The 123,870-nt window shown below is 35.4% G+C and overlaps 1 protein-coding gene across 1 annotated transcript; it reads right to left on the minus strand.

Moving 5' to 3' along the window:
* Positions 1 to 9,598: 9,598 nt before the first annotated feature.
* On the minus strand, positions 9,599 to 117,384 carry Dpy19l2 (dpy-19 like 2). The gene is made up of 22 exons (XM_047562026.1): positions 116,918 to 117,384; positions 113,156 to 113,180; positions 111,724 to 111,811; positions 109,010 to 109,147; positions 87,682 to 87,802; positions 85,106 to 85,199; positions 82,768 to 82,825; positions 80,628 to 80,719; positions 78,117 to 78,216; positions 62,770 to 62,847; positions 61,900 to 61,986; positions 60,557 to 60,616; positions 54,145 to 54,225; positions 52,028 to 52,129; positions 50,742 to 50,813; positions 48,149 to 48,195; positions 18,508 to 18,532; positions 16,839 to 16,958; positions 15,562 to 15,736; positions 14,180 to 14,279; positions 12,806 to 12,931; positions 9,599 to 9,892 (listed from the first exon to the last, which is right to left on the minus strand). Exons 1-22 carry the CDS (start codon positions 117,303 to 117,305, stop codon positions 9,742 to 9,744), a joined length of 2,328 nt encoding a protein of 775 aa, XP_047417982.1. The 5' UTR covers positions 117,306 to 117,384; the 3' UTR covers positions 9,599 to 9,741.
* Positions 117,385 to 123,870: the final 6,486 nt, after the last annotated feature.

Below are 123,870 nucleotides of genomic sequence, written 5' to 3' on the forward strand. Positions count from 1 at the left end.
GGATAGGCAGAATTAATATTGTCAAAATGGCTATACTACCTAAAGTGCTATACAGATTCAATGCAATTCCAATTAAAATCCCAATGATGTACCTTACAGAAATAGAGCAAGCAATTATGAAATTCATCTGGAAGAATAAAAAACCTAGAATAGCTAAAGCAATCCTCAGTAGCAAGAGCGAAGCAGGGGGTATTGCAATACCAGATCTTCAACTCTACTACAAAGCAATAGTAACAAAAAACGGCATGGTATTGGTACCAAAATAGACAGGTAGATCAATGGTACAGAATAGAGGACATGGACACAAACCCAAATAAATACAATTTTCTCATACTAGACAAAGGTTCCAACAATATGCAATGGAGAAAAGATAGCCTCTTCAACAAATGGTGCTGGGAAAACTGGAAAACCATATGCAATAGAATGAAATTAAACCCCTATCTCTCACCCTACACAAAACTCAACTCAAAATGGATCAAGGACCTCGGAATCAGACCAGAGACCCTGCATCTTATAGAAGAAAAAGTAGGTCCAAATCTTCAACTTTGGCTCAGGATCAGATTTCCTTAACAGGACTCCCATAGCACAAGAAATAAAAGCAAGAATCAACAACTGGGATAGATTCAAACTTAAAAGCTTTCTCTCAGCAAAGGAAACTATCAGAAATGTGAAGAGAGAGCCTACAGAGTGGGAGAATATCTTTGCCAACCATACCTCAGATAGAGCGCTAATTTCCAGAATCTATAAAGAACTCAAAAAACTCTACACAAAGAATACAAATAATCCAATCAACAAATGGGCTAAGGAAATGAACAGACACTTCACAGAAGAAGATGTACAAGTAATCAACAGATATATGAAGAAATGTTCAACATCCCTAGTAATAAGGGAAATGCAAATCAAAACTACCCTAAGATTTCATCTCACCCCAATTAGAATGGCGATTATCAAGAATACAAGCAACAATAGGTGTTGGCGAGGATGTGGTGAAAAAGGAACACTCATACATTGCTGGTGGGGTTGCAAATTAGTGCAGCCACTCTGGAAAGCAGTGTGGAGATTCCTCAGAAAGCTTGGAATGGAAACACCATTTGACCCAGCTATCCCACTCCTTGGCCTATACCCAAAGGACTTAAAATCAGCATACTACAGAGATACAGCCACATCAATGTTCATTGCTGCTCAATTCACCATAGCCAGATTGTGGAACCAACCTAGATGCCCTTCAGTTGATGAATGGATAAAGAAACTGTGGCATATTTATACAATGGAATATTACTCCGCAATGAAGAATGATAAAATTATGGCATTTGTAGGCAAATGGTCGAAATTGGAGAATATCATGCTAAGTGAGATAAGCCAATCTCAAAAAACTAAAGGACGAATGATCTCGCTGATAAGCGGATGAGGACATATAATGGGGGGTGGGAGGGGCTAGCATTAGGTTTAGGTTTAGGTTTAGAGTTAGGCTAAGGAGAGCGGTAAGAATGAAGGAAAGAAGGACTGTGTAGAGGGAAAAGAGGGGTGGGAGGGGTGGGGGGAGGGGAAAAATAAAATAAACATCATTACCCTATGTAAATGTAAAAAAAAAAAATGTCAGTATATGAGTTATGTTGCTCATATTTATAAAACATAATATATACATCTTAGAGAAATGTAAAACGAACACCTTTGTACTATTTAGCGCCTAAGAAAGAAATGGGACTGTAATATTGAAGCACCCAGTACCCTTCCTGGGTCACTTTCTCTCCTAGAATTAAACACTAGTCCAAGTTTTCTATCAATTATGCCTATACTTTCATGGCTTTGCAACCCTGTATCTTCTTAAAATAATTTTGATTACTTTTTAGGCTATATACAAAATATATGTATGCATACATGTGTGTATATATATATATACACACACACATTTATACACACAGATTCCTTTGGAAGGAGGAAGCCATGGCGGATGGATGATCATGTCCTAGCTTACCCAGTGTGGAGCTCTAGAGAAAAGACTGACTGTTGGAGGAGTCCAGAGTTCAGCAGAAGGGCCATATATATTATTTATATATATACCCACATATATTTTGATGACTTCATTTTTTAATCTTTAACATTATACTTGAGATTCATTTCTGTTGCTGCTTGTGGCCATAGATCACTTTCACTCCTTAACAATATTCCATTGTATGGAATATTTCATTTTATCCATTCTAGACTCTATGAATGTAGTTGTAATTGTTTTCCCTTGTATATTTTTTTGCAAGAATACACTGAAGTGTAATTAATCATTTCTTTTTTTAAATTTATTTTATTGTACACAAATGGGATACATACTGTTTCTCTGTTTGTACATGAAGTAAAGGCATACCATTTGTGTAGTCATACTTTTACATAGGATAATAGTGTTTGATTCATTCCGTTATTCTTTCCTTCCCTCCTTCCCTCCCACCCCTCTTTGTCCTCTACACAGTTCCTCTTTCCTCCATTCTTACCTCCTTCCCACCCCCCACTGTGTGTCATAATCCACTGATCAAGGAGATCATTCATCCTTTGGATTTTTGAGATTGGTTTATCTCACTTAGCATGATATTCTGCAATTTCATCCATTTGCCTGCAAATGCCATAATTTTATTATTCTTTATGGCTGAGTAATATTCCATTGTGTGTGTGTGTGTATATATATATATATATATATATCACAGTTTCTTTATCCATTCATCAATTAAGGACATCTAGGTTGGTTCCACAATCTGGCTATTGTGAACTGAGCAGCTATGAACATTGATGTGGCTGTATCTCTGTAGTATGCTGATTTTAATCCTTTGGGTATAGACCAAGGAGTGGGATAGCAGGGTCAAATGGTGTTTCCATTCCAAGGTTTCTAAGGAGTCCCACACTGCTTTCCAGAGTGGCTGCACTAATTTGCAGCCCCACCAGCAATGTATGAGTGTACCTTTCTCCCCACATCCTCGCCAACACCTGTTGTTGCTTCTATTCTTGATAATCGCCATTCTAATTAGAGTGAGATGGAATCGTAGGGTGGTTTTGATTTGCATTTCTCTTATTACTAGAGATGTTGAACATTTTTCCATATGTTTGTTGACTGCTTGTAGATCTTCTTCTGTGAAGTGTCTATTCATTTCCTTAGCCCATTTGTTGATTGGATTATTTGCATTCTTGGTGGAGTTTTTTGAGTTCTTTATAGATTCTGGAGATTAGTGCTCTAACTGAAGTATGATTGGCAAAGATTTTCTCCCACTCTGTAGGCTCTTTCTTTGCATTGCTGATAGTTTCCTTTGCTGAGAGAAAGCTTTTAAGTTTGAATCTATCCCAGTTATTGATTCTTGCTTTTATTTCTTGTGCTATGGGAGTCCTGTTGAGGAAGTCTGGTCCTAAGCCGACATGTTGAAGCTGGGACCTACTCTTTCTTCTATAAGATGCAAGGTCTCTGGTCTGATTCCGAGGTTCTTAATCCATTTTGAGTTTAGTTTCGAGCATGGTGAGAGATATGGGTTTAGTTTCATTCTGTTGCATATGGATTTCCAGTTCTCCCAGCACCATTTGTTGAAGAGGCTATCTTTTCTCCATTGCATATTTTTGACCGCTTTGTCTAGGATGAGAAAATTGTATTTATTTGGGTTTGTGTCCATGTCCTCTATTCTGTACCATTGATCCACCTTTCTATTTTGGTACCAATACCATGCCGTTTTTGTTACTATTGCTTTGTAGTAGAGTTGAAGATCTGGTATTGCGATACCCCCTGCTTCACTCTTTCTGCCAAGGATTACTTTAGCTATTCTGGGTTTTTTATTCTTCCAGATGAATTTCATAATTGCTTGCTCTATTTCTGTAAGGTACATCATTGGGATTTTAATTGGAATTGCATTGAATCTGTATAGCACTTTTGGTAGTATGGCCATTTTGACAATATTAATTCTGCCTATCCAGGAACACGGGAGATCTTTCCATCTTCTAAGGTTTTCTTTAATTTCTTTCTTTAGTGTTCTGTAGTTCTCATTGTAGAGGTCTTTCACCTCTTTTGTGAGATTGATTCCCAAGTATTTTATTTTTTCGATGCTATTGTGAATGGGGTAGTTTTTCTAATTTCTCTTTCTGAAGATTCATCACTTATATATAAAAATGCCTTAGATTTATGTGCATTGATCTTATATCCCGCTACTTTACTGAATTCACTTATGAGATCTAAAAGTTGTCTGGTGGAATTTCCAGGTTCCTCTAAGTATATAATCATATCATCAGCAAATAGGGATAGTTTGAGTTCTTCTTTTCCTATTCGTATCCCTTTAATTTCTTTGGTTTGTCTAATTGCTCTGGCTAGAGTTTCAAGGACGATATTGAAAAGAAGTGGTGAAAGAGGGCATTCCTGCCTTGTTCCAGTTTTTGGGGGAATGCTTTCAGTTTTTCACCATTTAGAATGATATTAGCCATGGACTTAGCATAGATGGCCTTTAAAATGTTAAGGAATGTTCCCACTATCCCTATTTTTTCTAGTGTTTTGAGCATGAAGGGGTGCTGTATTTTATCAAATGCTTTTTCTGCATCTATTGAAATAATCATGTGATTCTTGACTTTAAGTCTGTTGATATGGTGAATTACATTTATTGATTTCCTAATGTTGAACCAACCTTGCATCCCTGGGATGAAACCCACTTGATCATGGTGCACTATCTTTTTAATATGTTTTTGTATGCAATTTGCTAAAATTTTGTTGAGAATTTTTGCGTCGATGTTCACTAAGGATATTGGTCTGAAATTTTGTTTCCTCGATGTGTCTCTGTCTGGTTTAGGTATCAGGGTAATATTGGCCTCATAGAATGAGTTGGGGAGGGTTCCCTCCTCTTCTATTTTATGGAATAGTTTGAGAAGTATTGGAATGAGCTCTTCTTTAAAGGTTTTGTAGAACTCGGCTGAGAACCCATCTGGTCCTGGACTTTTCCCGGATGGTAGGCTTTAATGACTTCTATTTCATTACTTGAGATTGGTCTATTTAAATTGTGTATGTCCTCCTCGTTCAGTTTAGGTAATTCATATGTCTCTAGAAACCTGTTGATGTCTTCGAAATTTTCTATTTTGTTGGAGTATAGATTTTCAAAATAGCTTCTAATTATGTTTTGTATTTCAGTCGTGTCTCTTGTGATATTTCCTTGTTCATTCCGAATTTTAGTGATTTGGGTTTTCTCTCATCTTCTCTTTGTTAGTGTGGCTAAAGGTTTATCAATTTTGTTTATTATTTCATTGAATAGATTGTTCATTCCTTTGGTTTGTTTCTCTAAACCTTCCTCAATCCCAATAATTCTTAAATTTGGTCTTTTCATGATATCCCATAATTCTTGTAGATTCTGTTCATGATTTCTTACCATCTTCTCTGTTTGGTCAACTTTGTTTTCAAGATTATTTTTTCTTCAATGTCAGAGGTTCTGTCTTCCAGGTGTTCTATCCTACTGGTTATGCTTTCTATGGAGTTCTTAATTTGGTTTATTGTTTTCTTCATTTCAAGGATTTCTGTTTGTTTTTTCTTTTCCTTCAGTATCTTTAACTCTTTATTGAAATGATCTTTTGCTTCCCATATTTGTTCTTTTAACTGTTGATTGGTGTAATCATTTAATGCCTGCATTTACTCTTTCATCTCTTCCTTCAGTGCCTGCATTTGCTCTTTCATCTCCTCGTTTGCTTCCCTGATTATGTACATTCTGAACTCCCTTTCTGACATTTCTTCTGCTGTGCTGTCATTGGGTTTTATTGATATAGTATGTAGGTTTGTTTGGAACATTTTCTTCCCTTGTTTTCTCGTATTGGTCAGGTATCAGTGGGACTCTGAGATATTGCAGATTTTCTCTTTGGCTTATAGTGTCCCTATAGATTTCCAGTATATCACCTCCCAGCCTTCGGTAGCCTGAAGTCTTGGAGGAACTTGATAATGCAGTGCTTCTGAAGAAAGCTGCCCCCAGCCCACTACTGGGTCCAGGGTTGGGGGCTGGTTTTGCATGGAAATTCTCTCACTGGGCGGTCCTGCTCCTAGAAGCTGGCTATAGACAGGGCCTGCCCTCGCCTGAGGAGCCAGGCTGCTAGGGGAAAGCCTCTCCCTGTCCTGCCTTGGTCCCAGAAGCTGCCTGCAGGCAGGGGCCCACCGCTGGGTTCAGGGCTTGGGGTTGGCTCTGTGCAGAAAAGCTCTCACTGGGCAGGCCTGCTCCAAGAAGCTGGCTGTGAACCCCACCTGGCGCCTGAGGGAGCAGGGCTGCTTCGGGAAGTCTCTGGTTGCCCTGCCCTCGTCCCAGAAGCCGCCTGCGGGCTGGGGCCTGCTGCTGGGTCTCGGGCTTGGGGTTGGTTCTGTGCGGAAAAGCTCTCACTGGGCGGCCTGCTCCAAGAAGCTGGCTGTGGATCAAGCCTGCCGCCGGAGGGAGCAGGGCTGCTTGGGGAAGTCTCTGGCTGCCCTGCCCTGCTCTGAGAAGCTGCTCCTGTCCAGGCCTGCCGCCCAGGGCCGAGCTTCACCCGGTGGGAGAGACTCACCCCATGGCTCTATGTTGGTCCGAGTCTCTCAATGCCTCCCATTCTTGAATCCTGGGTTCTGGAGCAACGGGAGATGCAGTCACCCTCTAGTCCGCCATCTTGGATCCCTCTGTATTTATTTTCATGTAATGTTCTTACAGAATAGCCAGAAACTTAAAAATAATTTAAAAGTTTATGCAGCAAAAGTTAATTTATTATTGAAGAAAGAAAAATATTTCTTACAAATGTAGCATACCCAAAGGGTTATGGTATTATAAAATCTGTGTGTGTGTCCAGAAATGTCCTTGGCCTTCGCCTTCACTCACCAACTCACCCAGAACAACTCTGAGTCCTACAAGCTCCATTCACGGTGTCTTACATAGTTGCACCATGGTTGACCCTTCATATTGTATCTTTACCATATCTTTTCTATGTTTAGATATATGGATACTTACCATTGTGCCTATAACATTTACCATTGTAACATGTGCAGGTTTGTAGCCTGGTGCAACATGCTCTACCATATACCTAGGTGTTAGGAGGCCGGGCCACCTGTTTTTGTCAGTATACTCTATGATGTTTGCACAATAATGACATTGCCCAGTGACTCATTCCTCAGTACATATACTCGTAGTTAAGGGATGTACAACTGTATAAGAGTAGCAAAAATGGAAATACCTCAGAAATGGTTAAGCTATGCACACATACAGTATCGTGCTGCATGAAGTTTCAGTGAACAATGGACCACATACACAACAGTATTCCTATAGATCATATGATATAAATTACAGTGGTGCTGTAGCTGTCTTAAGTCTGTGTACACTGTGATATTCACACAATGATAAACTTGCTAAACAAGTTTCAAAACATATCCCTATAACTAGGTGATATATGATTATGTACACAAAACAGGATATTATATAGTCATTAAAGTTGTCTATTTACAACAATATCATTTACATGTTTATATGTGAAAAGAAAGGCATGAAATAATTTAAAACTATGTTAGAAGAAAAAAATGAGCAAAAAAAAAAAAAATGTATGGTTAAAAGAAAAGAATGAGGGGCTGGGGTTGTGGCTCAGTGGTAGAGTACTTACCTAGCAGGTGTGAGGCACTGAGTTCAATCCTCAGCACCACATAAAAGTAAATGAATAAATAAAGGTCTATCAACATCTAAAAAATATTTTTTTAAAAAAAGAATGAACAAATCTATGAGATCTTAATACAGCTTATTGAATGCTTTCCCCTCTCTTTCAAATTTCCAATTTTTTCCAAAATTAATTTTCAACAAGTACATTGCTTGTACAATAGAAGCATAGAAGACATACAATTTCATTTTTATTAAAATTAATATTTTGGCTATAGTGTCTATCAGCTATAAAAGGGTAGAACACACATATTATCTGTTGAAGCCATGCATCAATTCCCAAGAGCTGGATGATGGAGAGAATTGCTGTAGCCTATGTACAGCTCACTCTTAGCCATAGTTTCAGAGCAATGTGCAAAATGTTATTATAGAACACTAGGGTAGAAAGTTTCATTGAACTGGAGGGAAATCTACCATCACTCAACCTACGACATTCATGCATAGTCTTTGTATTTCAAAAGAATAAAAGTAAAATATATAGAGAGGGTCAGAAAAGATAGACAACACAAAGGATCTTCAAGTGGTTTTTTAATTATTTAACATACAGAGGGCAGAACAATAATAAAAATCCAATGAAATCATCATATGTATATAGAACATTTCATAGTTAGTAAGCTCATCCCTTTTTTGAATTCTGCCAATTTTTTAAAAATATAACCTAGGAAATCATCCAAAATGTGTTTCTTTTGAATTTTATATTAGTTATGTCACTTTTTCTTCTTTGCTCCACACCTACAAAACAAATTATTTAAAACTGCTAAAATAAATGAAATGTGGCATGCTTTCTTAGTTGTTTTATATTCTGTATTTAAAATATTTTAAACTAATGAAAGTTGAAAAACCATTTTAATATTTTTTCTATTATGTGATTGCTTGCCTACTATAAGTGAACTAATTTATGGAATTGAATCATTTTGTTATCACAAGTATAGAAGGCCAAGAACATAAGGGAAGTATGAATATAAAAACTTCAAGATGATTAACTTGAATGCACATTAAAATACTGCAGAGCTGGCATATTTAATATTTATCAAGCAGAGGAAGAGAGTGTTACTCTGCAATTGGCAAGTGTATCTTCAAGATAATTACCACTTTTCAAAGCATTATTGTTGGATAGGTTTTATAGGGGGAAAGGATTCATAAAACCTGACCTTCCTCATCCAAAAAACAAAAATAAATGAGGACTTAAAAGCATGCGTTATGAATGATAGTGGCTGGAAATAAAGATTGTGTCCAATAAACCACACGGCCATCAAATCATCAAGATAAAAAGAAAGGCCTTTGCTTCATTCAAGATCTAGCATCTGAAAATCTCATTTGATACATTTAACTGGTTTTTCTTTTTTCTATTCTGATTGTTTAACCACCAAATTTTACTGTGTGCTGCAGCAATTTTCATTTTACTTGACTATTAAAAGAAAACCACTGGATTCTAAAGACAAATTAAAACCTGTTGCACTCAGGATAAAAACTAATTAGGGGAAAACACTTATTTGGTTGGGTAAATAAATTTCTAGATATTCAAAATATTACAAAACAAGTTGTTTGTAAAAACATTTGAACACTATTAAAGATCTTTCTTGAGGTCTAGTAAAAGAAAAAACATCACTTGAATGGACACAGTTTCCTCATAGACTGTGCAGTGGCTGTGAGCAGTATCAGGGTCCCAGGAAGTGTCATTTCAGAGCTGCATTCTTCAAAGTGGTTAGGGAGTCTAAGTTGATACACCTGGTACTAGAGAAAATCTGAAATGATTCACCTAGTTGGATAAGAAAGGACTTACATATCCTTGATTTATTAAATTCCATTGTTCTTTTATATACATTTTTCCTTAAAACTCTAAGATGAACATTTTATGCAATATAAAATGATTTAATCATTTACACAACAAGCTTAATAAAGCTGACAGTCAATGGAAAACAATGAAGTGATCTACCTTCAGTAATCAGAAAAAACTTTAAATCATTTTTATTATCTTGTTTATAAGTCTCTTATTAATGCTTGTGATTTTTAATAAATCACAAGGCAAAAAAATAAGGCAAACCGTGTTTGTTTTCAACACACCTCTTGCACCATAGTGTAATGGGTAGTGTCATTCTCAGTTAACCTTCAGTACTCTGTACATAGTATTCAGAAATACTGTGGTGAAGTAGGGCCTCCCATCCTTGAGCAGGATGCTACATAGGGGAGGGTTAGCTGCATTGGAAGGGTCTTCAACATCCCAGATTTCAAGCATGCTGCAACCAGGCCTGAAAAGATACAAATATGTATGTATTAAAAATAAGTTCAGGGCTGGGGAGATAGCTCAGCTGGTAGAGTGCTTGCCTTGCAAGCACAAGGCCCTGAGTTCAATCCCCAGTACCGCCAAAAAAAAAAAAAAAAAAAAAAAAATATGTTCATACATAGAGGAGATATATAAATTATAAAGTATCTCCTGGATTTTCAGACACTAAATTCTTTAGAGATTAAAGATTTTTAAGAATCATTTAAAAAATACAAGTTCAAAACTTTTAAATAATAAAATGAAATGAAGTATGTTGCATTTTCATGTCCCATTTAATGAAATAATATAATATGAACTTATAATAAAGGCTCAGTATACATTCAGAAATACATATTTAGATGTTCACTTTCAAAGTGAAACATTTCCAAGCACCATCACCATCCTAACATAGTAGAATGAGATGAAATAAAGAAAGCTAATCAAATTTCTGATTAATTCCAATTTTTTGGCATAAACTGCCTTGGATTAGCATGAATATAGTCCAAGGAAGGGAAAGGAAGTTCTTATGCCAAGTTTGTTTCCTTCAATGCTTTCCCATTTTAGGTGGTTCACTATGGATTAAATGATATAATATTTCTCACCCTGCATGGGAATCATTAAAAGGAAGAAATCACATAAAATTGGTTTCTACTTTTTTTAACATCTATATTGAGGTATAATTTATGTACAATAAAATTTACCCATATCATATGTGGTAAAAGTTTAAGTACGGTCAAATATGCATAGAATGAATAAACATAACACAATCATAATATAGAAAATTTCCATCACTTAACAAGTTCCCCTGTGTCCTGCAGTCAATTCCCTTCCCCAGGCAAGGTCCCAGGCATGCCCTGATCTCCTTTCTGCACTACAGAATAGTAGGCTTCTATTCTGAGAAGGTAGGTTTCTCATTTCTGGTTTCTTTACCTTAGAATGTTTTTGATATTCATACCTTAGATGTTGTAGTTCCTACAACTACTATTGTAGATCAGTGGTTCTTTAATTTTCATTACATGGAATTACAACAATTTGCCTATTTGAAGTTAATGAACATTTGAGATACTTTGAGGTTTTGCTAATAATAAAGTGCTGTCCAAAGACTCATGAACAAGGCTTTGTATTGACATGGGTTATTACTTTAGGGAAATATCTAGCAGTAGAACTGCTGGGATGTATGGTTAAGTATATATTTAACTTTATAAGCAACTTCAAAATTGTTTTCCAAGGTCAATACACCATCTTCTATTTCTATCAATAATGTATGAGAGTTTAAGTTGTTCTACAAATTCTCACAAACACTTGGTATTATCTGTCTTTGTAAGTTGAATCATTTTAGGGTTTTTATGGGTCATTCAGAATTATCTTCTTGTAAAATGTTTGTTTAAATATTTTGCCAAATTTTATGCTGTTTATTACTGAGGTAGGAGAGTTCTTCATACATCTTGGATAAAAGCCCTTGTAAGATATTTTAGCAGATGTATTAAGGCATACTTAATCAATAATTATTTAATATACTCCACATATTTAGGGCGTATAATTTAATAAGTTTTAACATATGTATATATACCTGTGAAGCCATGGCCACAGCAAAAGTCATGAATCTACTCACCTCTCCCAAAAGTTTACTCATGCCCTCCTGCACCTCTACTCTCTTGTCCCAGGTAACATCCCTTCCCAGGAAGCCATATAGCAGCTTTCTCTCACTACAGATTTGTGTGCATTTTCTGGAATTGTTGCTTGATTTCTTTGTCTGCTTCTTTACTCAACCTAATTGTTTTGAGATTTATCCATATTGTTCTATGTATCAGCAGTTCATTCTTGTTTTTATTGATGAGTAATACTATATGGTCTAACTATTTTAATACTGTGTTTACCCATCCACCTATTGATAGATACCTGGACTGTTCTCAGTTTTGGTTTATTATGTTTTAAAAAAAACTGCTATAAACATTGTGTACAATAATTGGTGTGGATGTATGCTTTCTTTTATGCAAATACACATAGCAGGTGTATGTGTGAGTTTTTATGAATAACTTAACTGTCTTGCAAAATGGTTGTGCCATATTACATTTACACAACCCATGGATGAGAGTTGTAGGTACTCCAATGTCAGCACAGTTGGCATAATCAATTTTTTTTTCAATTTTAGTCATATTTAAGGGAGTCACTAGAGTGACTCTGGAGTCTGCTTCATTTTTCTAACTGCCAATTTGTCATTGTTGTTCTAGGAGGCAATTAACTTGCCTGCATCTACTGTCATGTGCAGCTGTTAATACCTCTGCTCAGAGGTTTAAACAAAGGCCTCAAGAATCCCTTAAACACCTTAAAGTTTCTTGAATCTTCAAGATTCTAAGTTCAAGAATTTTAAATTTTACTTAGTAATATTTTTCTTATTATGTCATTTTGAGTTATGAAAACTTTTCTCTTAAGTCTTATAAATCCAGTATTGTTCAGTATTGTACCAGAGTGTTAACACTTCACTCTGTTGTAAATTCAAATCTGCATTTCATTCATCTAATAAAAATTGTCATAAAAATGTGAAAAATTATGAAAAAAAGCTAAGTTTAAGATAGATGTGTTTAATACATGTATTGAAACATAACCCAAACATGTACAATTTTTAAGTTTTCATGTACCAGTGAAAAAAATAAATAAAAGATGCTAAATGAAAAATCAAGATGCTAAAATATATTAGAATTTTTTGAAAGTAGATTTTCCTTAAATGATAATATAATTTTACTTCTCTAGATGAAATGATTTTAAGTAAAATACCAAGGTAATAGTATAATGGAATTTATATCAAATAAAGTCTTAAAAAATTAGGGCTATTGTAATAAAGTGAAATATTTGTTGCTTTAAAATATACCATATCATATAGCAGAGTATTAATACTCACTTAGTTCTCACAACACACCATGCTTCTTCTAAAACATAATAATTCACGTGTAACTCCAACAATTTATCTCTCACTTCTTTCGCAGATTTTCGACTATATGCTGAATAAACAATTTTTGTTCGGGCCCTTTAATTTTTAACAAATATAAACAGATTTCAAAATAAATGATAATGGACTAAAGAAAAATTGACAGCAAATTGAAATCTCAATCCTCACTGGATGGAGGATTGATATCTATGACTCAAAATAAAAGAAATTATTTTTGAGATAACTATTCCCACATTCCTAGTTATATTTTCAAGGTGCTAAATCTCATAACAGTTTGAATTTTGTATATATTGCTTGTTTGTATGTAATCCAGTCTGGAGATACACTGAATAGCAGGATAATAGCTGAAATATAAAATTTGTTTCGCACAGTTCATAAATTAATCTGCTCACAGAATATTTTCAGACAGAATCTGAATGTAGTGAAAACACAGATTTCACAACTAATATCTATAGAAGCACAGAAAAACAGATGAGTTGAAGTTGAATGTAGCAAATAGAATATTTAGACACTGGGTCTCTGAGAGGTAGAAGAAGCACATTATAAATTCTTGAGAAACAGGGATTTCATCAAATATGGTATGAAAGATGATTTGGCTTTAGGTTTGGGTTCTTAGGAAACAATGAACAATGAACAGATCACCACTTATGCATTAAATGTTACTTAGGATTTCAAGTATTTGGGATGTCCAATCACTACAACCAGACATAAAATTTCAAATAATTTTAAAATTTTTCCTTTAAGAATAAACTAAAAATCCACTAAGAAAAAAAGGACTATAATTACAACAGAATAATCAAAATAATTTTTGAAAACCAGTCAGTCATGTAAAGAAAACAAAACTTTCAGAGCACAATGGAAACCAGAGTTTTCATAAAGCAGCTAAATACCCCAAATTTTTATAAAAGGATGTAATATGGAAAATTTCATGTACTTTTTCTACCAATAAGATCTAGGATGTTTCTTAAGTCAAGCAGAGGGACATGTGTTAGGGTAAAGGGTTGGCAAAGCCATCTGTTCCTTTGGCTGCTGCTTAGGGTTTAATTGGAACTTGCTTTCCCCCTCATAGACACACGTACTTTTTCAGTTTTCAGAAGTTTATTAAACCTGCTTTGAAGGAAACAGGTACATACTGGATGATTTCTGGGGTGATTATATTCTTTTTTAGCTTTCAGCAAGAAGATGAAAGCATGTGTGTGTGTGTGTATGCGTGTGTGTGTGTGTGTGTGTGTGTGTGTGTGTGTGTGTGTAAACATTTTCCCTATTCCTAAGAGCCAGTAGCAAGTAGCAAATGAGTCTAAGTGAAATATTCAGTCAGTTGCTAACCTCAAGTCTGCATCCTCATAATGTGGGTGATTCACAATAGGATGAAGAGTTGACAGTTTTATGCTTGCCATTGTAGGCATGGCACCTGCAAAAACAGCATCTGCAAAACAAGATTACATTTCTTAATAAAATGATTTAAAGAAAACTGAAAGCTAAATTTATCCATAGTATCTGAATTTAAATTAAGAAAGATGAAGCATATTTGAATAAGAACCATTTAACATCATTCATTTTATTTGCACAGTATTCATTGTCTACCATAATAACTACCTTTGTTAAGTGTTATCTTGGTGTTGGCAACGGTGCTCAGAATTTTTACAAGGAGTCAGTGATTTAATTTGCATAAGAACTCTGTGAAGTGAGTTCTATGTTTTCCTTATTTTGTAGATGAAGAAGCAGACACACAGTAAAGTGACTTGTCTAAGACTACACAGTTAAAAGGTTGCAGAGCTCACCCCCAAAGCTACTCCACTACAGCTTCCTGCCTCACTTCGGCATGACATTAAGGGCCAATACTACAGAGACACACAGGACAAGGGACAATGTAAAATCACATGAGTTATCATGAAATTAAAGCATTTAAAATTATTTAAAATACTAGGGACTGAGTGACTATTTTAAGAGGCAAGTCTCAATGGTACATTTTTTTCAAATGATTTTTTTATGTTATGATATGTAGTCATGTCTATGTGCTAGAGAACATTATTGTCTTTCTTCAGATGATCTTTAAATATTCATAATTATGTTATCTCAGTTCTCATTTGAATTATGCCACTTATACATTTCACCCAACCATTTTATAACTAGTGAGCACTACTATTTAAAGTAATGGTATGTATAAATTTAGTCATAAGTAGGACTACATAAAAAAATATCTGGCTTTTGTGTCAGTTTTGTCTCCTAGTAAACCAAATAACCAAATGCTTGTAATTATGAAGGTTGTTATCATTTTTAATTAGCACAATAAAAACAAGGCATGCTACTCAGATTTACTGAAGAAACTGTTTACTTTCAAATATAATCCAGCATTCTAAATGCAACTTTGAATGAAAATGCAAGACAAGCTATCTACAAAATGTTGGCAACATAGTGCTCGTGGCTGTCTGGGAGCCGTGGCTCAGTGTTACTGCCCAGCTTCAAGAGTATCATACTCTTATCCAACTGACCTGGAAAAAGATCACAACTCAAACTCAAAACACAGTTTCTACTGAATGTGTAGTGCTTCCTCACCAGTGTAAAAATGAAAAACTATCTGTGCACACACACACACACACACACACACACACACACACATTCAAAGTACTAACTACTTAACTACATAGTATATGTAAATGTGTGTATAAGTGTAAAGTTAACTATACATAAACTAAATAGCTACATACCTGGTCTGGTATTGTATTTGATCCATTGTATAAGTTCTTCCTGAGGCAAATTATTAAATTCTCCTATTATGCTCCATTGATTATGGAGGTTTGCACAACCTTGAATAGACATCACTGCTAGAATGCCAAAGATAACATTCTCAAAATGAACTCTGCAAAAAAGCCAGCCAAAGAGCTGAAATGAAAAAAAAAAAAAAAAACATTTATTTATAATCCTTATAAGTGCTACTGGGTCAAAAATAAATTCTTACCCTACTACTTAAACCAAGGTTTACATATGATATTAGTACATCAACACTGAATTATCATCATATTTTGCTTTAAAACAACAAATACATTCAAATTACTGGGCCTGGTTAAAAATAAGACCTTGTTCCTCTCCAAAGAATTAAGGAAGGCATATCTTATCCTTCTAGTAATGATCTGTAATCTGGAGTTAAGATCAGCAAATCACACTTTTAAAACATCCTAGAACTAAATCTGTAGTAGGAACCAGGCAAGCTTTATTAGCACTGATGTGTGTATTCCTCTCAGGAAAATAAATATTATAATTTCTGATTACATACTCATAATCAAAACTAAATAAATAAGGTATTTCTATAGGTATCAAAACTCTGGGTAATTTTTTTGGGGGGGGGTTTCAGGAATTAAGCCTGGGGCGCTCAACCACTGAGTCACATCCCCAGCCCCTTTTTTGTATTTTTACTTAGATACAGGGTCTCACTGAGTTGCTTAGGCTGGCTTTAAACTCATGATCCTCTTGCCTCAGCCTCCTGAACTGCTTGGATTGCAAGCATGTGCCACCATACCTGGTAACTCTAGGAAACTTACCTAATTATGTCCTATGTTAGATATAGCCATGGAATCCAGGATTGACAACTTTTCTTAGGAATTCTCTGTGCCACACAGGACTACACTTGAGCAATTATTCAGTATCTATTCACTTCTGAATGAATACCTGAGGTGGTTTTGGTGGGCAGGAAACTCTGGCACAAACAATTCTGAAAGACTACGTTTGTGAGTGGTACTGAACAGGTGGAGTATGTGCCTCATCACTCGTCAGAGAAATATCATTTACAATCTAAGAATAATGTTTAAAGCCATTTGAAGATGATTTTCTTGCTCATTTGTGAATTGTGAACTAACATTTCTAATTATTTAAGTTAACTAAATTAAAAAGCCTGATTTTATGTTTTGGATTACTCAGCAAAGTCAGGATAACTGTACTAGAGTTGCTACAGATATTACAGTGTACTTGCACAAGAATAGTGCCTTACCCGTCGGGAGCAGATCAAGGAAGCCATAATACACATGTGTGGTGTCAAAAACAGCTTCAGCCTCATAATTAAAACAGCAAGGGCAGTAAATGCCATCAACTGCAAAGTGTGAAAAACCAGCTATAAAACAAAACAAAGTCTTTATTTTTTATATTTTATTATTAATAAATATAAGGTATATTAAAACCACTATTATTCATTAGAACAAAGATCTTTTAACAGTAATGTCTATTAATATTTATTTATTCATTCAGCAATGGTTTTTTGAATGACTGTTAAACACTAAGCACTGTTCTGGGTGCTTCAGATATAACACTGAGCAATCTCTGCCAGTGAGGCTTACATGTGAATATAATTTAGTAAGAAGTGACAACAATAAATAGACATAGGAAATAAACAAGTCCATTATAGTCCACAGAAAGAAAATAAACCCCATATAGTCTATTATCAAGTGATAAATGGGCAAGAAAGCAGAGCAGGGAAAAGAGCCAGGGAGTGCAAGGTGGGAGAAACTGCATTTTGAATGGGATTGTCATAGTGGACCTCATTGAAAAGATGATATTTGAGCAAAGATTTTTAAAAAGTAAGAGGTGAGCTACAGAGACAAAAAACATGAAATGCTTCACAAATGTGTATATCATTCAGATATCACAGTAGTATGTAATATAAGAAGTAGAATTATATAAATATTTGTACTAACTAGTAGGATACCCTGTTTTGATCAAGGTGGAAGGTTTTTTCCCTGAGCAAAGGTTTCAAGCACAACTTTTCTAACAGAGATAGTCATAAAATATCAAAATGGACAAAGACTATGGGCACATAATGGAAAAGTAAAAGCAATTAAATATGTATGCTGTATCTCATTAATACTCAAACAAATTAAATGTTAAAGATAATAAGGTATTTTCATTTATCAAAATGACAAATATTAAATTAATACTGAATATAAGAAAATGAATGCTGAAACAAATTGATACATTTCTGCAAAGAGAAAAGAGACAACTCCTTTAACTTCCATTATAGGAATTTATTCAAGGAAATAATCAAAACACAAAGATATGTTTCAAAGATGATCGCCAAAGTGTATTGTGTGTGTGTGTGTGTGTGTGTGTGTGTGTGTGTTTTCTTACAGCATCTTCTGGCTTTTTATTTTTTTAATTAATTTTTTATTTGTTCTAATTAGTTATACATGAAGTATATTTTTATTTGCAAAACAGGAAACAACTTACCAGTGTATAGGGATAAGTAACAAATTAGTGCATTTTGAAATTACATGATAGATTATTTAATTGCTTGGTACATTTTCAGGATGTAAAGCTGTGTACATACAGAATAATAATTCTGTAAAGAAACATAACCCTACCCCCAAAACACACATACGCAGAGTGGGGAGGAGAAGAGCAGATGCTATAAGAAAACATACCAAAAAACTAATAGGTTATTTCTGAATGATAATATTTCTGCATTTTACAAATTGCTTCCAAATCCTTATTAGTATTCAAATGTGAGAGCAGACTAAAGAGAGAAGGTTCAGCAGAAATTCACCACCCATGTAGAACAACTCAGGTTCTACTGAGTGTGCACCAGCAGCAAGGCTACAACTTTGTGAAGTATCCTTGAACTAGAATTTAATACACAAGTCTACCAGAGAAAAAAATGAGAACTTTACCTCACCACGTTCAAGGAGCTGTTTTCTGGAATAAAATCAAAATATTATCTATTTACTGTATGCCCATTAAACTATGATTACATAAAAATAACTTCGTTGATTTCTTAGAATTTTGAAATTTTATTCTCTTAAACTACTTAGGGGCTTAAATAAAAAATAAAAAAGGTTAGAAAACAATACTAAAAAACACAGTACTTTAAAAGGCATAATTTACAGTCATTGTACTGAAGGTATGTTAAAAAGTCATTCTTTGGTTAAGATAAAATAAGTTTTACTGATCCCTGATGATTGTAATTCTGGAAGAATTAATGAACAGAAAGACTTTCTATTAAACATTCAAACTACATACAATAAATACTTCAGAAAACTATTATTGGAATTTTAAATTGTTTTCATTTTCACAATAAAAAACCACATGAGCATTCTTGCACAGAAAGCTTTGGGAGCATCACTGAACATTTTCTTAGGATGAAGTCTAAAAGAAAAATTATTGGGTAAAGCACATAAGTATTTTTAGTTCCAGAAAAATGGTTCCAATTTACTGAATACTTACAGGATACCCACTATGTTCTAAGCACTGTATAGTGAACAAGCAGAAACAGTACAGATAAATTTTTATCCTTGTAAGACTTACGTGAGAGGTAAAAGCCTGCCTATTTTATTGTTCCACTGAAAAGTCTAAATATTTTATAATCCACAGGATGCAGGGTCTTCTATTAGGGAATTAAAGGTCAGAGAAAGAAATAAGCCAGTGTTCAAAGGAAATTCAAGGGTACCTGTAGATTTTTTCAAAGGGTGTTTGGGGGAAGGTCTTTTAGGACAATTGTCACCAATTACTCTACCACCATTGCAGCTCCTTTCCTACATATGCAGCCAAGAGAGTGAGTTTTTCCCATTTGTCCTAAAATTGTTCACTTATAACAGAATCCTGCAGTGAGCTACTGCATGCAGAGAAGATTCCTGGTATGTAAGTTTGTATTATAATTGACGTGAACTGTCCCCTGCCACAAGGGTAAATACTAATACAAATAAATCCAGGAGTTCATTTAAGAAATGAATAAACAAAGCACAAACAGCATTAAAGTGAAGCACCAGGTGAGTAAAGAAATAAAGGAAATGACTAAATGAAAATTCCAGTTATGATCTTCAGAGGCTTTTGAGATAATACCAAATCCGCATAATCAGATAAGCTGCCATAAAAAGGGGTTTTCAGAAATTCTGAGAAAAACATTTGTATCTAATTCACAACCTCAAAATAAGGTTGAAAAATAGAATGTACATAGCTGAAGTTGGTAATGTTGAAAATTCAGTCATGGAATTCTCTGAGAATGGAGCGAAAAAAGAAATAGACAATATGATAAAAGCAATAATAGAAGTTCAAGAATGAGAGGCTAAAGTCAATGAATAGGAGAGAAACAATCCCCTCAGCTGAAGAGTTAAGAGCTCAGATCAAAATAAAACTCTCTCTCTTTTCCCCATCTCCAAACCCTACAAATTTCCAGAAAAACTTTATAGAGGATTTTTCATTTGCAATGCTCAATACTATAAATGCTCAAACTATAAATGGCTGGATAAGACTCAGACATATCTACTAAACAATCCATAATCAAGGAAGAGGGCAAAATAAATGCATTTTTCAAATAAGAAAGTACTCCAAAAGTATACTGTGTCTACATTATTACAAATATTTGAACAAGTACCCTATGAATCTAAGGGAAAAACATGAGATACAAGAAACAGTTAAAAACAAATAAAATCAGTAAAATTTGAAGTCAAAAAATTGCAGCTATCTTTAAATGCTCAGAGACTTCTTAAAACAGAATAAATAATACAACAATCTAGAAGAAAACTTTCAGATTGTTTCAGCATAAAAGGTTGCGTAGGTGGCAAGAAGTAAAAATGTTGTTAAAGCTTATGAAACAAGCAAATCTCTAAAACCAGCAAACCTTAGTGTGAATCTTGGCTCTACCACTCTCTATGTCTGTGTCTGCTAGGTTTGAATATAGAATAGAGTCCCTCAAAGTCCATGATAAAGGCCTGGTCCCTGTGATGGTGCTGTTGGAAAGTGCCAGGGAACCTTTGAGAGATGGAATCTAGTAGGAGGTCCTTAGGTCACTGGGGACAGGCCCTCAGAAGGTAGTTCTCACAGGACTTCTAGGTAGTTCCCATGAGAGTATGACATGCACTTGCACATCCCCCTCCCCGCTACCCAAGATGTGATGCTTTGCTCCTTTACTTATTTCCATCATGATGCACCACACTCAACAGAGGCCAAGTCAATGGAGCACTCCTCAATCTTGGATTTCAAACCTCTAAAAGAACTGTGTGATATAAACACCTTTCCTCTTTATAAAGTTAGTTGCATCAGGCATTTCATTGTATTAAAGCCAATTGATTAATACAGTGCCTTTGGGGAAAATTATTCACCTTTTCTATGCTGTAGTTACCTTCATCTGTATATAATGGGAACAGCAATAAACTCTTCTCTCTCGGTGTGGTTGTGGGAATTTACTGAGTTAGTAAAGATAAGAAACTAGATGCAGTAAATAACAAGTAACTCCTAGTTAGTAGTATTGATGGTAACAGGTTTTAACTATTAATTACTGATATCAATATGAATATATTTGTTAATAATTCAGAGGAAATCCCAGTAAATATGAAAAGAAAACAGATAACAAACGATTCAGTAAATGTTAAGGAAATAAGTTTTGAAAAGCATAAGTAAAAAGAATTAAATAAGATGGCAGGAGGTCCAAACACAGTGGTTATCACAAAGAATATGAAAACAGTTTAAATTCACCAATTTAAAATGAGGATTAGAAGAACTTAAATAGGAAAAAAGCCAAACATCAAAAAATACATGTAAATTAAAATGTCAAGAAAAGTTTGAAGAAATAAAAAATAGCAATAGTAACAAAAATGGCATGGTATTGGCACCAAAGTAGACAGGTAGATCAATGGTACAGAATAAAGGACACAACACAAACCCAAATAAATACAATTTTCTCATACTAGACAAAGGGGCAAAAATATGCAATGGAGAAAAGATAGCCTCTTCAACAAATGGTGCTGGGAAAACTGGAAATCCATATGCAACAGAATGAAACTAAACCCATATCTCTCACCCTGCACAAAACTAAACTCAAAATGGATTAAGGATCTCGGAATCAGACCAGAGACCGTGCATCTTATAGAAGAAAAAGTAGGTCCAGAGCTTCAACATGTCGGCTTAGGACCAGACTTCCTCAACAGGACTCCCATAGCACAAGAAATAAAAGCAAGAATTAATAACAGCAATGCAAAGAAAGAGCCTACAGAGTGGGAGAATATCTTTGCCAATCATACTTCAGATAGAGCGCTAATCTCCAGAATCTATAAAGAACTCAAAAAACTCTACACCAAGAATGCAAATAATCCAATCGACAAATGGGCTAAGGAAATGAATAGACACTTCACAGAAGAAGATCTACAAGCAATCAACAAACATATGGGAAAATGTTCAACATCTCTAGTAATAAGAGAAATGCAAATCAAAACCACCCTAAGATTCCATCTCACTCCAATTAGAATGGGGATTATCAAGAATAGAAGCAACAACAGGTGTTGGCGAGGATGTGGGGAGAAAGGTACACTCATACATTGCTGGTGGGGCTGCAAATTAGTGCAGCCACTCTGGAAAGCAGTATGGAGACTCCTTAGAAAACTTGGAATGGAACTACCATTTGACCCAGGTATCCCACTCCTTGGCCTATACCCAAAGGATTTAAAATCAGCATATTACAGAGATACAGCCACATCAATGTTCATAGCTGCTCAGTTCACAATAGCCAGATTGTGGAACCAACCTAGATGTCCTTCAATTGATGAATGGATAAAGAAACTGTGGCATATATATACAATGGAATATTACTCAGCCATAAAGAATGATAAAATTATGGCATTTGCAGGGAAATGGATGAAACTGGAGAATATCATGCTAAGTGAGATAAGCCAATCTCAAAAAACCAAAGGAAGAATGATATCGCTAATAAGTGGATGATGACACATAATGGGGGGTGGGAAGAGTTAGTGTTAGGGTTAGGGTTAGGTTTAGGGAGGGGGCAAGAATGGAGGAAGGAAGGACTGTATAGAGGGAAAAGAGGGGTGGGAGGGGTAGCGGGGAGGGAAAAAAATAACAGAATGAATCAAACATTACCCTATGTAAATTTATGATTACACAAATGGTATGCCTTTACGCCATGTACAAATAGAGAAACAACATGTGTCCCATTTGTGTACAATAATAAAAACAAAACAAAACAAAAAAAAAAAAACACTGCTCACCTCATGAAAAGAAAAGTAGGAGCCTGGGGTCCTATAGTCTTTGCTTTTGAGGGTACACTCCCAGTGACCTGAAGACTAAAATTCCTATCCACTTCCACTAGCCCAAGCTTCTAACACCTGGGCCTTCTGGGGATATTCAAGATCCAAACTAGCCAGGCACAATGGCGCATGCCTCTAATCCCAGTGACTCAGGAGGCTGACGTAGGAGGATTGTCAGTTCAAAGCCAGACTTAGCAATTTAGCAAGGCCCGAAGCAACTCAGTGAGACCCTGTCTCTAAATAAAATTTTAAAAAGGGCTAAAATGTGACTCAGTGGTTAAGCGCCTATGAGTTCCATCGCTGGTGTGGAGGAAAATAAAAGGATTCAACCTATTTAAAAAAAAAAAAAAAAAAAGATACAAAGAAACTCACTTCAGCTTTAAAGGTACACATAAGCTGAGGTGAGGGGATGGAAAAAGATATTTCATGCAAATAGTAACCAAAAGAGAGCAGGGATGACTACAGTTATGTCTTGTAAAGTTGAAGAACACAAAAAAATAAAACAAAAATCAGTTGCATTTATATATACTAGCAATTAACTATCTGTAAAGTAAATCAGTAAAACAATCCCATATGTAATAGCACAACAAATAATAAAATAGGAATAAACTGGTGATCCAAGATGGCAGACTAGAGGGTGACTGCATCTCCAGTCGCTCCAGAACCCAGGAGTTAAGAAGGGGAGGCATTGAGAGACTCGGACTAAAATAGAGTCACGGATGAGTCTCGCCCACCGAGTAAAGCTTGGCCTGGGCAGCAGGCCCGGATAGAGGTGGCTTATCGGAGCCGGGCAGGGCAGCTAGAGTCTTCCCCAGGTAGCCCTGCGCACTCCAGCAGTGGGCCCCGCCCACACAGCCAGCTTCCCAGCTTCTCGGAGCAGGCCCCCCAGTGAGAGCCTTTCTGATCAGAACAAGCTCCAAGTACCGGAGCCAGCGTGGTGTGCTCCGGCCCGCAAGTGGCTTCAGGGACCAGGACAGAGCAGCCAGGGACTTCCCCAAGCAGCCGGGGCCCCTGCGGTGGGAGGTGCCTTTCAAGGCTAGCTTCTCGGAGCGGACCGCCCAGTGAGAGCTTTTCTACATAGAGCCAGCCACAAGTCCCTGAGTCAACAAAGAGCTTCGACCCACAAGCAGCCTCTGGGATCAGGGCAGGGCAGCCAGAGACTTCTCCAGGTGGCCCTGCCCCGTCCGGCCGCAGGCTCTTTCCACGGGGCGATCCAAGATGGCAGCCTAGAGGGTGACTGCATCTCCAGTCGCTCCAGAATCCAGGACTCAAGAAGGGGAGGCATTGAGAGACTTGGACAAAAAAAGAGTTATGGGGTGAGTCTCCCCCACCAGGTGAAGCTTGGCCTGGGCGGCAGGCCTGGATAAGGGCAGCTTATCAGAGCAGGGCAGGGCAGCTAGAGTCTTCCCCAGGTAGCCCTGCGCACTCCGGCGGTGGGCTCCTCCCACACAGCCAGCTGTGCGGTGCAGGCCCCTCACTGAGAGCCTTTCCGCACAGAGCCAGCTCCAAGCCCTGGAACCAGTAGGGGGCTAGGGGCAGCTTTCTTCGGAAGCACTGCATTATCAAGTTCCTCCAAGACTTCAGGCTACTGAAGGCTGGGAGGTGATACACTGGAAATCTACAGGGACACTATAAGCCAATAGCGGAAATCTGCAATATCTCAGGGTCCCACTGACAGCTGACCAATATGAGAAAACAAGGGAAGAAAATGTCCCAAACAAACCTAGATACTATATCAATAAAACCCAATGACAGCACAGCAGAAGAAATGTCAGAAAGGGAGTTCAGAATGTACATAATTAAAACAATCAGGGAAGCAAACAAGGAGATGAAAGAGCAAATGCAGGCATTAAATGATCGCAACAATCAACAGTTAAAAGACCAAATACGGGAAGCAAGAGATCATTTCAATAAAAAGTTAAGAGATACTGAAAAAAAAAAAAAAAAAAAACAGATATCTGTGAAATGAAGGAAACGATAAACCAAGTTAAAAACTCCATAGAAAGCATAACCAATAGGATAGAACACCTGGAAGACAGAACCTCAGATATTGATGACAAAATATTTAATCTTGAAAACAAAGTTGGCCAAACAGATGCAGTGGTACAATCCTAATTTGAATGAACTGAGTGGTAACTGTAGGTAGGTGGGGCATGGATGGAGGAAGTGGGTCCCTGGGGACTTGTCCAAGAAGCTTTCTCCTTCACTATGGTCACTTACCCTTGCTCTTTTTCTTCTTTTTGATCACTAGGCGATGAGCCGCTTCCCTCTGCCACACACTTTGATCAAAATGCTCTGCCTCACCTTCGGCAGAATACACTTCTCCTCTAAGTTTTTCTTTTCAGATATTTTAATCACAGTAACAAAAATCTAACACACCATCTAAAACAATCTACAGGTTCAACATAATATCAAAATTCCAATGGCATTTTTTGCAGGAAAAAAAAATCTATGTATGAAACAATAAAAGACCAGGACTAGCCAGATAAATCTTGATAAAACAGCACCAACCTGGAGGCATCACAGTTCCTGACTTCAAATCATAGTATAAAACTATAGTGATCAAAAAAGTATGGTGGAGGGGAAATCTGAGATGTCAGATTAGCAAAAGAGTACATTTTCCAGTTGCTCCATTTCTTGGGATTCAAGCAATGAGAGTATAGCTTTCCAGTGAGGGAGGTGACAGCAGAAATCGACTAAAATCCAGTATCAGAATCAGACACAGATATCTAGTTGCTTTGAACATGGAAAAAGGAAGAATATCCTTCAGACTTTGCTAGGAGTGCTGATGATGACAGTTCACTGTACAGGGGAAAGGTCACATAGGCAGAGAAAGAAAAACTATGAAAAATAATTGGGAAAACCTGTGGAACACAGATACAATTTGATCTTAACTGATTCTGAGTATAACAAGCTGCTGATTAAAGAGTACCCCATGTTTCTCTGCTGGCAGGCAGAGAACTAAGCCATCTTGAGGTGGCTGTGCAGCAGCTTTCTTCTCTGGGAGATTTTTAACAAGTGTTATCACACTGTCCCAGCACATGCCTGCCTGGTGGGTGAAACTGAGGTGGTTTAAACTCACACTTGAATTAAAGTCAGTCTATGTGTCAGAGCTAAGAGAAAAAAACAACAACACAGGATTTATTATAAAAGAGAACTACTCAACAAAAAACATCCTCACAATAGAGAAAGTTGAATGTTTCTCAACACATGCAAGTCCAAGATTCTGAAAACGTGAAGAAACAGGCAAAGATTTCTCTTCCTGAAGGTTACAATCCCCAACAAATGAGCATATAGATATTGAAGGGAATGAAGTTTCAAAAAGACTATAAAATATATTATTAAAATAATTAGTGGGTTAAAAGAGATCTAATGAAAGTATTAAGAGTAAATACATGAGATAAAAGAGCAATTCAATATAGAGATAGAAATTCTGAAGAGAAACCAATGAAAACTACTGGAAATGAAAGAAAATAAATCAAATAAAAATTTCACTTGAAAGTATCACCAACAGATTAGATTATATATGAAATATAATTTAAGGTCTCAAAGACAGGGTATATGAAATGGAGCACACTAAAAAATAAAAGAACAGGATCAGAACACACGGAAACTCTGGGATAACATTAAGAGACCAAATTTAAGAATCCTCAGGATGGAAGAGGGCATAGAGATATAGGTTAATAGCATTAAGAAACTTTTCAGTGAAATAATAACAAAATATGTGCCAAACCTCATGAATGGAGATGAACATCCACATACAGGATTCATATAGATCTCCAAATAGAAAAGATCAAAAAAGAACCTCTCCAAGACACATTATAATCAAAATGCCTAATATAAATAATAAGGATAGAATATTAAAAGTCACAAGAGAAAAATGTCACGTCACTTAGAGGCAAACTAATAAACCTCACATCTAATGTCTCAACTCAGATTCTAAAATCCAGGTTGGTTTTTAAGATGGCGGCCTAGAGGGCGGCTGCATTTCATGTTGCTCCAGGACTCAGGATTCAAAAGAGGAGATAGTGAGAGACTTGGGACCAACTCAAAGCTGCCGGGTGAGTCTCTCCCGTTGGGGAGGTGTCCCGGATGGGGCGGTAGTCACGGAACACAGGGAAATTTATGAAGTAGAGTTGCTCGGCGAGACACCCCTCCCCCCGCTGGAGCGATAAACATGGACCACTGGGAACTTTGCAGAGGAAGCTGCTCAGCACAGTGCTTGGTTTCAGAGTAAACCACCTGGCTTCGGCGGCTGCCCAGAGGACAGCCTGTATAGGCAGGCGATTAGGTGCAGAACAGGGTCCCAGGTTCTAGGCGGCTTTTCGGTGGAAGAGCTGCAGAGACAAGCTGAGGGGCGGAGTGAAGGTTCCAGGACTGCGGGCAGATTCTCTGAGGAGGGGCAGCCTAAGGAGACTCGTCTGCGAAGGGTGAGGCTCCCAGGCCCAGGAGGTAGGTCTGGGCCCCTGGGAACGTTGCCTGGGAAGGCTGCCCTGCCCAGGCAGCAAAATACCACTCTCCCCGCTGGAGCAGTGAACACGGACAGCGGGGAACTTTGCAGAGGAGGCTGCGCAGCACAACGCTTGGTTTCGGAGCAACCTCTTGGGGCTCCGGCGGCTGCCAGAGGAAGAGCTGGGCGGCGAGCTGTTTGGACTCAGAGCAACCTCCTGAACAAGGGGGGGGGGCGCTGTCCTGAGGAGGTGGAGGTGCACAGTGAGTTGCTTGCTCGCCAAGCGCCCACACAGAACACCGGGTGGCTGCCTGGAGGAAGAGCCGAGCGGCAGGTGGGAAGAAAATGCCTCAAACAAATCTGGATGTAACATCAATAAAATCCAATGACAGCATGGCACAAGAAATGTCAGAAAGGGAGTTCAGAATGTACATAATCAACATGATAAGGGAAGCAAACGATGAGATGAAAGAGCAAATGCAGGCATTGAATGAACGCACCAATCGACAGTTAAAAGCGCAAATACAGGAAGCAAAAGACCATTTCAATAAAGAGTTAGAGATATTGAAAAAAAAAAAACCAAACAGAAATCCTTGAAATGAAGGAAACAATAAACCAAATTAAGAACTCCATAGAAAGCACAACCAATAGGATAGAACACCTGGAAGACAGAACCTCAGATATAGAAGACAAAATAATTAACCTTGAAAACAAAGTTGAACAAACAGAGAAGATGGTAAGAAATCATGAACAGAATCTCCAAGAATTATGGGATATCATGAAAAGGCCAAATTTGAGAATTATTAGGATTGAGGAAGGCTTAGAGAAACAAACCAAAGGAATGAATAATCTATTCAATGAAATAATTTCAGAAAATTTCCCAAATCTGAAGAATGAAATGGAAAATCAAGTCCAAGAGGCTTATAGGACTCCAAATACACAAAATTACAACAGACCCACACCAAGGCACATTATAATGAAAATACCTAACATACAAAATAAAGACAGAATTTTAAAGGCTGTGAGAGAAAAGAATCAAATCACATTCAGGGGGAAACCAATACAGATATCAACAGATTTTTCAATCCAGACCCCAAAAGCTAGAAGGGCCTGGAACAACATTTTTCAAGCCCTGAAAGAAAATGGATGCCAACCAAGAATCTTATACCCAGCAAAATTTACCTTCAGATTTGAGGATGAAATAAAATCATTCCATGATAAACAAAAGCTAAAAGAATTTACAAAAAGAAAGCCAGCATTACAGAACATTCTCAGCAAAATATTCCATGAGGAAGAGATGAAAAACAAAGAAGTAAATCAGCAAAGGGAGGAGCTATCCTAAAGGAATTCTCAAATAAAGAGGAACCAAGTTGTGTCAAAAATAAACAAATAACTGAATAAAATGAGTCAAAGAACCAGGAATACAAATCATATCTCAATAATAATCCTGAATATTAATGGACTAAATTCATCAATAAAAAGACATAGATGGGCAGATTGGATAAAAAAGAAAGATCCAACAATATGTTGCCTGAAAGAGACTCATCTCATAGAAAGAGAGACCCATAGACTAAAGGTGAAAGGATGGGAAAAAACATACCATGCACATGGACCCAGCAAAAAAGCTGGGGTATCCATCCTCATTTCAGATAATGTGGACTTCAAGCCAAAGTTAGTCAGAAGGGATAAAGAAGGACATTTCATACTGCTTAAGAGAAGCATAAATCAGCAAGACAAAACAATCATAAATATCTATGCCCCAAACAGTGTCTCACCCATGTATGTCAAACAAATCCTTCTCAATCTCAGAAACTAAATAGACCATAATACAATAATACTAGGTGATTTTAACATGCCTCTCTCACCACTGGACAGATCTACCAAACAAAAATTGAACAAAGAAACCATAGAACTCAATAACACAATCAATAATTTAGACTTAACAGACATTTATAGAATATACCATCCAACGAAGCTTGAATACACTTTCTTCTCAGCAGCACATGGATCCTTCTCTAAAATAGACCATATATTATGCCACAAAGCTAATGTTAGCAAATACAAGAAGATAGAGACACTTCCTTGTATTCTATCAGATCATAATGGATTGAAATTAGAAATAAATGAAAGAGTAAAAAACAGAAATTACTCCAACACCTGGAGATTAAACAATATGCTATTATATGATGAATGGATAACAGAAGATATTAGGAAGGAAATTAAAAATTTCTTAGAGGTAAATGAGAACAAAGAAACATCATATCAAAATCTCTGGGACACTATGAAAGCAGTACTTAGAGGAAAATTTATTTCATGGAGCGCATTCAATAAAAGAAGTAAAACTCAACAAATAAATGACCTAACACTACAGCTCAAAGCCCTAGAAAAAGAAGAACAGAGCAACACCAAAAGTAGTAGAAGACAGGAAATAGTCAAACTCAGAGCTGAAATCAACGAAATTGAAACAAAAGAAACAATAAAAAATATTGACAAAATAAATAGTTGGTTCTTTGAAAAAATAAACAAAATTGATAAACCTTTAGCCACACTAACAAAGAGAAGATGAGAGAAAACCCAAATCACCAAAATTCAGAATGAACAAGGAAATATCACAACAGACACGACTGAAATACAAAACATAATTAGAAGCTGTTTTGAAAATCTATACTCCAACAAAATAGAAAATTTCGAAGATATCAACAAGTTTCTAGAGACATATGAATTACCTAAACTAAACGAGGAGGACATACACAATTTAAATAGACCAATTTCAAGTAATGAAATAGAAGAAATCATCAAAAGCCTACCAACAAAGAAAAGTCCAGGACCTGATGGGTTCTCAGCCGAGTTCTACAAAACCTTTAAAGAAGAGTTCATTCCAATACTTTTCAAAGTATTCCATGAAATAGAAGAGGAGGGAACCCTCCCAAACTCATTCTATGAAGTCAATATTACCCTGATACCTAAACTAGACAGAGACACATCGAGGAAAGAAAATTTTAGACCAATATCCTTAATGAACATTGACGCAAAAATTTGTAACAAAATTTTAGCAAATCGCATACAAAAACATATTAAAAAGATAGTGCACCATGAGCAAGTGGGTTTCATCCCAGGGATGCAAGGTTGGTTCAACATCAGGAAATCAATAAATGTAATTCACCATATCAATAGACTTAAAGTCAAGAATCACATGATTATTTCAATAGATGCAGAAAAAGCATTTGATAAAATACAGCACCCCTTCATGCTCAAAACACTAGAAAACATAGGGATAGTGGGAACATTCCTTAACATTGTAAAGGCCATCTACGCTAAGCCCATGGCTAATATTATTCTAAATGGTGAAAAACTGAAAGCATTCCACCTATTATCTGGAACAAGGCAGGGATGCCCTCTTTCACCACTTCTATTCAATATCGTCCTTGAAACTCTAGCCAGAGCAATTAGACAAACCAAAGAAATTAAAGGGATACGAATAGGAAAAGAAGAACTCAAACTATCCCTCTTTGCGGATGATATGATTATATACTTAGAGGAACCAGGAAATTCCACCAGAAAACTCTTAGAACTCATAAGTGAATTTAGTAAAGTAGCGGGATATAAGATCAATGCTCATAAATCTAATGCATTTTTATACATGTGATGAATCTTCAGAAAGAGAAGTTAGGAAAACTACCCCATTCACATGAGCCTCGAAAAAAATAAAATACTTGGGAATCAATTTCACAAAAGAGGTGAAAGACCTCTACAATGAGAACTACAGAACACTAAAGAAAGAAATTAAAGAAAACCTTAGAAGATGGAAAGATCTCCCATGTTCCTGGATAGGCAGAATTAATATTGTCAAAATGGCCATACTACCAAAAGTGCTATACAGATTCAATGCAATTCCAATTAAAATCCCAATGACGTACCTTACAGAAATAGAACAAGCAATCATGAAATTCATCTGGAAGAATAAGAAACCCAGAATAGCTAAAGCAATCCTTCGCAGGAAAAATGAAGCAGGGGGCATTGCAATACCATAACTTCAACTATACCACAAAGCAATAGTAACAAAACGGCATGGTATTGGTACCAAAATAGACAAGTAGATCAATGGTACAGAATAGAGGACACGGACACAAACCCAAATAAATACAATTTTCTCATACTAGACAAAGGGGCCAAAAATATGCAATGGAGAAAAGATAGCCTCTTCAACAAATGGTGCTGGGAAAATTGGAAATCCATAAGCAACAGAATGAAACTAAACCCATATCTCTCACCCTGCACAAAACTCAACTCAAAATGGATTAAGGACCTTGGAATCAGACCAAAGACCCTGCATCTTATAGAAGAAAAAGTAGGTCCAGAGCTTCAACATGTCGGCTTAGGACCAGACTTCCTCAACAGGACTCCCATAGCACAAGAAATAAAAGCAAGAATCAATAACTGGGATAGATTCAAACTAAAAAGCTTTCTCTCAGCAAAGGAAACTATCAGCAATGCGAAGAAAGAGCCTACAGAGTGGGAGAAAATCTTTGCCAATCATACTTCAGATAGAGCGCTAGTCTCCAGAATCTATAAAGAACTCAAAAAACTCTACACCAAGAATGCAAATAATCCAATCGACAAATGGGCTAAGGAAATGAATAGACACTTCACAGAAGAAGAACTACAAGCAATCAACAAACATATGGAAAAATGTTCAACATCTCTAGTAATAAGAGAAATGCAAATCAAAACCACCCTAAGATTCCATCTCACCCCAATTAGAATGGCGATTATCAAGAACACAAGCAACAACAGGTGTTCGCGAGGATGTGGGGAAAAAGTTACGCTCATACATTGCTGGTGGGGTTGCAAATTAGTGCAGCCACTCTGGAAAGCAGTATGGAGATTCCTTAGAAAACTTGGAATGGAACTACCATTTGACCCAGGTATCCCACTCCTTGGCCTATACCCAAAGGATTAAAATCAGCATACTACAGAGATACAGCCACATCAATGTTCATAGCTGCTCAATTCACCATAGCCAGATTGTGGAACCAACCTAGATGTCCTTCAACTGATGAATGGATAAAGAAACTGTGGCATATATATACAATGGAATATTACTCAGCCATAAAGAATGATAAAATTATGGCATTTGCAGGCAAATGGATGAAATTGGAGAATATCATGCTACGTGAGATAAGCCAATCTCAAAAAACCAAAGGAAGCCCCAGCACCACAAAAAACAAAACAAAACAAAAAAACCAAAGGAAGAATGATCTCGCTGATAAGTGGATGATGATACGTAATAGGGCGTGGGAGGGGTTAGTTTTAGGTTTAGAGTTAGGGTTAGGGATGGGGGCAAGAATGGGGGAACGAAGGACTGTATAGAGGGAAAATTGGGATGGGAGGGGTGAGGGAAAGGGTAAAAATAACAGAATGAATCAACCAACATTACCCTATGTAAATTTATGATTACACAAATGGTATGCCTTTCCTCTATGTACAAACGGAGAAACAACATGTATCCCATTTGTTTACAATAAAAAAAATAAAGATTCTAAATTCCAGAATGTCTTGGATGAGAGTATTCAAAGTATGAAAGGAAACAAATGCTATCCAAGGTTGTAATATCCAGTAAAACTAACATTCAGAATCAAAGAACAAATAAAAATGTTTCATAATATGGATGAATACTATACCAGCACTACATAAAATGCTTATAGAAAAACTACAAAAAGAAAAATTCAAAAATAAATCCTAGAGCTCTCAAATGGATGAAGTTCTCCAGAAGAGAAAGCAAATGAAAATTCAAAACAATTTAAATTTATGAAAGAAGCCAAAATAACTGGAAATAATAAACATCTCTCCATTAATAACTCTGATTGTAAGTGGTCTTAACTCTCTAATTAAAAGACATAGACTGGCAGAATGGATTAAAAAACAAGATCCAATCCTATGCACTTTACAAGAGTCTCATCTCATGGCAAAGATGTCCACAGGTTGAAAGTAGAAGAATAGGAAAAGATATTCCATATAAATGGAGTCCAAAACCAAGCAGATTCCAAGCAAAAAATAATCAGAAGCTACAAGGTAAGGAGATTACATACTGTTAAAAGAAATAATCCAACAAGAAGTTATGACAGTAAAGATTTATGCCCCAAATGTCAGTGCTCCTAGTTACATAAAGCATCTGCTTCTTGTCATTATCTCCCAGACAGACCCCAATACAATAATACTGTGAGACCCCAATTCAATAATACTGGTGACATCCTTCTCACCAATACACAAGGCATTCACATATAAAATCAATAAAATACTTTGGGACTAAATCATATTATAAATAAAATGAACCTAACAGATGTCTATAGAACATGTCATCCAATGACAGCTGAATACTTTTTCTTCTCAGCATTTCATAGAATAATTTCCAAAACACAGCATATTTTAGGCTACAAATACAACATAATTGATATTCTCCTGTGTATCTTATCAGATCATACTGTGATGAAATTCAAAATCAACAGTAAGAAAAATTATAGAAACCTCACATTTAGGAGATTAAACAATACTCTTTTAAATGAAGAATATATCATAGGAGGAATGAGAGGAAAACTTAACAAGTTCTTAGAATCGAACAGTAATGCTAAAATCTCTGGTACAGTGCAAAATCAATTTTACAAAGAAAGTTTACAGCACTAAGTCTGTACATTTTTTAAAAAGGAAAAATATCAAATAAATAATCTAATGGCACATCTCAAGGACATAGAAAAGCTGGAAAAAATGAATTCCAAAGCCAGTGGAAGACAGGAAATAAGATCAGAGCTAAAATTAATGAGATAGAGAATAAAAAAATACAAAGTGTCAATGCAACAGAGTTGGTTCGTTGAAAAGATAAATAAGACTGATAAACTCATAGCCAAACTAAAGGGAGAGAGAAGGCCCAAATCAATAAATTAGAGACGAAAAAAGAGATATTGGGGCTGGGGATATAGCTCAGTTGATAGAGTGCTTGCCTTACATGCACAAGGCCCTGGGTTCAATCCCCAGCACCACACACACACACACACACACACACACAAAAATACCACCACAGACATTTCTGAAATTGAGAGAATAATTAGGGACTATTTTGAAAACTTATATATCAGTTGAAAAAATCTAAAAGATATTGACAAATTTTGAGTCACAGACACCTTCCAAAATTGAATCAAGAAAATATAGAAATTCTCAACAGACAAATATTAAGCAATGAGATTGAAGCAGCAATCAAAAGCCTTCCAACAAAGAAAAGCTCAGGAACAAATAGGTTCTCAGCTACCAGACATTTAAAGACAGAAAACAGACCAAAATCCTTAATGAACATAGATGGGAAAATTCTTAATAAAATATTTGTGAACTGCATTAAAAAAAAACACATTAAGAAGATTATATACTACAATGAAGTTGGATTTATTCCAGGGATGTAATGTTGGTTCAACATAAGCATTATCAATAAATGTAATTAACCACATAAATAGAATCAATAAGAATCACATGATTATCTTGGTGGATGCAGAAAGCACCTTTGACAAAATCCGACACTAATTCATGTTAAAAATGCTGAAGAAACTAAGGATAGAATGAACTTAACTCAACATTGTAAATACTGATCTAACGTCAACATCACACTGAATGGAGAGAAACTTAAAGTATTTCCTCTAAAATTTGGAACAAGACACTCTCCTCATTCCTATCCAATACAGTTCTTGAAACTCTAACAGAACAGGCAAGAGAAGAAAATTAAAGATATACTAATAGGAAAAGAAGAAGTTAAATTATCTGTTTGCTGATGACATGATTCTGTATCTAGAAGATTCAAAAAAACTCCATCAGAAGTCTTCTGGAGCTGATAAACAATTACAGCAAAGTAGTAGAATACAAGTCAATATTCATAAATCAATCACTTTCCTATACTCCAAAACTGAGTCTGCTGAAAAGGAAATCAGGAAAACTATCCTTTTTAAACAAGAAATACAAATGGTGAACAAATATATGAAAAATGTTCAACATTAGCAATTAGGGAAATGCAAATCAAAATTACACTGAGATTTCCTTTCACTCCAGGTAGAATGGCAGTCATCAACTATGCAAACAATAATAAATACTGGAGACGATGTGGAGAAAAAGGAAAACTTACATTGTTGGTGGGATTGTACATTAATACAACCACTATGGAAATCAGTATGGAAGTTCCTCAAAAGGCTAGGCATGGAACCACCATATGACCCAGCTGTACCACTCCTCTGTATTTATCCTAAAGAATTAAAGTCATCATATTGTAGCAAAACATGCATACCCATGTTTATAGAAACACAATTCACAATGGCTAAACTATGGAAACAGCCTAGGTACCCATCAAAAGTTGGATGGATAAAGAAAATATGGGATATAAACAGAATGGAATTTTATACAGCCATAAAGAAGAATAAATTATGTCATCTGGCAGAAAAAGGATGGAACTTGATAACATTATATTTGGAGAAATAAGCCAAACTCAGAAAGTCAAGGATTGTATGTTTTCTCTCATATGTGGAAGCTAGATAGGGAAGAGGAAAAAAAATGGTTGGTTGGGGTAAATCTCATGAAAATCGGAGGGAGCTCAGTAGAGTAAAGGAAAGGGATCAAGGGTAGGTGTGAGGGAAGAGAGAGAGAAAATACTTGGGAATGATTATTACCAATAATTTTGTCCTATTGTGTACATGTAAGAATATGTAACAACAAGCCATACCATTAAATACAACTGTAACACACCAATAAAATAGTATGGAAAAAATAAAATGCTTGTGCAGAGGAAAAGAAATAAAAGCATAAAGAGAGAGTCTAACAAAATGAGAGAAAAGCTTTGCTAGCTACTCCTTCAACAGAGGAGTAATATCCAGAATATATGAAGAACTCAAAAAACTTAACATAAAAAAATAATCACCCTGGGAGGGGTTAGCATTAGGGTTAGGGGTAGGTTTAGGGTTGGGGTCAAGGAGGGGGGCAAGAATGGAGGAAGGAAGGACTGTATAGAGGGAAAAGAGGGGTGGGGGGGAAGGAAAAAAAATAACAGAATGAATCAAACAACATTACCCTATGTAAATTTATGATTACACAAATGGTATGCCTTGACTCCATGTACAAACAGGGAAACGACATGTATCCCATTTGTTTACAATAAAAAAAAATAATCACCTAATCAATAAATGGGTAGAATATCTGAATAGACAGTTCTCAAAATAAGAAATATAAATGGTCAACAAATATATGGGAAAATGTTCAATATTCACAGCAATCAGGAAAAAGTAAATCAAAATTGCACTAAGATTTCATCTCATCCCATTTAGAATGGCAGTAATCAAAAATACAAATAACAGGAGGTTTCAAGATGGCGGACTAGGGGGCGGCTGCATTTCATGTTGCTCCAGGACGCAAGATTCAAAAGAGGAGATAGTGAGAGACTTGGGACCATCTCAAAGCCGCTGGGTGAGTCTCTCCCATTGGGGAGGTGTCCCGGATGGGGCGGTAGCCCCGGAACGCAGGGAACTTTGTGAAGTAGAGTTGCTCGGTGAGACGCCTCTCCCCCCACTGAAGCGGTGAACACAGACAACTGGGAACATCGTAGAGGAGGCGGCTCAGCCCAGCGCTTGGACTCGGAGCAACCACTGGAGCTCCGGGCGGCTGCCTGAGGAGTAGCTGCGTGGCGAGCTGTTTAGGCCCAGAACGACCGCTTCTGAACACCGAGGGGCTGCCCGGAGGAAGAGGAGAAGCGCGGCGGGTCGCTTGGTCTAGGAGTGACTTCATCAGAGCCACAGGCAGTTGCCAGAGGAGGAGCTGCGTGGCGAGCTGTTTGAACTCAGAACAACTGCTCCAGAACACCGGTGGCCTGCCTGGAGGAGGAGCGAGGGGGGTTGCTTGGTCTAGGAGTGACTGCCTCAGAGCTACAGGCAGTTGCCAGAGGAGGAGCTGCGTGGCGAGCTGTTTGAACTCAGAATGACCACTCCTGAACACCGGTGGCCTGCCCGGAGGAGGAGCGAGGGGGGTCACTTGGTCTAGGAGTGACTGCATCAGAGCCACAGGCAGTTGCCAGAGGAGGAGCTGCGTGGCGAGCTTTTTGAACTCAGAGCGAGCGCTCCTGAACACCGGGGGGTTGCCCGGTAGTGCGGCGGGTCGCTTGGTCTAGGAGTGACTACATCAGAGCCACAGGCGGTTGCCAGAGGAGGAGGCGAGTGGTGAGTTGATTGGACTAAAAGAGACTGCTAATGAACACCAGTAGCCTGCCTGGAGGAGGAGCGCGGTGGGTCGCTTGGTCTCGGAGCCACTGCTCCTGAACACCCGGGGGGCTACCCCGAGGAGGAGGAGGAGGAGGAACAGGGCAGGTCACTTGGACTTGGAGTGACTGCCTAGGGCTACGGGCTGTTGGAGGGAGGAGGAGACGCGAAGTGAATTGCTTGGGCTCCTACTGACTGTGTCGGAAACCCGGCCACTGTCCAGAGGAGGTGTGTGGCAGGTCTCTGGGTCTCAGAGTATTGTACGGAGCTCCAGGTGGTGGCTCAGAGGAGGGGCTGCACAGCCAGGCGATTAGGTGCAGAGCAGGGTCCCAGGAGCTAGGTGACTTCCTGCTGGAAGAGCCCCACAGAGACACGCCTAGGGGCGGAGCGAAGTTTCCAGGACTGCGGGCAGATTCTCTGGGAGAGGCAGCCTAAGGAGACTCGCCTGCGAAGGGTGAGGCTCCCAGGCCCAGGAGGTAGGTCCAGGCCCCTGGGAACGTTGCAGAGGAAGACAGCCCAGCCCAGGCGGTAGTTGTGGATTGAGGGGAACCTCTAGGAGGTGAACTGATCAGCAAGACGTCTTCACCGAGTGAGTCTTCCCTGCCAGGTGAGGTTTTCCTACAGGGACGGTAAAACCAGAGACACAGGCATAAACAGGCCTTGCCTCAGCCCGCAGCCTAGTTCCCCGTTGGATGACCATTGGTCAACAAATGGAGGCACCTCTGCCCACTAGCAGGGAATATATCCAACCTGAGGGTCACCACCCCTAAAGAGGCAGCTTCTTCGTGGAGCTCCGCATTATCAACTTCCTCCAAGACTTCAGGCTACTGAAGGATAAGAGGGGATATACTAGCAATCTTCAGGGACATTATAAGTCGATAGACGAAATCTGCAATATCTTAATGACCCACTGATTCCTGAACAATATGAGAAAACAAGGGAAGAAAATGCCCCAAACGAATCTAGATGTTACATCAATAAAATCCAACGACAGCATGGCAGAAGAAATGACAGAAAGGGAGTTCAGAATGTACATAATTAAAATGATTAGGGAAGCAAACAATGAGATGAAAGAGCAAATGCAGGCATTGAATGATGAGATGAAAGAGCAAATGCAGGCATTGAATGAACGCACCAATCGACAGTTAAAAGAGCAAATACAGGAAGCAAAAGATCATTTCAATAAAGAGTTAGAGATATTGAAAAAAAAAAAAAACAGAAATCCTTGAAATGAAGGAAACAATAAACCAAATTCAGAATTCCATAGAAAGCATAACCAATAGGATAGAACACCTGGAAGACAGAACTTCAGATATTGAAGACAAAATATTTAATCTCAAAAGCAAAGTTGAACAGAGAAGATGGTAAGAAATCATGAACAGAATCTGCAAGAATTATGGGATATCATGAAAAGGCCAAATTTGAGAATTGTTGGGATTGAGGAAGGCTTAGAGAAACAAACCAAAGGAATGAATAATCTATTCGATGAAATAATATCAGAAAATTTCCCAAATCTGAAGAATGAAATGGAAAATCAAGTCCAAGAGGCTTATAGGACTCCAAATACACAAAACTACAACAGACCCACACCAAGGCACATTATAATGAAAATACCTAACATACAAAATAAAGACAGAATTTTAAAGGCTGTGAGAGAAAAGAACCAAATTACATTCAGGGGGAAACCAATACGGATATCAGCAGATTTTTCAATCCAGACCCTAAAAGCTAGAAGGGCCTGGAACAATATTTTTCAAGCTCTGAAAGAAAATGGATGCCAACCAAGAAACTTATACCCAGCAAAACTTACCTTCAAATTTGACGATGAAATAAAATCATTCCATGATAAACAAAAGCTAAAAGAATTTACAAAAAGAAAGCCAGCATTACAGAACATTCTCAGCAAAATATTTCATGAGGAAGAGATAAAAAACAAAGAAGCATATCAGCAAAGGGAGGAATTACCCTAAAGGAACTGTCAAATAAAGGAGGAACCAAGATGTGTTGAAAAATAAATAAATAAATAAAAAAATTTTAAATATGAACCCAATGACCGGGAATACAAATCATATCTCAATAATAACCCTGAATGTTAATGGCCTGAATTCATCAGTCAAAAGACATAGACTGGCGGATTGGATTAAAAAGAAAGATCCAGCAATATGTTGCCTGCAAGAGACTCACCTCATAGAAAGAGATACCCATAGACTAAAGGTGAAAGGATGGGAAAAAACATACCATGCACATGGACTCAGCAAAAAAGCTGGAGTATCCATCTTCATTTCAGATAATGTGGACTTCAAGCCAATGTTAGTCAGAAGGGATAAAGAAGGACATTTCATACTGCTTAAGGGAGGCATAAATCAGCAAGACATAACAATCATAAATATCTATGCCCCAAACAGTGGCTCATCCATGTATGTTAAACAAATCCTTCTCAATTTTAGAAACCAAATAGACCATAACACAATAATACTAGGTGATTTTAACATGCCTCTCTCACCACTGGACAGATCTTCCAAACAAAAATTGAACAAAGAAACCATAGATCTCCATAACACAATCAATAATTTAGACTTAACAGACATTTATAGAATATACCATCCAACCAAGAGCGAATACACTTTCTTCTCAGCAGCACATGGATCCTTCTCTAAAATAGACCATATATTATGCCACAAAGCTAATGTCAGCAAATACAAGAAGATAGAGACACTACCTTGTATTCTATCAGACCATAATGGATTGAAGTTAGAAATAAATGAAAGAGTAAAAAACAGAAACTACTCCAACACCTGGAGATTAAACAATATGCTATTATATGATGAATGGATAACAGAAGATATTAGGAAGGAAATTAAAAAATTCTTAGAGGTAAATGAGAACAAAGAAACATCATATCAAAATCTCTGGGACACTATGAAAGCAGTACTTAGAGGAAGATTCATTTCATGGAGCGCATTTAATAAAAGAAGTAAAACTCAACAAATAAACAACCTAACACTACAGCTCAAAGCCCTAGAAAAAGAAGAACAGACCAACACCAAAAGTAGTAGAAGACAGGAAATAGTTAAACTCAGAGCTGAAATCAACGAAATTGAAACAAAAGAAACAATACAAAAAATTGACAAAATAAATAGTTGGTTCTTCGAAAAAATAAACAAAATTGATAAACCTTTAGCCACACTAACAAAGAGAAGGTGAGAGAAAACCCAAATCACTAAAATTTGGAATGAACAAGGAAATATCACAAGAGACACGACTGAAATACAAAACATAATTAGAAGCTATTTTGAAAATCTATACTCCAACAAAATAGAAAATTTTGAAGACATCAACAGGTTTCTAGAGACATATGAATTGCCTAAACTGAAGGAGGAGGACATACACAATTTAAATAGACCAATTTCAAGTAATGAAATAGAAGAAGTCATCAAAAGCCTACCAACAAAGAAAAGTCCAGGACCTGATGGGTTCTCAGCCGAATTCTACAAAACCTTTAAAGAAGAGCTCATTCCAATACTTTTCAAAGTATTCCATGAAATAGAAGAGGAGGGAACCCTACCAAACTCATTCTATGAAGCCAATATTACCCTGATACCTAAACCAGACAGAGACACATCGAGGAAAGAAAATTTCAGACCAATATCCTTAATGAACATTGACGCAAAAATTCTCAACAAAATTTTAGCAAATCGCATACAAAAACATATTACAAAGATAGTGCACCATGAGCAAGTGGGTTTCATCCCAGGGATGCAAGGTTGGTTCAACATCAGGAAATCAATAAATGTCATTCACCATATCAATAGACTTAAAGTCAAGAATCACATGATTATTTCAATAGATGCAGAAAAAGTATTTGATAAAATACAGCACCCCTTCATGCTCAAAACACTAGAAAACATAGGGATAGTGGGAACATTCCTTAACATTGTAAAGGCCATCTACGCTAAGCCCATGGCTAATATTATTCTAAATGGTGAAAAACTGAAAGCATTCCCTCTAAAAACTGGAACAAGGCAGGGATGCCCTCTTTCACCACTTCTTTTCAATATCGTCCTTGAAACTCTAGCCAGAGCAATTAGACAGACCAAAGAAATTAAAGGGATACGAATAGGAAAAGAAGAACTCAAACTATCCCTATTTGCTGATGATATGATTGTATACTTAGAGGAACCAGGAAATTCCACCAGAAAACTGTTAGATCTCATAAGTGAATTCAGTAAAATAGCGGGATATAAGATCAATGCACATAAATCTAAGGCATTTCTATACATAAGCGATGAATCTTCAGAAAGAGAAATTAGGAAAACTACCCCATTCACAATAGCTTTGAAAAAAATAAAATACTTGGGAATCAATCTCACAAAAGAGGTGAAAGACCTCTACAATGAGAACTACAGAACACTAAAGAAAGAAATTAAAGAAAACCTTAGAAGATGGAAAGATCTCCCATGTTCTTGGATAGGCAGAATTAATATTGTCAAAATGGCCATACTACCAAAAGTGCTATACAGATTCAATGCAATTCCAATTAAAATCCCAATGATGTACCTTACAGAAATAGAGCAAGCAATTATGAAATTCATCTGGAAGAATAAAAAACCCAGAATAGCTAAAGCAATCCTTGGCAGAAAGAGTGAAGCAGGGGGTATCGCAATACCAGATCTTCAACTCTACTACAAAGCAATAGTAACAAAAACGGCATGGTATTGGTACCAAAATAGAAAGGTGGATCAATGGTACAGAATAGAGGACACGGACACAAACCCAAATAAATACAATTTTCTCATCCTAGACAAAGGGGCCAAAAATATGCAATGGAGAAAAGATAGCCTCTTCAACAAATGGTGCTGGGAGAATTGGAAATTCATATGCAACAGAATGAAACTAAACCCATATCTCTCACCCTGCACAAAACTAAACTCAAAATGGATTAAGGATCTCGGAATCAGACCAGAGACCTTACATCTTATAGAAGAAAAAGTAGTTCCAGAGCTTCAACATGTCGGCTTAGGACCAGACTTCCTCAACAGGACTCCCATAGCACAAGAAATAAAAGCAAGAATCAACAACTGGGATCGATTCAAACTAAAAAGCTTTCTCTCAGCAAAGGAAACTATCAGCAATGCGAAAAAAGAGCCTACAGAGTGGGAGAAAATCTTTGCCAATCATACTTCAGATAGAGCACTAATCTCCAGAATCTATGAAGAACTCAAAAAACTCTACACAAAGAATGCAAATAATCCAATTGACAAATGGGCTAAGGAAATGAATAGACACTTCACAGAAGAAGATCTACAAGCAGTCAACAAACATATGGAAAAATGTTCAACATCTCTAGTAATAAGAGAAATGCAAATCAAAACTACCCTAAGATTCCATCTCACCCCAATTAGAATGGCGATTATCAAGAACACAAGCAACAATATGTGTTGGCGAGGATGTGGGGAAAATGGTACACTCATACATTGCTGGTGGGGTTGCAAATTAGTGCAGCCACTCTGGAAAGCAGTATGGAGATTCCTCAGAAAGCTTGGAATGGACCCACCATTTTACCCAGCTATCCCACTCCTTGGCCTATACCCAAAGGGCTTAAAATCAGCATACTTTAGAGATACAGCCACATCAATGTTCATTGCTGCTCAATTCACCATAGTCAGATTGTGGAACCAACCTAGATGTCCTTCAATTGATGAATGGATAAAGAAAATGTGGTATATATATACAATGGAATATTACTCAGCCATAAAGAATGATAAAATTATGGCATTTGCAGGCAAATGGATGAAAGTGGAGAATATCATGCTAAGTGAGATAAGGCAATCTCAAAAAACCAATGGACGAATGATATCGCTAATAAGTGGATGATGACACATAATGGGGGGTGGGAGGGGTTAGTGTTAGGGTTAGAGTTAGGGTTAGGGAGGGGGGCAAGAATGGAGGAAGGAAGGACTGTATAGAGGGAAAAGAGGGGTGGGAGGGGTGGGGGGGAGGGAGAAAAATAATAGAATGAATCAAACAACATTACCCTATGTAAATTTATGATTACACAAATGGTATGTCTTTACGTCATGTACAAACAGAGAAACAACATGTATCCCATTTGTTTACAATAATAAAAAAAATTAATTAAAAAAAATACAAATAACAACTGCTGGTCAAGAAGTTGGGGGAAAGGCACACTGATACATATTTGGTGGGACTGCAAATTGGTACTATTTTGGAAAGCACTATGAAGATTCCTTAAAAGAATAGGAATGGAACCACTATATAACCCAGCTATTCCACTCCTTGGCATTTACCCAAAAGAAGTATAATCAGCATACTATAGTAATAAATGCAGAACAATGTTTATGGCAGCTAATGGAACCAGGGGAGGTGTCCATCAATGAACAAATGCATAAAGAAAATGTGGTATGTATACACAATGTAGTTTTACTCAGTTCTAAAGAAGAATGGAATCATAGCATTTGCTGGTAAATGGATGGAACTGGGGAATATCATTCCAAGTGAAATAAATCAGACTCGAAATGTCAAGGGTTGAATATGCTGTCTCATAGGTGGAAGCTAGAGAAAAAAAAGGGGATATCACAAAAACAGAAGGGAGATCTGTGGAGTAGAAGGACCAAGGGGGAGGGAAGAGGGGAGAGAAAAAGCAGGAGAACCAGTGAATAAAATTGACCGAATTATGCTATGTGCATGTGTGAATCTATCAAAATGAATTCTGCTTTATATTTATGTATGACTTAATTTGGTTTTATATATAACTTGATTTTATATGTAACCAATTAAAAACAGTAAACAAATAGAAGGTAGACCAATAAAATAGGAGAAGGGGACCAGGGTGAGGAAAGAAAGGAGTAAAAAGGGAAGTACAGAAGATTAAGTTGGAGCAAATTATGCTATGTGCATTTATGAATATGTCAAAATGAATCTCATTATTATGTATAAATATAATTCACTAATAAAAAACATAAAAATAACAGTATGGTACTGGCATAAAGACAGACATGTAGACCAATGAAAAAATTTGAGAGCAGCTTAGAAATAAATCCACACACATGATCAAATGGTCTTTGATAATTGTGACAAGATGAAATAATGGACAATAGTCTCCAACAAACATTGTTAGGAAAACCATATATATCCACATGCAAAAATAAAATAAAATTGAACTATTATCTTACACAACACCCAAAAATCAATGTAAAATGGATTAAAGACTTAGACTTAAGATTTGAAACTGTAAAACTCCTACAAGAAAATATAGAAGAAAAATTTCAGGACATTGTTCTTGGCAATATTTTCTTAGATATGACACTAAAAACACACGTAGGAAAAGCAAACAAAGACAAGTGGGAGTACATCAAATTAAAATGCCTCTGTGTAGGAAGGAAACAGAATGAAAAGAATACATACAGAATAGAAAAAAAAAGTTGCTAAACATTTATCTGATAAATAAATGGTGACTCTCCAAAACATATAAGGGACTCCTACAACTCAATGGCAACAAAAGAAGAGGAGAAGGAAGAGGAGGAAGCGGGTAGGGAGAGGGGGAGGGAGGGAGAAGAAAGGAAAAAAAAAAACAATTCAATTACAATACAGGCTATGGACTAAGAACTTGAATAGATATTTCTCCAAAGGTGACATAGGAATTGCCAACCGATGCAAATCCAAATCATAATGGCTTATCCCTTATATATGTCAGGATAGCTATAATAAAAGAAATAACAGCAACGAATGTTGGCAAGGATATGGAGAAAACAGAATCCTTGCACATTACTGTGGGAATGCAAATGTTACAGCTCCTTTGAGAAACAGTACAGAAGTTTTTTTAAAATAGAACTACCATAAAATGCAGTAATCACACTTGTGGATATTTATCCAAAAGATGTGAAATTGAGATATTGAAGAGATAATAACACTCCTAAGTTTATTGCAGCACTATTCACAATAGTCAGGATGTAGAAGCAATACTTAATATTCAGGGACATATGAATAGATAAATAAAATATTACAATGGAATATTATCCATCCTATAAAAAGAATGAAATTTTGTAATATGTGACAGTATAGATTAACCCTGGGGTCATTATGCTAAGTGAAACAAGCCAGTTACACAAAGACAAATATTTCATGATTCCACTTATGTGAAGAAACTAAAATAGTCAAATTCATAGAATACACCTTTTGGCCATTTCCATGTCATCTTTGGAGAAATGTATATGTGAATTCTTAACCTATTTTGTAATCAAGTGGAATGAGAATGAAATGTGAAGTTACTAATTAATTGGAATAGGGTTTCATTTAAGCAAGTGAATAAATTCTAGAGATCAACTACCCAACATTGTACTTCTAGTCTATAATACTGTATTGTACACTTTAAAATTGCTAAGAGGATAGATTTCATGTTCAAAATTCTTACCATGATAAAAAATTTACTATTAGTTATTAATAACGAAGAAAAACCATATAATGAACTTAAAACATTTTTAAAAGCCAGTTTTAAAATATAAAACCCAGTTTTACTGAGATATAATACATATACCATATACTTTCAACCACCACTTTTAATTATAAAAATTACTTTGGTTTATATGGACCAAAAGAAAACTTTCTTAACTTCATAAAGGTCATCTATTCTACATTAACATCAACTGAAACAGTGAACCACTATAGGTATTTACCTCGGTGCCAGAAACAAAATAAGAAAAAAACTGTTTATGACTGCATTTGAAATTTGTTCTGGAACTTTTAGCCAATATGTAAATTAGGGGGAAAAAAGAAGTATAAAAACTGAAATATATCATTTTTGGATTATATGATAAGCTTCTTAGAAAATCTAGATATCAATTGAAAATGATAACTAAATAGTGAGTTTGATAATGTGCTGGATACAAAAGTGATACAAATCAAAGAAAATTTCCTATAAACCAGTAATGACAAGTTAAAAAAATACAAAAAATTACTATATTCAACAGGAAAAAAAGAGGAAATACATATAAAACCCATATGAAAAAACTCCTTAGACTAAGCTTGATAAGAATTACCATAACAACTAACACTGGAATGTTTGTTCTATCAGCAATTATAAGCATTTTACACATTAATTCCTCAAATACATGTGGCAACCCTGGGAGGTAAATAAATAAATAAATTTCAATATTCATAGATATAGCAATGACAAAATACATGGTGGTCACTCATGGTGGTAAATAATAATTGCCAATAGTACTATAAAATGTAAAAAAATATCTAGGCAAAAGCCCATGATGCACTGTTAAATAAAAGTGAAAAGCTACAAAATAATAAGAATATTATGATTCCATTTTTAAACATTATAATTCCATGTGTTTTCTAGAATGATATACATGAAGCTGCTTACAATGAGTACCTCTGTGAAGTAGATCTAAGAGAGGGAATATTTTCTCTTTTTTAATACATACTGTTTTCCCTGAATGTATTGCTACAAACATGCATTGTATTATATTTGTGATTTGAAGGACTGCTCTGTCCATACACACAAAACCTGTCATTTTCTGGTATGTAAACGATGAAAAAGACTTGGTTTTTCTGAGCTAAGCATCTTCCATCCATTAACCCTCACCAGTCTGTTTTCTTCCACATTCTACCCTCTCAAATACCTAAAGAGAGTTGTCACATACCCCTCAAATCTATTATCCAATTAAACATCCCAAGTTCCCTCATGAATTCCTTACATGAGTAGTTATCAGTTTTCAAAATAATGTCTTAGAATGTCAAGGAACATTCCCCTGGCCTCCCTCTGACTAGAACAAAGTCCAGGGGGTCTATTATCACCTTTATTTTGACATGATTTCAACAAATGCTAAGGTCTTAATTAGGTCTTCTGGCAACCACACAAAACTGCTAATTGAAAACGCAGCATGAAGTAAGAGATTCATAGAAATTCTCTGCAATATATTCACAATTTTTTTGTGAATCTAAACTTCTGAAAAATAAAATTAAATGATGTAACTACAGATAAAAAATTTAAATGGAGATAACATTTTCCTCAGAAGGTTCACAATGTACTTTTTGTGTCCTGTAGCAATCTATCTATGTATGACTTCTAAGACATGTTATTTTTTGTTGGCATCTGCTTAGGCCTTGTATTCCAACTTCACTGAAACCACTAAAAATGTGATAAAACAAACTATTTTAACAATAAGTGTATAAAAACATTTCATTAATAGTCAGAAAAACAATTATTCTTTCTCTGAAAGTTACAAACAAATAAGTATGATCAAATTAAATTTTGGATTTAATTCAGGTTAATGACTTCAAATTCTAGTGGTATGTTAAAATTAAATCAATTTAAACTTTGAATTATTTTACAAGTATAAATATCTCCAAAATAAATTTAAATACATAAAGGAAATTTATAAGAAGAGAAATCTTTTTAAAAAGAAACATCTAAATTGGCTCTTGTATCCTCTTAATTATAATTTTAAAGTAAACTCATTTGAAAAAAATTTCCATAAGTTATTTAATATTAACCTGATATGTTTAAAAACAACTATGATATAATTACCTTAGATAAGTGTTTGTAGATAAGACACATTTAATATCACGATAAGTCTGTGAATAGAATCAAATCAATGAGACTTTTCTAAAGAACATTGAAATATTTCAAGTGCTCTGATTCATTAATATAAAAACCCCACACTAAAAAGAAGAATTTTTTTAATATTAAAGTGAGTTCTCAGGAATGGTTTAATCCCAGCTCTGCCCTAGGTAAATAACTTTTTAAAATGATAATTTGATTCTATTTGAAAACATGTTAAGTTCCATTTCAGTTCTAAAATTCTAACTTTTATAGTGTGAATAACTAGTTACTAGTATTGTAAGTTTATATTTTTATTGTGCTGGGGAGGATGGGGGGGGTGTTTTGTTGTCTACAAAGGAATCTGCTTCTTTCATGTATTTTCAGAGACTATTTTATCTTGGCCTCCCAAGAAAAGTAGGAATCAATCAATCAACCATTTATATTCCTATTTTACTCAAAACTCCAGATTATTGTTAAATTAGCTACAAAATAATTGTTTCCCCATTTTCTCTTTCAATCAAGTGACAGCCACAGAAGGTTTGAGAATACTCATTAAAATGTTCCAGATGATGTTGTGGGTGGGAGAAAAGGAAAAATGGAAAGAAAATGTGAAGCCTAAATTTGACCAAAAGAGGCTTTAGTTATTTTATTTAACACAAATAATTTACAGGTAACTTAAAAACTTTCCACAGGATAATTCAAAGATAAATTTGTAGAAAAATACATAGTTGCATGTAGAGTAATTGAAAATTAAATCCGAGTTTAGAATTTTTAACTTTCATCATTGATTCAAGAGTATCCTTTACAGAAAAATGTTTCAAGTTCCACAGACACATAATTGTAATATTAATACAATTTATAAGGCATCAAATGACATAAATGAGATTCTAGTCACATATATAAGCAAGTGCCAATTTAATGGGCTATAGATAGAAAATATAATGTCATTTATAAGAGTTTAAGATTCAATATTGTCACAGGAAAATTATACCATGCATACCTTTCCTTCTTTCCTGATTTTTTATAAAAGAAAATTTAAATCAACAATATTCCTGAAGGAGCCAGGTGCAGTGGCTGAGGCAGAAGGATTACAAGTTTGAGGCCAGCCTTAGCTAAGTTGCAAGCCCCTGTCTCAAAAAATTGAAAGGACTGAGGATGTATCTAGGTGGCAAAGCCCCCCTGGGTTTAATCCCTGGTACCAAAAATCAAAAGACAATATTTCTGAAGTAAGAAGTAAGCCACAGTCAAATAAAGAACTCAAGTGTTTACAATGAAGTAGAAAGGAGAAAGGAGTGAAATTTTAGTGGTTGCAGGGATGGGTGTGTGTTTGTGTGTGCCCATGTACAGTTTGGGCTATGATGTCTCTGGGGTAAGTAATGTGTTCATAAGCTCTTTTAAAAAATACAGTAATAGTAGATCTGGCTATGTTTCCCTGACACTGGCTGACCATCCACTCAATAGTTAATTTATGTATTAGCCCCTCTAGGTGGAGCCCTGTAAAAATGCCACAGTTTGCCATGATGGAATGGAAATAGGCTAATGCAGAAAACCTTCACTCTGCACCAGAGAGGGCCAAGGGAATGGAGTGCATTGAACTTGTTCACATCTAGCCCATTCCTTCTCATTTCTCTGTTCTATTTCTAAGAGGTCCCTAAGGAATTGGAGGGGGGGGGAACTACAGAAATAGAAAAGGAGATGCCTTTCCAATCAACTATTTCTAGTCTGTGTGAAACAGAGGAATGAGAAATGTGGATGTGGAAACTCCATAGAGAAGGTATGCAATCTGACTTTAGAGAAAACTCCTTTCAAGAGGACCACAGACAGTACTGTGGTAGAGAAATCATGTTATTGTCTTCTGCTTTAAAATATAAAATAAATTCATGCTGACTTGTAGCAAGACAACTGGTAAATAAAGATGATTCAAAATTGCTAAATAAATGGATGTATAACCCAAGGGATCCACTGTCATTAAATAGGTTTTTAGTTAAGCCATGCCTAGACCAAAAACATGTGCCAGCGGTATTTTAAAGATTATTTCTTTATTATAAAATTATTTTGCTCTGTTGTGAAGACAGTAAAAATGTAGAAAAAGATTTTAAATGATTATACAAATTTCTCCTGTGTGTCTCTACTCAAAATAGATCAAGACTTCTTTGAATGTGCTTTATATTTGAGAGATACTAAAGGTGCACTGTACTTTGATTTCATAGAACATCACAATTGTAATTATTTAACTTTTTATGTGATAATTTGCTTAATTTTTGCCACTTCCCACTCCATAGAACTGTACAAGACAGGAATGGCTGTGTTTTATTGTCCAGCATACCTACAATGTTAATTTAGGTCTTCATATATAGTAATAAATTTGATAAAATCTTTTGAAAGAATAAAATACCTTTAATAATATGCCTTTCTACAACAAAAGTACAATACTATATAAAGACTTGAATAAAATCAATTTAGAGAGGGAAAGAATTCATTCTAAACCTCAGAAGGAACTATGAGAAATTAGCATTAATCTATTATTACAATCTTTATCTTGAACCCAAAAGCAAGTAATAAAATTTTTAAAAAATACCTTTTTAAAGATAAAATAAGTAATCACCAAAACAACTGGAAGCAATAATGTCTTTGTGTACCTCAATGGAGTCTGAAAAACAGTAAATTATTCAGAATAGTTATTTTTTGAATTTTACATTGTTAGTAAAAATCTGTCAAACTGAGTGCGATGATGATATTTCTTACTTTGTAATTAGCAGAATATTTATTTATCAGCTGTAACATTCCAATGCAAGAATAAAAATTGTAAAAACAGTCAATATTAACTGTTCAAAAAATTTATTGATTAAAACTCTTAAACCTAAGTTAGCTCTGTCCATTCTATTGTCTTTTCTCTTGATTTTATTTTTTTTTTCTTTATTTAATAATATTAAGTTTTAACATATGAGTTTACTGATGTTTGGGCCACATATTGTCATTTCCTATACTGCAAGGCTCTATTATTTTCATTAGTGAAGCTAGAGCTAACAAGGAAGAAAACTATTACTGAAAGTATAAATGAAAGAAGAAACATCAGGTAGCTAATTCTCATGATCTGCTCTTGTGATAGGGAGTGATATGCTATAAAACTGAACTATATATTTCTTGAAAGCAAGAACCAGGTCATTTTCCTCTGTAGTCCCACCGCAAACTTCTTCATAGATAATTAGTGATCAGTAACCATTTATCAATGAAAGGATGACTGGATGGATGGATAAGAGTCTACTGTAAAATTTCAATGCTACATTTACCACTAATTCAGAACTCAATTATTAGACAAGGACTGATCCAGTGACAATTTCTTGATGATCTAGGAAGAAAAAGATTAAGCCTCACATAGAGTAATGGATTGGGAGTTCTAGGATGCATTAGAATCCATAAGCTTTGTTTTCTTCATCTGCAAATAAAAGAATTATATTACAGGGTTACTAAGATCCTTTCCTGCTCTTAATTTTAATGATCTTATAAGGAAACAAATATTTTAAAGTTTAACAATTTGAGCACTTTTTAAAGGCTAATACCATGTACTTTCTATAACTTAAGCATTTTAAAAGATACCTAACACTTAAAATAAATTTTATGTATTTATTAAAAGTTATTAATAATATACCTTTTTGGCAAGACCCTGTTAAGAACTTTCATAATATTTGTAGTATTTTTAACTTAAGACAGGAACTATTAGTTATTGATTTTATAGGTCATATGGTTAGCAAAGTTATAGTTTAAAATGATACGGTAAGTAAATTGGGCATTTCTGAGTGAAAATTTAAAGTTTCAGATTAAAGGAAAAACTAAGGAGCAAAAAAAATAGAGAAACATTCATACCGCTCGTTCCATAAAGTCAAATTCAGGAGCACAGGTATATACTAAGGTATCGAAATCTGTATACCCTAAGATTCTGGCTGCTATCAGGTCACTCAGGCGAATCTGGAAAAAAATAAAGTAAAATGAATTTAAATTACATCAATAATTATAGTCAGTAATAACTGATTTGATGTAAGAGTCATAAAGTCTACAGAGCAGATAAATCCGAGATACATAGATATGCCTTAAAAAATGCAGTAAGTCAAATATACTCTGTGTTGACTTATCAAGGTAAACTGAAAATAAAAAGAAATATCAAAAGAAAAGAAAATGAGAAACAGGTCAGAAAAAAATAAACAGAGATGATAAAGATAAAATCAGCACTTGTTGGGAAGAAACTACTATGCAGTTAAAATCATAAGATTTTATAATCAGATAATTTATCATTAAAAAAGTTCATTTCACCCAAAAGATTTCATCTTTCACCATACATTATAAATCATAAACAAACTTTCTGTGCACTGTCACTTTCACAAAGCCTCAGATGATGATTATGTTTGATACTTCTTGACATTTTTTAAAACATATATTTGAGCCATTAAATGAGAGTGATTCCTCATAAGAATCAGAACAATTATACATCTACTTAGATTTAGTTACTTGATCTCTTAGGCATTAAAATTATATGCCATAAACAAACCCATTGTGGAGTTCCTATTTTCTACTAATGATTTACTACATATAGTTGGTGAGACAATTATTTTTGCACTAAATTCTTAGAAGACCAGAAAAAGAAAAATATTTGGCATGTAAAATGCTCATTCAAATTATTTGATAGGACAAAACTGTTTTATATCAAGTTTGATAGTCATGAGTATTTCTCATTCATTCACTGTTCCTCTTATCTATCAACTAATTTAGAGTTGCTCTTTATTTTTCCAATTCAGAGTTCATCCTGGTGACTACCAATAAGTTAATCAAACCACTAGAATTTCAAGTTTTTCTCATAGCTTCACCTAGAGGAAGTCATTGAGGACTACCAAGGGAGGATACATGTATTTCTTTTAAGACACGTAAAGAAATAGGTGACAAAATGGAGCAAGGCAAGAGACAAAATCAGAGACCAACTTAGCTGACAAATATATAACTTAGAAGGCCTAAATAAACTTTATCATAAAATAATCTACAAGAAGAGTCAATAAAACAATTAAAAAAAAGGATAAAAGGGAGTGTGTCAGATATACCAGACAACAGCAAAAACAAATAAAACTAACAAATCACCAGAGCCAGCAACAAATAGCAAATAAATGCTTACATTTAGAAATTTTATTTAACATTAACATGTATGCATGCTTCATTGGATAGAAATAGTACTTGGCCATTTAGAGAGAAGTACCATAATCACTTGCTTCAGTTAGCATAATTTCAATATTAGAGAGGGCCCTGATTAGAAAGCACCAAGTAAGGTGAATTTCATACATTATGGTATGATATGCTCATGAATGATTATTTCTTAACAGAAAGTGTTAGAAATCAAATGTGATTTTATGCATGTGTTTTGTTCCATAAACTAGCTAGTTAATTAAGTAGGGATTTAGGCCTAGAAAAGGGCCTAATTTATTAGCCTTAAAACACTCATAAATACCACACAAGAGATAAGGCTCTACAAATAATTTTTAAAACATGAAAAGACTGAGAAATTGTAGCAGTCTCTCTTTATATTAACAATTACAGATTAAAAAATCAAATCATATCTTTAGTCCATAATTATCAATAAATAAAACCACATTGAGATTTTTAGTTGTGTATTTTTAAGCTAAGTACAGACTGCAAGTTAATATCTATGATAAAGATAAAAATTATTTAAATGACTGTGTTTTACCTGAAACTATAATAACTAAACAAATTATTAGTTTTTTTAGAAGACTATGTCAGCATTCACTGATATACTTTTTTCCTAGCTGATGCAAAGATCATTGATCTGCAGGCCTTTATTAATGAATCTACAAATAACTAGTCTAGGGACCTTAAAGATATGGGACTCTTTGTAAAATGAAGAGATAAGAATAGATCGTTTCAAGGTTTTCAGGTAGCTACATACTTTTGGGAATTTAATGTTTTAATTAGAAAGTACTTACATGGTCTGAAACACCTAAGATTTTAGATGTCAGAAATTTCAAAATGACTGTTCCACTCCACCAAATACAACCTTGAATTAGCTAGGAAATAAATAGAAGTCCGGTATTAGAAATAACATTACCCAACTAAAATATTCAATTGTAACCATATGTGACATAAAATGAGTTAATCATGTGAGTTGCATTAGTAAAATACATATAGAGAAGCTATTAAAAAAAAAAGAATGCCTCTTTAGAAAATTTTAACAGCAAGGAATTGAAACTGATGACACTGCTACAAATACACAACACTAGAGCACTACATATCCTAAATCTAAAGGAAATTGTAAAAGGTTCTATTTTGGACTGGGGATGTAGCTCAGTTGGTAGGGTGCTTGCCTCGCAAACACAAGGCCCTGGATTCAATCCCCAACACCACAAAAGAAAAAGTTATATTTTTCAAAATTTGTTAAGACAGTGGTTATGCATTTACTTTCAATTATTATTACTCAGTTAAAATCCATTTTTCAAAACACAAAAAGTTCTTTACTCAGTCTTGTAGAAATGCATGAGTCCCTCTTCAAGAAAGGAACATTTGAAATTTGAAAATTGAAGTTTTCACTTTTAGAAGAGAAATGTACACTGAAACAGATAAGGAGGCTCCTGAATCTTATTGTTGTTAAGTTTTTGTCTAGCCTTGATTAAAAATGGACTCAGGGTAGCCTGAGGAAAATTATAGCAGCTTAAATCCAAATCTCTCCACATATCAACAAGTAGAATAGTACAACTGCAAATACCAAAAACAATATACAAACTTCAAACTACCTATAAATGGAAAAGGAAACAACAAAAAGCAGAGTTGTACCTCATATTCCTGACATAAACCTTTGCAGAAAATGAGGGAAGACCCATAAAGCTACACAGAAAAGAGAGAAGTGAGGGGTCAAAACTGAACTCAAGGGGCTGGGGAGAAGCTCAGCTGGTAGAGTGCTTGCCTCGCAAGCACAAGGCCCTGAGTTCGATCCCCAGTACCGCAAAAAAAAAAAAAAAAACAAAAACAAAAACAAAAACCAAAACTGAACTCAAATACCCTGGGAAAGAGAAAAGCCCTGGAAAACTGAAGACAGACTACAGAGTTGGATAAATGGTTTAGATATCAGAAAGGCATTCCTTTGGGATAGAAGAGGATAAACAGGAAAAAAAACCCTTTAACCCTTTGGAAAACACATGGAGAAGGAAACAGGAAGTAGGAAGAGAAATCTTAGTATTCAGCAAAATAAATAGAACCAAAATATAAAAAGATGATCAGCCACAGCTGCTATCATGAGGGGTTGTGGGAGAGGGAGAGAGAGAGAGGAAGAAAGAAAAAGAAAAAGAAAAGAGAGAAGTAAAAGTTATATTTACTGAAAAAAAGCACACTATATTGATAGAATTAGTTGCACTTGTACTAGAAAACACCAACCCTGTCTACAAAATAAATAGATAAAAGATGCCTATTTATCTGTATAAAGCTTCATAAGAAGTTAACAAATATCAGACTCAAATATTTTAGCTGGTGAAATTCACACCACAAACAACGCAAAGTTCACAATGCAGAAGAAGAATACTATGCAGAAATAAGACCTGAATTAAATATCTTCAGACAATCAGATAAATATTCAAAAATATAAATATCTAAAAAGCAGTTTAAATAAGAAACTCAAAAACTTAAGAATATAAAAAAGAAAACAAAAATAATTAAACACTGGAAAGGGATGGAAGGAAGAAAAGGAGAATACCAGAAAAGGAAGACTATTTAAAAATGACTAAAGGATTCAAACAAAAATCTAATAAGGACTTTTTTTAGGCAATAAAATAATCAAAGAATGAAAATGAGATCAGAAAAGAGTAAAAAAGATCAGAGGAAGTTGTTGAACTAGAAGACAGGGACATACATGTGTAGTTCCTGAAAAAGAAAAATAAAGCAATGAATCACAGTGCTGATGTTTTAAACTATAATTTTTCCACAAGTAAGACAACCTGAATATACATTTGAAAAGGATGCAATGAGTACAAGGAAAATTGAATTTGTATGGTAAACTAACTCAAGACATATTCCAGTAATCTATTTAAAAATGGAAAAAAAATTCCTCTGAATCTCCTGGCAAAAGATTTTGGCTAGCATTAGACTGATTAAAAGAAACATACAGCCAGGCACACTTGTGCAATCCTACAATCCCAGCTATTTGGGAGGCTGAGGAAGGAGGATCCCATGTTTGAGGTCAGCTTCAGCAACTTAGCAAGACCCTGTCTCACAAAATAAAAGAGTCTGGGGATATAGCTCAGGGGTAGCATACTTCTAAATTCAAAGTGCAGTACTTTGCCACCACACACACACATACAGAAAATATACTAAGCAAAGCAACAGTGTAGCAGCATTTCAAGAAACTCAAAAAAGTTTGTGAACCAAGGACTTCATATACAACCAATCTGTAATCCAAGTATAAAGGTTAAAGAAAAATAGTTTAATGCAATAATTGCAAAAGTAAGATTAACTTTCCTAGTAAGAAAGTTTAAAATGAAGGAAATAATATAGAGAAATAAAGTAAATATAATAAAACACAGAGATAATTTATTAGAAAGATTTTCAAATGTGAAACCCAACTCATGCTATAAAGAAAACATCCTAAAACTGATTAAGAAGAGTGAAAAACAGAAGGGTAGCAGGAGTACCAAGTAAATGATGTCCATGTTAGAAATCCAGGAAGACGTGAAAAGCCGTGGCCAGAAGAAAAGTCATGGTCTCAAAAACATATCCATAAAAATGGAAGCGTAAAAATAAATTAACTAAACCCTTGTCTAAGCATTCTAGATTAAGAAATAACAAAATAAAACATGAGAGAAGATTTCATGAGTAGAAATCATATTATATTTATGAATATATGTTGCTCTTTATTTCTTACTAATTTTCTAAGTTCTCTCAATTTCCTTTCTGTTTCAAGAATTTCAATTAATTTGTCTCTCTGCAAGCAGTGAATTCTCTTCATTTTCCTTGATGGTCTTCATTTCTGCTTTGTTCCTGAAGAGGGTCACCTTTAAATGTAAGTACAATTCTTGGCTGACACTTCTATCAGCTCTTCACAAATGCTGTGCCACCTCCTGGCCTCCACAGTTTCAGGTGAGTCCACTGTAATTCAGACCAGTTTGCCTTTATGGCTAATGTGCCATTTCTTTCGACTTGTCTTCAGGAATTTTTCTTTGTGTTTAGTTTTCAGAAGTTTACTTATAGTGCATCATGGCATGGATTTCATTGGGTTTACCCTACATGGAATTTGCTCAGTTTGATTCTCTAAGTTTGTCTTTTGCCAAATTTGGGAAATTTTCAAGCATTACTTCTTCAAATACTTTTCAGTCCCCATCGTTTCCCATTTTTGTCACAATTTTGATGATACAAATATTAGACTTTTTTTTTATTGCTCCCAGATCCCTGAGGTTCTGATATTTTCTTCCAGTCTGTTTTCCCTCCACTTAGATTGGGTAATTTCTATTGCTTTAACTTCAAGTGCACTGATGGCTTCCTGTTATGTTTGCTCTGCTATCAAACCCATTCACTGAGTTTTTTAATTTGTTATTGTATTTTTCAGTTCTATAATTCCCCAGTTGTGTCTTTAATTTAAAAGAAAGTTTTTATATTTTGGTGGAATTTTCTAATCTTTTCATTTGTTTCTAGAGTATTTAAAATTTCTTAGTGAAGTATTTTTATGATGACTACTTTAAAATCCTTACCAAATAATCCCCAACATCCATTATCCAAACTCTTTCCGTCTCCCTCCCTCCCCACATCCCTGAGCAGCCTCTAGTGATCACTAATATATGTTTCAACCCACTATTTTTTAACATTCACATATGAGAGAGAACATGCAGTGTTTGTCTTTCTGGGTCTGACTTCTTTCATTGAACATAATTATCCTCCAATTACATCTATTTTGCTGCAAATGATAGGCTGCATAATATTCCACTGTGTATACATAACACGTTTTCTTTGTCTATTCATTCACTGATAGGCATCTGGACTGATTCAGATGCTACTGAGGATAGTGCAGCAATAAACATGAGTATGCAGGTGTCTCTTTGAAATGCTGAAACCATTTCCTACGGATATAAACCCAGAAATGGGATAACTAGGTAGAATAAGTGCTAGTGTTCTACAGTACTGTGAGTGACTACAATTCACAGTAAACTATTATATATTTTATTGATAACTATAAGAGAGGGGGATGAAGCCTCCCAATACAATGTCATGATAAGGAGATTGAAATGTCACTTGCTTTGATTTGATCAGTACACATTATATATCTGTATTGAATTATCACACCCCATAAAATGAACAATATAAATAATTAGCAAAAAGAAATACACATATTTCCAAAAAATATATTTCTATTCATCTCAATGTTGACATGTTATTCCCCTCTCATTCAACTTTTATTTTTCTTATTCATGCTATAATGAGTGGCTTTCTATTGTGTTTGGTTTACTCTGGGTATTATATTGAGACTGTGAGTCCTATTTTAATGTTCTATGTTAGCAGATAGTCACCTTGTTTAGGTTTAGCATGAAATTTCCAAGCTTTTTTTGTATACTATTGTTACAATGCCAATTTGGTTTTCAGAGTCTTTGCAGTGCTATTCTGATAGGTTTAATTCACCTGGTGCCCTTGTTGGCTTCATTTCAATCCCCACTCATGCTGCCCATAGGAAAGAATACACTTCTCCAGTACTCTTGCCATTAGATGGAAGGTTGAAGACACCAGGTTTGTGGGAGGCAAAGAGTGCTTTCCTGGTTGGCTTACTGTTAGTACAGCTCCTGTTCAATCCCTGCTGGTGTCACTGAGGCTTTCCATTGACCCTGGGGTGGGAGAAATAGGAGATGCCAGACCCTGGGTCTACTCTGAGAGTCTCTTCCTCTACCTCTGTCCTCCAGTACTGATAATGTTCCTGCTCCAACTTTGCCACTGTCCTGGTGGAGGAAAATAACTACCAAAGCAGAAGACTGCTACTGGGTAAAGGTCCAAGAGATGTTGGGCCCAGAATGTCTTCTGCCACTGCATTGAGTTTCAAGAGATAAACTGTTGTGTTTTTGATCCTGTGATTCCTAGCTAATCTGCATGTCTATACTGATGGACTAACAATGGAGATATAGTTATAAAATCATGAATTCATATACATATACACAAATGTATACATGCATGCACATACATGTACATATTGCTAAAGGCCTAGAAGTAAGAACACACTGGTAACAATGAGAACATCTACCACTCAGGTCTTGATTTCTATCTACCCTTCTCCACCAAAAGGAACCACAGTTGATTCTAGGGTTGGGGCAAGAAAAATACAAGATGAGCCTGAAGCATCTTATTAAGTTAGAATATAAGCAAGCATTCAAAGACTTGGGAAGGCAGGTCAAAGAAACAAAGATCTAGCATGAAACCATTTATGATGGCACAATGGTATTTGTGCATAATGTAAATTTTCCCTATGTAAATAACAAATTATTCCAGCCTCATTCATTGAAAATGACCTGCAAGTCAATCTTATTCAAATTCCTTGGAATCTAAACATCACCTGGGAGAACTGACATTATATGGCAATTACCTACACATAAATGTGGTTTATTTTTCTATTTAGTAGGATATTATTTATGTCTTATGAATTTAAAAATGTTTCACCATGTAAATATTGTCCTATTTTGTTAGCTTTACTCAAATACTATGTATTTTCTTCCTAATATGTAAACATATTTTCAAAAGTATGTTTTCTGTTTGTTGCCAACATTTCTATACTGACTTTTGTTTTTTTGTGATATTCTTGAGTTTATAGCTTAGTTAATTCTTATTGTTCCAAGTGTATTGCTGAAAATGTAGTAGAAAATGTAGTTTAAGTAAAAAAAAATTCCTTTAAGTACAGCTTTGGCAGAATTCCCTAAATGTCCCAGGGTATTGTTCTACTTGTTATTTTTTAATAGTTTATAATTAAATTTTTGATTTTCTCTTGATTTATCAAATTGCCTAATTTTTCTGAAGTAAAAAATATCATTCATTAGAAGTCTCATGTCATCCAACAACTTAGTGGACAAATCTTTCTATATTTTCACCAAAGGGACAAGAAAATGCCTCCAGAAAGCAGAAATGGGCAACTCATTGCACTTTGTTCTTTCAAATTCTGTGGAGAATCATCTACCATCTACCTCTTCATCTTACTAAACATTTCTAGTTTCATTTTTATATATATAAAAGGTAAACATACAGCTTTTTAATATGGAAGGTGTTTTTTTTAATAGGAATACACTGAAGACCCAATGAGAATAAATGCCATCTGAGGACTATATTCTACCTTGGATAGTAGCTATTGAGTTGAAAGAAACTGTGTTAAAAAAAAAAACTGACACTTACCCAAAAGTTGAGTTCAGAAACTCCCAATTTTTGAATTTGATTTTTCTTTAAAATTATCACCTAAAATACACATGACAGGAAATAAAATTAATGATTAAAAATTAACCAATTAAAAATTCATATTTTATATGAAAGGTACTTTCCAAAAACTACAAAGACAGACTCTTCCATCTCAACTACTACCAGCCATTTTCCTCCTTAACTGTTGACTTTTCAAATTTTGGACATCACATTGCTAATGCTTTGTGTGCTAAATATTTGCCTCTTGAATCAAGTTCATTCCTCAATGAGTTATGATGGGTTTTTTCTGCACACTACAAACATCTGAAAAGGTAGCAGATGTGTGGACATCACCACTTTGTACTGATGAAAAAATATGACACAATGTTGAAAACAGCAAGAATATATTTTTGTGGAGAAGGAAAAAGTGAAAGGATTCATTACCATTAGGAAAAAAGGTGCAGGAAACAGAAATGTTAAAATCTGCAAGCAATCTCAAAGTCATCTGCATATGGCAAAGTGCTATATTTTGGCAATACTGTGGATGGTATCATATTTGATCAGTGTGGAAATGGAAAGTAGCAGAGAATATTCCAGATTCGGGGTTACGTATATCAAAAGTGTGACTAAAAGTAATACAACTGACCACTGAACACATATCCACATAAATGTCATTCTGTGAGAGTTATGTGAGGAGACTATATACACTTATACTAATTATGTTGCCATTGCTCAAGATAGTTTGGAACTCCACTTTCTAAACCGCCTTCAGCGATGAGATAATTACAAGCGCAAGAAAATTGGCCCTATTATTTTATTCTCAAACCATATTTTGATCAAAATCTAAATTACCAAGCTTAATCACTCATTTTGGTCACAAGATTTTGGTTATTTTCAAAAATCAAATCCAAACTTGAGAGATGAATATTTGACACCACTGAGAATATGCAAAAGAATGTGCCAAAAATCTGAAGGCACTTCAAGGAGTTCAAGAAATGATTCAGGTAAAGGCAATGTCATTTTAGTAAGTACTTAGTCTACTAAAATGACTTAAGGAAAGACAAGCCATTTTCATCATAAATCATGGGATATTTTAAAAGTAAGTCTTATTACCTTATAATCATTTTTAAAGTATTTACTTGTATACTGCTTTAAGCAGGGAAACTGTACTATACTATTTTTCAAGGATGAGACTGTACTATACTATTTTTCAAGGATGAGATAGAGAAAAAGCTTTATTTGGGAAGAAAAGGGTCCTATTTATTCTCCTATGCTTATAATAGATAGAAAATCTTGCTATTTGATGGATGAAAAATAAACTTCATGAACTTAACAAAACTTACCCATGACATTAATAAAGATGAAGAATAATAAGAAGATAAGTACATTGGATTTCCAAACATCAAAATGAAACAAAGGCAAACTGAAGCCTGAAAAATGAAAAAAAAATAAACCCATGTTTTATAGTATATGTGTAGTATAATGCAAACTTTAGAGGCAAACAGTGATTTCTAATGCAAATTTTATTTGTACAAAGAACATTAATAGATCTTGGCCAAATTATAATAGAATTTTAAGTCACTACAAGGTTCTAAGTATGAAACTTCAAGATCATAATATCTATATAGCATGATGTATTTTATTTTATATCTGCTACTTGGATAAAAAATTAACTATTATTTCTATTGCTTCAATAATAAAACAACATAATATGAGAGACTTAAATAATAAATATTATTTTATTATTTTAGCAAATATTATTTTCCCTAATCTTATTTTTGTTGGATTACTACATAATTTGCATCACTTATGAAGCTTTATTCTTGTTTTGTTTTTAGGGAAAATACATTTGGGAACTAAGATAAAAACAAAACTCCAACAATATAAAATTTCAGTTGCAAAGTGTCATAGTCATGCAAAGTTTCAAAAATCTCAGGTATTAGGGAGAAAGGTGATTTAAAAAGTGGTGACAATAATAAAACAAAAATTAAAAAATAAAAGTTTTAGAAATCACAACACATCTACAGTTTAGTTGAAAGTATAATCTCCTATAATACAGGATTTGTAACATTTCCAGTTTTCCTTCTAGATGCCATCAACATAATATGTATTAAATACTTCCAAAAGGAAGTACTCCATAAAACAGAATTATTCTTGTTTTATACTCTGAGAACTTATTTTAATATTTGACTTATAAATATTTAAAATGTTACCATATTCATATAAATGATCTTCCGAAATTTGCTTGGCTCAATGTACCCCACAACATACATTGGAAATAATGAGGCTATCTAAAATAAAAATATAAAAATGCAAAAGTGAAAAAATTATAGTAAACAAATACTTCACTGTTCATAGGCAAAGTAAATACAAGAGGGAGATCTATTTCTCATAACATAGGCAAAGTAATTTGAACAACTCTTTCAACTGATAAGTAGAATAGCTAAGAAAAACTATAAATATAAATATGGATATATATATAGGCAAATGTAAAAATATAAAAAATATATGTGTGAAAACCATAGGTTATTAATAAGGCAAATTAGAAATTAGTAAAATAAAACCAGGAAAAAAGATATAAATCTATAGTAATGAGCATGACATTTTGGGTTCCTTTTATCTCAGTTCCAACAGAGGTAGATGCTGTCAGTTGAGATGAAACTGAGAGCAGTATGCTGTGCAGGCATTTCAGGCAGAATGCACAGCAGGGCACACCAAGGAAGAGATGCCTAGTAAACTCCCAGACTTTGGTCTAAGAGTGAGCCAGAAATCAAGTAGTCCTCAGAAAGACTGAAACCCACTTTTGCATCATCTCAATCTAACTGTGTCTTACTTTACCTGCAAGAAGCAAATTTAATCTTGTCTGGAGAAAGTACATATCAACTTAGCCTTAATTTAACTCTACATCATATCAAAAAGTGTCAAGCATAAGAGGAGCTAAGAAATTATCACAAAAACTATACAAAAAGGTCTGCAAAGAATCTAGATGAGGCATCAGTAAACATGTCATGTAAAAAGCCAAATAGTAAATGTTTATACTTTATGGGGTACATATGGACCCTGTTGTACAGATTTCTTTTTTGTTTTTAAATTTTTTTGACAACACTTTAGAAATATAAAAACAATTCTTAGCTTGTGAATCACTCAAAAACATGTCTGGCATCATCAAACACAAGCTTAAATTATGCTTGACATGTTCAAAGAAATAACAGAGAGGACTAAAATTTCCAGGAGGATGCAAGTCATTTAAAATGTGGGGGGAACCAAATTGCCTGAGCACCATGGTATATACCCATAATCCCAGCTACTCAGGAGGCTAAGGAAGGAAGATCACAAGTTCAAGGTCAGACTGGGCAACTTAATCCTGCCTAAAAAAAAAAATTAAATAATTAAAAATGACTGGGGATGTAGCTCAGTGGTAGAGCACCCTTGGGTTCAACCAGCAGTACCACACAAAAACAAAAACTAAAAAGAAGCAAATTGAAATTTAAAAATAATATTAAAATAATCAATATTAAGAAGTTAACAAATGAATTTAAAAACAGGATAAACACAGCCAAACAAAAAACTGCGTGAACTAGAGGATGAATCAAAAGAAGACATCTGGAAAGAAGCACGAAATTATAAAAGAACAAAAAAATTTACCTGCATACAAGCATAAAGATCAGTTATGTTATACTTTCCATTTTAAGAAGAGAGGATGGAATTTGGCAAAATCTGTATTTAAAGGAATTATAGCAAAGAACTTCCCCAAGTTTATATGCAATACCAAGCAATGATTTGTGAAGTATCACAAATTCCCAAGAAAGAATAAAGATAAAACAAAACAAATCCCCTCCACATCCTGAGCACAGAGACATATCACTGTAAAAACTGCATCAAAGCAACAGTTAAGAGAAAACTCTCAAGAACTACTGGAAACTAACATACTAAAAAGCTACAGTAACCAAGATAGAATAGTCAAATTGATCAATGGAACAAAACAGAGAGTCTAGAAATAAATCCACACAATGGCAGGTAGCTAAGCTTTGAAGAGAAAGGATAGTCTTTTCAGCAAAGGGTACTGGAACAACTGTACATTCAAAAGCAAAGAAAAGGACTCTAGACATAAACCTTACATCAAAAAATTAGCTAAAAGTAGATCTTAAACCAGAAAGGATGTGGGGAAAAAAGATACACTCATACATTGCTGGTGGGACTCAAAATTGGTGCAACCACTCTGCAAAGTAGTGTGGAGATTCTTCAGAAAACTTGAAATGGAACTGCTATTTGACCCAGCTAGTTTACATCTCGATTTATATCCAAAGGACTTAAAATCAGCATACTACAGTGACACAGCCACGTCAATGTTTATAGCAGCTCAATTAACAATAGCTAAACTATGGAACCAACCTAGATGCCCTTCAACAGATGAATGGATAAAGAAAATGTGGTACATATACACCATGAAATTTTACTCAGCCTTAAAGAAGAATAAAATTATGGCATTTGCTGGTAAATGGATGGAGATGGAGAATATCATGCTAAGCAAAATAAGCCAAACCCAAAAAACCATAGGCCAAAATATTTCTGATAAGTGGATGCTGATCCATAATGGTGGGGGCTCAGTAAGGGAACAATGGAGGAACTTTAGATTGGGCAGAGGTGAGTGAGGGGAGGGGATGGGATGTGGGGGTAAGAAGGAAGGTGGAATGAATGGGACATTAATACTCTATATACATGTATGATTGTGTGACCCATGTGATTCTGCATTATGTATAGCCAGGGGAATGAGAAGTTGTGCTCCATTTGTATACAATGTATCAAAATGCATTCTGCTGTCATGTATAACTAATTAGAACAAACAAATTATCTAAAAAAATAATAAAAATGGGCAAAACACTTTGTGAACAGACACCTCACCAAAGAACAGGGCAAATAAGCACATGTAAAGATACTTAACGTTATATGCCATTAGGGAATTGAAATTCAAACAATAAAGAGATATCACTGCTGTTTCAATCAGCTTTTGCATGGCTGTGACCAATATACCTGACAAGAACAATTTAGAGAAAAATTTTATTTTGGGATTCCCAGTTTTAGGGGTCTTAGTTCACAGGCAGCCAACTTCATAGCTATGGGGCCAAGAAGAGGCAGAACATTTTGGAGGAAGGATGTGCAGGAAGAAAACAACTCAGAACATGGCAACCAGGAAGCAGAAACAGAGCTCTGCTCACCAGGGACAAAATATAAACCCTAAAGGCAAACCCCCAGTGACCTACTTCCTCCATCTACACCCTACCAGCCTAAAGTTGCCACCAAGTTAATCCGTGTAGGTGGATTAATCCACTGTAGGTTATACCTCTTATAATCTCACCTCACCTTTGAAAATTCTTAAATGTCTCACACAAGCTTCTTTTAAAAAAATATTTTTTAGTTGTAGATGGACACGATACCTTTATTTATTTATTCATTTTTATGTGGTGCTGAGGATTGAACCCAGTTCCTCACACATGCTAGGCAAGCAATCTATTACTTAGCCACAACTTAAGCTTTTGGGGGTACCTCATACTAAACCATAACTGACCACTACAGAATGGCTAATATCCCAAAACTTACATAATTGGCAGTTTGTTACAAAGTCAAACATAATTTTACCCCAAAATCTAGCAATTACCAACAGATTTGGAAACTTATATCCACACAAAAACCTGCATGCAAATGTTTATGATAGCTTTATTCATAATCACCAAAGCCTGGAAGCAACCACAGTGTCCTTCAATAGGTGAATGGATAACCCAATTATGGTATAATTATATATTTAAATATTATTCAGTAATAAAAAGAAATGAGCTAGCAAGCCATCAGAAGACATGGAGGAATCTTAAAGGCATATTGCTAACTAAAACAAGCCAGTCTGAAAAGACTAATTATTGTATGATTCAAATTAGATTACATTTTATTAAAAAACAAAATTATACAGTTAAAGTGACTGCCAGTCACTGTGGACAGGGTTGAATAAGTGAAGCACAGGTATTTCCCTACAATGTTGAAACTATTTTGTATCATATTTATGATCATTTGGATATAATGTGTGCCCAAAAAGCTCCTGTCAGACAATAAAAGAAGGTTTAAAGGGCAAATGATTGGGTTATGAGAGCCTTAAGCCACTCAGTGAATCAATTTCCTGATTAATTGAGTGGTAACTGAAGGCGTGTAAGATGTGGCTGGAGTAGGTAGGTGATTGGTGGCATGCCTTTGGGGTACATATTTTGTATCTGGCAAATAGAGTCTCTCTCTCTCTCTCTTTTCTGATCATGATGTGAGTCACTTCCCTCTGCTATATACTTCTGACATGATGTTTTGCCTCACCTTGAGCCCTGAAGAATGGAACTGGCTGTCTATGGATTGAAACATCAGAAACTGTGAACCCCAAATAAACTTTTTCTCCTCCAGAATTATTATTGTCAGGTCTTTTAGTCACAGCAGAGCAAAATCTGACTGAAGCAATACTATAATGGTGGATACATACCATTATGCATTTGTTAAATTCCAAAGAACTGTACAACACAGAAAGTGAACCTTAATATAAACTGTAACCTTTAGTAATAAGATACAAAATTTAGTCTGTTAGTTCTACAAATGTATATTAATGCAAGATGCTAATTGTAGGGATGTTTTGTGGGGTGGGATGAGGTGGGGATGGGGTGCAAAGGCTGAGAAAATAAAGAATGCTCTTGAAAACAAGATTTACAACTAACCTCTATACAGAAATGAATCAGAAGATAATGGGATGATACTTTCACAACACTGAGAAAACAAATTTTAAAAATTCCCAGCATTAAGTTCTATACCCAGAGATGATAAACTTTAAGAAAAAGGTAAATTGAACGTTTTCATACAAGCAAGCAAAAACAGTCACCACACTAAAGGAAAATACTAAAGAATGTTCTTTGGACATAAAACAAAAGATTCTTTGTGGAAGTTTAGAGACATACAAAGCATTCAAGAATAAGAGGGAAATAAACCACATGGAAAATCTACTTAATCTACTTAAAGTTGATTATGTAAAATAATAAAGATGCTATACTACTATTAGGTTTAAAAATAAATGTCTGTATATGTGTAAGCACATATAGCATACACATATGCATATATAGAACTATACATGCAAATATATATGCACATATACACATTCATACATACACAGCAAAAAAAAAAAGTGGATTTAATCCAGAAGGAAAATAAATGAATATACAGTGTTTTAAGGTCCTTGTATTATTTGGGAAGAAATAAAAGTATTAATTTACATTGTAACTCAAGAATAAATGTTTTAATTTCTAAGGTAACTTTTAAAAGAGTGAAAAAATATGTATGACTATAAACAAGTAAACAGAGCAGGAATGTGGAACAATAAAGGCATTGAGCTAGCCAAAATGGTAAAAAAAGTGTATAAATATCATGTAGCAAACAGGGCATATAGAGAGAAACTGCCTTAGAAAGACAATAAATTTAAAATTAAATATCAATAATTACATTAACATCAATGAATTGGATGACCCCATTAAAGATAGCATTATTTAACTAGATTTTTTCAGAACTAATTACAGCTTATAAAACACCTAAAATGTAAAGATATGGAAAAAATTTGAACATTAAAAAATGGAAAAAGATCAATGTAAGCATTAAAAGAAAGGTGACATAGTTCTATTATAACAGGAAAATAGGCTTTAAGGCAAAAATACTACTACCAATAAATAGGCACAATTTCATAAAAATAATATATGATAATTATGTACATAACAATAATGAAACAAAATGTTTAATTTACAGAACTAAGAGATATAGACAAATCTACTGTAGGACTTAAACACACTCCCCCTCTATTAATTGAAATAAGCAAACAAAAATCAAGATCTAGGTTTTAATAATAAAATTAACAAAATTAGCTTAATTAATCTAAGTAGAACTATACACTTAAGTTCAAAATACACAATTTCTTAAATGCATGAGAAACAGAAATTCCTGGGAATAAGTCTAAAGAAAGAAAATAAACTATGAAACATTATTAAAAGAAGTTGAACAAGAAATAAATAAGTGAAAGTGTATATCATGTTCTTTGAAGCCACAATATTTAAAAAGGTCAAAAATTTTTATTTATTTATGACACTTTTCTTCAGAGTAAAGGAAAGGAAAACACATAGGATCCCTTGAGATTTCATTTAAAAACAGTAGCTCAGAAAGCAGGTTTTAAGGGGCATTGGGACAAAGTCGCTTTCTGTTTGCCTGCTGTTTGAGTACAGTTCATTTTATAAAATAGCTATAGGTATTAACAGAAAGATCAACTTCATGAGTAAAATTAATGTGGACACTAATTATGAAAAATGAAACATGTAGATTTCTACATAGGAAAGCAATTAGGTAATAGATTTAATTAATTAAAGTTTTACAAAAAAGTGTAAGTAATCTTCAAATTATTATAAACTTTTAGAAAAGGAAGCTGTCATTTATAATAAGAGAAGCTGCATCTATTTCTGGCAGAGGAAACATCAAATCCCCTCAGGGGTGGGATATTTTGGTGGCCTCTTTCAGTTATTATAGATGAAAGGTAAGTAGGTATACACTGTTTTTGAGCAGAAGGTTTCCTTGTTTAAACAAAGATTATCATTACTGAGACTTGGTGTGTGAGATATGGAGTTCAGTGAAGCAGGGGGAACTGGGAAAATGTCATAGGTACCAGGAATTTCCCTAGTGGAAACATTTTTCTATCTGAGATCTAATATTTGAACATCTCTAAAAACCTAGTGTAACCTTAACTTGATTAAACTAACAAGATAGAACCCCAAAGAGCTTGTAAAACACACAAATAGTATGGACCAGAAGACTCTGAACTTGTGATCTCACCCAACACCAAAGTCCCAGATTCTGTTCTAGGCAAAGGCTAGTTCTACAGACAGCATGTAGGTGATGTTGAACCTCCTTTGATTGGACTCATCTATCTCAGCAATGCAAGTCTGCTATGAGACAAAATGATGGCATTCCCACTGAATAGAACTGGGCCACTCACAAGGGAAAACAGGAATCCTGGCCCATTTGACAATGAAGCACCCAGCATACATGGATGTTCCAAATCTTTTTGTCTTCAGGAAGGTACATCTTAGTTTTTGCTGTCCATACCCACCAACAAGTCTTCTTCAAATCACTAGGAAAGCTTTAGGACAGAAAATACAACTTGCCAGAGAGAAGCTTTAGATGTTTCTCTTCAGCGAAAGAACTAACAGAAGTCCAAATAGCAGCCTTACCCCCAGGTTACCGCTTGGGAGCAAAGAATGAGATGCATGTTACGTAGAGGCAGAAGCCACCCTGGCCTACAGGAGCCTCCATTAGGGAAATGTCAATAGAGCCTCCTTACTCAAGGAAGCTTAAACTTTGGCATCTCCCTCAGGTAGTCTTGGTTTATATAGGATTCCTTCCAGTCTTGGTGCAATTAGGAAGTCATCAAGCAATGCGCCTGGTATCATCAAGCTACAAAGTTCTTATGCAAAAGAGGAAAGTGCTTTGTAACAGCAGTGTGGTGACACCTGCCATAGTATACAGAATCCCTGATAGTGACAGAATCCTTCAGATTCAAGCAGCCTGATTTCTGGACCAGTAGTGAAGATAGAACATCTAATATTGATCCATGCCTACAGAAATTGTTGACAATAGGAGAAGAAACTCCAAAGAGAGTAGAAGATATTCTTCTTTTAAAAAGGACAGGGTCGGGGGCGATCCAAGATGGCGGCCTAGAGGGAGACTGCACCCCCAGTTGCTCCAGAACCCAGGAGTTAAGAAGGGGAGGCATTGAGAGACTCGGACTGAAATAGAGCCACGGGTGAGTCTGCCCACTGGGTAAAACTCGGCACAGGTGGCAGGCCCAGATAGAGGTGGCTTATCGGAGCTGGGCAGGGCAGCTAGAGTCTTCCACAGGCAGCCCTGCGCACCCCGGTGGTGGGCCCTGCCCACACAGCCAGCTTCTCCAGGTCCTCGGAGCAGGCCCCCTAGTGAGAGCCTTTCTGACCAGAACAAGCTCCAAGTCCCAGAGCCAGCGCAGCGCAGCATACTCCAGCACGCAAGCAGCTTCAGGGACCAGGATAGGGCAGCCAGAGACTTCCCCAAGTAGCCTGGACCCCTGCGGTGGGAGTGCCTTTCAAGGCTAGCTTCTTGGAGCAGACCGCCCAGTGAGAGGCTTTCTACATAGAACCAGCCACAAGTCCCCGAACCAATGGAGAGCTTCGATCCGCAAGCAGACTCTGGGATCAGGGCAGGGCAGCCAGAGACCTCTTCAGGCGGGTCTGCCCACTCCGGCCACAGGCTCTTTTCACGGGGCGATCCAAGATGGCGGCCTAGAGGGTGACTGCACCCCCAGTTGCTCCAGAACCCAGGAGTTAAGAAGGGGAGGCACTGAGAGACTCGAACTGAAATAGAGCCACAGGTGAGTCTGCCCACTGGGTAAAGCTCGGCCCGGGTGGCAGGCACAGATAGCGGTGGCTTATCAGAGGAGGGCAGGGCAGCCAGAGTCTTCCCCAGGTAGCCTTCCACACTCCGGCAGTGGGCTCCTTCCACACGGCCAGCTGCACGGTGCAGGTCCCCAGTGAGAGCCTTTCCGCACAGAGCCAGCTCCAAACCCTGGAACCAGTAGGGGGCTAGGGGCAGCTTTCTTCGGATGCACTGCATTATCAAATTCCTCCAAGACATCAGGCTACTGAAGGCTGGGAGGTCATACACTGGAAGTCTACCGGGACACTATAAGCCAATAGCGGAAATCTGCAATATCTCAGGGTCCCACTGACAGCTGACCAATATGAGAGAACAAGGGAAGAAAATGTCCCAAATAAACCTAGATACTACATCAATAAAACCCAATGACAGCACAGCAGAAGAAATGTCAGAAAGGGAGTTCAGAATGTACGTAATTAAAACGATCAGGGAAGCAAATGAGGAGATGAAAGAGCAAATGCAGGCATTGAAGGAGGAGATGAAAGAGCAAATGCAGGCATTAAATGATCGCACCAATCAACAGTTAAAAGACCAAATACGGGAAGCAAGAGATCATTTCAATAAAGAGTTAGAGATACTGAAAAAAAAGCAAACTGAAATACTTGAAATGAAGGAAACAATAAACCAAGTTAAAAACTCCATAGAAAGCATAACCAATAGGATAGAACACCTGGAAGACAGAACCTCAGACATTGAAGACAAATTATTTAATCTTGAAAGCAAAGTTGGCCAAACAGAGAAGATGGTAAGAAATCATGAACAGAATCTACAAGAATTATGGGATATCATGAAAAGGCCAAATTTAAGAATTATTGGGATTGAGGAAGGCTTAGAGAAACAAACCAAAGGAATGAACAATCTATTCAATGAAATAATAACAGAAAATTTCCCAAATCTGAAGAATGAAATGGAAAACCAAGTACAAGAGGCTTATAGAACTCCAAACATACAAAATTACAACAGACCCACACCAAGGCACATTATTATGAAAATACCTAACATACAAAATAAAGACAGAATTTTAAAGACTGCGAGAGAAAAGAATCAAATTACATTCAGAGGGAAACCAATAAGAATATCAGCAGATTTTTCAATCCAGACCCTAAAAGCTAGAAGGGCCTGGAACAACATATACCAAGCCCTGAAAGAAAACGGATGCCAACCAAGAATCTTATACCCAGCAAAACTTACCTCCAAATTTGACGATGAAATAAGATCCTTCCATGATAAACAAAAGCTAAAGGAATTTACAAAAAGAAAGCCAGCATTACAGAACATTCTCAGCAAAATATTCCATGAGGAAGAGATGAAAAACAATGATGCAAATCAGCAACAGGAGGCACTAGCCTAAAGGAATAGCCAAATAAAGGAGAAACCAAATCATGTCAAAAACAAATATGAGTCAATTCACTGGGAATACAAATCATATCACAATAATAACCCTGAATGTTAATGGCCTGAATTCATCAATCAAAAACACAGACTGGAAGATTGGATTAAAAAGAAAAATCCAACAATATACTGCCTGCAAGAGACTCATCTCATAGAAAGAGACACCCACAGACTAAAGGTGAAAGGATGGGGAAAAACATACCATGCACACAGACACAGCAAAAAAGCTGGAGTATCCATCCTCATCTCAGATAATGTGGACTTCAAACCAAAACTAGTCAGAAGGGATAAAGAAGGACATTACATGCTGCTTAAGGGGAGCATAAATCACCAAGACATAACAATCATAAATATCTATGCCCTGAACATTGGCTCATCCACGTACGTCAAACAAGTCCTTCTCAATTCCAGAAGTCAAATAGACCACAACACAATAATACTAGGCGATTTTAACACACCTCTCTCACCACTGGATAGATCGTCCAAACAAAAATTGAATAAAGAAACTATAGATCTCAACAACACAATCAGCAATTTAGACTTAACGGACATATATAGAATATACCATCCAACAAAGAACGAATACACTTTCTTCTCAGCAGCCCATGGATCCTTCTCTAAAATAGACCATATTTTATGCCACAAAGCTACTGTTAGCAAATACAAGAAGATAGAGATACTACCTTGTACTCTATCAGATCATAATGGATTGAAATTAGAAATAAATGACAGAATAAAAAACAGAAACTTTTCCAATACCTGGAGATTAAATAATATACTATTATATGATGAATGGATAACAAAAGACATCAGGAGGGAAATAAAAAAATTCTTAGAAGTAAATGAGAACAAAGACACATCATATCAAAATCTCTGGGACACTATGAAAGCAGTACTTAGAGGAAGATTTATTTCATGGAGCACATTCAAAAAAAGAAGTAGAAATCAACAAATAAACGATTTAACACTACAGCTCAAAGCACTAGAAAAAGAAGAGCAGACCAATACTAAAAGTAGTAGAAGACAGGAAATAGTTAAAATGAGAGCCGAAATCAATGAAATCGAAACAAAAGAAACAATTGGAAAAATTAACAAAATAAATAGTTGGTTCTTTGAAAAAATAAATAAAATTGATAAACCCTTAGCCACACTAACAAAGAGAAAGAGGGAGAAAACTCAAATTACTAAAATTCGGAATGAACAAGGAAACATCACAATAGACACGAGTGAAATACAAAACATAATTAGAAGCTATTTTGAAAATCTATACTCCAACAAAACAGAAAACCTCGAAGACATCAACAAATTTCTAGAGACATATGAATTACCTAAACTGAACGAGGAGGACATACACAACTTAAATAAACCAATTTCAAGCAATGAAATAGAAGAGGTCATCAAAAGCCTACCAACAAAGAAAAGTCCAGGACCTGATGGGTTCTCAGCCGAGTTCTACAAAACCTTTAAAGAAGAGCTCATTCCAATACTCCTCAAAGTATTCCATGAAATAGAAGAGGAGGGAACCCTCCCAAACTCATTCTATGAAGCCAATATCACCCTGATACCTAAACCAGACAGAGACACATCGAGGAAAGAAAAAATTTCAGACCAATATCCTTAATGAACATTGACGCAAAAATTCTCAACAAAATTTTAGCAAATAGCATACAATATATATTAAAAAGATAGTGCACCACGATCAAGTGGGTTTTGTCCCAGGGATGCAAGGTTGGTTCAACATTCGGAAATCAATAAATGTCATTCACCATATCAACAGACTTAAAGTCAAGAATCACATGATTATTTCAATAGATGCAGAAAAAGCATTCGATAAAATACAGCATCCCTTCTTGCTAAAAACACTAGAAAAAATTGGGGTAGTGGGAACATTCCTTAACATTATAAAGGCCATCTACGCTAAGCCCATGGCTAATATCATTCTAAATGGTGAAAAACTGAAAGCGTTCCCCCTAAAAACTGGAACAAGGCAGGGATGCCCTCTTTCACCACTTCTATTCAACATCATCCTTGAGACTCTAGCCAGAGCAATTAGACAAACCAAAGAAATTAAAGGGATACGAATAGGAAAAGAAGAACTCAAACTATCCCTGTTCGCTGATGACATGATTATATATTTAGAGGAACCTGGAAATTCCACCAGAAAACTTTTAGAACTAATAAGTGAATTCAGTAAAGTAGCAGGTTACAAGATCAATGCTCATAAATCCAATGCATTTTTACACATAAGTGATGAATCTTCAGAAAGAGAAATTAGGAAAACTACCCCATTCACAATAGCATCGAAAAAAATAAAATACTTGGAATCAATCTCACAAAAGAGGTGAAAGACCTCTACAATGAGAACTACAGAACACTAAAGAAAGAAATTCAAGAAAACCTTAGAAGATGGAAAGATCTCCCATGTTCCTGATAGGCAGAATTAATATTGTCAAAATGGCTATACTACCTAAAGTGCTATACAGATTCAATGCAATGCAATTCCAATTAAAATCCCAATGATGTACCTTACAAAAATAGAGCAAGCAATTATGAAATTCATCTGGAAGAATAAAAAACCTAGAATAGCTAAAGCAATCCTCAGTAGCAAGAGCGAAGCAGGGGTATTGCAATACCAGATCTTCAACTCTACTACAAAGCAATAGTAACAAAAATGGCATGGTATTGGTACCAAAATAGACAGGTAGATCAATGGTTCAGAATAGAGGACACAAACCCAAATAAATATAATTTTCTCATACTAGACAAAGGGGCCAAAAATATGCAATGGAGAAAAGATAGCCTCTTCAACAAATGGTGCTGGGAGAATTGGAAATCCATATGCAAAAGAATGAAACTAAACCCGTATCTCTCACCCTGCACAAAACTCAACTCAAAATGGATTAAGGACCTCGGAATCAGACCAAAGACTCTGCATCTTATAGAAGAAAAAGTAGGTCCAAATCTTCAACATATCGGCTTAGGACCAGACTTCCTCAACAGGACTCCCATAGCACAAGAAATAAGAGCAAGAATCAACAACTGGGATAGATTCAAACTAAAAAGCTTTCTCTCAGCAAAGGAAACGATCAGTAATGTGAAGAGAGAGCCTACAGAGTGGGAGAAATATCTTTGCCAACCATACTTCAGGTAGAGTGCTAATTTCCAGAATCTATAAAGAACTCAAAAAACTCTACACGAAGAATACAAATAATCCAATCAACAAATGGGCTAAGGAAATGAACAGACACTTCACAGAAGAAGATGTACAAGCAATCAACAGATATATGAAAAAATGTTCAACATCCCTAGTAATAAGGGAAATGCAAATCAAAACTACCCTAAGATTTCATCTCACCCCAATTAGAATGGCGATTATCAAGAACACAAGCAACAATAGGTGTTGGCGAGGATGTGGTGAAAAAGGAACACTCATACATTGCTGGTGGGGTTGCAAATTAGTGCTGCCACTCTGGAAAGCAGTGTGGAGATTCCTCAGAAAGCTTGGAATGGAAACACCATTTGACCCAGCTATCCCACTCCTTGGCCTATACCCAAAGGACTTAAAATCAGTATACTACAGAGATACAGCCACATCAATGTTCATTGCTGCTCAATTCACCATAGCCAGATTGTGGAACCAACCTAGATGCCCTTCAGTTGATGAATGGATAAAGAAACTGTGGCATATATATACAATGGAATATTACTCCACAATGAAGAATGATAAAATTATGGCATTTACACGCAAATGGATGAAACTGGAGAATATCATGCTAAGTGAGATAAGCCAATCTCAAAAAACTAAAGGATGAATGATCTCGCTTATAAGCGGATGAGGACATATAATGGGAGGTGGGAGGGGTTAGCATTAGGTTTAGGGTTAGGTTTAGGGTTAGGGATAAGGAGAGCCGTAAGAATGAAGGAAAGAAGGACTGTATAGAGGGGAAAGAGGGGTGGAAGGGGTGGGGGGGAAGGAAAAAAAATAATCAAACATCATTACCCTATGTAAACGTATGATTACACAAATGGTATGCCTTGACTCTATGTACAAATAGAGAAACAACATGTATCCCATTTGTATACAATAATAAAAAAAAATAAAATAAAAAGGACAGGGTCATGCAGTCACATTAATTTTAATATTCAAAAAGATATGACCTAATTTTGCACTCTAAACAATCAGTTAAAGAATGAAAATGAAATTGAGAAAACCAGTTTTATATAAAATATCAATACTATCTCTTTTGAAAATAATTTACATCTCTATCATTTCTGATTTTACAATTTCTTTTTTGCAACTATTCCTTTCACTTTCCTCAGTCATAGCAATCACTTCTACGTGCCTGTAATTCCCTAACAAAATATAATATAGAACACATCCAATTGCCAAAACTACTTCGTCACAGTTTCTCAGTGTGTGAAAATGATAACATCGAAGGTCTTACAATTCTGAACATTGTGCATTTCTACAATTTTCTTTCATAACATTTTCTTTTGAGAAAAGGAATCCTTTAATCCATAACTCCCATTTCTCAGACAATATAGGTAGGAGACATGAACTAATATTAACCTTAATCTAAGAAAAAAAAAACAATAGAAAAGACTATTTCTGGAAAAATAACAGAATTTCCTTAGCATGAACAAACAAAACTCTATACATTTTAAAAAATAAATAAATAAAAGTCTCAGATATCCTGAGTACCTAGGAAATCACTAAGGCAATACCAAACCTACACAAATCTAAAAAAGTTTCATTACCCCCACTGGATTAATGAATTTGTTGACAATGAGATGATGTTCATTAGAATATATTCCATTATGTTGGCACGTGCAAATAATGAAAACCATAGAGTAATTTCTGTGTTACAACCTGAAAGGGACCATCTGTAAGGAAATATTGCAGTGGAAATACCCTAAACATTCTTTAAACACCCAATACTAATTGAGTTGAAGATATAATTTCACTCTTTGTGGACAATTGGCAGCATGAGGCCTCTCTGCAGAATTTTTCACTTTCAATAATAATATTATTATTATAATTGTTTGTTAGTTAGGCAGAAAGGAGCCCTAATGGAAAAATACTAGTATCAAGAAATTTCATCAGAACTGTTATTTTCTCTTTCTAGTTCAGTTTCCTGCCATTAGTTACTTAGTTGCTTTGGGACACAGGATATGGCCTCAATTCCTGTAATATCATCATAAAAGCACTGAGAAATGGTTCCTACTAAAATTCTGCTCTTCAGAGAAAATGGTCAGCATTCAGCTACCCTATAAGTAGAAACCCCTGGTCATAAAGAGCAGGAAATACCTTAGCCATCTTGTGGTATGGCACCAAAATGAGTTGTAAGGCAAAAGGAAATCCCGAAAGTAGGTAGATACATAGATGTTATCTCAGCAACCAAAAAGAAAATTTGTGAACAAAATTAATGGAATAAATCATTTACATGTTTATCACTAATATTCATCAAACTAACCATACACTAATAGAATGTGGAATTACATCATTGTAAATCATGTTTTATGTACAGTTTACAATTATTCCATATTCTGAAAATCTATCAGGGCATAAGTATGATCACATTTTAAAAGTTCTATAGAAAAAAACAAATACATCTTACATTCAACTTAAATTCATTTAAAATCATCTTACCTGTGTAAAAAGTATAAACTGAGCAAATTGCCAGGGAAGCATAAAAGCAACATTGGAAAGACAGAGTGCAATAAAATGTCTTCCATAATTGTTTGAGGTCCTTAAATGGAAAGAAGTGATACCAGTAAGTTTTGCCATGAACACAGTCAATCATTTAAAAAGGAAAGAAAAAGACTAATTGCAAAATGACAAAATCTAAATGATCCCCTTCTCTTTGAAAAAATAGCTAACTTTGGAAATCAAAGTTTAATAAAAAGAACTAAAATTCTTAGATCATAAAAATGCCCAGCATAGAACAATCACAATTAAAGAGTTTTAGGAACAATACTGTATAATTTATCATTAGAGTAAATATTTTAAATATAAAAGTTTATTTACCCATATATATGCATGGCATTCAAAATTTAATGTCCCAGTGAAGGTCAGAGGATAGGACATGACAGTGATTCTGCATGCCTGAAAATGTTTATCTTGTTTAGCGAAAATGTTTATCTTGTATATTGATATATAGCAACAATGTTTATATACCACTGTTTTATGTTTCAGAAAATAATTAGAAAAATTATAAGTGCTAGTGAAGGAATAAGTTAACAACTATGGAAACATTTTAAGGAAAAAATTGAAATGAACAAATTAAAAAATAGTTCTGGAATACAGTTAAATTATTATAGTTGAAGTTTAAATTGTCTGTTCTGCAATACTAAAACACACAGATAACCAATACCTTTTACCACAGAAAAGTTTAGTGTCTTTTAGAATCTGATAAAAGAAATACATATATTTTATGTAAATAATAAAATAGCAACAGTTCTTTTTGTAAAGGCTGTACTGGGTTTTGACAAATCCTTATGTAATAATAGTAGATAACTTTAAAAACAAAATTTAAAATATTCATATTGTTTAGTAATATTATCACAAAATATTCATTAAGTACTTGATAATCTTGTATTTTATCAAGCAAAATTACTTTTGACTAAACTAGATAGCATATACCTTCAAGAATATAATCCTAAAAGTTCTAGTAGGACATTTCAATTCATGAACCCTTTGACTGATCAGATTAATGTAACTTCAATAAATCTTCCTAGGAATTTAACTGGTATGGGGTGACAGGGGGACTGGCAGTTTCCTTCACCATAATCTTTCAGAAGAGGCGATGTACCAAACAAACCTATAGAAATCTAGATAGGAAGCAGACTCCCAAAGATAAATTCAACCCCAAAATAAACTTGTCAGTTACATGACACGTCAGGAGTTAGTCTGCTCTCAAGATTTATAGACACATTAGGATGTATTAGTCACCTTCATTCAATCAGCAATCATGAGGCCTTAAATATTTGCATGGGAGTATGCTAAATGCTCTGTGGTTAAAGAGTTAAGTATGGCACAATCCCTGTACTCAGGTATACTTTTAAATATATATATATATATATATATATATATATATGTGTATATTTACATATAAACACACACATATATATGTAGACACAGACATTTGTGCACATAAGCATGATTCACAAATTTATAATTTTAATAAAGAAAGAAGACATGCACACAGATGATTTTCATATAAGGTAAGATCTGCCAGGGATTAGAAAATGAAGTACAACAAGGATCCCTGAGAGTTTAGAGTGATCATTATTTCATTCACTGAGAGATCTCACCACTAACATTCTATGAAACTTATTTCTATGACAGTTATTTATAGTTCTCTACTACTAATTTTATATTGTTTCTCAGATCTCTTAAATTTCTGAAATGCTTATAAACTTAAACTCAACCAAAAATGTGTCCAAGAAAACTGAGATGAAACTGGGTAAACTGCTAGAAACATCTTTAAGAGATATATATATAAAATACACACACTCCTTATCTAACACAGTATTTCCCAAATTTGCACATAGAGCACATTTTCATGGCATATATATATATGTGCACATATATACATATATACACACACACATATTTATTTATTTATTTATTTTGGAGGAGTACTAGGGATTGAACTCAGGGGTACTCAACCACTGAGTTACATCTGCAGCCCTATTTTGTATTTTATTTAGAGACAGGGTCTCACTGAGTTGCTTAGTGCATCACTGTTGCTAAGGCTAGCTTTGAACTCGTGATCCTTCTGCCACAATCTCCCGAGCCTCTAGGATTACAGGCATGTGTTACCATGCTTGGCACATGGCATCTATATTGATGCTCCATCAAAAACCACAGGTTGGAAAAATGATGGGTCAGAGCACATGGCTTTAATTTCTTGCACACTACATATAAACACATCTATATTGATCTATTAAGATATAATTTATCTAAAACCTATAGCCTAAACTCCTAAATTGAGATTTTTACATAGTAATTTTTAGGTTATTTTCTTAACTCTACACTCATTTTATTTTTAAAATAACTAAAAAACATCATCTATATTAGGTAATTACAACATAATAAGTTGAAGTAAATTAAAAAAACTTATAATTTATTTCATTTTGTTTTATAAATCAAAATTACCTGAGAATCATAGTTAAAATATACATCTGAAGAACAAGGAATGGATATGAAAAACTTTCACGGAGAGGCGGCGTCCACATCACACGGGTGGCCTGAAATCAATAAAATGCTCAACTTACGTCATGTTTCATTACAACAAACATTATTGACCTAAAACTCAGGGGTTGGCTTACTTTACACATTTTAATACTAGGCTTACTAGATACTATTTCTGAATGCCCAGCAGAGATTCTCAGGGTTTAGAGCTCTCTTACACACAACCATTAAGTACAGAATGATTAACTACCTAGCCCAGAAACCAATGAAAGATATTTCAGACCAAGCACAAGGAAACCAAGAGCCAAAGAAAAGTGTAGGGATAGGGACTGTGAGATTCCTGGACCAGATCTACATGCCAGTCCTGCAGGCATGACCCTGGAGTCTCAGGCTTTGAGATGTGTACCTCTCCAAAACATATCTAAACAGAGGTCACCTACGGCATTTGCAAACACCAAGATTGCAAATTTATAACATACACCTTAAAAGAGTTCACTGTAAACCAAAAAAAAATCTTTTTCAAGTTGATCATTAATATCCATCAAACTAACCAACATACTAATTGAATGTGGAATTAATATTATTTTCTTAAATCATAGGTTTTGTAATTATCCATATTTTGAAAATTTGGGGAGTGTCATTCTCAAACTAATGCATGTAATAAAATTATTCATTAAATTTTCATAAATACTTTGAGACTTTCTAAGACATATGGATCAGAATATTATAAAAATTTTATCAAAAAGTCTGAAATTCTAGAAAGAATTTAAACTCTTTTTAATTTGCAAGAATCTTAAAAGTTATTGCTCTTCTTCTAAGAGCAAAATTGTAAACCTTGAAAGATTAGTTATGTAAAAAAAAATCAACTTGCGTTAAGAGTGGAGTTCAATGGCAGAACATTTGCCTGGTATTTGCAAAGCCCTGGGTTCATTCCCACCACTATAGGAGCACGCGCGCACACGCACACAAAGTCAACTCATACCACCAGCTGTCTGTCATACTCAAATAAAGGGCTTTTTATGTTAATAGATTGCTGAATGACAAGGCATTTGGGGTAAGTTAAAATAAGATATTTAAAGCATTGTATGTGCAATTTTTATTATTCCCTTATATAACTTATTAACCCACTAACAGATAAAAAGACTTTTCCCCTATGTAACCTTTGCCATTCCAAAAGCAAGCAGTAAGATTCTCTTTTTTACTGCCACATCTTCAGACTCTAACAGAGTCTGTCACATGGTAAATACTCAATATTTTGTCAAATGAACCAATCATATCCTAAGTAAGTTCCTATGAGCTCTTTTTTAGGTGATTTATGTTCTTCTGTGATGAATTAGTAAGCTATGCTATTTTAAATTTAGCATTCGTGTTTGAAAAGGGACCATCACATGATAAAAGAAGTGAGAGAATGTGTGGCAACACATCAACTGTGAATGTCGCATCAACTGCAATGTCGTCAGACCTCAGGCCACTTCCATCCTTGGGGATGTGCAATGGCATAAGGTTTTAGTTATGCAAGATAAATAAGTCCTAGAGCTCTGCTGTTGTATAACATTTTATTAATACTGAATCACACACTTAAAAATCTTTTAGGAGAGCAGTTCTTATGTTAAGTGTTCATGACAATAAAAAAATTAAGTAAATATTTTTTAAAAAGAGGGAAAAGTGAGAATTTAAAACTAAATGGAAGGAGAATGAAAAACTCAGCTTCATTACATGGTGAATATGGATTCTTGGATGAGAAACCTAGCCTCTCTAAAATTCAATTCCATAATGTGTACGGTGAGAAAAAAAAAAACTACCTCCAAAGGTTTGTCAGAAATAAATGAAATAAAGTGAAGTGACTGACTCAACAAGTATGGCATTTCTTTTTTTGTGAATATTTATATGTGAATATTTACTAAAAACCTGGCAAAATATTTCATATATTTTAAGTTCTAGTGATTTAAAACATTAGATCAACTCAATTAAAATATCAACTTATGACGTTTCTTTAAAATACTGCAAAGTTACAAATAATATGCAATTACATATTGTTTTAATGAGTATATTTCCTTGTTCCTATATAGACCCTGTATTTTTAGATTTTTTTCTAAAAACAAACCTCTCCATGGTTGAAAAAGAAGCACAGTACTGTAATTAGACCTCCTAACTGAGTCCCACTGTTTAAAAAAAAAAAAAGAAGTATAGTCACAATTCATGTAAAATATAGTAAGTTTTCCACAAAACTATAGCAGAATTTAAAATTATGGTTATCTGTATTTAAAACATAATAATAGTAAGCCATATACTTATAAAAAAATTTTAAATACCCATGTAGTCAAAGTTTTTATCTTGAATGTATAAGGAGACAAAACAAACATGTAACAATCTAAATTTTAAAATTTACTACATTTAAATATTTTCTGGATAATATATATAAGGTCTGAACATAATTTTTAACAAATGGGTTAGCATTTCAGCATCTGTGTTCTTCAAATAATGTAAATGGAGATAAATTTTTGTCTTTTGAAATTGAATTTAAGTGACTGAAAGATAAAGAATCTAACAGTTTCATTTGATAGTAAATTTCAAATTATATAAATGACTGCAAAGATTCTTTTGTTGAATCCGAAGGAAGCAATAATGTAGAATAGTAATTTCAGATCAAGGATGGCTAATGATCATCAAAGAATAAGAACAATTTCTTTTTTGGGGCGGTACTGGGAATTGAACTCAGGGGCACTTGGCCACTGACTACATCCCCAGCCCTATTTTGTATTTTATTTAGAGACAGGATCTCACTGAGTTGCTTAGCCCCTCACCATTGCTGAGGCTGGCTTTAACTGGCAATCTTCCTGCCTTAGTCTCTGGACTGCTGGGATTATAGGCATGCATGCGTCACTGCGCCTGGCTAAGAACCATTTCTTAAGTTGCCTTTTTGTGACTTCGAGTGAAAATACAGGAGCTCAACCCACATTGGAGTGGCAGTTCCAGGGCTCTCTATGTGCCCCTCCATCCCTCTTCCCCTGTACACAACACTGTAAGCACCATGCCCACAGATGCTCTGTGTGTCTTGTTCATCATTATATCCCCAGCTTCACTCTTGGAAGACAACAGATAGTATTTGAAGAAATGGAGAAAGGAAGGATGGAGTTAAAAAAACAAAGAGAGGAAAGCTAATGGGGAATCATCAGCTATGGACAGACTCAAAAAAAAAGAAATTCAAAAAGGAAAAAATTGAAAGAAGCAGTGTGAAAAGCAAAGAAAATTCATTCCCATAGGAACTGGGAACATGTGGATGATCAAAACAACATTTGAAAACGAAAACAATGATAACAACATTGGCTGCTATGGGAAGGTAATAGGAGTACTAAACTAGGGTACTAATGTGTAAGATGTGAGAGGTTGTTTTGAAGTATTGTCTTAAAATTCTTTGCATTGATCAGAAGGGAAAAGATGTCAGTTCATTTTAGACTTGATCAAGTTAGACATGCATGTTAACATTTTGTGGTTAATTAGGAAAGGAATAGAAACAATCTACATTCCAAGTTAATGTCACTGAGGGAGAGTGGCAAGAAATACAAAAATTTCCCAAAAAATTCTATTTCTTTTGTTGTTCATATGCTATAATTTCTAGTCTCTTCACAGTTCTGGTGACATTTTTATAACCAATATTGGTTATATCTATGTATCCTTCTCAAAGACTAGTGACTATTAATGTATTTAGTATTCTAGAACTTTGAAACCAATTTACAGACATATTTGCTATTTTTATGGATTTTTCTTCATGGTCTCAAGATGATTGCTGGAGTTCCATCACATCTAAATACAAAAATAGAGAAGGGGCAGCTGAATTTGTCCTTTTGTGACAAAGGAAAATGCTTCCTTAGCTGTAACCACGGCTGATTTTGCCCTTTTTCACTGGTAAAAGTTAGCTCATATGGCTCTCCCAAGAACTATGGAGAATGAGGGAAAAACACATGATTGTCATAATTCCAACTCATCTCATCTGAGACTGGGACCACTGCTACTCCGAATCAAACTGTGGTGCTGCTATCAAAAATCACAGGCTAACAGGTTTTAATGTCCATGATAAGTGATGTATAGTTTTTTTCCATAGCTGTCTTAATCTCACATTTACAGAGATTAAAATATGAAATAATTTTGCTATTGATACCAACCAGAGTTCCCCTCTAGTGCTGGAGTAATTTCATACTTAAACTAGAGGTATTTTTATTAAGAAATCTTAAGTTAGTTTTTAAAAATCCCCACACAGATAAAAGAAAGAGGCCTTTAAAGATATTTTAGTGACATTTTCAGTTTCTGGTTGCATTAATAGTGGTTAAGCCACTGAAAACAATCAAATGAATGTACAAACTTCCCTTTTATTAATCAGTTAGCTTCATTATCAGCCAGTTCTCATAATCTCATTGTAAGATCTTTTAATTCAGTAGTCTCACCTCAAGTATGCACCATATATGAAGAATAATCCCATCATTAGTCCATTTAAAATAAAAATCACAGCAACATAAAAGCAGGCGGGGTCTCCCAATCCTTTGAAAAGACACAAATTATTCAGTATTTAGTGAACAAATGGTCATAAAGCAATTGAGCATACTTTTCTTAGTGCCTTTGTATTCGAGAGCTCATGAATCTGATGAAAAGCATTTGATTTCCAGATTTCTGCTTTCTTTAATAGTTAAAGTAATCTTTACCCTTGTACATTTTTTTTTCCTTTCCTCAGTGCTGGGGATGGAACCCAAGGCCTACTGCATACTGGGCAAACACTCTACCACCAAGCTACATCTCCAGCCTCTATGATATATTATGTAGTTACATTTATGTTTTAATATAGTCACATTTATACTTCCCCCTAATGAAGTATTATTATAATATGATGATCTGTTGGAATTTCGCATTAGTTTAAGTGGTGTTACTATTGTTCATTGTTTGCAACTCTCCATAGAGCCACTTCATGAATTCCAAGAGTAAAGTCATATCTTGTCACACTATTCATATCTTTTGCCAGGCTCTGGGATGAGTAAGTATAGTACCCCACCTCAAGGAGCAACTTTAATCCACATGAGATGATCCAGTTATTTGATTCATTATTTTATGTAGCAAGAATCTTAAAATATCCTGTATATTATATTGTTTTTGTGTATAGTGCTTCATGTTTTTTAATCATCATTTCATATAATTTTCAGATGAGATTTATGAGACTAGTTTGGAAGTATTCTGTGTTGATATTGAAAAAAAACTCAGTACCTTGCCAACAGGTACTCAACTAGTTGGAGCCAAGATCTGAAATCTGGCCCATGTGATTCCTTCCACATTCCTGGCTACTCCTTTCTGTTCACCATAATAACTTCTCTAGTTTTATACACCCCTCTTCAATGCTGAACCACCTTAGCCTCTGTTACATGCTCGCTCTCAGCCTGATTATTATCCCTAAGAACATTCCTCTACTTCCTTCACTTCAATGATCATCTATAAGAGATGACGCTAAGTCCATATCTAGCCCAGAACTTTCTTCTTATTCCTAATCTTACATATCCAGGTAGCCACTTGACATCTCCACTTTGAGGTCTTTCAGTTACCTCAAACTAGTATATACACAGTAAAATGTAGCAATTCAAACCTGCTACTTTTCATGTTTCCTACCATTCAAAGGGACTCAAGTTAGAAACCAAGCAGAGTTACATGGCTCTTCACTCTCCCTCCTCTCTCCCATCAAACAATTGACAAATCGTATTTATTCTACTTCCAGAATCTCTCTCAAATTCAGGGATTTCACAATATCTTTCCTACAATTGCTTCTGAGACACAACTGCTGTGTCCCAAGTTCCAAACACTACCCTATTACTTATTGTGAACTTACTAAGCATTTTTTGTGTTCCTAAAAAAGGCGGTTTTTCATCCCTCAGAAAAAGTTAAACTTCTAATTGACTAAGTCATTAAGTCATTCATTTTATGAGGTATCTTCTCCATTCCTTTATGTTGTAAAAAGAAATAGTATAATTTTCTCTTAGACATCAATGTTGTTTTAGATTTTATAAATGTCATGTAAAATAATCATAAAAATTTTAGGGAAATGCAAATTTATATATTGAGAGCTGAATGTTAAATGTAATTACATCTATATAAATACATTTGTAAAATACAGTAAGTAGTCATACTGTGGAAAATCTAAAGAAATAAAAAAAAAACTGTGAAATTGTTTTGTAAGTAGATGTATGTGGCTTTGAACAAAAGTTTGTAGGGACTTGGATTGTAAAAGTGCTAGATTACAAGCATTTTAAAAAGAACTAACTATTACATGTCCTAAAAAACTGTTAGAAAAATCTCAAAAATGGTTCTTTGACAAAGATGCCAATGTAGATGATACATAGGAAGAGTTTAATTAGAATTATTCATGGACTGTGAGCACTTAGTAAAGCAATATTCCCAATACAATCTATTTCTGTGTATCTGATTTTTAAGTATATCTGCATACTTAAAGTTACATATTAACTATTACTAGCATTTTTGGACTGTTTAATCTATCCTCATTCCGAAATGGAAAACTTGTACTCAAGATTGCTTTACATTGGCCAGGTGCAATGGTTCATGCCTATGATCCCAAAGGCTGCAGAGGCTGAGGCAGGAGGATCATGAGTTCAAAGCCAGCCTCAGCAACTTAGCAAGGCCCTAAAAAACTCAGTGAGACCCAGTCTCTATATGAAAATGGACTGGAGATGTGACTCCATGGTTAAGCACCCCTGAGTTCAATCTCCAGTACCACAAAAAAGAAAAAAAAAAAAAAAAAAAAGGCTTGCTTTACACTGAGATGTGTTAATACTCAAATTAGGAAGCACATAGCCTCCTCAGAAATCTACTTCAAGTGTAAAATACTTATTGGGTTGAGTCATTTCTAGGGTGTTCTAGAGAAAAAAATTAATCACAGTAGTTTACAATAATTAAAGTTGATTCCTAACACTGAGATGTTTATGGAAACAGCAAGGACACCACAGTAGAGTTTTAGAAAGAAACATGCCTTCACAGCTTTGAACTTCGTTAAGAGGTTCTACTCTGGTGACATTCCAGCAGGTCTTAGTTTCTATCCCAAATAAATTCGTTATCCCCACGAATGTGCGATACCAGTAGGCTATGATTACCTATAAAAGATAAAAACAAAAAAAGAAAATGGAAAAAAATATTCTCTTCACAATAATAATTTTTTCATAATACCATTTTATGATGGTCACCTTTGACATTATAAACTTTCACAAGTTCATTTAAACCATTGCACTTAGGAAACAGTCATTTTAAAATTATATATGTAATATTTATATATCAACTATAAGATCAAGTCTAAAAATATATAATTAAAATATAACTAAATAAAAATACAAAATTTTACAGAAACATTTAATAACATTTCATTTTAGGCCTCTGAATTTATTTCTTCACTAAAATATATAAAATATAGTTTGTAGCTGCACAATTCACAATAGCCAAGTTATGGAATCAGCCCAAGATGCCCAGCAGCAGACTAATGGTTGAAAAAAATGTGGCATATATACACAATGGAGTTCTACTCAGTTATAAAGAAGAATGAAATTATGTCATTTGCTGGTAAATAGATGGAGCTGGAGAACATCATGCTAAGTGAAGTAAGTCATACTCAGAAAGTTAAGGGTTGAATGATTTCTTCATATGTGAAAGCTAGAGAGAGAAAAAAAAAAGAAATAAAAATGGGAACCCACAAAAACAGAAGGAAGATCAACGGAATACAGAAAGTGAATAGAGAGGGACAGGGAACAAAAGAGTATGGGGAAGTACATACTAGGGTATGAAATCAAACAAATTATGCAATATTCATGTGTAGAAATACTACAGTAAAACCTACTTTTACATATAATTGTAATGTATTATCTAATAAATAATAGACAGGAGAACAGTAGAATAGAGGAAGAGGATTGGGGGGGAGAAACATGAGAGGTAGGAGGGAGTGAGGTTGATCAAATCATGTTATATGCATGTGAAAAATGTCACAGTGAATCCCACTAATATGTTTAATTATAAAATACTGATAAAAACCATTTCTATATATATATATATTATTTTTAAAACTGGAATTGAAATGGAATAGTAGAACTTGTGCCCATTGAAACTCTGGCCACGCAGAAGATTTAATTAACCAATTCTTCCCAATCTTCAATTCACTTTTAAAAGTCTAAAGACACTGGGAGGGATTTAGCAGAGTGCTTGCCTAGCACGTGTGAGGCACTGGGTTTGATTCTCATCATCATGTATAAATAAAATGAATAAAATAAGAATGTGAGATATTTGGGGGGTAGTAAAAAAATTAAAATAAAGAAAATAAGAACCAACTAGAACTAACACTGTTAATACTTGAGTATTTATCCTTCTGGGCATCTGAAGCACATATCTAGAGTTACTTGACACTACAAAACAGGATCATATTATAGACATTCATGTCATATACATCACTAAGCAATATCATAAACATCTTTCCATGTCAAGTATAGATTTACTACTTTGTAATTTTATTTTTAAAAACTGACAGATAAATTCATCATTTCCAGTCTTCGAAATTTATCAAATGTATGAAAAATTACCATAAATATATGAACTAATTCCAGAATTATATTTCTTTTTTTCTGTGGATACTCTGCCACAACAGAGAAAGCACATTTTTTGTTGTTGTTGCCTGTTTTTTAGCAGTACTAGCAATCAAACTCAGGGGCACTTCACCACTGGCCTACATTCTCATTCCTTTTTTTTTTTTTTTAATTTATTTTGAGATAGCAAATCACTTAGTTGCCCAGACTGACAACTGAACTGTCTTACCTTAGCTTCCTGACTGGTTGGGAATATGCTGTGCACCATTGAGCCCAGTGAACGCATGGTTTTGAATTCAGAACTATAATCAAATTCTGACTTCAAGTTATGATATCTATGGCTTCTGTGCCCCTGCCAGATCCTCTCTCAAATGAGTTTTAATTACCATTTTTCAAGAGAGGTGAGAATAGAGCTTATATATAAAGTGTTGGTATACAGCGAACATTAAATGCTCTTACTATTTCAAAATATTTTTCTAAGCTTAATTTTTAGCTTCAGATGAGAAATAATCATGTGAACACAAAAAGTATGAACATATACCTCAAGATCATAGCATTATACTAAGCCAACAGTAAATCTAGATCTTCTCAATTATCTATCTATCCAACATGATGCAGAACAATTCCTTATTACCTTTCCTTTGTAATGCTCCCAAGTTTTAAAAACAATGTTATAATAATTCTTATTTCCTAACATCAAAGAATAAACTTAAAATGTGATTATTAATCAATAAATACTGTTGAATAAGTAAAAAGAAAAACAGCTAATATCTCTAAGACTGTACTGCTGGAAATTAGTGGAACAACAAGTGGTAATTTATTATATGACTAAAATCCAAAAAATTGAAAAAAATAATTATTGAACACTGAAAGAATGGGGGTTAGACTAGTAAGCAAAATCCTCATGTTACACATACAGATTAAGTAAAACTTAACTTTTGTTGTGAATACAGGGAACAAGTTCTCTCTTTGATATTTGCATTTATACTACAGTTACAAATTAATCATCAGAGGAAATACAAAGCAGTGCCTCTAAGGAATAAGCTACAGTACAGAGAAAGCTGGTGCAGAAAATTGCTCCTATCATCTTAGGCAGGACTATACTATATGTTGTTACAATTATAGTTCCATTTAAAAATTTGCAGAGAGTTCAAGATGGCGGACTAGTGGACGGCTGCATTTCATGTTGCTCCAGGACTCAGGATTCAAAAGAGGAGATAGTGAGTGACTTGGGACCAACTCAAAGCCGCCGGGTGAGTCTCTCCCGTTGGGGAGGCATCCCGGATGGGGCGGTAGCCCCGGAACGCAGGGAAATTTGTGAAGTAGAGTTACCCGGCGAGACACTCCTCCCCCCGCTGGAGCGATAAACACGGACCACTGGGAACTTTGCAGAGGAAGCTGCTTAGCACAGTGCTTGGGTTCAGAGTAAACCGTCAGGCTTCGGCAGCTGACCAGAGGACGGCCTGCATAGGCAGGCGATTAGGTGCAGAACAGGGTCCCAGGTCCTACGCAGCTTTTCGGTGGAAGAGCTGCAGAGACAAGCTGAGGGGCAGAGCGAAGGTTCCAGGACTGCGGGCAGATTCTCTGAGGATGGGCAGCCTAAGGAGACTCGTTTGCGAAGGGTGAGGCTCCCAGGCCAGGAGGTAGGTCCGAGCCCCTGGGAACGTTGCCTGGGAAGGCTGCCCTGCCCAGGAGGCAAGATACCCTTCTCCCCGCTGGAGCAGTGAACACGGTCAGATGGGAACTTTGCAGAGGAGGCCACGCAGCACAATGCTTGGTTTCGGAGCAACCTGCCAGGGCTCCGGCAGCTGCCAGAGGAAGAGCTGGGCAGCGAGCTGTTGGACTCAGAGCAACCTCCTGAACAACGGGGGGGGGGGGGGCTGTCCTGAGGAGGTGTAGGTGCGCAGTGAGTTGCTTGGTCTCCAAGCGCCCAAACAGAACACCCAGTGGCTGCCTGGAGGAAGAGGCGAGTGGCAGGTCACTGTGGCTCGGAGCATATGTACGAGGCTCCAAGTGGCTGCTCAGAGATGGGTCGCATAGCCAGGTGATTAGGTGCAAAGCACGGTCCGGGGACCTAGGCGCCTTTTGGTGAAAGAGCTACACAGAGACAAGCTGAGGGGCGGAGCGAAGGTTCCAGGACTGCGGGCAGCTTCTCTGAGGAGGGGCTACCTAAGGAGACTCGTCTGCGAAGGGTGAGGCTCCCAGGCCCAGGAGGTAGGTCTGAGCCCCTGGGAACGTTGCCTGGGAAGGCTGCCCTGCCCAGGTGGTAATTGTGGACTGAGGGGAACCTCTAGGAGGGGAACTGACCAGCGAGACCTCCCCACTGGGTGAGTCTTCCCCGCCGGGTGAGGTTTTCCCACAAAGACGGTAAAACCAGAGACACAGGCACAAACAGGCCTTGCCTCAGCCCACAGCCTAGTTCCCCCTTGAATGACCACTGGTCAAGAAGTGGAGGCACCTCTGCCCACTAGCAGGGAATATACCCCACCTGAAGACCACCACCCCTAGAGAGGCAGCTTCCTTGGGGAGCACCGCATTATGAACTTCCTCCAAGACTTCAGGCTACTGAAGAATAAGAGGGGATAAACTAGCAATCTTCAGGGACATTATAAGTCAATAGAGGAAATCTGCAACATCTCAGCAGTCCACTGATACTTGAACGACATGAGAAAACAAGGGAAGAAAATGCCTCAAACAAATCTGGATGTTACATCAATAAAATCCAATGACAGGATGGCAGAAGAAATGTCAGAGAGGGAGTTCAGAATGTACATAATTAACATGATAAGGGAAGCAAACGATGAAATGAAAGAGCAAATGCAGGCATTGAATGAACGAACCATTCGACAGTTAAAAGAGCAAATACAGGAAGCAAAAGACCATTTCAATAAAGAGTTAAAGATATTGAAAAAAAACCAAACAGAAATCCTTGAAATGAAGGAAACAATAAAACAAATTAAGAACTCCATAGAAAGCACAACCAATAGAATAGAACACCTGGAAGACAGAACCTCAGATATTGAAGACAAAATATTTAACCTTGAAAACAAAGTTGAACAAACAGAGAAGATGGTAAGAAATCATGAACAGAATCTCCAAGAACTATGGGATATCATGAAAAAGCCAAATTTGAGAATTATTGGGATTAAGGAAGGCTTAGAGAAACAAACCAAAGGAATGAACAATCTATTCAATTAAATAATTTCAGAAAATTTCCCAAATCTGAAGAATGAAATGGAAAATCAAGTTCAAGAGGCTTATAGGACTCCAAATACACAAAATTACAACAGACCCACACCAAGGCACATTATAATGAAAATACATAACATACAAACTAAAGACAGAATTTTAAAGGCTGTGAGAGAAAAGAATCAAATTACATTCAGGGGGAAACCAATACGGACATCAGCAGGTTTTTCAATTCAGACCTTAAAAGCTAGAGGGCCTGGAATAACATTTTTCAAGCCCTAAAAGAAAATGGTTGCCAACCAAGAATCTTATACCCAGCAAAACTTACCTTCAGATTTGATGACGAAATAAAATCCTTCCATGATAAACAAAAGCTAAAAGAATATACAAAAAGAAAGCCAGCATTACAGAACATTCTCAGCAAAATATTCCATGAGGAAGAGATGAAAAACAAAGAAGCAAATCAGCAAAGGGAGGACCTATCCTAAAGGAACTCTCAAATAAAGAGGAACCAAGTCGTGTAAAAAATAAACAAATAAATGAATAAAATGAGTCAAATGACCGGGAATACAAATCATACCTCAATAATAACCCTGAATATTAATGGCCTGAATTCATCAATCAAAAGACATAGACTGGCAGATTGGATAAAAAAGAAAGATCCAACAATATGTTGCCTGCAAGAGACTCATCTCATAGAAAGAGAGACCCATAGACTAAAGGTGAAAGGATGGGAAAAAACATACCATGCACATGGACCCAGCAAAAAAGCTGGGGTATCCATCCTCATTTCAGATAATGTGGACTTCAAGCCAAAGTTAGTCAGAAGGCATAAAGAAGGACATTTCATACTGCTTAAGGGAACCATAAATCAGCAAGACATAACAATCATAAATATCTATGCCCCAAACAGTGGCTCACCCATGTATGTCAAACTAATCCTTCTCAATCTCAGAAACCAAATAGACCATAATACAATAATACTAGGTGATTTTAACATGCCTCTCTCACCACTGGACAGATCTTCCAAACAAAAATTGAACAAAGAAACCATAGAACTCAATAACACAATCAATAATTTAGACTTAACAGACATTTATGGAACATACCATCCAACAAAGAGTGAATACACTTTCTTCTCAGCAGCACATGGATCCTTCTGCAAAATAGACCATATATTATGCCACAAAGCTAATGTTAGCAAATACAAGAAGATAGAGACACTTCCTTGTATTCTATCAGATCATAATGGATTGAAGTTAGAAATAAATGAAAGAGTAAAAAACAGAAACTACTCCAACACCTGGAGATTAAACAATATGCTATTATATGATGAATGGATAACAGAAGATATTAGGAAGGAAATTAAAAAATTCTTAGAGGTAAATGAGAACAAAGAAACATCATATCAAAATCTCTGGGACACTATGAAAGCAGTACTTAGAGGAAGATTTATTTCATGGAGCGCATTCAATAAAAGAAGTAAAACTCAACAAATAAACGATTTAACACTACAGCTCAAAGCCCTAGAAAAAGAAGAACAGACCAACACCAAAAGTAGTAGGAGACAGGAAATAGTTAAACTCAGAGCTGAAATCAATGAAATTGAAACAAAAGAAACAATACAAAATATTGACAAAATAAATAGTTGGTTCTTTGAAAAAATAAACAAAATTGATAAACCTTTAGCCACACTAACAAAGAGAAGACGAGAGAAAACCCAAATCACCAAAATTCAGAATGAACAAGGAAATATCACAAGAGACACAAGTGAAATACAAAACATAATTAGAAGCTATTTTGAAAATCTATACTCCAACAAAATAGAAAATTTCGAAGATATCAACAAGTTTCTAGAGACATATGAATTACCTAAACTGAACGAGGAGCACATACACAATTTAAATAGACCAATTTCAAGTAATGAAATAGAAGAGGTCATCAAAAGCCTACCAACAAAGAAAAGTACAGGACCTGATGGGTTCTCAGCCAAGTTCTACAAAACCTTTAAAGAAGAGCTCATTCCAATACTCCTCAAAGTATTCCATGAAATAGAAGAGGAGGGAACTCTCCCAAACTCATTCTATGAAGTCAATATCACCCTGATACCTAAACCAGACAGAGACACATCGAGGAAAGAAAATTTTAGACCAATATCCTTAATGAACATCGATGCAAAAATTCTCAACAAAATATTAGCAAATCACATACAAAAACATATTAAAAAGATAGTGCACCATGATCAAGTGGGTTTCATCCCAGGGATGCAAGGTTGGTTCAACATTAGGAAATCAATAAATGTAAGTCACCATATCAACAGACTTAAAGTCAAGAATCACATGATTATTTCAATAGATGCAGAAAAAGCATTTGATAAAATACAGCACCCCTTCATGCTCAAAACACTAGAACAAATAGGGATATTGGGAACGTTCCTTAACATTGTAAAGGCCATCTATGCTAAGCCCGTGGCTAATATCATTCTAAATGGTGAAAAACTGAAAGCATTCCCCCTAAAATCTGGAACAAGGCAGGGATGCCCTCTTTCACCACTCCTATTCAATATCGTCCTTGAAACTCTAGCCAGAGCAATTAGACTGACCAAAGAAATTAAAGGGATACGAATAGGAAAAGAAGAACTCAAACTATCCCTATTTGCGGATGATATGATTATACACTTAGAGGAACCAGGAAATTCCACCAGAAAACTCTTAGAACTCATAAGTGAATTTAGTAAAGTAGTGGGATATAAGATCAATGCTCATAAATCTAAGGCATTTTTATACATAAGTGATGAATCTTCAGAAAGAGAAGTTAGGAAAACTACCCCATTCACAATAGCCTCGAAAAAAATAAAATACTTGGGAATCAATCTCACAAAAGAGGTGAAAGACCTCTACAATGAGAACTACAGAACACTAAAGAAAGAAATTAAAGAAAACCTTAGAAGATGGAAAGATCTCCCATGTTCCTGGATAGGCAGAACTAATATTGTCAAAATGGCCATACTATCAAAAGTGCTATACAGATTCAATGCAATTCCAATTAAAATCCCAACGACGTTCCTTACAGAAATAGAACAAGCAATCATGAAATTCATCTGGAAGAATAAAAAAACCAGAATAGCTAAAGCTATCCTTCGCAGGAAAAATGAAGCAGGGGGTATCGCAATACCAGAACTTCAACTATAATACAAAGCAATAGTAACAAAAACGGCATGGTATTGGTACCAAAATAGACAGGTAGATCAATGGTACAGAATAGAGAACATGGACACAAACCCAAATAAATATAATTTTCTCATATTAGACAAAGGTGACAAAAATATGCAATGGAGAAAAGATAGCCTCTTCAACAAATGGTGCTGGGAAAATTGGAAATCCATATGCAACAGAATGAAACTAAACCCATATCTCTCACCGTGCATGAAACTCAACTCAAAATGGATTAAGGACCTCGGAATCAGACCAGAGACCCTGCATCTTATAGAAGAAAAAGTAGGTCCAGATCTTCAACATGTCAGCTTAGGACCAGACTTCCTCAACATGACTCCCATAGCACAAGAAATAAAAGCAAGAATCAACAACTGGGATAGATTCAAACTAAAAAGCTTTCTCTCAGCAAAGGAAACTATCAGCAATGCGAAGAAAGAGCCTACAGAGTGGGAGAAAATCTTTGCTAATCATACTTCAGATAGAGCACTAATCTCCAGAATCTATAAAGAACTCAAAAAACTCAACACCAAGACTACAAATAATCCAATCGACAAATGGTCTAAGGAAATGAACAGACACTTCACAGAAGAAGATATACAAGCAATCAACAATCATATGGAAAAATGTTCATCATCTCTAGTAATAAGAGAAATGCAAATCAAAACCACCCTAAGATTCCATCTCACCCCAATTAGAATGGCGAATATCAAGAATACAAGCAACAAAAGTGTTGGCGAGGATGTGGGGAAAAAGGTACACTCAAACATTGCTGGTGGGGTTGCAAATTAGTGCAGCCACTCTGGAAAGCAGTATGGAGATTCCTTAGAAAACTTGGAATGGAACTACCATTTGACCCAGCTATCCCACTCCTTGGCCTATACCAAAAGGACTTACAATCAGCATACTACTGAGATATAGCCACATCAATGTTCATTGCTGCTCAATTCACCATAGCCAGATTGTGGAACCGACCTAGATGCCCTTCAGTTGATGAATGGATAAAGAAACTGTGGCATATATATATACAATGGAATATTACTCAGCCATAAAGAATGATAAAATTATGGCACTTGCAGGCAAATGGATGAAACTGGAGAATATCATGCTAAGTGAGATAAGCCAATCTCAAAAAACCAAAGGAAGAATGATCTCGCTGATAAGTGGATGATGATACGTAATGGGTTCGTGGGAGGGGTTAGTTTTAGGGTTAGAGTTAGGGTTAGGGAGGGGGGCAAGAATGGAGGAAGGAAGGACTGTATAGAGGGAAAAGAGGGGTGGGAGGGGTGGGGGGAAGGGAAAAAATAACAGAATGAATCAACCAACATTACCCTATGTAAATTTATGATTACACAAATGGTATGCCTTTACTCTATGTACAAACAGAGAAAGAACATGTATCCCATTTGTTTACAATAAAAAACAAACAAACAAACAAAAAATATATATGGATTTGGGATGTGGCCCCTGAGTTTAATCCCCAGTACCAAAAAAAAAAAGGAAAAAAAAAACAAAGAATAAAGAAAGTAAATTATGCATCACTTGAAAGTATCTTAAATGTATTTTTTAAAGTTCTGAGTTTTGACTGTTTAGAATGTAAAGCAGTATAATTGACAGTTTCATGTGGACTTTGTAAATGGCAACTTCTAAACTGTAATTAACCCTAGTAATTTGTGATAGTTTTTAAAATTTATGTGTAGTTGGTCATATAATTTGTAAATGTAAAATTTCTTGTCTTTTTATGTTTTGTAAATTTTTCTTATCTAATTATATAGGCTAAGATCTCTAGTACCACACGAAATAAAAGTAGTGGTGAATAGGAAAAAAAAAATTTGCAGAAATCAAAAACAGAAGAAATCTGGGAACTTCAAATACTTGGAAATTAATACTCTAAATATCCTATGGCTCAAAGTAGAAAAACTTGGGAAATACAAGAATAATTTGAACTGGATGAAAATGAAAAATCAATATATAAATATTTAAGTAATGTAAATTTTGGGGGGATAAGATGGAATAGATGTACTTTTTGCTATTACTCCCTCTGAGTACAACTAAAAACCTTTTGATCACGTGTAAATCAAGAATAAGGAGTAGAGGAAGACCTGAAATATAAAGAACAGCAGATTTGTTGTTAAAGAGGCTGACAATTCAGAAATTCCTGTAGGCACTACTATGGTTTTAATGTCCTGCCTCTACAATTCAGGTGATGAAACTTAAGAGCCAATGTGACAGTATTAAAAAGTGGGACCTTGAAGTCTCCTCATTGGTGAATGGGATTAAGGTCCTTATAAAAGGGCCCTTATAAATACTTCTTGCAATGTTTGGCCCTTTTGTCTTCTGCCATGTGAGGGCACAATGTTCCTCCTCCCCTGAAGATGTAATAGCAAGGCTTTATCTTAAAAGAAGAGGGCAGCTCACCAGACAACCCACCCTCCCACTGCCTGATCCTCAAGCTCTCAGCCACTAGATTATGAGGAACAAGTTTATGGCCTTTATAAATTACCCTACTCTCAAAACTTTTGTTACAGCAGCACAAAATGGACTAAAACAGGCACAGATATGAAAAGTATCTATAAACGGTAAAAGACCAGGAAAGGAATAGCAAGGGAATACCGAAAACTTTTGAACAAGAATTATCTTTGCTCCAGCTAAATACTGCAGGGGAAAAAAGGTGCAGCTTCGCCCTACCACCACAACAAAGGCCAAGAGGGAACCCAGCCTTTAGAACCACCCAATCCACCCACCGGCATGGTGTAAAAAAAGTATAACTAGGGAGCCCTCTGTTCCCTGGTATCACTCATTTCCACCCTAACCAGCCGGCGAAAGGCACCTCTCACCTTCCCCAATGTGGTGATGTCAGAGATATAATGGAGCACCCTACCAAAATTTTAGCAGAGAGCACATGGCTAATCAAAATGCCCAGCACACCCAAGCACTTAAACACTGAACTTTTATACCTACCTAACAATAAAAAGACAGTACCCTCCCTCTTCCTTCACTGGAGTGGTACCTGAAGAAGCCAGTTAAAACAAAATTTCTAAGATCCAGTCCCATAACATGATATGGTTTCAACTGACACTAGATAGGTCTTAAACTGAAAGAAAAGAATCAATAGATTGGGATAATTGGTATGAGGAAAATATTAGAATTATCTGACCAAATAATAAACATAATAAAAATGTTCTGAGCAAATAGGAACATGCTTTAAACAAATGAAAATCAGAAAATATTAGCAATGAGATAGAAAGTCTAAGCAAAAAAAAAAAAAAAAAAAATAGAAAATATAAAGAAAAACCAAAAGGAAATTTCAAAATTAAAAAACACACATATATCCCCATGGGAAAAAAAAAAATTACAAAACCAGTGGATGACCACAACAGGAGAATGGAGGAGGAGAGATCAATGAACAGGAAGATAAGACAACAGAAATTAATCTGAGCCCCACACACACACACACACACACAAAAAAAACTACTACTACTAAAAATCACACACACAAAATAACATATGCCTACAAACTTGTGGCACTATTAAAAAAAAATCTGATATTCAGGTCACTGGAATCCTGGATGGAGAGGAAAAAGAGGATAGGTCTGAAAAAGAACTCAAATAGAAGTGAATTGCAAGTTAATTTAAGAACTACTGAGAGAAGAGATGGCAGAGGGCTCATGGTTTCAGAGGTCTCAGTCCCCAGAAGGCCAGCTGCATTCCTCAGGACAACGTGAAGCTGAACATCATGGCAGGAGAAGATGGTGGAGGGAAGTAGTTCATATCACAGTGATCAGGAAGCAGAGAAAGAGAGAGAGACTCCACTCTCCAGATACAAAATATATACCCCATAGCCACAATAGTCTCAATTCCTACCTCCTCCAGCCACATACTACCACTTCAATTAAGCCCATTAGGGATTAATTCACTGATTGGGTTAAGACTCTTGCAACCCAATCATTTCTCCTCTGAACCTTCCTGCATTGTCTCACATGTGAGCTTTCGGGGGACACCTCACATCATTTTACCTTGAATGTTCTTGCATTGTATCACACATGAGCTTTTGGGGGACACCTCACATCTAAACCATAACAATGACTGAATTCACTCTCTTAGCAGCACACAGAACATTTTCTAAAATAGAGCATACATTAGGTTGCAAGACAAATCTTAGGGAATACAAAAAAAGAGAATGCCTTGCATCCTATCAGATCATAATGGAATGAAATTAGAAATCGACAAGAAAAAAAACAGAAACCATTCTAACACCTGGATATTTAATAATTCACCTTAGATTGATAAATGGATAATGGAAGAATTCAGGAAGAAATAAAAATCTGGGAAATAAATAAGAATAGTGAAAATATATCAAAACCTATGGAACATTTTAAAGGCAGTTCTAAGAAAAAAGTATATAGCACTGAGTTCTCATTAAAAATGTAGAAAGATATAAAATAAACACTCTAACATTATACTTCAAGGTCTTGGAAAAAGAAGAATAAACTAACAATAAAATCAGTAGAAGATAGGAAATTATTATTTCAAATTATTGTAAAATCTGATCCAAAATTAATGAACTTGATAAGAAAAAATACACAGGATCAAAGAAACAGTTTTTTAAAAGGATAAACAAAATTGATAAACCTTACCCAAAATAATCAAAAGAGAAAGAAGACCCAAATTAACAAAATAAATTATAGTAACTATATTCCATGCTTTTATAATTATCTCAAAATAAATCCTAATGTTATGTATATCTAAAAAGAACCAATAAAAATTTTTTAAAAAGAACTACTGCTCTATTAATATTCAGCAGCATCCCACAACTTTGAGAATTTACCTGTGCTCTCCACAATAAAAGAAGACTTTTAATGTCCACCATACAGGGAACATTTTTGATTAAGGGAAAACTACAGCTGTACAATTTGAAAACAACCACTACAGGAAACAGAGGCAGATGGGAGCTAAGTAAAATCCTTCAGCGATCATCTCTCCACAAACACACCAGACTACTTTCATAAGAACTAAGGAAGGCAAGGGAGAGACCATAGTGCCTGGTTTTAGTATAATATTGAAAGATAAAATGGTAGAAGGAAAGGCTGCCCATGTCACTCATGTCCCAACTAATTCCAGCAATGTAGAGAGAGATGCTCTCTGCCTGGGGGAAGGAGAGGTTATTGAATCCAGGTCTTAGACTTGAAACCCAGTACCAGACCTGCCATGGTGAAACCCAGTGTGAGGCAGAGCCCCACAAGACCTGCTGCAGGCCTACGGTACCCAATCTGCACTACTACAACTGCAATAGGCCAAAGGACTGCTGTCGCCACCCCTTTTCCAAACTTGGGTTGCAGAGGAGGGCAGCAAAACATCTCTACAAGATAAAAATGCTGAGAAAATTAGGTATAGCAGGCATATTAGGTGTACAACTCAATATAATAAAGGTCATTTATAATAAGCCAACAACTATGTTCCATTAAATGGGAAAAAGCTAAAAGCTTTATCTGTAAGATCTGGAATATGACAAGGATAACCACTTTCACCATTTTATGTAACAAAGTGGTAGCCAGTCCATCCTAATTGGAAAAGTCCTAGCCAGTGCAACCAAATTGGAAAAGTAGAAATCAAATTGTCAGTTTTTTCAGACATGATCTTATATATGGAAAACTCCAAAGGGCTCACCAAAAATATAAACCTAATAGAGGTAGTAAATTCAGCAAAATCATAGGATATAAAATAAATATGCAAAACCAATAGTTTTTCATGTATCAATAATGAATTATCTGAAATAAAAAGTAATACCACTTAAAATAGCTACAAAAAATAAAATACCTAGAAGTAAATTTGATCAATGATGTGAAGAAGGAAAAGATAAGAAACCAACTAGCCAGTCTTTTTGAGGGAGGGGGAAAAAAACAAAGAGGGAGGCATTATGCTTTCTACCTTCAAATATACTACAAAACAGTAATTGAAACAGCATGAGAGAATGGGATTATATTCAACCAAAAAGCTGCTCTTCAAAGGAAGAACAATAGAATGAAGAGAGAAACTGCAGAATGAGAGAAAATATGATCAACTATAGTTCTGATAAGGGGTTAATATTTAAAATATACAAGGAACTCAAAAAATACAATAGTAACAAAATAATCCAGTTAAAAACATAAGAAATAGACCTAAAAAAAAGCATTTCTTAAAAAAAAGTCATACAAATGACCAAGAGGTATATTAAAAAATGCTCAACATCACTAATTATCAGGGAAATGCAAATCAAAACCACAATGACATAGCACCTCATTCCAGTAAAAATGGCTACTATAGAAAAGATGAAGGATGGCGAGTGTAGACAAGGAGGTGGAAAGGAAACCCTTATACTCTGTTGTTAGGTATCAAAGTAGTACAGTCATTATGGCAAGTAGGAGAGACATTCCTTAAAATATTAAAAATAGGAACTACCATATGATCCACCAATGTATACTATTGTGTATACATCCAAGGGAAATGAAATCAGTATGCTCGAGAGACAACTAAACTCCCATGTTTATTGCATTATTCACAATAGCCAAGAAATGGAAACAATCTAGGTGCCCATCAACTGAGGAATGAATAAAATGTGGTATATATACATACTCAGAGACCATTCAGCCCATAAAAAAGAGTGAAGTCCTGTCATTCACTGACAACATGGATGGAACTAGAGATCATTATGTTAAGTGAAGTAAGTCAGACATTGAAAGACAAGTACGGCATGATCTCCCTCATAAGTAGAATATAAAATGTTGATGTCATAGGAGTCAAGAGTAGAATGATGATTACCAAAGGTTGAGGAAAGGGGAAGGACAGGAAAATAAGAGGTACTTATCAATGGGTACTAAGTTATAGTTAGATAAGAATAAGAAGTTCTGCTGTAGTGCTGAAGAGTAAGATAACTACTGTAGAAAACTAAAGATAATGATTATATATTTCAAAAAGCCAGAAGAAAAGTCAACATTTTCACCATAAAGAAATAATGTTTGAGGAAATGAATATGTTTAACCTGATTTAAATATTGTACAACATATATATATATATAACATAGTATCCCATGATGTATACAATATTTTTGTTTCTATATATCAGTTAAAATTAATTAAAAATTAATTTTTTAAAAGAATTCAAAGAAATGTCTGAAACTTCTCATATTCGGTAAAAGATATAAACCTAAAGATTCAAGAAACTGAGCAAACCTTAAACAGGAACAATTTTTTTAATCCACACTAAAACACATCATACTTTAAAAAAACCTTTGAACAACATACTTTTTTTTTCTAATTTTTAAATTTTATTTGTTCTTATTGGTTGTACATGACAGTCGAATGCATTTGAACATTTTTTAAAAACCAAATCGTGCCAGGGCTCCATGGCACATGGGAGGTCGAGGCAGAACTGCAAGTTCGAGACCTACCTAAGCAACTTAGTGAGGACCTCAGCCACTTAGTGAGACCCTATCTCAAAGAAAAAATAAAAAGGGGTGGGGCTGTGGTTCAGTGATAAAGTGTCACTGGATTCAATCCCCAGTATAAAAAATAATAATCATAGGAAAAAACATTAAAAACAAGGAAGAAACAAAACCTTGCCTAAAGGATAAAAACAATTCAACTAACAGAATTCTCATCAGAAATTATGGAGGGCCAGAAGGAGGTAACTCAAGACCTGTTAAATGCTGAAAAAAAATAACTGTCAACCCAGACTCACATCCAGCAAAAATGTTCTTCAGGAATGAAAATAAACTCAACATTCTCAAACTAAGGAAAACTAAGAAAATATGTTGCCAGTAGAGCTCTCCTTAAAAACATCAATAAGGAAAAAAAAAATCTCTAAACAAAAATGAAATGATAAGAGAAAAAATACTAGAACATCTACAAGAAAGAAACTCAAAAACTAGGTAAAATAAAATAGATTTTTTCACTCTCAAGTTTTTAAAATAAGTTTGATGACAAAAATATACCATAATAAAATGAAAACAGTGATAGACTCTAACAATTATGTGTATATGATATAATAACTGGAGCAATCATTTAAAAATTACACAGAGGTATATTCAGAGCACAATAAATAAATCAAAATATATCAGTATAAAAAATGTTCAAATAAACCACATGAAGGCAGAAATTGGAGAAATGAACAACCAAGAACAAACTGAAAGCAAACAATAACATGGCAGACTCAAGCTCCAACATTTACATTAAAATGGTAAATGCACCAATTAAAATGACACTGAACTGCTTTTGTGCTTTTGTCAGTTGTACATATTCTGGAATGTTTCTGAGTTCTCTGAAGCATTTCTTTGATTTATGTATTTATTTCTTGCTGCTATCATAGTGTTGATTAATATATCTAGATAAGTAGTCTTATATCAGGAAACCTGATTCCTCTCACATTATTTTTTTTCAAAATTAGTTTAGGTAGTTCCTTTGCTTTCACATATATTTACAATAATCTTGGAATTCTAATAAGAATTGCACTAAAAGTGTAAATCAATCTTGGGAAAATTGACATCTTTACTATGTCCGGTCTTCCAATCCATGAACTTGGGATATCTCTCTATTCAGATCTCTGTCAGCACTGTGCAGTTTTCAGCACCCAAATCTTGTACATATTTTGTTAGATGTACCTCTAAGAATTTCATGCTGTTTGAATGTTGGTAAATGGAACTGTATTTTTAATTTTGGTGCCCACTGCTAGTGCATAGAAATACAACTGATTTTTGTTTATCTTTTATCTTGTAACCTGCTGAACTCACTTGTTAGCTCTTGGGGTGCTATTGTTTTGTTTTTAGATTCGTTGGGATTTTCTACATAGATTGTCACGTCATATGCAAACAGAGACAGTTTTACTTCTTAATCTATATGCCATTTATTCCCCTTGTATGCCTTATGGCACTGACTAGAACTTTTACCATTTCGACTGTGGACCTCCCATGTTTTGTTCTCAGTCTCTGGAGAGCATTCAATATAATGGTAAGAACGTTAGCCAGTTTTTTGCAAATCAGGACCTGTGCCCTATGGCAATACCAATGTTGAAGGGGAAAAGTGTTTAATACCTTATCCCCCAGATTTTTAATGCTTTTATTTCCACAGGAAAGATAAGAGAGGAATGTATGGGTGGGTTTCATGCCTTTCCCTACCTAGCTACCATTGCTCTTTCAGGCTTCACCATGAAGAATATTTTCTCAGTATTCTTATTAATCTGTAGTCAGCACCCTGAGATCTGTGAGAAATGCCTGCAAGTAACAGCAAATTCCTTTACTAATCCACACTATGTAGGCAAAATTGGGATTCATTGTTGCTGGACCCTAGGGATTTTAAATTGCTCTAATCATACTGGTCTTAGCTTGATTTGAGGTTTTCCTTTTGTGCTGATCCCTAGGAACTGTCCCTCTACTCTCCAATAATTAGCTGGAGATGTAGCCTAGTGGCAGAGTGCTTGCCTAGCCTCACAAGGCCCTGGGTTTGACCCAAAGACCACCACCACACACACACACACACACACACACACAAATCTGTCCCAATCATATTCCACTCTGATTTTTTTTTTTTTAATTCAAGGCTTGTTAATGAAAGAACGAGAGAAGGTGAGAGGTTTTCTGATGTTCCTGTTAAGCCTCAGTCTTAGGCAGGTACTGTGAGCGGGGGTCTAGCAGGTACAGTTTTCATAAGTGGTCTGACCCCTTTTTCAAGAGATTCACCTGCTTTTTTGCTCTTTTGGATTTTTTTTGGGGGGGTTGGTTTTTTATTGCTACTTCTACCATTTGTATTGAGTACTCATAAATGTCCTCAAACTATGATTTTAAACCTTTTTCCCTGCGGATCATGATTTTTTTACTTAGAGGACATGGGTCTGAGTAGAGTTTGAATATTGCTACTATTCCCCTCTCCTAGCAGACACCCTGGGGAAAGCTGTCTCTCAATTTTCCCTGGTCTTCTCTGAGAGAGCCTGGAGACCTCCAGGGTCTTCACATCACATGTTAGCTCACACTGAACCCTTAATATCTCATTATAAATTTCTAGTTTAATCTTCCTACGGGTTCATATGGCATTTGGCAGCATCCATCCCATCAAGCAAGTTCTCAGATTCTATTTATCTCTCCAAATTTTGTGTTGGTTATTTGCTCTGTGACCTCAGTTTTTGATGCACTCAAGAAAACACATTAACTTGCCATCTGTCCAGTTTTTTTTCTTTCGGTAGATGTGAGTGTCATTTTTTCCAGCTTCCATCTCCAAACAGTACCCAGAAACCTTCAGAAGCTCAATGTATACAGAACTAAGAGTTCTTTATATGTTAGGTATATTCACCCTTTTTCCATGATATATGTTACAAATATTTTCTTCCGGTTTTTAGTTGTTTTTTGATTTGTTGATGGATTTCTGACTCTGCCCTGCTTTGTCTTTCACATAAAAACGCTCATGAAATCTCTGTTGTAGACTTTTCCCATGTTTCTGTTTCTGCTGATCAAACTGGAATTTCCCCTGTGACCCTGCAAGGTATGACATATCCCCTTCTGTGAGGAAATGTAAACAATAACCTATTTCATTGTTACTGACCTCTCTGTGCCCTCATTCTATCAAGTATAAAACAAAACCTGGGTACAGAATAATTCTATGATACTATTTATATAAAATTCCAGCAAATGCAAACTATAGTGGCAGCATACTGGTGGTTTTTTGGGGATGGGAGGTGGGCTGAGAAGTGTAGTTAAGTAGGGATTACCAAGAAGTACATGAAACTTCTAGAATGATGGATAGGGCCATAGTCTTGATTGTGGTGATAGCTTCACAGGTGGGGACATGGGCCAAATTATATCAGATTATACATGACTAGTTATGGGATGTCGATTACACCTGAGTAAACCTGTTTTAACCTACATGAATTGGAAAGTAAGAAGTAAATCTGCTTTTGTTTATGAACATGATCATCATATACATAGGAAAATCCAAAAGAATCTATAAAAAAGCTTAAAAGCACTAAGTGACTATCATGATGCAGATGCAAAGTCAATATTCAAAACCAACTATACTATATAGAACCAACAAAAAATTTTAAATTTCAAATAATGCCATTTATAATAGTTTTTAAAAAGAACTACCTAGGTATAACTGTACACTGCAAAATAAATAATGTTGCTGAGTCAAATTAAAAATAGTTATCAAAATGAAGACCTATATACCACAAACATGGATTATAAAATTTAATATTGTTAGGATGTCAATTCTTCCTAACTATATTTATAAATCCCAATCTCAATCAAAATTCTAACAAAAATATTTTTGAAAAGTGACAAGCTAACATCTGTATAAAAATGCAATTTTGAGAAGGAAAAACAAAACTAGAAAATCTTTTTCTTTCAAAATTTACAATAAAGCATGGTATTGGTATACATAGAGAGATCAACAGAAAAACTGAGTCCAGAAATGGATCAAAAAATGATATGGTCAATTTTCAACAAATGTGCCAAGACAATCCAATAAAGAAAACAATCATCACAATGGAGCACAAAGAAACATTTTTATATAACAAAGATGTTTTGTAACTAAACTATAATGACTGGTATAGATTCATATATTTGTTAAGACTGAAAGAAATACACATTCAAAATGAGTATATTTCATTTCATTACTGTAAGTTATACCTCAACAAAGGTGATTAAAACAAAAGAAGTCAGAATGAGAGAAGATATGCTCAGCACACATCACTAAAGGTAACTACACAAAAATATGAATAATGCCAACAAGTCAATAAGAATACCATCAACAAATAGATAAACAAATTTGTATAGGTGATTGATAGAAGAAAAAATCCAAATGTCTATTACATATGGTAATATACTTAACCTCATAAATAATAAGGAAAGTACAAATTTTTAAAAAAACACATCACATCTAAAAGAAGAGAAAAAAACTTAAGATTGATAATTTGAGGTATAAAGGATATGATAAAAACTAAATTCTACACAGCAGTATGAATTGCTTCATTTTCTTGAGACCTGTTTAACAATATTTGGTGAAGATGACAAAGCACATACTCTGCAACATAGCAACTACTCTTCTATGTGTGTATTCTAGAGAAAATCTTGCACATATACAGGAATAAACATACAAGAATATATACTTTAGAACTGTTTGGAATAGAAAGATTGGAATACTTTAACATGTATAAATAGGGAAATGTATAAGTAAAATTTGGAATTCATAAAAATGGCTAAAATTAAGGAAATAAATGTATAAATACAAAGTTGAAAAATAAAACGTTGAGAGAAAAGACACACTGATAATAAGAGCATTTATAAGGACCTAAAAATATATTTTAAAAATCTTTGAAAACAGAGATTGGATGAATATTCATATGAAATTTATGATAAAGGCTCTTGAGGGAAGAGCAAAGGAGCAAATTGGACTGAAAACAAAACAAAGGTGACTTCAATCATATTTACAATGCTTAACTTATTTTAAAAATCTGAAGCAAAAGAAGACATTTATATATTCTAAATGGTTGATTATACTTATCTGAATATTATTCTCTTAGTTTCTATAATTTAAACATTCCAAAATCAAAAGAATAATTTTTAAACATACAAAAATGTAAAGGATCAAAATGTACTGACTTTTAATTAATTTTGTAGATGTTGAGATAACTTTAATCCAAAAAGCAGGGTTTACTGTCCCCCACCATAAACTCAGCATTTGTCTTGAATACAAAAACTGAGTTTATAAATTTTTTGTTTTTCAAATTTCTAGAGTTTGGAGACTCCCACTTAAAAAAAAAAGAGAGAAAACTGTACATATTAAGGTAAACATTGGAATAGAGTATTAATATTACTTCCTTTTTTTTTTTTTTTTTTTTTTTTTTGCAGCCCTGGGGATGGAACCCAAACCTCCCACACGCCAGGCAAGTGTTCTATCACTGATCTGCACCCGAAACCACTTAAATCATACTTCATTAATGTTACTCAGAAGTCACTGCTCTGCTCATCACTTTCACTGCCCCTTCATGTGGTCATCGCAGTCACCCACTCAGTCTCCAAAGCCAACAAATACTGCAGAACCCTTTTTGGCTCTCCTGACTCTTTCCCATTTGGCTTGTCTATTACCCTGGTCCTAACTTCATGCTGAAATTTATTCTTTAAGTTCATGTGAGCATGGTTTCTGTGGTCTTTAAACAATCAGGGAAGAACTTTTGGTTCTGTGCTAAACTACAAGAATATTTACAATCTATAAACCTGAACCTCCCCCCACTTTTTTGTAGTATCATTGTATTTAGTACATTTATTTTAAAAAATTCATTCTAAAAATATTATTTGTCTCAAAATATTACTCACCTCTGGATAAAGATGGAAGCGTTTCACTGTATTAATTACAAGGGGATACTCGGTAAGCCTGTCATTCATAATCATCCACAGTCCTTCCAAAAATGAAGGTGCTTCAATAATGGTCTTGAAGTAGGAATAATAAAGTCCCTTTATTTAAAAAAAAGGCACAGAGGTCAAATATAAGTAAAACTTTGAATTATTTATTTTTACATCTCCTTTTAGAACTTTTTTCTGAAAAAAAATGAAAAAGTCAATAAGGCATTTTAATTACTCCTTTATATTACATTAGTAGACTGAAAAAGCAGGTATTTTCAGATTATTACTTTACTATTCTTTCAGCTTTTCTGTGTTTAAAATTTTTCGAAATAAAGAGTTTTAGGGATGGTCGAATGTTTGAAGCTTTTCTAAAAGTGCCTTAACATATGTATACAATATATTTTGAATTTTACCAAATCTGGTAATGCCTCCAGTCCTTGGAAATTGGCATATAATGAATTTTATTATAAATGGGGATGCCTTTGTGACCCTGTACAAATTTGCATATGAAAATTTTTCTTTTTTTTATGATCTTAAGAAATAATACATGATCATAAACACAGCTTGAGAATAGAACTTCTTGCTGATGGCTTGCTTTGTCTCTGCATAAAATGAAAGCTAAATGTCACTGACTTTTGTTGCTCACAAATGCTGAATACTGAAAAAAGATTTTAACATTATCATTCCAACATGTGAAATAATGGCTTCACTAGGCTAGTAAAAGTGACTTTGATTTAGAATTCAAGTATTTTTTTTGCCGGGGTAGTGGGGTGTGTGTGCCAGGGATTGAACTCAGTGGCACTTGACCACTGAGCCACATCCCCAGCCCTATTTTGTATTTTATTTAAAGATAGGGTCTCACTGAGTTGCTTAGCACCTCACTTCTGCTGAGGCTGGCTTTGAACTCACAATCCTTCTACCTCAGTCTCTGGAACCACTGGGATTACAGGTATATGCCACCACTCGGGCTAAAATTCAAGTATTTTTTATAAAAGTATGTTTTTTCATAGTACTTTGTCAATTTGCTATTTTCAAATAAAATATAAAATAAAGGGCATTGTTTGTAATCACTCTTGTCCCCAAAATGATAAAAGTAAACTTCAACTTTAGACTCATTCTTGCTTTATCCAACTATTTTATTTTTTACTCACAAAATATATTTTATTCCAAATTATACAAAATTAAAACCCCAAACAAGTATTATTTATAAGATCCACTGATATTGTATTTTTAAATATTACGTACTTTTTAAAAAAATCTGAGTTCACACAAGGTTGTCAGCTAATCATTTGTTTTTTTACTGACTACACTCACCAAGTTGCAAGAACTAACAAAACAACCACATTAATACTTGACAGGTTTTTGATGTCTGATAACACCTGGATAGTAGGCAACATGCAGTGAAAACATCAATATAGTTTTCATTCATCAAAAGAAATATTTATTCAAGTTCCCAAAATAAACAAGTTATTCTGGGTTTGAATTTTTTCAAAAAGTCAAATTAAATATGAAAACAAATAGTTTTCATTTAGTGGGAGCTGAAGTCAATGTGAGCACTTCCAATCAAATATCTGCCCCATGTAACATCTTTCATTTTTAAGAATCTGCCAGGCCAGAACTTTGCTGCCTTCACTTCTCCACTGCTTTTGTTTGCTTTGCTCAAAACCTGGCAAACCTCCCCACAACCGCCCCGACATTTTTTTCCCCCTGTGGTGCCCAGGATCAAACTCAGGGCCTCGCCTAAGGTAGGCAAGCGCTCTACAACTGAGCTACACCCCCAGCCCTCTTCCCCTTTGCTTTCTCTCACTGTGCCTTCAGTCTTTTTCTCTGCTCTGGTTCATCCATCTAAGACTGTCCATGGTGGTCTAGAGGAGTCTTTTTGTTTGTTTCTCCGTTTATCACTTTTTTCCAGCAGGCATCTTCTCTTTCCACTTACTCTGTAAGCTTTTAGCCATTGAGATCATACTCACTGGAATTCAACTACCTACTTTTTGATTGGTCAAGCAACACTAGTGGCTCTTAAACTGAAGATCTGTTTTAGCTCATCTCCGATTGGCCATTTTTTCACAGTTTTGATTGGCAAAATATCAGTTCATGGAAGTATTTTCCTTTCAGTGTAGAAGGACAAGTGATACAACAATTAAAAGATATTTACTATGCAAAAACCTGCATTTAGGAAAGCAGTGAATATACTTAAATAAGTTGTTATTAATAATGAGGTATTATTTTTTGCCAGATATTGCTATACATGTTCATTATCTCCCTTTGTTTTCACTAAAACCCTATAAGGTTAGCATTATTTCTACTTCATAGATGAGATGAGAAAGATAACTGATTAGCCATCAAACACTTAAGCACTGAACTACCATCTGAATTCAGTGATCTCTCATCAAAGCCCACACTCCATCACAGCTACCCTCTTTATTTAATAATAGTTTATAACCTGTCATAGAAATACAACTTTTAAAATATTCAAATGCCATACATATATTTATGAATCCAATTCTTCAAACTTTTACAAGTGCTATAAGGTTGAAAATAAAAAAGAAGTAGCTGAAGGACCAAAATTCCAAATTTATACAAACAGAAAGTAGACACAAAAATTCATTCCATTCCTAATAAATTTCTGTCTTATAGTCTTTCTATTCTTAAATCACAAATGAATTCATTAGAAGAAAGCAGCTAACCATTTCAGTGCGAAAAGTCATCTCTCGTTCCAAAGATGAGAGGTGAGAAAAATGACGGTCATTTTCAAAAAGAGATATTAAATGTATCCTAGGGAAAAAATGAAATATAATAAGAACATGTTTCAAAACCAGTACTAAGACATCTAAGTTACAGATAAAGTAAGAAAGACATATAAAAAGAAAAAACAAATTTTTATAATAAATGTTGAGATGTTAGAATTGTTTACTAACTTATATGTTTGAAGGCATTTATAATCCAGTATAGTACATATGTGAAATTTATTAACTTGGTTCTTAAACTTATTTTTATGTATATCTAAAATTCCTCCAACTCTTTCCTCCCTTCCTTCCACTCCAGGCCTCTAAATGAGTAAATAGGCAAATTTTATTTTTTGGTTTTTAAAGTTTACCAAGTGATTCAAATGTACCAGGTTGGAAAAATACCTTTGTAACTGTTGAAAAGTGTTCAGAATATAATTTTAAGTAAAAGTAGATTAAATAGATTTCTAAATAAGTGTAATATCATATAATGGATGAACTTTAAAGTGCCAAAGAACACAACTATATTTAAAAGATATTTTAGTAGTGCAACTCAACAGCTGTAAGCAGTGACGAAACATGATAAACTAATCACAGTTAGCACTTATACTATTCTTAATTTTTGTGGTGCTTTATTTATTTGAAAATAAAGAAAAATTCCATTCATTAACCAGTTTTCCACTCACCCTTATTTACATGTAGGTCATATGTCAGGGTACTAATAAGATTAAGAATCCTACCTACCATTATAGCCTTAGTTCTAACATCAAAAGCTTCCTGTAGATGCAATGGATACAGGAGCACTATCCCAACAGAACACAGGATCCATACTTCCCAAAAGCAGAAATCTGAGCTCAGCAGAGATGAAAATAGTCCAGAGTAAAAATACCATGATTTTACATATGATTTTTACAAATAGATCACTTTTGTAAAATAAAATGCCCATGCATACAAAAAGGCTCAAAATCATTTAATTCTGCCTTTACCACTACAGAGTCTTTCTCTTCAATTCTACCTGCTTTCTAGTTGACAAGTATTAATAAAACTTTATCTCTAAACTCATGTCACTTAACAACACATTGATACTATAAAGTAAGGAAATATTTTAGTTTAAGCTCCAAAATTCACTAGGAAATCTAGATACTTAATGAAATACAGTGGTGAATTCTTTGGTAAGGCAAAAATATTTAAATTTGTAAGTAATTATTCTCATCATGAATCTATTTTATAAATTCTGCTTCACATATGAGGTTTGTAAAAAAAAATAACATATATAAATTGGTACACATACAGATGTTCTATATGCATGGCTAGAAGTTATGTTTTACTATATGCAAATAATAATGGCAAATTATAAACCAAATGTTTACTTCAAATGAAAACTAAATCTTACCAGTGCAAAATTCCCACAACAGCAGCTGGAAAAAGAAAAAAAGGAAATTAAAAGCTGCTTTACTGTAAAATACCTTTAAAACAAGTATTCCAAAATTATTTGCTTACATGTCTAGATATAGCAAATAAAGCTAGATGGCCAGCTACTTCTGTTCATGTGAACAAAGGGGAAAAACCCAGGACACAAAGCAAATCATGTATCACACTTAACTTTTGAAAAGGGAACTTGACACCTGAGCAAAGGGGGAGACTTGAAAGGTTTAGATAATTTGTAAAAGAGTGATAAAATGTGTGCTTTTGAAACTTTTTGTGGGTCTTTTCTATTGTCTCTTATTCTCTATTGCATAAATTTTAAAAAGGAAGTAAATAAGTACACTAGGCTCAGAATTTTTTAGAAAAGACTTAAGACAACAGGAGTCACTCTAGAAGGCTATCCCTTGGGCTCATTAGAAAATGGTTAAATGCAGAAAATCACTTCTTCAGCAGCCCATTTGAAAGCCCCATTATGTAATTCAAACCTTGAGGAAGTGTCAGCTATTTGTGAGTTCCCTGATCTAGGGACCTCTAAAAGGCCCAGGACAGGCACTGTGCTCTACCAGAGGGCTGTGAGACAGGTCCAATAATGACTCTAGGTATGGGGCTTTTGAAGAGCTGTAAACACAGCCTGTTCCCTCTCGTGACTAGAAGGTTACTTATTTTCAAGAATACCATACAGTTGGGGCGGATCACAAGTTCAAAGCCAGTCTCAGAAACTTAGCAAGGTCCTAAGCAACTTAGTAAGACCCAGTCTCAAAATAAAAAGTATTACAAAGGGCAGGGGATGTGGCCCTGCATGCAATCCCTGGTACCAAAAAGATGATGATGCAATGGAGACTATGTAGCCTGCAAAGCTTAAAATACTTACTGCTTGTTTACACATTTGTTAACATTTCCTATCTAATATCCTCTGAGTCACCCTTCCCTCTAAATTTGAAAAAGATTCCCCTCTGATAAGGCTTCATTAACTTTAAGAAATACAGAAACTATCCTATTTAACTGTATTTGTACTCTCTTATTCTCCTGAAAATGATACACACTGGCAAAAATTCTTAAAAATATTTTAAATAGAAAAATATTAGATCAAATATGCTACCAAATGCATCAACCTTTTCAGAGATCCTCAAAAGTCTTTGTCTAACTCTGTCCCCTCACCCTACATTCCACACCTCTCCCCAAATAACAGACATGGGTATAATATGACAATATTCCAGGTGCATGAAGTGCTTAGTACTAAGCCTTTAAGTTGTAATGAAAAGTATATCCCCTACACCCTATCCCTATCAGTCTCACCCCACCCCCAAGGGTGACACAGCTTTCCACTTGACTGAAACAAACTCCAGGGGGCCCCAACACTTCCAACTGCTTTCAACATCTCCACTTCAACATTTCTCTATATAGTAATCCTTGTTTTTTTTTTTTTTTTCTATTCTCTACCATCTCAGAAGAGGAAGTATCTCTCCTTTTTTCCCATAGTTTCTCAAGTTTGTGTTTTTAATTCTCCTTTCTCAAACATTCCAAAACTTTGCTCCATTAATTCTTTCCTTTCTTGGATCTCTCTTCTTGCCCTCTCTTCTTGATCGTTCTCTTTAAGAACTGAAATTTCATTCTCCCAGAACTGAAAACACTTCCCTTGAGCTAAGAGTCCTTCAAATTGTGAAATATGATTACCCCTCTTTCTCTCCCATTTAATGCCAAGATTCTTGGCCACTTTCCTCCTTTGAAGTTTACAAAACTCTTTTCAATAACCAATGACCAAAATCAATTGCCACTTTCAATTCTTATGCTCTTCAATCTTCCTGTAGCATTTAAGTAGTTTCTTGGATTTTTTTTTCCCTCTCATCTTCTATCACACCAAATCTCCCAATTCTATTTTCCTAAACACTCACATTTTATACAGTTACCTGTTTTTTTCCTTTACCTCTCATACCCTGAAACTAAATTTAGTTTTCTCCAGGTATCTTTACTATATCCCCTTTTCTCTCTCCACATTGGTATCTCTTGGCAATCTCAAAGTTTCAACTATCACTTCTACACTAATCATTACCCCAGCCATAATCTTCAAACCTGAACTTTCTCTCTCCCTCTACCTCCCTTGGTTCCTCTTCTAACTCACCACCTATCTAGTCCTGTCAATCTTTCACCTCTGTCCTGTACCACTCACCCCTATTCCTACTGTGGCTACCCATGCTTAGACCATTATAGTTTGGATTCCAGTATTAGTTTTTCAACTGCTCTTTCTGCTTCCTTTCTCAGTCAATCTCCAGCCCAATTTATACCCTACTGCTGAGCGAATCTCTCTGAAGCACACTCATCAAGTCATTCTCCAATTTAAAAATTATTCAGTGACAATATTATAAATGTACTAAATGTCACAGAATTGTTCCCTTTCAGGTAGTAAATTTCAAATTATTTCATCTCATTAAAAAATGTTTTTGGAGAAAAGAATCAATCAGTGCCTTCTTACAAACAAAGGTCAAATGTCCAACACCCAGCCTTGATTAGGCTCTCCAAGGCTAGTCCCAATCAACCTTTTCATTTATTTCCTACTCCTCTTCTTTTCACATCTTTCTTTCAGCCTAACTTTGCTTTCATGTTTAACTTACTTCCATGACTGATCATGCAGTTTCATCAGCCTCTAATATTTGTTCTCAGCTCCACACATACAAATACTGGCCCTTTGTGACAATTTGAACCCCAACTTTCCCAACAGTCTTTCCTGATCTTTCCCATTCCCCACTCTGAAGTATTAATTTGTTCTCCTAAGCTCCCATAAAACTTGATATCCTCAGTCATTATTGTACCCAAGACTAATCAGGTACCTCTCATGTGCCAAACTTCAGTGAGCTGGAGCTTAGATTTGGGAAAATGGCATGGTTTCCAAGCCCATGTTGATTCTGGATGTGGGATACATCTACTGGCATAATTAGAAATTTGATAAAAAGCTAAACATGAACTACCATTATATCTCAAGTATTGTTAACACTCCATGTGTGCAGCTTCGACTAACCTGGTGGAAAAGAAAATACAATGGATTGCATTAAAGACATTTATCTATGTCTCAATTTATATTGGTATTCAGTCCAATCAAGGATTAGCCTCAAAATAGATTTTATTGCGACAACGATAATATTTAAGCTACATCTCAAACTACAAAAGATGAAGGATGTGAATGCAGAGAGAAAAGCCTTTCCAGTATTAAAAAAAAAAAAAAAATCCCCAATTGTAAGCATGGAAGCGCCACTGCAAGACGAAAGTAAATGGGTATCAGCACTGTCTACTCTGATCCTATTTCCACTATCAATGATGTCAACTAATTTGAAAAACCACTTCCTTTGTTTTGCTTTATTTAAAATGAAGCATAAAATGCCTCCCACCCCGCGTCCTAGAGCTAGCCAATCACTTTTACAAAGTGTGAGAATTGGCTGCCTCGATTAAAGAACATTTTGTTGACACAGGGATGACCACTGGGAACGAAAATCCTACAAAAATATTTTAAAACAAGAAGTAAGGGGGCTGGGAATTCTTGGCAAGCAATTCTCCAGCGCTCAGATCTCATCCTTATTGCTGCCAGGAACCCACAAACGCTTGTTAAACTAATCTCCTTCAACACGCAAGAAAACCACTTCAAACCTTGAGGCTTCTGAACACGGAGCCTAGCACCGCGGGACCCTGGCAGGAGCGCGGTCAGACTCCTTCCAAGGGCTCTCCTGCCTGCTGGGCTCACCTATGCTGAAAGTGGTCCTGTGCGACACCCGGAGCGTCTGCAACACGTGCACCTTTTCGCGGAGCTGTTCCAGGAAACAAACAAGGAATTGGAAGCGGCCGAAAAGTAGTGTTCTGGCGATCTCTTCCAGATGCAAGCAGTTTTGCGCGTTCAAACTTCGGATCTGCCGTGGCGTGTAATCCCGGGAGCCCCCTGGCAGGTTCCTGCCGCCTACGGACGGAGGCTGCAGAAGCAGCTCCGGCTTTTCCACCTCCTCCTGCAGCTCCCCCTCCAACTCGGGCTCCCCGGCTCCGGTGGCCCGGCGCCGCCGCTTCGACTGCAAGGCGCGAGAAGATTGAGACGGCTCTGAAGCCGCTTCTTTGAGTTTATTCCTCGTTTGCCCGACCATTTTCTCATAGTCCCTGTTCGGATGGAGCTGGGTCACTCTAGGGAACGGGCCCACCCAACTGGGGCGAGGTCCCGAGGGGCCTGGCTGGCCTCGCAGCCTCAACGACTGGTCCTCGCCGCCGTTGCGGGCCTCCCAGTCGTCATGGCAACCGCGAAACCCGGAGGGCCCGGCGCGCGGGCCCAGCTGCCTCGCGCCGCCCGCGCGCACGCCCCCTCCCAGGAGCAGAGCTCCACGCCAGCGGCACGCGCGCGCCACCCCACGCACGCGTCCTCCCACGCACAGTCCGGCGCGCACCCCGCCCCAGCGCGCCACCCCGCGTGCGACGCGTGCCCAGCCCGCGCGAGTCAGGAAGCGTGGTCCCCACAGCCTCAGGTAGAAGTGTATAGGGTGATACCACGGTTTTCCCCATTGAGGGCAGCGTTTATTATCCTTTATCGAAGTTCCAACAGGACGTCGGAATTCCTCAGCCACAGAAGGGTGGTGTTCAGCGCGTGCAGCACTTTCCTAAATCAGACTGTACCCAGGACCAACTAAGAGGGGCGCGCTTGGTGGCACAGTCACCACACAATCTATAGAAGCCTGAGTAGCTGGTACAGGTGGGCGGGAGAGGGTGAGGGGTGGCATATTCCATGTCCTCTGTCACAGTCTGTAATGCAGCAGTCACACTGCTTCACCTCCCTTCTGGTTTTGTTTTGTTTTGTTTTTTGTTTGTTTTATCGATCAGATTGAACTCCTTAATCCCCAGTTCCCCGCTGAAAGTATGATTTATTGTAGCCAGGTTAGTGTCCCTGATGCAACACCGCTGCTCAAAAATGTCCATGGCTCCACACAGCCCCACAAAGCGTGAATTCCTTGGTTTGTTCATCAAAGCTTCAGTAATCTGCTCCCATCTACCTTTTCAACTTTCCCACTTCCCCAGCAGATTTTCCATTCCAGTCATTCCAAGTGAGAGCCACTGCAGGAGACTGGGTAACCATGGCTTTTTCTTTTTCTTTCTTTTTTTTTTAATCTTTTTTTCCTGAATTCTGTCACCTTCCAGTTGCATTAATTGCACCTTGTCTGAGAGTTTGAGCTCTTACTGACAGTATTATTCATCTGGACACTAGTTTAAAGAAGTAAGCACACACACACACACACACACACACACAAACACCGAGGTTCAGTAAGTGCTGTTATGGTTAACTTGTTTTGTAATGTGTCCCCCACCTCCAAGGAGCATTTCTACTTTCCTTGGCACCGTGTTTGTTGCTTAAAATGTTTTCTCATTCAATTCATAGGAAATGGCAGATCAGTGATACAGTAATTTGCCCAATTTTTAACCGTTAGTAAATTCTGTCTGTTCAGTACTGAGTTTAAAATACAAGGTATTTATGAGGGGTTGTTGAAAATGTTCTTGAATGAATACACAGACTCAAAATAGGACACTTTATTTTTTAATATGAACACTTGCAAATTGTATTTTGGAACAATAAGTGCAGTAATTGTATTTTCCTTTTCAATCAATTTGGTTTTCTTTTCCCTAGAGTTTCTTTCCAGTTAATTTTTGGATCATGTTCTTACCTGTGGTCTTGCCTTTGAAAATACAAATTTTATATGACTATTCATTGTGCTATTATTTCAGAGAAAAATTAGAAATAGCCTCAAACTAAGTTAGAGAACATTCATACAGTGCAGCACTATAGCCATAAAGTCATTTTGAATAAATATTTAGTGATACAGAGAAATAATCATGATGTGGTATTAAAGGAAAAAGTGGGATGTATTTTTTGAATCAGATATATAGTAAATGCATAGGATTAATTAATAGGATTAATTAACAGTGTTTGACACTGTTTTAAATCTTTTACATAGAGAATCACATAGGAAGATTGACAGTGTGGACCTTGAGCTAGTAATTTAACCACTCTAAGATTAATTTCTTCTTCTGAAAAATGAGCCAGTTTCATGCGTCTTACTGAATGGTATTATTGAATGAAATAAGGATTGTAAAACACCTAAAACCTAGTACATACTTAATAAACAAATGTTACATTACCATGTTTTAGATGGAACATTTTACAGGACAATGGTGAATATTAATTCCAATTAATATTTTGCTCACCTGGATTTTTAATCATCAAGTTATACTATTAATATTTTGCTCACCTGGATTTTATATATTATTGAACAATACTACATGATCTATGTTCATTAGTTAACTGAGAAAATGGAAATAGTTGCCTAAATAGTTATCTGTTCTGTTACTAAACAGAATAGATCTGTATGTAAGAGGGAAATCATGACATTTATTTTATCCACAGTTCAATAGAATTGTGAAGGTTTTCATCTTTTTTCCTTCTCTAAGAGTGATCTCTTTTGGACCTACTTATCTTAAACAGTTATTTGAGTCACACTTTAGTGACATGCTTATTAATAATAACAACTTAAACCAGTGTTCCTGATATTTTATTCTATATGAAATAAATAGCACAATATAATTAGATACAATACAATATATTTTTAAATTGTCTTGTCAGAAATTAAGATGCCTCATGGTTTATCAACTGATTTTTTTTTCATAAAGGTTTCTAATCCAATCATAGGTATCTAAAACTTGGGTATGTGTTCCCTTTGCCTTTTAGTAAGGCAATTGGTAAATTTTAAAAAAAATGCAACTAAACTATATAACCAGCAGGTGGCAATAATGACCTTTGAATCCGAATTTTAAAACATTTTAGGTAGTTTTAAAGGAATGAATTACCTAAACGTTTTTAAATTCATTTTAAAAAGAAAAAAGAAACGCTGTTCTTATAATAAATCAGTTTACTAAATAGGAAATTTAGGAAATGCCAAATGTAACCCCACATAAAAAAATTACATAGCATATTTCATATATTGAAATCATTAAAATAGTCATCATGGCCAATAGTTTTCCCAGTAGTAATGAGTGTGTTTTAGTTGATTGATATAAATTGTCTATCAAAATTCAGTGTTTTAACTTTGTACAAATACACAGATACATATTTAAGTTAAGCTAAACCACATCAATATCTAACTTGATTGTATGGACCAACGTATATAGAGGAAATTCAGTGAACACCATTTTGTATATGTTATAAATTTTGCACTTATAATTTGATCATTTAAAATCCTTTCACTTTGATACTTTTCTGCATAAAAGATGTGGTTTGTGCTATTTCACAATATCTTATATGTTAAGATACTTTTTCCTTTTTATGGTGCAAGGAGTTGGAAATGGAGTCAATATATTTATCTCTAGTCTTTATCAACATTAGTTGTCTTCTAAAATGCTGACAGAAGTCTTAGGATCACAAAAATTATGTGAACTGTAATTGAACCATATTTAAAATCTTTTAGAGCAATTTTACTTAACAGTTTTATTCATTTTAATTATACTTCCTTAAAACATTTTCTATAAATTCAAAGATTAAAAAATCTTTTGTTTAATTATATGTCTCTATTTTGGTCTCCAAAAACTAGGATAACCATAGGTTTGTACTTTGTAAAGTCTATTCATTTTCTAGATAATTTCAAATCAGTCTGTTTTTATACATTAAAATATCCTTTCATATTATTCTTCAGCAAGTTGCCTCTGCTGAAAATGGATGTCTTTGAACTTTGTTATTTTATAAAACACCTGCTTATTTAATCTACAATCATTACAATCATTTAATCAAATCTAGGATTGATTCATTTTTAAATAGTAAAATTGCTACTATTGAATTACTTTATAGAGCTATTTTAAATTCTATTTGGATGCAGGTGCTTCTTTAAAGGGAAAAATGGAAAGGCATCATACAGTGAAGCATACAGCAAGTTTAAAGGTAATGCATCTTTATGATACTTTGCACAGCACTGCATTTTGGACCTTGGGAGAAAAGGTATCTGTCATAACAAGATGGAATTTCTAAGAATTCCAGTCTACTTCCTATATCTGTGAAGGGGATATCCCACACCTCACAAACGAACAAAACAACTAGAACTCTGTAAACCATTCATGCTATTTTCAGGTTGGTTCTCCAAACCTATTTCAAACAAAAACCTTGAACAGTCATATACAAACATGTCATTCAAGGAGTGGGAGGTGATCAATGAATTAATTGGGAGAATTCTTTTATCCCTAGGACACTGCACCGTTGCTTAGTATATGCACACTGATTTAAACAGAAGGGTACTCAGTAGTCATTGTTAAATGATTAAATGATTTAACCTCTATAAACACAACTACATGTGTATAGAATATACCAGACCCCAAAATTCCATTTTTCCATGAACACAGTCACAGTAGTTCTGTGCACAAATTCCATCATATTTATATATTTTTATTATTGCCAAAGTAGCTAATATGACTAATTTGATATCAATATTTAATTTAATATTTAATATTTGAATTTAATATTTAATTCAATATTAATAAGCAAAAGCTTCAAGTATATTGAAGAATATATTTATTAAATAAAAAATTTTGGAATGTGGACAAATTAAATGCAAAATGGCAAAAATAGTGACACACTGAATCTGTATACTGTGTGTTACATAAGATAATAATAAGCTTTGACTTTGATTATGATATAGTGATCTAGAAATATCACTAGACTAAATTCAATATACTTTGGGCAATTTACTTCTGCACATGTAACTAACTCAACTATGAAAGATTTTGTACTGTATGACCTTAATAAGGTATTTTAAACTTTTTGATTCCAGTAGGTATGTGTACACATATTTAGCAAGCCGAACAGATGTATGTTTGAGTCATACAACACCTCGTACTAAGCTCTCTTCTTACCAGTGCTTCCGTTCCCTTCTGTCTCTGTATTCTGGCACTGGTCTTTGTTCCTGTAGTTCCTTCCTATTTCTACTTGCTGCCTTTTCTCTAAGTATGATGAGCTTTTTTGTTCCTATTTTCTACTTACTTCTATCCACTAATAGTCTGTGTTAATCAGCTTTATATCTCTGTGACCAAAATACTCAACAAGACCAACTTAGAGGAGGAAAAGTTTATTTTGTCTCATCGTCTCATAACTGAAGTGTTGAGAATCACTTCAGGGGTCAAGGGAATGGCTTGGGAGTGCACTGGAATTGGAAATATCAATATGCACTCATGATTTCTAATATTTTAAAATATTTTTTAGCCATTATAATAGAGGTATAGTAGTATCTCATGTTGTTTTAATCACATGATGCTGATAATCTTTCCATATGGTTATTTTCCATGTATATATTTTCTTAGGGGAGATATCTATTCAGATAGCTCTTTTGTCCTAATTTTAATTAGTGTTTGTTTTCATAATGTTAAGTTTTAACAGAGGTTTTAGTTCATGGTGTGCTGACTCCATTGCTCTGGGTCCAGAACATTGTGGGGGTGGAGTGGTACTCAGTTCATGGTGACCAGGAAGCAGAGAGAGAGAAATGGATAGTGGGATTCAGAGATGATGAAGCCTTCGAGGGCACACCCCCAGTGATCCTCCTCATCTAGCCATGCCCTACCTGCCTATAGTTACCACCCAGTTAGTCCATTCAAACTAGGTTATAGCTCTTATAATCTAATCATTTGATTTCTGAATATTTCTCCATTAACATGGGAGCTTTTGGGGGACACCACATATTCAAACCATAGCACAGCCTAAATGGAAACTAGAACATAAGGAGCAGCGGGGAAAACATCCATGAATAACTAATAAGTGTTTACATCAAGACCACAAAAACAAAAACAAAACTACCAGACCTTTGTTTGGGGCAGTAAAGTCCTGCTTGCACATAGATATTGACTCATCTCCCAAAGATAAATATGGAACTTTAAAGCACTCTCCTCGTCTTTTCTACAGTCTGATGAAACCCTTCTTGAGATACTTACCAATGACATTAGGGGAAAAATTGTTGAGTTATCCAGTTTTTATATTTCTTTTTGTTTTTCTTTTTTAAGTGTCAAATAACTGAATACATCATTGTCAGCAGGAATTTGCTCACATTGTTCTTTTTTTAAATTTTTTATTGGGGCATTCTAATTGTATATAATAGTGGGATTCCTTGTGATATATTTGTGCATGCATAAATTGGCCTGTTAAGTTCCTCCATACCTCTTTCCCCAATCCCTTTTATCTACTGTAATGGTCTCAATTCTGTTTTTGATGAGGTTCTTTTCTTTCCTTTTTTTCTCTCGTATTTCATATATGAGAGAAAACATAGGACGCTTGACTTTCTGAATCTAGCTTATCTCACTTAGCATGATGTTCTCCAGTTTCATCAATTTTCCTGCAAATGCCATATTTTCCTTTTCTTTATGACTGAGTAAAACTCCATTGTAAAACTTTATATTTTCTTTATCAATTCATCCATTGTGGACAACTAGGCTAGTTCCACAGTTCAGCAATTATGAATTTTACTGCTATAAACATGGGTATGCAGGTATGGCTATAGTTTGCTGACCTTAATTCTTTAGGATAAGTATTAAGTAGTGGCATAACTGGACCATATGATATTTCCATTTCTAATGTTTTGAGGAACCTCCATACTGATCTCTACAGTGGTTATACTAATTTAAAATCTCACCAATAGCATGTGA

Source organism: Sciurus carolinensis, chromosome 8 (genome assembly GCF_902686445.1).
Source record: "Sciurus carolinensis chromosome 8, mSciCar1.2, whole genome shotgun sequence".
Lineage (NCBI taxonomy): Eukaryota > Metazoa > Chordata > Mammalia > Rodentia > Sciuridae > Sciurus > Sciurus carolinensis.

Bases quoted from the DNA above. Each gene is read 5' to 3' on its own strand.
- Dpy19l2 (XM_047562026.1), bottom strand. From the start codon at position 117,305: ATGGTCGGGCAAACGAGGAATAAACTCAAAGAAGCGGCTTCAGAGCCG. The intron at 78,217-80,627 runs GTAATTTTGATT...TTTCCATTTAAG, and splicing joins ATTTTAACTATGATTCTCAG to GACCTCAAACAATTATGGAA. The intron at 50,814-52,027 runs GTATGAATGTTT...ACTGTTTTTCAG, and splicing joins TTGACTTTATGGAACGAGCG to ACTCCATTGAGGTACACAAA.